Source organism: Cryptomeria japonica, chromosome 8, assembly GCF_030272615.1.
Source record: "Cryptomeria japonica chromosome 8, Sugi_1.0, whole genome shotgun sequence".
Taxonomy (NCBI): Eukaryota; Viridiplantae; Streptophyta; class Pinopsida; order Cupressales; family Cupressaceae; genus Cryptomeria; species Cryptomeria japonica.
This window is the reverse complement of record NC_081412.1, coordinates 175,471,707-175,615,885: the sequence shown is the minus strand read 5'-3', so window position 1 is coordinate 175,615,885 and position 144,179 is coordinate 175,471,707.

Sequence of the window (144,179 nt, the reverse complement as noted above, 5' to 3'; positions counted from 1 at the left end):
TTCTGGTTATTTGAACTGTTTAACAATTTGTATCAGAGCTCTGGTCCTCTCTACAGAAAGCTTAATTGCTTGAGGAAGATCCTATGATGACTAACAGTTCAAGTTCATCTAGTTCATCTAGAGCTATCTTTTAGAGAGATATTCCTAGGCTTGATGGAACAAATTACACAGTGTGAAAGATTCAGCTGGAGACTCATCTGAGATGTCTTGGTAAGGAGATTTGGGAGATCACATAGAATGGTATTACACCTCATAATCCAGCATCTAGAAATCCTCCTCCTATAAACCTGGATAAGGAGCTTGAGAATGATTGTAGAGCAAGAGAAGCCCTCTTGTGTGCACTTTTTTATCAGCAAATAATGGGATTAACCGACAAATCATCTAGAAAGGCTATATGGGATAAGTTGGAGACTCTTAATGAAGGTGACCCTACAGTAAATATATCTAAATTTGATGGTTACTGGGTGAGATATGAAAACCAGAAGATGGAAGAAGATGAAAGGATTACTGCATTCATGAAAAGGGTAAATGAGATTGTTATGGTAATTCAATGTTGTGATGGAACTCTGAGTGAAGATTAAATTGTTTCTAAAGTTCTGAGAGCCCTACCACCGACTTACAAGATGAAGGCTACTACAATTAATAAATTGAGAACAATGGCTAATACTTTTGTCAACAGAGATACCTTGGTTGGGAAATTATCTTCTTTTGAGCTTGAAGAATTCGAACCTTCTGGAGCTATGAAGTTTGAACCTGCTTTTCATGCATCTCCATCAGCAAATGGTAAGCAAGACCGGAAAGCTTTATATACAAAGGAATTGGATGATATGAAGAGAAAAGATGACGAGTTTGAGCAACTTGAAGCACTATTTTCTAGAAGAGTACCTAAAGGACCGATAGGAAGTAAGTATGAAGGAAAAGCACATTTTAAATATTTTGTATGCAATAAGATTGGTCATTTTGCATCTAGATGTCCTGAAAGGAATTCAAGATTTGAAGAAATAGTTAGAAGATCTTTTAAGCCTAACCCTAGATATCAGAACAAGTATAAGTACAGGAAAAAAAGAGACAAATCATGCTACATAGTAGATGAAGATGGTGTTATTAATTCTGATGATGAATCAACATAAGACTATACTAGTGGTTCCGACAATGGGAAGGAATGGATGTTCTTGTCTATCAAGGAAGATGTTCCGGTATTGGAAGATAATGTACCTGAAGAGAAGGCACTTTTTGCTAAAATTGAAGACAAGGATGAATGGGTAATTGACAGTGGTTGTTCACATCATATGATTGGAGATAAAGGGAAGTTTCTATCTTTGCAAGAATTTGATGTCGTCCTAGTTAGATTTGGAGATGACAAAGCATGCATGATCAAAGGAAAAGCAACTATATCACTGGATGGTAAGAACAATATTGCTAATGTTTAATCTGTTGAAGGTTTAAGGCATAATATTTTGATTGTAGGAAAATTGGTAGATAAGGGATTTCAATTGTAGTTCAAGGATGAAAAATGCAAAATCATTAATAGACCTGGTTTGGAGATTGCAACCGGTACATAGGAAAAAAGTAATATATTTCATTTCAATTCCGGTGAGAAGACATGTTTTATTGCACAAATTGATGAGAGTTGGCTATGACATAAAAGGCTATGTCATGTGAATTTTGATTGCATTGTGAAGATCAGTTCAACTAAGGTAGTTAGAGATATACCTAAGATTGTGAAGCCCTATAATCCAGTATGTAAAGAATGTGAAATGGGTAAACAAGTCAATTCCTCTTTTAGGAGTATACAAGATAAATCTAATGATGTTTTTGATCTTATTCATACTGATTTGTGTGGCCCTGCTAGAGTTAAAAGCTTTCAAGGTGATATATATTTTATGCTAATCATTGATGATTATTCTAGAATGATGTGGGCTACTTTTCTAAGGAAGAAATATGAAGCATTTGAAAAGTTTAAAATCTTTAAGGCTAAAGTAGAAAATGAGATAGGATTGAAGATTAAATTTTTGAGGTCAGATCATGGCAGAGAATTCACATCCAGTGAGTTTAATAACTTTTGTGAGAAGCATGGTATAAGGAGACAATAAACTGCTCCCCGGACACCTCAGCAAAATGGAGTTTCAGAAAGGAAGAACATAACTATCTCGGATGTTGCTAGAACAATGATGATGGAAGCTAGTTTACCTCATATCTACTGGAGAGAAGTAGTGAGCACAATAGTTTATACATTTAACAGAGTACATATCAAAGGAGAAACCAGTAAGACACCTTATGAATTATGGTTTGGCAATACACCTACAATTAAGTATTTCAGAATATTTGGTAGTAAATGTTATATCAGGAGAGATGATATCATTGGAAAATTTGATCCTAGATGTGATGAAGGCATATTTCTTGGTTATTCTAATGAAATCAAGGCATATAGATGTTATAACAAGAGATTGCAGAGAATTGTGGGGAGTGATAATGTCAAGGTGGATGAGCTGAATATAAGTCAAATCAAAGTTTATGAGAAAGAACTGCCGATGGAAATGATTGTATCTGAATTGGTAGCATCTTTACCGGAACAGAGTGTTGAACTAGTTACTCCAGAAGTGTCAAAAAATTCAATAGTAACTAAAGAAACAGGAAGAGGAATAGAGAGTTAGCAGACTCCTAGCTATCTAAGATTGAATCATTCCTAAGATCATATCATTGGGGATAAGAACAATGGAGTGATGACAAGAAGAAGAATGGCAACTAATCAAGTATATCTAATTTCTCAAGTTGAACCGGTATCAGTAATTGAAGCATGTAAAGATAAATGTTGGTTGAAAGCTCTGGAAGAAGAATTAGACCAGATTGAGAAGAATAACACATGGACTTTAGTTCCCCAACCTAAAAATAAGAATATTATTGGAACTAAATGGGTTTTTAGGAATAAATTGAATGAGGATGGTCAAGTTGTAAGGAATAAGGTTAGATTGGTTTGTAAAGGATATTCTCAGAATGAAGGAATTGATTATGGTGAGACTTTTGCACTTGTAGCTAGGATTGAAGCTATAAGATTATTTCTTGCATATGTTGACCATAAAAACTACAAGGTTTATCAGATGGATGTTAAGCGTGTATTTTTGAATGAGGATCTTGATGAGGAAGTTTATAATGATCAACCTAATGGTTTTTCACTTTCAGATGATACAAACATGGTTTGCAAGTTAAGGAAAGTTTATATGGATTGAAACAGACACCTAGAGCTTGGTATGCAAGGTTGGATAAATATCTTTTGAAGCTTGGTTTTACTAAGGGTAATATTGACAACAATTTATATTATAAGGTCATTGATGATGATATACTGATTATTGAAGTATTTTTTGATGACATCATTTTTGGAGGTGAATATAAGTTATGCATGGAATTTTCTAAGAATATGGAGAAATAATTTAAAATGTCTATGATTGGGGAAATGAAATTTTTCTTAGGTTTGCAAATTACTCAGACTGATAAAGGTATTTTCATCTATCTAACTAAGTATGCTAGGGAATTATTGAATAAATTTGGTAACGAAGATTCTAAACCGGTAAGTACTCCTATGGTTACAAGTGAGAAATTGACAAGGAAATATGTTTCTACACTAGTAAATCCTACAAGATAAAAATATATGATTGGAGGTCTGCTTTATTTGACTCAGACTAGGCCTGATATAATGAATGTTGTTTGTATTGCATCTAGATTTCAGAGTGATCCTAGAGAAAATCATGAGAGTGTGGTGAAATTTATTTTTTAGATGCTTGCAAGGTACATTTGAATATGGTTTGTGGTACCCTAAGGATGATGACTTTACTTTATGTGCATATACAAATGCTAATTGGGTCAGTGATGTTGATGACTAGAAAAGTACTTCGAGTGGAGATTTCTTTCTTGGAAAGGAGTTGATTTCATGTATCAACAAGAAACAATCACATACTTCTTTATCTACTGTTGAAGTTGAGTATGTTGTTGCTGCTACTAACCGTACACAAGTTCTATGTCTGAAGAAAATCTTGAAGGATATAAAAGTGCATTGCATTGGACCAATAGTTATTCACTGTGATAACTCTACTGCTATTGACATATCAAAGAATCTGGTATTTCACTCTAAGACAAAGCACATATATATCAAGTATAACTTTTTGAAAGAGAAGGTGGAAGAAAATGAAGTTAGACTGGTTTATGTGAACACTAAAGAGAAGATTGCCGATATTTTCACTAAACCTTTGCCTAAAGAACCATTTGAGTACCTGGGAGATAGGTTAGGGGTTTCTGCCCATCCGACAGAGAACTAATTGATGCTTTTTGGCATCAGTTTGGTATGTATTATCAGATATATTATTCATTCTGACACTAATGTGGGGATGCTACTACTCAGGGGGAGTAGTCAACTTTGTGATTCAATGGTTTATGTTTTTATTTTGATATTTATATTAGATATCTGACATTGATGTCAAAGGCAGAGAGATATTGATGTGAAAAAATTAATGAGTTATATACATTAGGGGGAGAGATATATGTGTATTTTAGAGCTTTACAAAGATATCATCTATAGGGGGAGTTTGGTATTTGTTTTAGAACTTCATTTGTATATCTGTGAGTGGGAGATTGATGGTTGTCTTCCATTGGGGGAGACTTGTTTGACATTTCTTGCTACTTAGATGTTTTTCACATCTAGTGTTGCCATCAATGCCAAAGGGGGATATTGTTGGCCATTTGGAGGAATTGATTATGTGTTGCATTGATGTTTTGTCATTGATGTCAACACTACCTGTTTTGGATGCTTTACCGACACTCTTCTGGTCCTGATAGGTTGAGTGGTTTCTGGTTGGTTTGGATCTAGCGTGATCCGGTATGCTCCGGTGTGATTTGGTTATGGAATTGTCTTATTCATGTTCATACTCAGTCAGTTGGTTTTGGTCTAGTGATCGGATGCTATCATGTTTCTTGGAAGCTTGGTTTGTGGTTCCGATAAGGGTTTCACCGACAGAGCTTTTGATGAATTGCATAAGTGGTGTTGGTGTAGCTTTTGGTATGGATTTAGGATGTTGATGGTGATCATGTTCGAGATTTGGTGGATTCAGATCATTACTTTAGCATGTGGACCTATATTGGGTCCCGGTTAATCTAGATTATGGACTAACTTAATATAATGTGTGGATTGAACCTCTTGGTGTGTTTTTGGGATGTCTTATGAGTTGGATACTATTTGTTTGATCTAAGGACAACATTTTTTGTAATTATGTAATTGGTTTATTGTTTGGTGGCCAACCTGATTGTTTATGGTTGAGGGTTTGTATATATATGATGTAAGATCTCATTGTAGATAATGGTCATGGAATGGGATATGGATATGTAATGTGCGAGTAATATAATATCATTTAGGTAGGGGATTTGGTCAATCATTGGAGATCAAATTGGGTTTATGTAAGAGGATTTAGTTCTCTAGTATTGAGCTTAACCAGAACTGTACTCAGGCATAAGAGATGCTATCTTTGCAGTTCATTCATTCTTCTGGATTGTAGTATGGATTTCTATGTAGTAAGTGAGACTCATTTTGTGATGAGCAGTGTGATCTATGTTGTTGGCCTTCCTGCAAGTGCAAGCCCCTCAATTGTAATTCACATACTTAATGCAGAAGTATTATCTGACTATGGGTAGGCTTCCCACCATAGTTTTTCCCTTTATAAGGTTTTCCACGTATAAATATTAGTGTCATGTGGATGGTATTTATTCTCTAATTATTGTTTATGCTTTATTGGTTTAACTTCTATTCTGGTATTTGGTTTAAGAATTCTGGTATTAATGTTTTGGGTTTCGGTATTAAAGTTTTAATTGCTAAATGTTCTAGTAATCTATGGCAACTGATTCACCCCCCCCCCCCTCTTAGTTGTCTTCTAGTTATTTGAATTGTCTAATAGTTATCAATTAAGTGACCAAATCTTATAAAAAGAAATGAATTTTTAATTTTAGAACATTTAAAGTGACATATAAATAAAATGCATTGTAGAGTGCAACAGGTGGTGGGAGTACACCATGTACTTTTCTGTCGACTCCACGGTCACGAGTAGTTTCGCCAATAGAGGTAAAGGTTTGTAAATTTGTTAAAAATATAATAATACATTAGTTTCAAAATATCTTTTGTTAATATATATGTATCATTACTTGGTGTTTTATAGGGCTTATCAGGGGCTAAGATATCCCAACTTGATGATATGGCCTAGATAGCTTTGCAATACCATTTAGATTTAGATATTTTTGACTTAGGTGATTGTTGTGTGTGTGAAGTAGGATACCTGCAGCTGCAAGACAAACACTCAATAGATCATTACAAGCATGGTTAGCAAATTGAAATCAAACAAAAGATAAACCATGACAAAGCGACCTATCGCCTCCTAAAAGATGCGAGTGTGGATTTTCTCTCAGGTCTAGATGAGCAATCCCAGTGACTTGACTACACCAAGACAGAGGATTGAAAATGATATGATGTGCAAGCTAAATGAATGCATGATTATGTTAGATTGATCCAATAAGCTAATTATGCTATTGATATGCATTGATTATGCTAAATGATGATGCAATTAAGCTAGAAGATGAGATGAATTATATTATATGTTTCAACAATTATGCTAGAATGTGACCAAATTAAGCTAGATCTAAGATGCAATTGCCTATACTAACAATGCTAAACTAGAATGCTAAAGATGATATGCCTATAATAACAATGCTTAAATGATATGAGATGGGTTGTGCCTATAATAACAATGCATAAGATGAAAATGAGATGGGATCCTTTATGCTAAAAAATGGGGAATATTTATAGGATTTCCAAGGCTAGGGGTGAGGTGGAAAGAATCGACGGTCAAGATTGAGTCTAAAGATATCAAGGGTCAAATTGGAGGAGGTTAGAGAATAGGTTGGAGGGAGGGACACTTGTCATCTCTATGGTGACAAGTGCCAAGGAGCCTTGCTCATAAGAGGGCAAGTGGTCAAGAGAGGAGACATGTGGCCTAAGTACCATGTATCTCAAGGAGAGGATATCAAACCCATGGGAGGTTAGGATGTGCAAGATAGGATAAGGTTAGTTAAACCTAGGATTAGGTGGAATGGGTTAGGTTAGGGGATGGTTAGCTCAGGTGGTTAGAAGTTAGGTGCCATGTGGGTAATTTGAATTTAAAAATTCAAATAATAGGAAAAGACTAATTAATTTTCAACAACTCATAAATTGATTTATTTTAATTAATTAGGGCATTAGAAGAAATGAATTAAATGGGGGGGGGATTAATTAATTCAGATTAATTAATCAAAGGGGACTATTGAAATGAGCCTATTAAATAAATTCATAAATTTATTAATAAGTAGATGAATGGGGGAATTTAATCAAATTTCTAATGAATTCAATTAAATTGGGAAGGGGGATTAATTAAATAATTTTGAGTTCTCGTTTTTATGACCCATTTTAATGACCTATTTTTAGTAGATATTTATATGGGTTATTTTATGACCCATTTTCATAACCGATTTTCATGATCTATTTTGATTATCTATTTTAACTACATATTTTAATGACTTATTTTAAAGAACCGTTTTTAGTACCCATTTTCATGACCTATTTTGAATACCCATTTTAAGACTTATTTTAACTATCCATTTTTATATGTTTTTTTAATACATATTCTTAGTATCCATTTTTTATGACCTAGTTTTACAGCCCATTTTGATGTCTCATTATGATGCCCCATTTGGATGACCTATTTTGATGACATTTTTATTACACATTTTTATTGTCCATTTTTAGTACTCATTTTGATGACCTATTTTTAATACCTATTTTTATGACCTAATTTAATTACCCCTTTTTAATACTCATTTTTAGTATCTATTTTGATGACCAATTTTCACTACCTAATTTTATTACCTATTTTTAGTATCTATTTTATAACCCATTTTGAGTACCCATTTTTTATGATTCATTTTGGGTATTAAAACTAGGGCATAAAAATGAGTTTTAAAAGAGGTCATACAAATAAATACTCAAAATGGGTTATTAAAGTGGATCTTTAAAAAGAGTCATAAAATAGGTCATCAAAATAGCTCACCAAAATAAGTAGTCAAATGAAACTCAAAATAGGTACACAAGGTGATACAAATTGGTAATCAAAATGGGTCATAAAAATTTGTACTCAAAATGAGTCATAAAAAATGGGTACTCAAAATAGGTCCTAAAAATGGGCCTTAAAAATAGATCATAAAAACAGGCCATTAAAAATGGGTCATAAAAATGGATATTCAAAGTGGGTCTTAAAAATGGGTATTAAAAATGGGTCATAAAAGTGGGTAATCAAAACCTGTCATAAAAATGGGCACCTATTTTGATAACCCATTTCTAATACCCATTTTTTATATTCATTTTTTTGACTCATTTTTATGAACTATTTATATATCCATTTTGATGACTTATTTTTATGACCCACTTTGAAGACCCATTTTTAGTACTTATTTTGATGAGCCACTTTGAGGATCCATTTTTAGTATTTATTTTGATGACCCATTTTGAGTACTCATTTTTTAACTTATTTTAAATACGCATTTTGATGACCCATTTTTAATACCCAAAATAGGTCATTAAAATGGGTTATCTAAATAGGTTGTAAAATTGGGCATTCAAAATGGGTCTTTAAAATGGGTTCTCAAAATAGGTCATAATAATGGGTTATAAAATGGGTCATCAAAATAGGTACTAAAAATGGTTTTTCAAAATGGGTCATAAAAATATGTTAAAAATGGGTACTCAAAATTAGTAATAACAATGAGTCATCAAAATAGGTACTAAAAATAAGTTAATCAAAATGAGATAAAAATGGGTCATAAAAACGGGTATTAAAAATGGGTCATAAAAATAAAAATGGATGCTCAATATGCATATTGAACATGGGTCATCAAAATATGTTATAAAATGGATTCTCAAAATGGGTCATAAACATGGGTACTCAAAATGAGTCATCAAAATAGATATTCAATGGGTCATCAAAACAGTTACTTAAAAGGAGTCATAAAAAACAAGTACTCAAAATGGGTCATCAAAATGCATCATAAAAGTGGGTCATAGAAATGGCTCACCAAAATGGGTCCTAAAAATTGGTCATAAAAAAGGTATTAAAAATGGATCCTAAAAATTGGTCATAAAAAAGATATTAAAAAATGGGCTTCAACTTGGTGCTTAAAACAAATCTAGATAAAATGGAGATGCATGATCTCACACTTCAACTTGGTGCTTAAAACAAATTTGGTTAAAATTGACATACATGATCTCACACTTAACTTTGGTGTTTAAAATAGGCATGCACATGTGTATCTCACACCTCAGTTTGGGCTTTAAAATGAATGTTAATTAGACTTATGAATATAATAAATCACACATTGCTATATCTTAAGGAAGGAATCTTGAACACTTGCTCTCTGTCTGGAGTGGTCCTACTATTAACACACACTATCCTCTCCCTTGGCTTTTGTGGACCTGGGTGCAAGAGAAAAGTGTTAACGACACCCATTTTTCTTTTCAGTAGTGAGGGGTATCTTTGACTAGGGATTTCATCACCCCACAAAAGTACTTCGAATTGGGATGCATTGGGGATATCATCTCTCCTAGCGTACTCTCGGGCGGGTTTTTTGAGCCGCTATATAAACATATTAGTGAGGCGGCTAGAGTATTGAGTGAATTTGACGTATGTGGGGGTCTTCCCTGCATCGATAAGCTTAACTAAAGCCTTAAGTGGCTTACTCTAAGAATCTGTCATTGGATTGGGACCCCTCGAAACTTACAATAAGAACCAACTTAGTATCCCAAATCCCACATTTATTGGTTTTGAGTGTGCGGATCATACCTCATAGATACCCTCCATGTACCTTGCATGATGAGATAGAAAATCCTCAGTGATAAGATCTTCGGATCTTCAAGGTAAGAGAGATTGGCATGCTCGAGAAGTGTGTGTCGTGGAGTGAAGTTGGTGCTGCTAGACTCTCTATTCGTTTGTGTTGTTTTAGTATTTTATTGTGGGGGCCCCATTAAACAGTTTCCACTTTCCAACCTAAGATTGTCTTCTATTTTTTTTATGTGTATCATTGTGCTAGACTAGTATTGAGTCAGTATTTGGGCTATTTCAGGCCCTACCTTATGATATCTGAATTCATAGAGTTTGTCAAAACATAATTCATCCAACTATATTTATCTTCAGACAGTGTTCTCAGAATTGAAAAATAGACTTGTCCTACAAATAGAATTATTTGAAATAGAGTCTTCCTTGAAAAATTTGACAATCCAACAAAGTCCAAAATTTTACATACTTGTGACCATAGGTGTTCTTAGAGTCCTTAGTCCTCATTATTGTCCTTATTATAGTTTTCATTTACGTCCTTAGAATTTGCATAAGTCCTTGCATAGTCCTCATTTACGTCCTTAGAATTTGCATAAGTCTTTGCATAGTCCTCATTATCGTCCTCATTATAGCCTCATGTACATCCCTAGGGTTTTCATAAGTCCTTGCATAGTCCTCATTATCATCCTTATTATAATTTACGTTGTTGTAATCTTTGCATAAGTCCTTATTTGTGTCCCATTAACCTCCTAGTTCATTCTAGTATTGTCATAGTCTTCATTTTAGTCCTTGTCTAGACTCCATATACATCTGTCTTAGTTCATCATCATTTACATCCTATAAAGTCATAACATGTGTCCTAATGGGCCTACCAGGTGATGGTTTTCTCCCCTTTGAGCAACCTAATCTAGTGTTGAACGACAGTCAATCAGAAATCATCGACAACTTAGATAACTTGGCTTGGCAATTAAAGACAAGTGCACCTCAATACATAGGGGTTGAGTTTGAGCTAGATAGAGAATATAAAATTGTCTGTAGAATTGATAGAGTGCGGCATAACTCTTTAGACAAGAACTTGAAAAAATTGTGTTACAAAAATCTCAAAGTACTCAACAAGTTCCGCATCTTAATCCCCAATAGAGAGTTAGGTTTAGTGTTGTATACCTCACTTTTTGGTCTAGAGTCTTACATTCATACTCAAGGTCTGTCATTGTCTTTCATTAGGTCCTAAGTGTCCTCATATAGAAGTCTTAAATGCTCGTCACAAGGTCACAAAAGGCAAAGAGTAAAATGGACTCAAACAACGACCCATCAATTAATCCTACTTGGAACATGGACATGTCAAGTAGTCAAAATTCTCAATAGTCAAATCCTTATGGGATGCCCACAATACATGAGCTACAACAAAACTTAACACGTGAGGAAATTGATTTAGCTTAATAGGACCCACATGTCCTTATGATTCTAAATGCCCTGATAAACAATAATAGAGATCGATATCTTTCTTTGTTATTACAGAATGGTGCCAATTTACCTCAAGGTTTTGATGTCACAACGATCTTACCACTAAGGATTACCTTAGGTCAAAATAGTAGTCAAGTACCAAATGTAACACAAACACAAGATATGACTTCAAGTTACTCCCAAAATGCATCAATATCGTCAACTCAAGAAATGTTGCTGTCAAACACAAGTTCTCAAGCAAGTGCATTGTTCTCAACAATGAATGTTAGTGCATAAACGTAGGCTATCATAGCTTCTCAAACTACACTAGTAATGTCAAGTAATTCAGCATTAAGTCAAACACAAGCCTCACATGTTTCTCATACAACAAGTGTGACTCAACCTCCAGTTTCCTACTGAATAGGTTCTACATACAGTCATCAAAACATAAACCTAGGTTTCGCTAATACAACGAGTGCAACCCAATCAAACATGGGTTCACAATTTGCTTATTTCATAATACCCAACGGAACCCATAACATGCAGAATTACAGTCATGGTACATTTCAACAACCTCCTATTTATACTACCACAAACCCTTCTATGGGAAATAGACACTTGCAAAATGTACCACTGACTCAAACAAAAATTCTAACCCAATAAATATAGAATCTACAACAACAAATGACAACTATGCAAACTAGTAATGATAAAAATAGCTATACGATACAAGACTTACGTCCTTATCCCTTTGATCATACAATATACATGCCTGCTTTCCATCCACATTTTGAAACACCAAAATTTGACAAATACCGAGGGAAAGGTGATCCTAGAGATCATATCAGAGAATTTTTCATTGCTTGTATAGAGGTTGCAACTAAAGACACTTATCTAATGAGATTGTTTCCAAAAAGTCTCTGAGGTTCTTCCTTGGAGTGGTTTTCACATCTCCCACCAACGATCACATCATGGGGTGAACTAGCTAAACAGTTCATTGCTAACTTCTCGCATAACATTGATACCCCAGTTACATTGATGGAACTATGTGCTGCAAAACAATATAAAAATGAAACATTCGCATCCTCCTTACAAAGATAGAGATCTCTCTATAGAAGATGCAAGACTATTATTCCCAAAACTTAGCAAGTTGACATATTTTTCAGTGAACGGAATCCCAAAGATTAAGTACCCGATACAAATGCAATGTTTGACCACATTTAAACAAATCACTAAAAAGGCCTTAAAATATGCGAAGGGACTTGTAGAACAAGGTATCATAAAATATGGAACTTTTACAAAGAACACCGACAATGATAAATTCAAGTTCTGGTCAAGAAACAAGAATGTGACCAATGATGGTGTGGTAGACGCCCGTATAGTGAACATAAATCAACTGATTGTATCTTTACAAGGATCAATTCAATCATCTAGTCAGAATAAAAGTCCACATACAAAAAATAACATAGTTTCAATAAATACAAATGTTCCACAAGCTACAAACACAAGATTCCCAAGAATGAATGCTCCAAGAAGGAACTACACACCATTGGGTGAGCCCATTGAATCAACGTTAAAGAAATTAATACAGATAAATATGATCACTTTGATAGAGGTTAGAGTGTATGAACCAGGTCCTTTCAAACCTACATGGTGGAATGATAATAATTTATGTGACTATCATCGTACAAAAGGTCATAAGACTACAAGTTGCTAAAAGTTGAAGAACTTAATTCAGGATCTGATAGATCAAGGTGACAACACAGTTGACACCAACAAAACTTCGACAAACAAAAATCACACCATCTTTAAGGACCCTTTTGTCAAACATGACAAAGGTAAGGCATCAACACCAAGAACACAAGACAACACTGCTAACTACACAAAAGTCTCATATGACTATATCATTCATGCTATTAGCTCAAGAGATGTAGTAAATATTGATTCACAAGAATTAGATAGTGATGAGCAATATCAATGGACTGATAACTATGATAACCAAGTTTGCATGATATTAGAAGCACCAAAATATGATAAAGATGAGAATATTTATCTCATGGACTAGGGGCAGGAAGACCCACTTTATTTAGGATGGTTTGAAGATAAAATTATAGCACAAATCATGGATGTTAGACTTGCACATGATGACTATAGGATGGGATATGAAATAAACCTTGATAACACAACATATGTTGAAGAAATGTCTCTCACAAGAGATAATACAATGCCTTCTATCATAATAAATCCAAGAGACAAAGACTATGCAATAGTTACCCACAGATCAAAAGTAACCTTGCAAGGAGTACCATCAAATCAATCACCAGCAGTAGGTAACTATAATATGGTTGAGCAACTAAAGAAAACCCCAGCACAGATATCCCTCTTTGAGTTGTTGTGTATATCACCAAATCATAGAGCTATCCTAGATAAAGCACTTCAAGATTCAGTAGTCAACAAAGATATAGATGAAAATGCTTTCCATTCCATGGTAGGGAATCTGGTTGATGCTACTCGTATTGCTTTCATAGAATGGGATGCTCCTAATGATATAATTTTCCATAATGATCCACTACATCTAGAGTCTTACATACATAAGAAGAAAGTCAGAAGAGTACACATAGATGGAGGAGTCGGTCTTAACATCTATACACTAAAGTTGGTCAAGGCATTGGGCTATTCTGAACTTCACATTGATCCTTCAAAGAGAATAAACATCAAAGCATATGATGATGAAGAACGCCCTTCAAAAGGTGTAGTCACACTACCAGTGCAAATAGGACCTATCACAATAGAGGTTACCTTTCAAGTCTTGGATAGAGAGCTGGGGTATAACATGCTCTTAGGCCGCCCATGGATTCATGCCATGCAGGTCATACCTTCAACATTCCACCAATGTGTTAAGTTTCCATACAATGGCATTGAAATCACCATCCATGGTGATCCAAACCAATTTCAACACTATAATCACTTAAAGGAACGTGTGGATAACCAAGTACTCATTAATCAAGAAGCACTGCTTACTACACAAATGGATTCATTTACAATTAAAAAAACACAGAAAGATACACCTACAACATCTTCTTTACATATTAAGGATGTTGGTTGTGGGGAATACTCCATTTCAAGTACCTGAATATCAGACAATTATCTCTTTCTCCTAGGTCTTGTGGGAAACCTCATAACGTTGTGATGAAACAAGATAAAGGAAAAGAGATAGTAAAGTACTCATATTCATGCTCATTCATTAGATAGGGAGACTTGTAGGAAGAATCCTTAAATGAATATGCCAATTAATGGATATATAAAGAAGAAGATGACATGACAATACCCAAGTTACCTTTAGATCAGTATGGCAATGGTTTCAAAATGTTACAAAAATATGGGTATGATGGCACCACAGGCTTGGGACTACAAAAACAAGGAATATTAGAACATGTTTTACCTCAAGAAACCCAAAGAACCAAGGGTTAGGTTATAAACATGTCCCAAAGATAACAAATTCAAGACAATGAACACTTGATATATTGAAAAAACCTAGGCTACCGTCAGAGTAGATACATTAGAATCAATTATCAACATGGGTATTTCCCCCTTCATCTCAAAGAAGTAAGAAAGAAGCAATATATCCTAGTATGAAATCATATGGTGAAGATATGAGGCATCTTCTATAAGAAACTAATGTAGAATCATCTAACAATATAGTACCTGAAATGTCTGCACAAGAAAATGTGGTAATAGAAATGGGCTTAGCACTGGAAAATGAGCCTAATCCTTGTATTGTGTCAATAATTTTGCCCAGGGAAACAACACAAGATCTACCAAATGAGTCAGATGAAGAAAGACTGCAACATCTTATACCAAGCTTGAGAAGGGTATCCACCACACAAAGGAGGTCTACAAATCAAGAACAAATACAGTTACAAGAGAAAGATAAGATAAGTGACACAGCCTCATAAAGTTGAACATACATAGAAAGTGTGATAGATTCACATGACTTTGAATTCCTTTTTAACCATGATGGCAGCCCACGAGAAATAGACATGATATATGACAACCAATCACCCATTGATGAAGATATCACCTATGAGGATACACCAAGTGATGGGGAGGACCCTAGATTGCTTGAGTCAGCTTGACTCACTCCAAGGCCTTTTACTATCCCAACTCGGGAATACTCCTCTCTATTCCCCTAATCCACTCTAGGTCCTCTCTACCGAGGGTTATTACTCTACTCTTTTTTAATTCACTTTCGTAAATCCACCAACTCACTATTCCACTATATCTAACCAGACACCTTGTAGGGTTTGCTCTACCATTTATTATGCCTACAACTTCTGCTAAGTTGCTTTCTCCTCATGTCTAGATCTTCTCTCCCTTTGATCCCATCTTCCCCTGGTCTGAAGCTAATAGCCTAGACTACGGTCTACCCTGCAAGTGATTCCTCTTGGTCACTGATACCTAGTCGAGCTATCATCAAGTTCGCCTAGGGCTAGTTTGTTGAAACGGCTGACACCATTCCCTAGTCTGCTACAAGTGGAACTCTACTATAAATGGCTGGCTCTTCTTGACAACCTCCAATGGTTGTGTGGATCCCATGATGTAGAATCAAGACAGAGTCATGTTATAACTACTTGTCACCAATAGAAAACAAGAAACATAACGACAACTTATTTATAGAGCCGAGCTTGGCACGACTTCAAAATTGGAACTCACAAAACACATAAAAGTAACATCTACTCTATCACACTGACATCTAAAGAATTAAGCCATTATTTACAGTTTACAAACACAAATTGAACTCTGAGAAAAGAAACTAGAAAATGGTTTACAAATTGCTATTCAAAAGATGTTCTTGTTCTTCGTGGAATCGAATCCATCCAACCTCCTTCTAACCCTTTCACAAAATGCCCATTGGGTCTTTTATAGCCTCCTAAACATGTCTTGAATCTTTCCAAAAGACAAGATTGAACTCGACACAATTGGTTTCTTGTTGTAATTGTCTTTTTATTTCCATCGGGTCATCGAGATAGCGTCAAAACACTCAATCTGATGACCGATGATAGTTTACAAAGTGCACACCTTCTTATCGGGTTATCAATGTAGTGCCATAACACTCCCACCAATATGCGATGGTGCGCTCCCAACATTATGTTGTTCCATCAAGTTATCGGTGTAACCCTAAACATATTAGGCCGATAGCCGATGGTGCACTCTGAACTCACTTCGCTCGCTCCAAACCATATGCTTCCCTATCGAGTTATCCCCAAACATGTTATACTAATAGCTAATGGTGCACTCCAAACCGTATGCTTTCCCATCAGGTTATCGGGTTAGAATCAAACATGTTATACCAATAGCCGATGGTGCACTCCAAACCGTATGATTTCCCATCAAGTTATCAAGTTAGCATCAAACATGTTATACCGATAGTCGATGGTGCACTCCAAACCGTATGCTTTCCCATCGGGTTATTAGTGTAACCCCTAGCATGTTATGTCGATAGCCGATTGCACTCCACTTTGACTTATGCAAACTCATCGGGGCATCAGGATAGGGTAAAACTGATTGTTCCGATGGTCGATGGTTGCACTCCATATGCTGGCAGTGTCATTGGGGTAAGTCTCACCAAAAACATGCACTCCAAAAAGAAAACAAAAATGCAGTCCAAGCTCTCTATAAACAACCTGATGGATTTGAACTAGTCCTTATGCCAAAATTGAAAAATTGAACAAGGGTCTTTTCTCACCCTTAGGTGCTCCTGCACCATACTCCCCACACAAAAAAAAATCAAGTCCCCCCTAAGGGCAGCAAGGAGATAGCTTTGCCCAATCTTTTGAAATCAAATTTTGCAACCCAAGTGGCTTCGGCTTCAGGTAAATTGTGTCACCTGATTAAGTGTTCCATATACACGCCATGCCTCATTTTTTGTCTTCAGCCTAGAATCCAAAATTTGTTCTGCTTGCGGTTTAGAAACGGGCAGTATTGGAATATCACTGAGAGTAGTCTCCCCTTCCAGATTCGGTTCATCGGTCACTACTACGGAACCTTTAAACTAAATCAAATTTTGGACATTAAACACAGAGGACAATGCCAAATCTGCGGGTAAATCTACCTTATAAGCATTGGAACCATACTTAGCCAAAATTTGCAAGGTCCTATTCTCTTCATCTAAAGCTTACTTGGGACTCCCTTCTGCAATCTTGCCTTGTTCAGATGTACCACAACCATGTCTCCCACTACAAATTGAATGTCTTTTCTCCTCTCATCTGCTTTAGCCTTAATCCTCTACGCAGTGTCGATCAAGGCTCTCTGCACTTGTTCATGCACCTCTTGCATAGACTGAGTGAAATCCTCTACATGTCCACTTATTCCTTCTAGGCTTCCCAAAGCTCAAAGTTCACAAACACCATGTGGGTGGAGTCCATAAACAATCTCAAAAGGACTCTTACCTATAGTTATGTTGACACTATCATTATATGCAAATTCTACCTGTGGTAGCACTTGATCCCACATCTATCCATACTCGTTTGTCAGACACCTCAGAAGATTACCCAGTACTCAGTTAATGACCTCAGTTTGACCATCTATCTACGGATGGTACGTGCAAACCAAAAGAAAGGTTAGTTCCTAGTCTTGTCCACAGAGTTTTCCAAAAGTGTCCCATAAACTTCACATCCCTATCTAAAACTATACTGAGAGGCAGCCCATGAATTCTTACCACCTCTTTGAAAAATAAATGTGAAATGTAACTAGCATCATGCGTAGTCTTGCATTGAACAAAATGACTTATTTTACTAAACTGGTCAACAATGACAAAAATACTATCCAGGCCAGTCTTGGTTTTTCGCAAACCTACAATAAAATCCATGTTGATGCACTCCCATAGTCTTTTGGGGATTGGTAAAGGTTGGTATAGTCCATCATTTGAACTAGTACCCTTAGCTTTCTGACACACAATACGCTACTCCACATACTTCCTAATATCTTTATGCATTTTTGGCCAATAATAAAATCTTTGCACCAATTTAAGTGTTTTATTCAAACCAAAATGTCCACTAAGACTTCCATTATGTTTTTCGTGTATGATATTTTCTCTCATAGATCCTCTTGGAACACATACCTAACATCCCTTAAACAAAAGACCGCTCTGTAATGTGTAATCTGCATACTAGCTATTGAAATGTTTATTAAACTCACTGCATACCTTGTATACCTCAGAAAAGTCTTCATCTTCTTTGTAAAACTCCTTGAAACTCTCCACACCTATACTCTGCAAAGTCACTTCTTGGACAGTGAGAAATTTTCTACTTAAGGCATCTGCTACCTTATTCAGCTGTCCCTTTTTGCGCTTGATAGTGAAAGTGTATGCCTGCAGGTATTCTATCCATTTGATGTGTCTATTGCTCAAATTTTCTTGAGAATTGATAAAACTCAAGGCTTGGTTATCTGTAAACACTAAAAATTCTTTGGGCAAGAGATAACGCCTCCACTTCCTAAGAGCTTGCACTAAGGCATAAAATTCTAAGTCATAGGATGAATATCTCCTCTTAGCTTTGAAATTCAAGAAAATGTTGTTGAGGATAAACTAGCAAATCTTGCTTCCGTGGCACTGCAATTTGAAGAAATTGTTGAAGATATTCTACAGCAGCCTGAGGAAAATATTGGAGATATGACAACTTAGATTGAGGAGTTTATTGAAGAAATCCCGTGATCTAAGGTAGTACCTATTAGACCTCCTCCATCCCTAAGTATTTTATCTATTGCTTTAACATTTTATAGACAATGGGAAATAGAGAAGGATAGGTTGCAGGGGATTATTGATAAACAACAAAAAGAGATTTAAAAGAGAGATAACAAAATTGAGGAATTAGAGGCTAAGGTAGAAATAATTTATGGTATGGTTTTTGAGTTGATGCAGTGTAGGGAACCTCCAAGAGTTTATGCAGTACATTTGAAAGAGCGGTATCTGAACTTCAAACTAAACTGCATTGTTAGGGACCTTAATCCCTCTTTAGAAACACTTGAAGAATTCTTTTATGCTTACCAAACCTCTCCACCTGCTGTGAAGAATTTGCTATGATTTACCCTCAGACAGGGAGTGGAACCCTTTATTGTATATTGGGGATATCCATATCAAAGCTTTAATGTCAAGGATCCAAAATGAGATTATCATAGCGCCACAAGCTAGGGAGTATGAAAAATTAGAGCTTGACTGTCCATTACCATTGAGAAGAGAATCACAAGCACCAAGGGTTCTTTATTATGATTGGCAGAAGTTACTAGTAAGAGATGATGTTAGGAAATTAGTGCTTCCAATGAGAGAGGAAGTCTATCAAGCATATGAGAATTTGGTTCAAACTGATAGGACAACTGCAATAGAAGGGTTAACTCATCACTGGAATAATCTACCGGAATAGTTAAAATAGGGAGAACCTTATTCATTACAAAATTTTCATGAAGCCATGCAAAGAGCCCCTAGATACATACAGTTAGGTAGGGAGAAAGCCAACAACTGGCTACCATTGATCTTTCAACCTCCAATCCTTATGTGGCCACTTTTGGCATGTCAACCTACAGAGCAGAACTATGATGCAGTCACAGAAGAAACAACTAGATGGTCCAGGCTGGAAAAAATGAAAGGAATTTATTGGAACTTGGCTTCAGGGGGGATAGGTTAGGGCACCACTGGTGATTTAAGAGTTACAACGAGAATCAAAAATTTTCCTTTTGCTGTAGGATCAAAAAACTCTTAAAGTTGGGGGGCATGATAAGTTGAGACTTTGTCATGTTTTTATCATCAAAACTCTTAGGTTTTTTACATCTTTTGGTTTGCATAGTAGTAGTGAAGTATTGTAAATTGACTATATGTAATCCATGTGTTAAACCTGAACTTATAAAATCATGTTTGAACTTTCCTGGTCGATTCCTGCAGCCATGCCATTTATTCCTGCAGCCAAGTGAATTGTTCCTATTTCTATGAGGATCATTTAGGGTAATGTCATATGTGAATTAATGAATCTTTTAATTAAGTAAAATACGTATGCATGTCCTTGTATGTTGTTTTTGTTTAAGTGCAGATAATAAATGAAGTTGCAGTGGATATTCTCCTTTCGCTCCTGAAGAAGGATGAATCACGTAAGAAATAACTGGAGATCAAAGTGAAGAGGAGCCGAGCGAGCACAAGGAATGGTATGAGTAGAGCAACTAAGCAGCACTATGGAAATTTAACTCTAGTGGGCATTGAGTTTGCAAAATATCGCTATGGCATGCAAATACTGTGGTTCGGTTTAGATCCATGTTTCCTGCAGCCAAGCTCTAGTTATCTTCTTCATTTGTCAATCATCTGCCTCTTCTTCTGGGCGTGATTTGAGTTGTCCATTGTAGTTGATCTTTGCTTTATAATAAGCTCTTCCTTTTTCTTAGAGGTTAGACAGAATATAAAGGAATAGAGCAGAGAATTTTGATAAGCATTTTGGAGTTTTTCTTTTAGAATATGTAATCATTTTCAGGAAGCAATGAATGAAAGATATGTTGTTCTAATCTGTTAAGAGTATTTTTCTGGAAGCTTGATATCACTCATCTAAGGGGGCCCACTTGGTGAGTGATCCTGTGTTTATGTTCATTGAAATTAGTTCTTCTTTAGTTATAGTAGAAGTTCGTGCCTTGACTGTTCTTGCAGCCACTGGAAATAGATCCGCTGATTGTTCCTGCAGCCAAGCCAGAATAGAGTGATTTATGTTATTTATATTAGATCATTCCATCATTATTTTTATAAGTTTTCCTGTAGCCTTCTATAATTTTCATTCTTTCCTTTCCTTTTTGCATAATGTTAGTTACTGTAGCAATGCAAAATATCCATTGAAGGAGCTTAGTGCATATATAGTGCAGACCAATTTCAAGTTTTACGTCCCTGGGTTGATAACTAAATGAATGCTAGCCATGAAAATAGTAACTTTACCAGATGAATGTCCAAACTTCAAGTTGAGATTTCAATTAGTAAAGTTACAGGAAGTTTGGACATTCATCTGGTAAAGTTACTATTTTCATGGCTAGTGTTCATTTAGTTATCAACCTAGGGACGTAAAACTTGAAATGGGTATGCACTATATATGCACTAAGCTCCTTTAATGGCTATTTTGCATTGCTACAGTAACTAAAATTATGCAAAAAGGAAATGTAAGAATGGAAATCATAGAAGGCTACAAGAAAACTTATAAAAACAATGCTGGAATGATCTAATATAAATAACAAAAATCACTCTGTTCTGGCTTTGTTGTAGGAACAGTCAGCGAATCTATTTCCAGTGGCTACAGGAAAAGTCAAGGCACAAACTTCTACTGTAACTAAAGAAGAACTAATTTCAATGAACATAAATATAGGATTACTCACCAAGTGGGCCCCCTTGGATGAGTGATATCAAGCTTCCAGAAAAATACTCTTAACAGATCAGAACAACATATCTTTCATTCATTGCTTCCTGAAAATGATTACATGTTCTGAAAGAAAAACTCCAGAATGCTTATCAAAATTCTTTGCTCTATTCCTTTCTATTTTGTCTAACCTCTAAGAAAAAGGAAGAGCTTATTATAAAGCAAAGATCAAATACAATGGACAACTCAAATCATGCCCAGAAGAAGAGGCGGATGATTGACAGATGAAGAAGATAACTAGAGCTTGGCTGCAAGAAACATGGATCTAAACTGAACCACAGTATTTGCATGTAGTAGCGATATTTTGCAAACTCAATGCCCACTAGAGTTAAACTTCTGTAGTGCTGTCTGGCTGCTCCGCTCATGCCATCCTTGCGCTCGCTTGGCTCCTCTTCACTTTGATCTCCAGTTATTTCTTACGTGATTCATCCTTCTTCAGGCGTGAAAGGAGAATATCCACTACAACATCATTTATTATCTGCACTAAAACAAAAACAACATACAAGGACATGCATACGTATTTTACTTAATTAATACATTCATTAATTCACATATGACATTACCCTAAATGATCCATATAGAAACATGAACAATTCACTTGGTTGCAGGAATCGGGAAAGTTCAAACATGATTTTATAAGTTCAAGTTTAACACATGGAATACATATAGTCAATTTACAATACTTAACTACTACCATGGAAACAAAAAGATGTCAAAAACCTAAGAGTTTTGATGATAAAAACATGACAAAGTCTCAACTTATCAAGCTTCATTCAATTTCTTACTATAGAATGCTACTGGTCTTCCCTCTTGGTTCAAAAGAACTCCTACTGCTATATGACTAGCATCACATTCTAAGGTAAACAACTTATAAAACTTGGTAAAAATAGGATGGGTTGGGTAGCTATCCTCTTTTTGAGTAACTCAAACCCTCGTTCAGCGTCTTTAGTCTACCTAAACTTATTTTTCAACCCACCCTTAATTGTATCAAGAACAGGAGCACAAATTTCACTAAAACCTCGAATGAACTTCCTATAAAATTGGGCAAGTCCATGAAAACTTCTTACCTCAATAGCAGTTTTTGGTGTAGGCCAGCTCTATATTGCTTCTACCTTACTAGGATCCATTTCCAAAGTGCCTTGTTTCATGAATTCACATTTTTCAAGATTGATTGCTAATTGTTCCTCATGCAGTTTCCTTAATACAATTTGCAAGTGTTCAAGATGCGCTTCCTCTGTTTTGCTGAATATGAGGATATCATCGAGGTATACCACTACAAATCTACCTATGTAGTCCTTCAACACCTCATTCATCAACCTCATGAAGGTTCCCGGGGTGTTAGTAAGCCCAAATGGCATAACTAACCACTCATATAATCCCTATGTAGTCTTAAAAGTTATTTTCCATTCATCCCCTTCTTTAATCCAGATCTGGTGATATCCACTCTTTAAATCCAGCTTAGTAAAATACTTTTCTTCTCCAAGACAATCCATTAAATCCTCAATTCTAGGGATAGGAAATCTATATCTTATGGTGATTTTGTTTATTGCCCAAGAATCACTACATAGTCTCTATTTACCTCCTTTCTTGGTTGCTAAGACCACTGGCACAACACATGGGCTTATAATTTTTTCTAATTAGACCTTGATCAAGTAGCTCTTGTACTTGTCTCACCACTTCTTTATTTTGTTCAGGAGTCATCTTATATGAAGCCTTATTAGGCAGTGATGCTCTAGGTATAAATTCTATCTGGTGACTTACTACTCTGGGAGGAGGTAGCATTGTGGGTGTTCCATCACTCACAATGTCCTTGAACTATTCTAACAACTGTTGAACCTCTTTAGGTAAAATTTCTTGTTCAGTCTTCTTTTCTTGACTAGGTTTCACTAAGAGAGCATAATGTTCTCCATCTCCTTTCTTGAGATCTCTCAAAAATTCTTTTCCTCTAGCCAACAACACATTAGGACCACTAGTCTTCATTCCTTCATCCTCTACCAAAGATTGAATCATGTATGTCACCCCTTCCTTTGTGAATGCATAGGAGTTCTTTTATCCATCATGGATAGCTTTTCTGTCAAATTGCCACGATCTTCCTAGCAACAAATGATAGGCATCCATGGGTAGAACATCACATAAAATTATGTCCGAATATTTCCCAATTGCAAATTCAACCCATACTTGTTCATTTACTAACACATGTTGTCCTTTATTCAACCATGTGACCTTGTAAGGATGACTATGTGGCATGCTACTCAACCCAAGTTTACTTACTGCTTCTTCAGAGATGACATTGTCAGTTGATCCCGAGTCAATGATCACCTTACAGACCTTACCAAGTATCTTGCACTTTACTCTGAAAAGAGACCTCTTCTGTTTAGGCTCTTCCTTAACCGGTTCCCTGATTAGTACCCTTCTAACTATCAAATTCTCACCATTCTCTAAATCAAGATTTACTTCAGGAGACTTCACACTACGAGAATCCTCTTGCACGTAGTTGATTCTTTTCTCTGAATGTGATGAGGTTTCCTTCTTGGGACACCTATATGCAGGATGACCAAAATTACTGCAATGGTAACACTTCATGTTTGCAAAGTATGAACCTCCGCCAGAACTTCCAGATCTACCTTTGTTGTTGTTGTTATGAACTCTTCCTCTACCATAATTTCCTCTTCCACTAGATTCATTAGACTGCTTAGTCAATTTTGACTCTTATTGTGGTCTTAAGTCACTTCCTTTGCCACTATAGCTTCCTCTATAACCTTTTGAATCTCGGCCTCTACCTCTGCCTCTACTGGTACCTTCACGTTTCTTCTTATTCTTTTCTTCTACTTTCAGGGCCAACTAATAACATTTGTGAATGATATTTGGACTCAACAAACTTAATTCCTCTTGTATGTTCCATCTCAGACCGTTAAGATACCTTACTACTCTAATGCTTTCATCCTCCATCACTTTTGACCTTAGACACAACTTTTGGAACTCTTCAGTGTAGGTACTTACATCTAACTCCTTTTTCCTTAGGTTTTGTCTTTTCCTATGCAACTGCACTTCAGAATCCTCAGGAAGATAAGTCTCTCTAATTTTTCTTACCATCCCAGTCCAAGTAGAGATGTGGATCTTACCTTCTCTTTCTCTCTCATTTTGTATAAACTTCCACCAAGTAACAACAACACCTCTCATTCTTGATTTAGCCACCTTAACCTTTTGGGCCTCAGTCACACCTTCACACTCAAAATTATTTTCCATACCCTCTATCCATTCCATTACTGACTCTGCTTCCATCTTGCCACTAAGTAGTAGTACTCCTTCCAAAGACTTTCCACTCATTACCTTCAAATCCTTCAAGAATGGTTCTTGATCAATAACAGGGTTTGGGGCAGGGACTTCATCCTCTATTGCCAACATTTTACCCTTCTCATCTATCTTTCCACTCACTTCTGCTATCTTGACTTCCACCATGCCTAGTTTCTGCTCCAATTGCTCCAACCTTTCCTTCTTCTGATACTAGATCAGTCTTGCACTCTTCACCCCAAATCTTTACCTGGCTCTGATACCAATCTAATAGGGAGGATCCTAGATTGCTTGAGTCAACTTGAATCACTCCAAGGCCTTTTACTAGCCTAACTCAGGAATACTCCTCTCTATTCCCCTATTCCACTCTAGGTCCTCTCTACCGAGGGTTATTACTCTACTCTTTGTGAATTCACTTTCGTAAATCCACCAACTCACTATTCCATTGTATCTAACTAGACACCTTGCAGGGTTTTCTCTACCATTTATTATGCCTACAATTTCTACTAAGTTTCTTTCTCCTCATGTCTGGATCTTCTCTCCCTTTGATACCATCTTCCCCTGGTCTGAAGCTAACAACCTAGACTGCGGTCTACCCTGCAAGTGATTCCTCTTGGTCACTGATACCTAGCCGGGCTATCATCAAGCTCACCGAGGGCTAGTTTGTTGAAATGACCGACCCCATTCCCTTGTCTGCTACAAGTAGAACTCTACTATACATGGTTGGCTCTTCTTGACAACCTCCAATGGTCATGTGGATCCCATGATGAAGAATAAAGATAGAGCCATGTTATAACTACTTGTCACCAACAAAAAACAAGAAACAAAACCACAACTTATTTACAGAGTCGAGCTTGACACGACTTCAAAATTGGAACTCACAAAACACAGAAAAGTAACATCTACTCTATCACACTGACATCTAAAGAATTAAGCCATTATTTACAGTTTACAAACACAAATTGAACTCTGAGAAAAGAAACCAGAAAATGGTTTATAGATTTCTATTCAAAAGATGTTCTTGTTCTTCATGGAATCGAATCCATCCAACCTGCTTCTAACCCTTTTACAAAATGCCCATTGGGTCTTTTATAGCCTCCTAAACATGTCTTGAATCTTTCCTAACAGACGAGATTGAAATCGACACAATCGGTTTCCTATTGTAACTGTCTTTTTATTTCCATCGGGTCATCGGGATAGCATCAAAACACTCACTCTGATGACCAATGATAGTTTACAAAGTGCGCACCTTCTTATCGGGTTATCGGTATAGCGTCAAAACACTCTTGGCGATATACGATGGCACACTCCCAACAGTATGTTGTTCCGTCGGGTTATCGGTGTAGCCCTAAACATGTTAAGCTGATAGCCGATGGTGCGCTCCGAACTCAATCCGCTCGCTCCAAACTGTATGCTTCCCCATCGGGTTATTGGGTTAGCCCTAAACATGTTATACCGATAGTCGATGGTGCACTCTAAACCATATGCTTTCCCATCAGGTTATCGGGTTAGCATCAAACATGTTATACCAATAGCCGATGGTGTGCTCCAAATCGTATGCTTTCCCATCAGGTTATCGGGTTAGCATCAAACATGTTATACCGATAGCTAATGGTGCGCTCCAAACCATATGCTTTCCCATCGGGTTATCAGTGTAACCCCTAGCATGTTATGTCAATAGCTAATTGCGCTCCACTTCGATTTATGCAAACTCATTAGGACATCAGGATAGGGTAAAATCGGTTGTTCCAATGGCTGATGGTTGCACTCTAAATGCACTCCAAGCTCCCTATAAACAACCCGATGGACTTGAACCAGTCCTTATGCCAAAATTGAAAAATTGAACAAGGGTCTTTTCTCACCCTTAGTTTCACCTACTCAATGCAAGCCTTTATTACTGTATATATCATCAACAAACTCAACTTTGGGATCCCTTTTGGCACAACATGATGATCAAGGAAAGGAAAGAGCAATCTACTATATAAGTAGAACCCTAATTGGATATGATATTAATTACACTCCCATAGAACGAGCATGTCTAGCAATGATCTTCACATCTTAGATGCTTAGACACTATATGCTGAGTCACAAAGTTCAACTCATAGCACAATTTGATCCACTCAAGTATCTGTTCAGTAGATCAACATTAACTGAAATATTGGCCAAGTGGGTCATGATTTTAAGTGAGTTTGATATAGAGTATGTGGACAAAAAGTCAATCAAAGGGAAGATTATAAATGATCAATTAGTAGAAGCTCCCTTGCAAGACAGTCACCCACTACTAGTGGATTTCCCTGATGAATCTGTGTTTACATTGACAACATCTACCACTTGGAAATTATACTTTGATGGATCTTACACAAATCATGGAGCAAGAGTTGGGATTCTTTTCATCACCCCTCAAGGTGATTCTATCCCGAAGTCATTTAGAATTAATTTTTCATGTACAAACAATATAGCTGAATATGAAGCTCTCCTCATAGGACTTCATACCGCTATATAGTGGAGGATAAAAGAACTACAAGTGTACGGTGACTCACAACTGATTGTCAACCAAGTCAATGATGACTATAACACAAAAGATGATAAATTGATGCCTTATAAACAAATGGTAGAAGATTGCAAAGAACACTTCAATAACATCACTTTTGAACAGATTCGTAGGGTTTCTCCTAGACATACCTAATAATGAAACTCAATTCGAGTTTATTGTAGAATAATTGATGGTACCGACATATGAGATTCCATCATCTGAATATGTATGTGTAATTGTGGGTCCTGAATCCCCATGGCATAATGTGAGATACACATACTTACATAATTAGTATATGTCTCCTGATCTGTCAAGAAATCAAAAGAAGACTCTTATTCGTCAAGCATCTAGACACACTATTATTGCTGACATAATGTACATATAGAGTCTTGATGGGACACTTCTTCAATGTCTTGATGTTGAAGAAGCACAAATTTCCTTAAAAGAGGTACATGATGGAATTTGTGGTGCACATCCAAGTGGCCACATCATCCTAGCCATTTTCACAATGGGGGTTAGATCTTGTTGGTAAAGTTAATCCTACTTCATCCAATGGGCACAAATTCATCTTAACAGCTATTGAGTATTTTACCAAATGGGTAGAGGAAATCCCTCCAACATACACCACAGATAAGTAGATAGAAAAATTCATTCTTAACTACATCATCTGTTGGTACCCGATTCCAATGTGTATAGTAACTGACAATGGACATTCGTTTAAGAATCAAGAAATGAGAGAACTATGTGAACAATTTTAGATACAATAGAGATTTTCAATGCCCTATTATCTGCAAAGAAATGGAAAAGAAGAGGCAACAAACAAGACAATATTGAATATCCTGAAGAAAGTTGTCACTGACGCAGGACGTGACTGGCATCTCCAGTTAAATCCCACTCTATGGGCTTACAAAACAGGGGTACGCACACCTACAGGAGCAACACCCTATTCATTGGTCTATGGTATAGAAGCAATATTACCTACTGAAATAGAACTACCTTCTTTAAGAGTCTCCTTAAAACACATCATATAAAAGTATACTATCGAGTTGCAATATTGCAAGACATTGAAATGCTTGATGAAAAGCGACAAAATGCTTTAAATCACTTGCAAGGCTACCAGAACAGACTAAAAAGGAGTTACAATATACAAGTACGACTAATAAATTTTGAAGTGGGAGATCTAGTTCTCAAGAAGAACCAAAGGCACCTAGTAGAGCATGAAAAGCTAGGAAAGTTTGAACCTAATTGGCTAGGTCCTTTTATCATAAAAAGGGTCATAGGAAATAGAGCATATAACCTTGCTACCATGGAGGGAGATCCACTCCCTAACCCTATGAACAACATGCACCTTAAATGATACTACATCTAAGGGCTAGGTTAGTTTAGATTTTTCTTTCTCCATTGCATATCATTTTCTTAAAAAAAGGCACTACATTGCATATAGTTTCTTTTAAAAGCACATCAAGCTTAAACATCAATATGAAGTTCACATAAACAAAAAAGACACTCAGATAAGGAAGTTGACCAATCAATTGGTACAAATGGATGAGATGGCTAATCGGTTGAGGAACTGTAGGCCTCTTGCTAGAGTGTATGCTCTATACTTATAGGAAAAATTTCTTTGTTTTCAAATTACGTAGTTGTTGAATGATCACTCTATTTCAATTCTGGACCCTCAATTATTTTTGCAAGCTTATTCTAGAGTCAACAACAATCTGCAAGATCAACTATGTGAGTTTTACTTGCATAACTTAGTTGTCCCTTATGAACCAACTTGAAACCCCTTATATTATGTGGGGGATTTACAACTAAGGGCACTCACTTCATACCCCAGAAATGAGCAAGAAAGGGGAGAATTTATTTAGTAATACAAAGAGAAAGAAAAGACATATCCCTTGAGCATAAGGACTGAGTATGAGGATCCAACTACCATTGTAGATGAATGAATTAATATAATTCAAAAGGCCTGGTGTGTATGCAAAAGTTCATGATATTAGAAGGGATAATTATTAGGGAAACCAAGTTTTCATGAGAAACACTATAAAGGAGCAGGCTTTGGAACATATGTAGCAATAGTGGAGTGAATTAACTCTAGAACTGAAGCATAGAGAGCCACATTCCATATATCACTTCATTGTGCTAGAATTAAGGGCCAGAAGATACATTAGAGTAGTAGAGTTACGTGAGATTGAATGGTTTCTTATGTAGTTTCATCCTCCATTGCTTCTACATCCAACACCCCATTGAATAGGGCAACATGTAATAAATGTGGATGAAGAAAAAGACCATTGGGAACAAACTGCTAGATACATGGGATTCTACCTACATAAGACATCAAGAGTAACTCAAACAATTGATTATATGCCGTGTCTTAGGTAATAATTCTTTGGAGTTGAGTTACTTGAGGACAAGTATATGATAAAGTCAAGAGGTGTGATGAGTTTGTCTAATGTCCTAGGTTTTATAGTTTGACGTCTCCAATTTATACCACTTTCAAACTATAGTTAAGACTTCTTTATAATTTATGCATTTAAAAGACCACAATTACTATTAATTATAATATGTATACACGTGACATAATGGTATACATATATTATGTGTTTGATGAATGCTTGACACTAAATGATTGTGAATAATGGTTTTTGTGTGTGTTATTATTGTTTGGTACTAACGTGGCATAAGAGCATGAACTCGAATGAAGTGAGAGTTCTATTTCGCCAATCATTCTTAGTCCAAGGAAAGGAATGCATATGCACGTGGGACAAATAGGAGAAAAAATGATCAAATCATAAAAAGAAGAGTCTTTATGGACTTTACCTCTATCTAAATGCATTTGTTGTTTGAATCAGTCCATCATTATGTGCCATCACTTCTAGAGTGATGGGAGTGATTCATTTATTTTTTGTTGTAATTGTTCAATGAAGGAGTTTCCTTTGTAGTGAACTCTTATAGTTATTTTTGCTCTTTCTTTTGAATAAGTCACCCGAGTCTTTAACATGAGCGACAATTAGTTAGAAGTTAATAAAGGGTAGTTATGTTTAACATCCTCCTCAATGTTTAAATAGAGATCTGCTATTCTATGTAAATAGTTAGTCAAGAAGAAAGAAAGAAGAGTTATTCTGTCAGCCTTTAGTTTATTTTGTACTAAGTTATTACCAAATTTATGAGAATGGATAAAATATATTGATCTATATTCTCTACAACTACTTTGGTGTTACTCTACATGTTATGATGAAGAATTGATGAATGTTTCATTAGTAGTATTGTTTTGGATTATGGAAAAAATAGGTTTTGAAGGGGCCCTGAAACCCTTTACAAAAAGGATTCTAAGAGATTTAGAATCAAAGCTTTTTAAAAGTATCCAAAACAAGATAGGCAGTGAAGTATAAAACATTACAAATAGCGACCAAAAAGATAGCAAAAGCCCAAATGGGCAGCAAAAAACCAACAGAGAGACTAAACCCACAAATAAATAGAATGAGCAGCCCAACTACATGAGGCTCTTGAGGGTTTCAACCACCTTTGCCTCCAAGGTACTCATCTTTTTAGCTGCAACCTTAATTTCCTTGTAGTCCACATTCTGAGTGGCAACTTTCTTCTTCATATTGCCTCGAGTCCTTTTACTGGGTCCTTCATCATCCTAAATCACATCAGTATCATCTCCGATGGTAATAGTAGTTCTTCCCTGTTGCATACTAGCAAAGTTTTTTACTATTGCATTCATGGCATCTGTAGTTTGCTTGACAATATTATGTCTGCTAGATATAATAGTCTAGAGGGTAGCCTACATTTTCTTATAGCTAGCTTCCACATTGGAAATTCTATCCTCAAACCCTTTTTTATTTGGTCAATACCTTCTCCAGCCCTTTTAATGCACCCCAACACCAATTTATTCTCCTCCTATGACCACTGCCTAGCCTCTTTCTGGCCTTGAATATTACCCACATGAATGACTTCCATCTTGCTTCCCAATTCCATCTGATTAATTCTAACCTCTGTCAACTCATGAAACAACCACTTGTACATACTGAAAGTATCAATGAAATGTTCCCTTTCCATATCGAGCACATCGTCATAGTCCTCCTTCTTATCACTGAGCTCAACACATTTAGGGTGAAGATCCTCATGAACCGTAACACCAATATTAACAGTAGTAGTGTCAGGGGATGAGAAAGGGGGATACTGAAGTTTTTGGCTACCAGACACCTTGCTATCCTCCTTCTCACCCACATAAACATCGAGGTTAGCTTTTAGGCCGCTGGAAATAGGGGTATCCTTGGCAACTGAAGTAGAAGAAGAACAAATCGCAACTTTCTTCTACCCTTTTCTGCCTTTTCCCGTAGGAGACTTGGCCATTGGGATTTTTTCAAATATAGCTTTTTTAAGAGGGGGAGGAGACTTAGAATCAAATTCTGAGTCAGAGTCCTCACCACCCAGCTCTCTAGCACTAGTACCATCCTCAGAGGAGGTCTAAATAGAAACATTTGGAACAGGAAGGGCACATAATGGGAATCTATCAGGACTAAAAGCCCTTCATGAAGGATGCGGAATTTGGTAGGGTTCTTCTTATGGTCTTTGAAATTGGCCCTTAAAATAAGACATATGATAGAATGGAAAGGAAATTTTGACCCCATAATGAAAATGGTTCATAATCACAAAATGATGTCCATAAACACTAGAGAAATGACTATCTAGGGTAAAATAATTCATAATTACCTTTAGGAATCTCACCCAAAAGCCCTTGATCACATAGATATCATAGTAGCTAGCGGTCTTCTTCACAAGTTTATCTCTCTCTTCTTCAATCTTAGAGAAGTTCTACACAACTTGCTCAGTATAAGTCCTCTCTATAAAACTTCACACCATTAGTCGATAGGCTGGTGACTTGGGAAAAAAGGCTCTCATCAACCAACACCTTCCGCCCATGGAGAGTAATAGTCTCATCTTTCCAGTGCTTGGCAAAATAGTTGGTAATATCCTTGTTTGGACTCTGCAACCTTTCAATGTAAGGGGTAAAACCCCCTTTCTCTAGGAGCCCCTAAAGATTCTACTCTTTCTTCAACTGCACACAATTTGGTGGCTCAGTTCTCTTCCTAGCGCCCTAGCATTCTCAGCTTCTCTCTATGAATAGCAATACTCACGTCTTGCAATATGAAGAACAAATCCCACAATATAATAATATACACCTAGAAAAGCATGCGAAATAACTCCACACTTATTATTATGTCATCTTTGTCCACATGCCAAATTCAAAAAGGAGCCAATCTTTATAGATTCACATCTAGTCATGATGGCATAAATTATCATTAATATCGCTACCTTGACTCCTATCATGAAGGATAAGCATGAATAGATCAGCCTCCAACTTGTCTCCATTGGTGGTCCAACTCAACTGACTCTTGCTAATAACCCCTTTATTTGCAAGGTAGTCGGTCACGACATTAGACTCCCTATAGATATGGGATATAAAACATTTATCAAAATTTTTAATAATATCCCTAGCTTTTTTAATCCAAATTTGAACATTCCAAGAGGGTTTAGAAATACCTCTTAGATAGTGTATAATATTTTTTGAATATCCCTCCAACCAAACACATTTGAAATTGTGTTGTCTAGCAAGAGTGAGGCTTTGGTAGGCTCCAATGGCTTCAACAAGATGGTTAGTCTATGTTTCAAATGGGAGCGTCATTGTTGAAAGAAAGTTGCCATTATGATCACGCAACACTCCTCCGCATCCTGTTGATCCAGGGTTACCTTTGGCTAACCCATCAAAATTAATTTTGACCCAAACCTTAGGTTGTTTTCTCCAACCAAGATTAGGTCTGAAATTAGGATTGGGCCCAACAAACTGAGATGTACCATAATCTATTTCCCAAGCATTGGCAACCCTGATCTCATAGTCTTTAAGACCGTTGTTCTGATTCTTACACTTTAAATTGATAGTAGAGAGATATCAATTATGGCTCTATTATTTTTCCTGAAAACAATCTCAAGCTGAATATAGGTCTCCTTGAAAATTTGATTATTTCACTCCTTCTATAAAGCCCACACCACCTGAGGAAACACAAAGGACCATAAAGTTTTTAATAAATCATTCCTATTAGGAACCCTCCATTGGTCAACAAACCCCTTAACCATCCCAGGAAAGATGCAACAAAGATCCCATCTCTCAAGAACTTGACTCCAAACATCCATCACATAAGAATAGTGTAGAAAAAGATGATCAATAGATTCAACTTCCTTCAAGCATAAATAACATCTATTAGGTATAAAGAATCCCCTCTTACAAAGATTATCTGTGGTAAGGATTTTATTCAAAAAGAGAAGCCAAAAAAACATGTTGATCTTAGGTATTAAATGCTTCATCCAGACTTTGGACCACCATGGAATAGGAGGATCATCACAATAGGCCGCAGAATAAATAGATAATTTACAAGTAGAGGAGAACCTCCAAATTAATTTATCTTCTGAACTATTCTCTAAACCAAAGGATTTTAGAGAAACCAGCAACTGGGCAAGAGACAGGTGGATAATAGAGAGATTCACCCATTTTCCTTCAACCCAATATTCCACCACCATCAATCCAAAAGAAGCAATACAAACATCTCTAAAAGCCCCCAATAGAGGATCAAGGGCTAATTGATTCTTACCAATCCAATAGTCATCCCAAAAATAGATACTCCTTCCATCCCCAACCTTCCAATATGCTCCACGATTAACAACATCCCTGGCCTTAATAATGTTATTCCAAAGATATGATCCAGTAGGGATTTGAGAGGAGTTCAACAAATCCTAAAAAGTATGAACATTGTAGAGACATTTCTTATGCCAAAGAGTATTCCATTCTCTCCTGCAATCATAAGTTCTCCACACTTGTTTAGCCAAGAGAGCTAAATTAAAAGACTTGATACTCCTAATCCCTAGGCCCCCATATTTTATGGGTTTACAAACATTCTCCCATGCCACTAGAGGGATTCTTTTCCTTTCCTCCACCCCCAACCAAAGAAATATTTTTTGAATTTTTTCAATAACCTCCACAAACTTTGAGGGAATCTTGAACAAGTTGGGGGCATACATAGGAAGGTTCTATAGTGTGGCCTTTAGCAATTGAAATTTCTCAGCCTGACTAAGAAGGGCACCCTTCCATCCCACTAGTTTCCTATTGAAGCGATCAATCAAGGAAAACCAAAACAAATCAGAAGGTTTAGATCCAAGAGGAAGGCCTAAATAAATTGAGGGGAGTGAACCAATCTTGTAGCCAAGGATATCAACAATCTTCTTTTGTCTAGCCTCAGGAGTATTGAAGATGAAAATGGAACTCTTCGCTCTATTAATCACCTATCCCGAAGCCTTTTCATAGAGGCTTAAGGTGGACTTTATAACTCTATCTTCCCCAACATAAGAGCTCCCCATCAAGATAGTGTCATCAATGAACTGCTGATGAGAATAAATTAAACATGCAGATGATTATTTCAATCCTTTTAAATTCCCTTCCAACACTTGTTTATGAATGAATCTACCCAAGCTTTCAGCCTCATTAGTAGTATTGTTATCTCACAAGAGGACCATATTACTCAAGCAAGCCACTTGAGGTAACGTGGAACTCTCCTTTCTATTTTCAATTGTTTTGTTCACATGTATGAGTAAATTAATTCATGTTAATCTATAGTTGTTATTACTTTAATCTTATTGATAATGAAGCTAGTGTAGTTAGTTAATCAGTTGCAACCATCTTTAGTTGCATAACTACTTAGTTATTTAGTCTTAGGAATATTTCCACACCCACAACCACTACTATGTTGCTATAGAAGCCACCCACAATCACTATTGGTTAGTTAGTTTCAATTTCTTTAATTCGGTTTTATAGATAATGTAGTTTCATTATGAAATAATAGGAGCCAAAACCCTTCACTACGTATACAATGTCAGTGCCATCTTTGCGATATGTCCCTAGTCGATAATTTAAATGAGCCTCTATTTAAGTTAGTCGGTGACCCCTTGAGCATTTCAACTGGGCTGAATACATGGTAAACTGTTCCAACTAATTGAACATAATGGAGACAAGTCAATTGGGATAGTAGGGAAACAATAATATGAGGTTATAGTTGTATTATTCAATATATCTCTATTTAGGTAGTTTATCAATTATGGATTTGTAGAAAAAATTAAAGCATGATATACATACATATGCATATTTCTGTACAAATAAATATACATATATGTATGTATATATTTATACACACACACACACACACACACACACACTGTGTGTATGTGTATATATACATATATATATATATGTATATATGTATATATACATATATATGTATATCTGTGTGTGTATGTATGTATGTGTGTGTGTATATATATGTATGTATGTATGTATACATATATATGTATATATACATACATATACATATATATATATATACATATACATGTACATGTATATATACATACATATACATGTATATGTACATATATATATATATACATATACATGTATATGTATGTATATATACATGTACATGTATATATATATATATATATGTATATGTATGTATATATACATGTATATGTATGTATGTATACATACACATCTCTCTCTCTCTATATATATATATGCATGCGTGTGTGTGTGTGTAAACGTACACACACACACACACACACACACACACACACACACACACACACACACACACACACACACACACAGATTAGTTGAAGAGTATACCCCACCATCATAAAGTATATACAATTTTATTTAAATCACCAAAAGTATCTTATTACAAGATAAATGAAAGGAGATTATTTAATTTCTTGGCACAACCAAGGTGGATATATATATTTGTAAATTTTGATTTTGAGGTTTAGAAGAGTAACATGTATTACCTTGTGTAGTTTTTTGAATTATTTTAAAAATATATATCTAGTATGTAATAAATTACACGAATAACATTGCTTGTGCAAGGATATAGAAGTTCCCATTATAGTTAATTTTATTAATGCAATACCAACTTGAGATAACAATATGACCAACTAATAAAAGTAGTAACCTTACTAATATTTAGTTAATGGATTTATTTGCACTTTATAATAGTCCAATAATTTTAAGTCATATCAACATAACCTATGAAGAGACTAGTACATGGATAAGTTGCATTTGTAGTGGCTTGGTTGACTTGTGTTATAAAGAAAAATAAAGAAGGATGGTAATTTATAGAGTAACTTGGTTAAGTACCTATCTCTTAAATATGGTTAAACCTAATCTTGTAGAGATAGCTCTAGAAGTTAGAGTATGTTAAAAAAATTGTATAACAAAAAATAAGAGCAATAACAATATAATAAGGTCAACTTATGTGCGAAATCTTAAATGGAGGAAATGATACATCTAAATATATACCCATAGTAGTGTGAAAGTTAGTGAATTTGAGTTACCACGAGTAGGTCCAACAAATGCAATATAATATTAGATGAGATAAGGTGACTCCTTACATCTTAACATATGCCAAACTTTGTCAAGTTACAAACTCAATTTTGTAGTGGGACTTACCTTAAGGGAATGCGTTGAAAACACTAAGTTGCATGTAAAACAAGATATTCAAATTTTTCTTGTTGTGAAAGGTAGGGAATTACCGTTGTCACTCAAAATTATGTTCTTATTTATTTTATCATACCCTATTTTACTCTTTTTTAAAATTATATAAATATTGTAAGATCCACAATGATTTAATTTCCTAGTGTGTTAATTCACCATGATAGAGGGATGAGGTATATTCACAACAAGGTTCCCCAGAAGCCCATCTCTTATAAACCCAAAGGCAGTACCTGTAAAGCGGAAAAATTGAACCCTAGTTGTTCTCCCCTCCCCAACTCCAAGGAGAGTGAAGGGAGGGTCACTAGGGTTGATGGTTTTCACTTAGGAGAGACTTTACATTCAAAAGAGGGGTTGAAACCCACAAGATCCAATCCCACGCAATGCAAGACTGGATTTTAAATGAGTTTCAAGGGTTAAGACATCAAGGATACCCTCTTTTGTAAAGAATGTAGATAGAATGATTGAACTAGGAATGCATGTAAAGTAGGAAAGATTCGCTTATAAACAGAGATAGGGATACAGGATGAAGCTACGGACCTGGAATTAGCAGTAAAATGTCGAGACAATGCTATTCTACAAATTTGAGCAAAAGTTGACGGGACGATGGCACCCGGAGTGCACACGGTCCTCTGAAAAATCCGTGAAACGAAGGGGGATCTGTTCGTCTCTGTACAAGGATTCTAGATCTTCAATTACAGTCGCGTACCTGTAACCTACACACAGAAAAGAGAGGACGATTGCGGTGTTAGGGATTAGGGGTTTGCCTTTAGGTCAAACCCCAGTTTTGGAATTAACCAAGAAATGAGAATGTTGTAGACGTAAATGTTTGTAATGTAAACAAGTACTGATACCTTGTTGTAAGAATGTTTGTATTCTTACATGCGAAGGTGTAATGTATGTAGTATGTTGTATGTTGTATGTGATCTCCTCTTCAATGGTTGAATCCTTGTCTTGAATGCAACACCTAGCCTTGAATGGAGACTTAGAATGCTCAATTGCTTGAAGGAATACTTGAATGCTTGAATGTTTGAATGTTTGAATATCACTTTCGCCTCTTGCTCTTGCTTATATTTTTCTCTTTTTTCTTGCCTCCTCAAATGGGAGGGGAAATGTAGTTTATATACTTGTCAATTAGGGCTGATAGACTGATTTTTCTGACCTTGGGCCGACCAGAAAACATTATTTCCCAATTTGCAAACTTAAAGACCCGATGCCCAAAAGAGACCGAGCCCAAAAATAGGGCCAGGGACCAGGGCACTGGGCACCATGGTCCTGAGGGTGCCATGGTCCTGAGGGACCAGGGCGCTGGGTGCCATGGTCTTGAGGGACCAGGGCGCTAGGCACCATGGTCCTAAAGGATTAGGGCACTGGGCGCCATGGTCCCACCTCCCGGGATAGCAGGGTGCAAGGAGGATCAAGCCAGGGTGCTAAAAAATGCAGTTTTTGGTGTCGTAAATAGGTTTCGGGGTCTCCATTCAGGTTCAACATTGCGCCGCCATCGTGAAGACCCAAATGCAGTCGAAATTGCAAGTGTCACAATTTTAGGACGCTACAGTACCCTTTGTACCCCCTTAATGTCATGGGACCATTTGGTCACCACCATGAAGTGGCGTACCTATAAGAGTACCCCATCATCGTGCCCCTCTTGTAATCCCTCATTTCCTCTACCATGGATGACTTTAATAATCATTCAAAATATATAAAGAGCTCTAGTATTATGCATCTATTTCACATATAATAATTAGACAAAAATCACATCATATCATGAAAAGAGTAATGAACAGATACAATTAATATTTATCATGCTATGTTAAGAAACCTAAACAATAATGCATCATTAATGATACTGTGTAGCTCTAGATATACAATATCCAATATGTCATACATAGAGAACTCGTACAACACTACAATATTAAATCAAACTGTTGTATATTTCAATTTATTATGTATACCAAGATCTTATATTATTCTATGTCTTTTTTGAATGCTTGGTGTTGCTATCTTATATTCCTCCATCTACAAATAGTACTTCTGCAAATAGGACATCTACAAATAGTACATCTAGGTCACTTGGACCTCCCCTCCTGCACAACTTATCCTAAAGATCAACTTTTAAGCTAAGCATTTCTTAGAGGTGGAAGATGGTATATTTTGTTGTCTTAACTATCTCCAAAGTCATTTGTCACATGGCTTGAGGTTTTCCTTTGGCCAAATAAGTGTGTGCTCACACTAGCTATGAGTCACGATAAACCATCATATTCTCACCCTAAATGGATCTTTTCTCTTTTCTACCTCCATAATATGGAGACCAAGGACAAGTTCATTTTCAAATGCCCAAGTTATCTCAGTATTACTAATTTTATAGGGACTCAAGCAACAATCTCTCTACTTTGTTTAGATATCTAGATAACAATATTTGGCCCTTTATATTTAAGAGGTCATGGCCCTTTGATCCAATTCCATACATGGGGTCTTTTAGGATTCTAGAGCCCTCGAGTTGATCACATCCTTCCAAAACATCTAGGGGCCCAACAACTCTAAATGACCTTTGGATATTGCTACTTGTCTTATAGAAATGGGTAGACCTATTAGACAACACCTCTCACAATTTTTGTGCAAGTTCAGTGTTGTAAGGTTTTTATTAATTGCAATGAGCTTAGTTTCTAGTATGGATCATCATGTCACTTTTATAAGTGATTCTCGACTTTTGGTGTGTTTTCCATACTTCTTAGAGAAGTTGTCTATTGTGAGAAGTCGTTTGGTTGACTTCGATCATGATACCAAGTCTTTAAAACCATGAGGCAATTATCAAAGTTTGATTTGAATGTCGTTTCTATGCTTTCCACAACTCAAGTAAAATAATTTAAATGCTCATTTAAGTTTGTAACGTTATATATTTAAAGTATCAATTTTAGTGTAATATTTTGTTAAAAAGGTGAAAAGTGAACTGAAAAGTGGATGCCTAGAAGAGATAAGGGAGCCTTTGCATATGAAATGTTTTTAATATTTTAAAAGGTAATTTTGAGTGATAAAAGAATTGTTATAATTTTAAATTGGATAGTTTCCTTGGAAAAAAGTTATATAAGGAGTTTGAGGGGCTCATTTGAGATGGTCTAGTGAAAATGATATTGTTATGTTGTTAGAATGAACTTTGAGTTGAGGGAAAAAAACCTCTCAAGATTACTCGTTTGAAGGATGAAATCCACCTTGGTTAGTTGGTGTGATTCTATCTAGGGATCAACATTGCTACAAATTGAAGTTTCAAGTTTGGATGGTTACAAAAATGGGGATTTTTTGTATATTTTAGTTATAGATCTGATGTTAGTTTGCATAACATCTCTGAAATTTTGAAGAGTTTATCCAAGGTGATTCTAGGGTTTTCCTTGCTAGTCGAACAGTTTTAGGTAGGTTGTACATTCTCCATACTAGGTTGTACCAGGTTTTGTAGGTATAAGGCGATTCCTAATATTATTAATCTATTATTATCCATTGATATAATAGGTTGTCTCAGCTAGCTATACACCTTGTAAGAAGTTGGAAATCATGTGAGGTGTTGGCCATATAGTTCAGGTATAGACCATACCCCTACTATTGGGCATTGGAATTGAGAAAAGTAGATTGTTGTTGTTTAGGGACATTAATCACTCCTTTGGGTGGCGCCTTGGTTCTCTCTGATGTTTCTAGGCTATTTCATGGCACACAAATGAAATGTTGATGGGATATATGCATTTTATATTTTTTGTCCTATGAGATCTAACAATAAACTCAATGATTTCATGCCTTTTAGTGATTGTTACATATACATAAAATTAAAGTTTTTTCCTTGGACAAAGTTTTTGGTTGTGTTGAGTATTTGTTGGAGAGACCTCTAGGTGTTTTCCTTGTTGATTTGTCTAGTTGTAGCCTATCAACAGAGCACTCCCAAACTTGTTGTCAGTATACCAACGAGAAATCAAGTGGTGCAGACCTCTAATTACTTATATTTTCTTTATTTGAGGTACCATTTTATTTGAACCTTCAATTCTATTGATTATCCATGTGATTTGGCTTCATTTTGGGGTGTTTGATAGTAATCAACATTTTGTAATAGCAAATATAACTCTTTTTGGCAATGATATTGTGTGATCTAACATTGGATGGTAGTACTGTTAGTGCATTGCTCTTATTAGATGGTCCACCACTAGATAATGCCCTGACTGAACCAGCACACTCGAAGCTTTGACTACTTCAGGGTTCCGAGCCCACTGAATTTACATTTTCCATCCATAGAGTTCGCGTTTACAGAATTTTAGGTTTCACCGTTTCTTTTGGTAACGTTCATTCTCTCTCATCCATCCCATTCCATAAATAGCCGTCATTAACATTTGAATTTGAAAACATCCCACACAAAAGTTTGAAAATGTTGGATGGCATTAAAAAAGTAGGCACTCCCATTGTTTCACCGCTGGCATGGAAGATTTTTGTCAGGTGCAAAGATTTCCATCCCTGCTAGCATGCTTATGCGAGTGGTTTCTATTTCATTCTTAAAAATCATTAATGCAGAAATAGGAAATAAGGATGAATCGCCAAATCCTTAACTATCAAAGCAATTTCAAACATAAACCAATAGAAATTAACACAAGATAAGAATAAACTCAAATAAATGAAACCCCCTCATCATGCATCATGGATTCCATTGTGCTTCTCTGAATTATTCTTGTAGGTGACTTTCGAGTATTGCACTGGGATTCCTGCATAGATTAGACAATTGTTTGAAGACTGTGATTTTAGGACTTTATCTGAATTTTTGACTGATTTTTTCAAGACTTTTTATGAATATTTTTGTTTAATTTTTTCAGGACTTTTTTTATGATTTTTAGAATTTTTTCAGTTATGCCCCCAAGATTGCAGACCCGTGACGATAACACAATTATGCATAATGTGGTGGAGACAATCATTTTTTTATACAAGTTACACTAATGCAGGATGCATGACAAAATGTAGTTCCTATTTGAACAAGGATGAGTGTGTGTGTTTTTCATTCTGAAATACACTAATTGGATTAAAGGTGTGAAACCTTTCAAAGATAGGAGTTCAATCCATTCTCAAAAGACTTAGACCATCCAACCTAACACACTATGTAACCAAGATTTATGAATGGAGGCGCGAAAACTTCTCCATCAATTCTTGAAACTTTGATCTTATTTTTCCCATGTGTGTGCAATTGAGTTCATTCAGACTCTTATAACCATCAAAGACCCTTGGAATCCTATGTGGCTAGCTATGTGAGTTATTCTGATTTCAAAAGAATCCTAGATAGAGCCTCGATGCCATCATTTTTTAAGGGTTATGACGAGGTTATGCACCGTAATCTCTCAAACATTGCTTCATTGCCAACAGGCGTCCATAGCCCTGATGGAGTTACTTGCATGTTCCCATAGTGAAGCTTTTTTTTGTCGCACTTGTATGCGCAATATTTTAGTAATATATCATTTTTTTTTGCCTTGAGATTGAAATAATACTTTTTTCTTTTATTTTCTTGCCTTGACTTGTAAGTAATGAAACCTACTTGGGTATGACATTTACAATAGAGCTGAAGAAGAATATTGGATTTTTCACTAGCCACATGACCAACTTGGTATCTGTAATGACTTAGAGCTTTTGATTAATGTGTGAGATATAGCAATTGATAGATTTTAGGTAACAAGACTTGATAGTGAAACTTCTACCCAACCAAGGATAAATATTAATCACAATATGACGTTGAAGATGAATGACTAAAGGCCTCCTAAAGACTTCATGAAAAAGTATCTAGGAAATGAGACAACCTTCGTTCCTTTTAGTGTAGACATGAATAACATAGACAATCATCATGTTTTATTGATGCAACTATATGAGAAAGAAATAATGATATGCAGATATATGTTATGCAATGGTGATATGAAAGAAACTATGATGCACTCTGAGATGGACATATGCAATGCAATAAAGAAATATGCAAATGTAGTACTAAAAATTGAAATGAACCCACCCTTAGATGTAATATCTTTTTAGGTGCATGTTGTTATTGACTTTGTGTAGATAATTCATTGGTATTTGTTTGAAGAGTCAGATGAATATGTATTTTTCAATAGGATATGCAACTGGGAGTCTTTCATGTATAGTTTCTACTATATCCACCTTATTTTCAAACCAATTCAGTTGTGGTAAATCTTGTTGCCCCCAGTCTTTCAAGTATGGGTGTATGAGGAAAATAGATTTTGGTTTAGAAGTTGTGATATGAGTGGGTGATATGCCTATTTTTATTGATGCACTTGAAGAGGATGATAAAGCCAACTAGGTGTTGATCGCATAGCTGGTGTTATGCTTATTCTTGAAGAAGATGATGTAGCAATATGGGTGTTGATTTCATTAGCCAGTGCCATACTTATTTGTGTCACAACATTGGCATTTGATGATGGTGCACATACCATTGTTGACAAGTTGTTGTGTGTAGTATGATCCGAATTGTTGATTTTATTGATAGGGGGTTCATGAACAACTTGTGTATTGGAATCATGAGGGAGACTAGGAGAAATAATAATGGGGTCTTGTTTAAAAGGTGGATGTTGGATGATACTTGAAAGAACATCTTTCTCTTATGAAACAAGGGTGTTATTATGAGTGGAATAGAAAATAATGAGGGGATCATCATAAGATTCTTGATAGGTGAAGTCTTCGTCAAAAATTGGGTATGATGAAAAGGTTTGTTCTTGATCTTGATTTATTTCATGACTGATTTCTTCTTATTTTGGATTGTCCTCCTTACATAGGGAAGGAGTTTGGATATTCATGGGAGATTCTTGGAAGGTTTCAACCTTTTGACTTGATGAGAAAGGATTTTGAACGAGACTCTCTGAATCATGACTTGGATTATGTTGGATTTGCGCTATGGATAGCCCTTGGGAGATTGTGCTATTGGATGAAGATAACATGGATTGGTCTTGTGTAACCTTAGGGGATGATGAAATAGTGGATAGATGTGGTTAATTTGGAATTTGGTTGAAAGGGATTTGATTTTGGTTGAAAGGAGTATGATTTTGGTTGAAAGAGTTTTGATTTTGGTTGAATGAGTTTTGACTTGGACTTTGTTTGAAGGGGATTTGATTTTGGTTGAAAGGAGTTTGAATGTTGGGTTGGTGTGATTGGTATGTTTGATATGTTTGGTTGAAAGAAGGTTGAATGTTGGGTTGACATGATTGGTATGATTGATATGTTGGGTTGAAAGAAGGTTCACATGACTCTAATGTTGGTTGAACTGAGGTAGGAATGATTTTGTTGAAGAATCAAGGTTGGCATGTTTTAATGGTCTCACAAGAAGAAGAGGGTTGACTTGATAATAATTCCATCATGGTTATCACTTCCCTCATAATATTTTCTAACTAGCCCCTATGGTTGCTAGGACTAGTCATGTCTCTCATTTGTTGTTGCAAAGTATTGATTTATTGAGCTAATGTTTCTATGGATGGTGATGGAATAGGAATGGAAGAGATGAATTATTCACCTTCCCTACGAAATGCATAATGCCAATCCATGATGTTTGCTTGATTGGTTTGAACCTAAGATCACAACATGTAAGATGTTTTCTTCATTTCTAGAATGTTGCATAAGTTTGATTTGATGTTGATGTTGACAAGCTTGTTTGCTGCAAGGTTTTGATCTTGTTGATATTGAAACTTGACTTTGTTGAGGGATTTGATCTTGTTGATATTTTTTACAAAACTTTGGTTGAGATTCCACTTTGTATTTGGTATTTTCTAAGGTGTTTGAACTTGGTGAAATGTAGCAAAGGACACAACATACACATCAAAAAGAATATAACCATGAAAAGAATACTTGTTTGAGGAACTTTTTTTTCAAATTCCCATGAATGTTGGAGTCTTTTTCAAGACCCCATTTTGTTTTTGTTGTATTTGGCTAATTTGATATCACATCAAGAAGACTCTCCTAAGGTCAAAAGGTCACAAGTATTATCACAAACCACATCTTGATACTCCATTAGCTCAAACAACCCTGTCACACCCTAAGGTGCACCCATTTTTTTGCCTTTTTTCGGAAATTAGAACAAAGAAGATTGCTCCTCAATTGGCTTGTTATCCTAGGAGATATATGGTGAGTGTCTTGGGGGAAGATTCTTCCCCACCCTTGCACTGTGATAAAATAAGTGTCTGGTTACTGACTCAGCTGGACTTCTAATTTCTATGGTGTTGTTTAGATAGGCTTTCGTTTGAGTGGTCACAATCAGCAACATTTTACACTCCATTGAGGGAGGTCTCCCAATCTATAGAGGTGACGCTCTACAGATTTCAACGTACCGTATAGGCATTGAGGGATGCATAACGTCATTGTGACAACATGTAACACTCATCGCATATGATTTTCATTACATATGCATTTATTTATAGTGGCTTGGATTACTTGGCTTTAGTCATTGCCACTTAGGTCATTCCCCTCTCACCGACCTTAATGGCGCCCTAAGGGGAACTCGGGAGGGTAGGCCTTCCAAAGGATTTAATTGCAAGAATTAAATGAAAGCATGAAAGAAGAGAGTCTGGTTTTCTGATCACCCATTTAAGGGGAGAGCATAATGCCTATCCCTTCGAAGACATGAAAATCAAAATTTATTTTTATCCTTCCATTGCAATGATTTTCTATTCTAAGTGGAGATGTTGCTCCACACAAACATGGTGTTCATTTTTAACGTTCATAGTAGTTTTTAAAAGAACATGAAATAATTTGATTTTTTTCTTTTTAAAAGCACCAAAAGAAGTTCTCTACTCTAACCCTACAGAGAAAATAATGTTAGTAGACACATGGTGGGCTATCTAGCCCAATTTCCTTCCTTTGGTTACAAAAAATTTGCTTATGTGTTTATCAATGATCTGTTATAAAACAAAACACTAAAATACTAGAATTTAAGAAAAAGGAAAGAATAGGAGGGTTTTTTTTTTGTTTTACATGAGGAACTTGCTAAAAATGGAAACTGCAAAAAATAGAAACTTTTCAGAAACAGAAACCTGCCAAAATGGAAACTTTCCAAAAATGAAAACCTGCAAAAAATAGAAACTTTCCAGAAATGGAAACCTGGCAAAAATGGAAACTTTCCAGAAATAAAAACTTGCCGAAAATGAAAACTTTCCAAAACGAAAACCTGCCAAAAATGGAAACTTTCTAGAAATGGAAACCTACCAAAAATGAAAACCTATCAAAAATATAAACTTTCCAAAAGAGGAAAACTACCAAAAATGGAAACTTTCTAGAAATGGAAACCTACCAAAAATGGAAACTTTCAAAAAAATGAAAACTTGCCAAAAATAGAAACTTTCCAAAAATAGAAACTTACAAAAAACGAAAGCTTTCAAGAAATAGAAACCTACCAAAAACAAAAACTTTCCAAAATGGAAACTAGCCAAAAATAAAAACTTTCTAGAAATAGAAACCTGCCAAAAAGGGAAACCTGCCAAAATGGAAACTTTCTAGAAATGGAAACCTGCAAGCATACACAAAATTTCAAATTGTTGTTAGTTCACATCGGGTTCACCAAATGTTTCATGCTTAAAAATCATTAATACAGAAATAGGAAATAAGGACGAATCACCAAATCCTTAACTATCAAATCAATTTCAAACATAAACCAATAGAAATTAAAACAAGATAAAAATAAATTTAAATAAATGAAACTCCCTCATCCTACATCGTGACTTCCATTGTGCTTCTCCAAATTGTGGTTGTAGGTGGCTCTTAGGTGTTCCACTGAGATTCCTACATAGATTAGACAATTGTTTGAAGACAATGATTTTTTGTGATTCTCAAAATCTAGATTGAATTGAGAAAATGATGTTGAATTTATAGATTTTCAACACAAAGGGGGTGAGAAATAGAACTCAAGTGTTGATTGACAGACAACTGATTTAGATTGATCAGTTAATAGAGTTGATTGATTTGTTAACTAAGATTGATTGGCTTGTTAACTCATTTGATTGAGTAGTCAACTAGATTGATTGGAGAGTGATCTGAATAGATGGATTAGTAAACTCATTTGATTGATTAGTGAACTGAATAGACTAGATAGATGACTGAATTGATAGATTAGTCATAAAAAGGTGATTTTGAGTTAAAAAGGATGATTGATGAGTTAACTGAATTGGTCCATCAGTTTCTGATTTAGCATGTGTTGTAGCAATTTGAAATTGAATTTGATTTTCATTTTCAATTTGAATTTGAATTTGAATTTGGTCATTCGAATGTTGAAATGCACATGACATTAACTAAAATTCAAATTTGGTGAAATGTGAAATTAGATGAAATTAATTGAAATTCAAATTTAGGAGAAAATGAAATGAAATTAGATGGAATTGTGTGAAATTAGAATTTGGGGAATTGGAGGAATAAGTTAATTAATTTAAATAATTTAAATTAAATTATTTGAACATTAGAAATGAGCTTAATTAAATAATAAAGATTATTTAACTAAGGAATAAATCATAATTAATTAAATAATTAATATTTGAAATAGGGTTAACTGATTAAAATGATTTGAGAATAGAAATAAAATAATTAGAAGTGTTGAAGGGTGATGATTAGAAGAAATAGTTAGTTTAATCGAATAATTAAAGAATTAGTTAATTAAATAGACAAATAATTAGTGTAGAATTAATGAGACATTTTTAGGTGTCTATAGTTTCCGCAACAGACATAAGACATGGGCATGATGATGATGCTATTGATAAATGGGAGTTTTGGAACAGGGTATACGCATCCATCAAAGCATACCAAAAGGGCAAATACTGTCAAATGTTACAATGTGCAATACTCTAGTAGACATGTATCCAAAATGTGGAAGCATAGATGAGGTATATGAACTGTTTGACTAGATGCCTCAAAGAAATATGGTAGCATGGAACTTGTTTGATTGTAAGATATGCACAAAATGCATCTCTTGAAAAGGATTCAACAAATCTTAACCAAATGCAATTGGTAGTTGTAAACCTAGACTCTGGAACCTTTGCCAATAGCTTCCCTAGCCATACAAAAATGGGAGCTTTACGTATGGAACATATATGATTGTAGGATACGCATGAAATACATTTCTTAAAAAGATTAAGCAAATATCGACTAAATTTGATTGGTGATTGTAAACCCAGACTCTGCTCTGACAAATTAGATTTGACTGAAATATGCCGTTTTCTATGAGTGCAGATGAGTTGACCTTATTATTAGAGATAGTCTATATTGGAATCTTACCATTTATGAGGAATGGAAGAAGCAATTCATCTTATTCAAAGCTACATGTTTCCCCATAGCATTTTCTCTTGTATTTAATTCCCAAGAAACACAAAAGTAGCTCAAAATTATGATGTATGATGTTAGAAGTTCTTTACAAATAGGTTGGAATGAAGCAACATCATTTTTCCAGCCCGTGTTTGGTTCTACAGCTAACAGAACTTGTAACTAATTTGTCAAATTGTTTCAATATTAAAAAAAGACAATTCCTCATATTTCGATAGAAAGATATTATTGTAATGATGTTTAGCAGCTTCATGTATATATTATGATATTATGAATAGAAATAAATTTATTTTTTATGCATTTGTTGTTTATTTGATTTTTCTTCATGTGTATATCTATTTGCCAGGGTTGTGTATTTGGATAATTTTTTATAGGCTTCCTATGTATTGCACCATCAAATAGTATTAGAGTTTGAGTTATTATGAGAGAAAATGGTAACCTCAAAATAGAAATATTGTGTGTTGTAATATAAATGATCCATACAAATCTCATAAAGAAATCTTATGAGCATATGACTCCATAGGTGACCAATAAGAGAGTCGACTCACAAAAAAAAAGGAGTGTGCAGATGTTTTTTAGTACTATAATGTTAGGTAGAAGATATGCATGTGTGAACATCCTCCAACAAGTGTGTTTGGTAGAGGTTGCATTAGATTGGAATAAATGCATTTGAGATAAAGGATAAAATATCCTCTAGTACCATAGTATTTGAATAGGATTGTTAACAAAGCACTAAAGGTGAAACAATAAATACTAATTGACATTAGATATAGTTTTTTTAAAAGGGAGAAGTATAAAATTGAGCACCAATCAACAAGATTTCAGAGTAACATCATTTTTTGCAAGTTTGACTTGTGAGAAAGGTGAGCAAATAGAAGCACCAAACTTGAAGCAATTTTCAAGAGCCATGTAAGTAAATTTCATGTAAAGGGTAATTTGAACTAAGAAGTAACTTGGGGCGCCTTTTTGGCAAGATGTTGACTAGAGTATTGATATGGTTATAGACAAAGTTATGGGTGTGTGCACCAAGATGTTGCCAAAAAAGTGGACACACCAAAGAAAAAGTTGAAAAAACAGATAGTGCGTATGTGGTTTTTGAATTTTGAATAACCCCGTATGCGCTTTGGTGCATTTATGTTGATGCTAAAGGGAAGGGACCGCGTACGGGATCATAGTATTTTAGGACTGTGTACATGTTGCCTGTCAATATTTTTTTTTTACGTTGATTGGGTCTCATTTTCAACCCATGGTCGAAAGCAGTTTGGAGGGGCATTTTCTTGCGAAACCGTGCACAGGCTCCCGATTTCCATTTCCCAGCGCCATGGAAAGAGGTAGGTTGTTAACTTTGCATATTTGATAAATTTTATTTACATTTTGAATTTAAAATCATTGACTTTGATTTTTTTTTTTTTTTTTCGTTACAAATATATCAAATTCTCAAAATCCTGAACCACAACAAGATGAAAACCCATAGCAAAACCCACAACAAAACCTACAAAATACACCTCCAGCTCCTCCTTTAGAGCGTACACTAGCTACACAGGAGAAATTGCTTAATCAACTAGGGAAAAACACTGCTAAAATAAGTAGGTTGATTAATAAATTGAAAACATCTAACCTTGAGCATCATTTATCCCTTGCCACTAGCCTAGAAATATTAGCTAGTGGTGCCATTGCAGTTTCCACTCAGATTACAAAATAGGGAAACTATAGGGATAGGTGTCGTGCATTTTATGAGAATGGATTATCATATGAGGGAGTGAAAAAAAAAGACATAAGTAAAGAAAAATATGTACTCTTTTTGTTGATCCTAGAACTAGTGAGTCCTTACCTCTTAATGCAAAGAGGTTTCCCATACATTGGTGTACCAATGTGCAGATGAGGAATCTATTTTGGAATAGGTGGTGGATGGTCTTTGACGAACCACCTTGTAATAATTATGAGGTTCCATTCTATTTTTTGAGGAAAGTATATTGTGAGTTTGTCCTTAATGAGAAGCCTAATTCTTTTGACATGAGAGAGTTCCATGCACTAGTACATTTGGGGCTGATTTTCGATGGCCTATCGTCGGAATTTTGACTATTTTTCGTCAAAATGTCGACAAATGAAGTCAAAAACTTGTTGTCAGACATTCCGACAGTGCCATCGAACACCAGAATTCTGATGACATCACAAACTCTTTCGACAGTGGCCATTATTGCTCATCCAACCAAAGAATGTCGTCGGATGGATGTCAGAATTCTAATGCTTACCAGGAATTTGCAGCAACAACAACTACGATGAGCATCCAACAATAAAGTGTCATCGGATGTTTCTTCAATTGGTGTCAAAATTCAGAGCCTGGTAGGAACTATGCACCAACGAGGGTGTTGTTTGTCTGACGGTTTGGTCGTCGGTGCAAAGTTGGTTTGATGTCGGAATTCCGACGGTGATTTATTTTTTAAAAAAGAATCTGCATGCCAATTACAATGGTTCTTGTTGGTTCCCTTTTAGCATGTGGGGTATGATTCAGGCCTTGACCTTGGTTTTCATACCTTGGGTATTAGAGGCTATTAAGCCTATTTGATGGGGTCTTGAACCTACCCATTCCCAAACAACTCGCATTCTGTTGTTATTGGTACAAGATGCTAAGCATTGGGTCTATCTAGCGTGTATGCATCACTAATAACCAACATGGTGTACTCTCATCTTCGAAAGGTCTATGCTGCAAATGTGAAGTGGATGTTGGTTCCTTGTGAGACCGCATACCCATAAAAGCTTTTTCTATATCTGCTGGAGTCGAACGAGCATCATCACAAACGTGCAACATGTGCCATTATATCCAATAAACCAAAAAATGAATAAATAAGTATTGTCAATAGGATGATTTATCATTCTTGAATGGGGGTTGGAAGAAAATGAAATACACATTAAACTATACAATAGATAACACAATCAAAATGTGTCAACTTACATTTCCGATAACAGAGGGAGACAATGCATCAGAAAATAAGTCATTGCCACAAGAAAGGATATCTTTCTCTTCCCTTTCTTTCTTCCTCTCATCTTTCCATCTGTGAGTCTCTACAACTTGCACTTTGTTTAGTTCATTTCTACCATAAAGGTCTTCTCTCATTTTTACATCATTGTTTTCCATGCCGAGAGAATTATCTACAACTCATGACTGTAATAAACCTATCAAGTGATTGAACTTCTCCCTGAATATTACAAAATCAAGTCCTTGTCAATAAATTTTTTTTAAAAATCCATGGAATATAACAAAAACCCTAGTTGTTAATATATGCAGTATGCCTCCTCCGATGATGAGCCAACTTTTGTTATGCTCGATAAGCCTAAAGTATTTCAAAAACCTCCCTCCTAAGGCATTAAAATAATTTTTTTTGATCAATTAGCTAAGACTAGTCCTTGGCTTGTTGGAAGAGGAGAGGAGTTCCAGGACTAAAATGGGCAAACAATCTTAAATCTCTGCAGAACTAGAAACTTAACCAATAATCTAATTGATGACTGGTTTTGATCAAAGTTCAACAAATTGTGATTGAGGATTGGAAAAACATTACTTGAGAAAGTGATCCCAAACCATTACTAATACCATGAAAGAAGGTTGAATTAAAGCTTGGAAGACGATGAAGGTGGATGTTGAAGAGACTAAGTTGATTTCATCCAAATTTTAATCAGTTTTAGTCTCACATGAGAATTGTGAAGGTATTAGCAGCAAACAAAAAGGTCGATATCCAGTCATTCAGACACCATTCGTAAGACTTGCAAAAAATACAACATTTGTAGAATGATTAGAAATTTAGAACTAATCCCATGTAGCATGAATGACAATAACTTATTATTTCTTACCTAATGATGAGTGTATTAGTGAAGCTCAAAACATTGGGAAAAAGTTATTATGCTGTTGGATCTAGAAATCCATCCTACAGTGTAATGTTACTTTCCATGGAAATGCAACACTGTGAATCACTATGAAGTTAACATAGACAAGAGAAGTGTATCATAGACAGAATGTTTATTTTTCATTTTAGATTTAAACTTATTTAGACATACAATTGACACTGAGATTGTATTAAAGTGATTCTCCTCCTTTCCATTATAACTACATTGATAAAAGTTGCAAGAAGAAAAAACAATGAGTGAAAAGAAACAATATGACAAATAAGCATGATAATGAAAGATAGAAAAGAATGAACCCTACGAAGATCTACAGGAATAAAACAAACTTAAAACAGTAAATATTGTATTCAAAATAATTGCCCACCTCGAGAGTATTTTATTTTTCAAGAGTTGCTCAAGTTTAGCAATTTCAGACTCATTTCTTTGACTTTCCACTAGGCTGACTTCTCCCTCTTTATCAATCAAATTTGTTATCACAACATTTTTTAGACATATAACAAGTAATCAAACCAATTAAGAATGAAATACAATGAAAAACAAACTCAGAAAATATAATTTCACTGCAAGCCATTCCATACTCTAGCCAGTAGTATTGTGATTGACAACTCATCTAATGCTGAAGTGTTGCAGTTGTATGGGATGTTACTCTAAAAGTTGAACATCAGAGTTGATTGGATTACAAAATTGAATAAGACCTTCCAGTTGAATAAGACATTACTTTACACAAGCTCCAATATTAGGATTTATTGCAGTACAAAGTTGAATAAGACCCTCCAGCTTCCAAAAGTGCATACAGTCAACTATACATGTTGTTGTCCAATTAAAGGATTCAATATTTTAAGTGAGTTGGGGATATATTCCAACACAATTTGCAAACCAACCTCAATAAATGAAATTTTGGCACCATGCAAATTTAGTTACATTATCAACCACTCTCCCATTCAAGTTAATCATGAAAAAATCAAGGTGACATGATACCTAGCATACCCATGCAAACTCAAATAATTGCATAGAAACATGAGTATGCATTAAGGAGGAACATACATCCATGAAGTAATCATGTTGAAAGCACAACAACATGAGTCAACCCCGTAAAGGATGAAGTATTTACATAAAGTATGAAATATACCTTTGACACACATAGTGTACAAGACACATGAATACACATAAGATATCAATCAAACGTAATTCTTGGATCATACCAATAAAGAAGTACATATAAATAAATGAATATATTTAAGGCATGATTTGAATAAGGATCATACATGTGAATATATGTATCTTATAAAGCATGGGATGTTCATTGTAACATGTAGAGTGTCCATGAATTCACTTAAGCACACATGTTGTGCATGGAGCATGAAGAATACACTCGAAACATGAGGAATACAAATGAATACACATGAGTCATAAGGAATAAAATTGAATACCTTGAAGCATGAAGCATACAAACGAATACACTTAAATTATGAAGAATACAATGAATACTTAAATCATGAAGCATACTCGTGAATATACAACGCATAAAGCAGGAAGCATACATAAAGCATGAGGCATCCAAATGAATCCATTGAAGTCATAAAGAATACACTTGAATATATGTAAAGCATGAATTCTCTTAAGTCATGAAATATACATATTGGTACAAGCAAGGCAGGAGCATGAAGCATCCATGCAAGACATGAAGTAATACCCACAAATACCCCCTAAGGTACAATGCATATATGAAAAAGTACACGTATAAATCATACAATGAAGAAATCATGTTGAAGACACAACAGACACATTAATATCCACAATTTATCATTTATATATACATAAAACATGCATTTAAGAGAAATATACATGAGGCAAATGGATGCACTTAAAGCATGAAGTATGCAAATAAAACATAAAGAATAAATATAGAGCATGCATATGAATATACTTGGGGAAAGAAGCATTCATGCAAAACATAGAGTGTACACATAAGGCACAAATACATGTAAAGTATGAAGTGTACGCATGAATTCACTTAAGGCATGCAACATAAAGTATACATAAATATCATAAGATGTGCATACACATAGCATAAAGTATACATAAATTTAGTTACATTATCAGCCACTCTCCCATTCAAGTTGATCTTGAAAAAATCAAGGTGACATGATATATACTAGCATACCCATGCAAACTCAAATAATTGCACAACTTTCTCAAACTTGAGAACTTCTATAAAAGGTTAGTCCTTGGATTTTCACATGTTCCTTGATCACTCAACAAGGTTAAATGTAGCAAGGCAAAATTTCTATGGACTCCACAAAATACATGCCTTTAATGGCCTCAAACAACACCTCTACTTTGTGCTAGCATTTACTCTAGTGAATATTGCAAAATCATTTGATATTTAGATTGATTCATTTGATTATGTACTAGGCATCATGCTAATTTAGCATGGCCAACCTATTTCCTAGCACTCAAACTCTATCAATGATATGACATTCAGGGCATTTAGTTCGAAATTCATGTTGTTTGTGATATATAATATGATCATTGGGATAAGCATCTATTGCTTGATACTCCATTCCAATATCTTTCATAATGGTAGATAATTCTCGGTATGAGTGAGGTAGAATATTTGAAGGTGGTAACAAAAACTCTTCTATCAATCTACAACAAAAAAATATAATTTGTTAATATAAAGAATATTAATGGTACATGATTCACCATTTATTAACTATAATGACATATATGACATACCTTAACATACATGAGATTGTTATGTTGGATAAATCATTCATAACCTTCAAGTTCACCAACAACAATACAATGGAGAGAAGAGTTGTTTGGGAGCCTTCGTAAAGGGCCTCAAATGCCTTCTCAAGTAGAGGGACATCATGAACAACATCAGGGTCATCTTCATCATCATGATCAGTTGCGCCAATACTAAATGTGGCATGGATCAATGTATTTGTACCATCATCTTCAATTATGTTTTGTGGCTCATGATCATCATCTTCCATGGGATCATTATCTCCAGCTTCGATATTCACACCTCCATGTTCCTCCACTTCGAAAACCATATTCTTCGGGTTGTGTTGATCCATATCACATGCTTTGGGGTGGTTGACCTATATAAAATTGATAAACATAAATAAACCATGATCATGATCTCATCATCAAGTGATTTCTTATGTATAGAAATTGTTAAAACGATATAATGAAAAACTTACCAATGGATGATAATCATGCCCCCCTTCAATGTGACCATGTAGCCTATAATGTTTCTTAGTTGTTTTGATTAGAAGTCTTCTAGTCTTTAACCCCTTACAAATTTTGCAGGGACAATAACATTTTTTGTCACCTTTTCTTTTCAAGTTAGACCACAATCTAGAAATGATCTCCTTATTTTGTTGTTCAGTGATATTGTCTGACATGGTCTTTCTTCATAGGCGAAAAAAATTGGGCTATAGAACTAGTTATATAGAAGTTGAAATGCTAGTTATGAAATCACGTTTTAGTATAATATACCAAATTAAATTACTTGAACATAGAAATTATGCAAATTGAACCAAAACCATTTAACTCTTCTTTTTCATCTCAAAACATATCTAATGGCTTTGTGGTGATTTAGAGTAGGTGATATGCTAAAGGCTTTGTGGAATGAAATCCTTGTATCATATCTTAAGTTTACTAATGTCTAATTGGGGTAATCCATGAGTGTCTAATGTGAATTCATTATCAATGTTGTGAAGTCATCGAGAGTATGGTGATAGTCATCCTTATAGGTGTTGGCAATTGAAACTCATTGGATTCATTTTGTTGTCATTGATGGCAACAAGATCTGATGGAACTCATAAATCAACACTAGGAGGCATATACCAATAGATACGGACTTTGGACCATTCAGGGCTACACCGACACCGACACCAACATCGGCACCGACACCATTACTTTATTGGAAGCCGACATCAAGGATGATTTACTTAATAAATTATTTTTTAAATATTGTCAAGGCCGACATTGAATATCTTCTGTAAATGTATTGTAAGCCGACATAAGGCATATTATTTGTAATAGGTATATAGCTCAGTCTGCTAGGTCATTTTTGAATGTATGAATAAGAATAAAAAAACATTTTAGATTATATGTGTGGATATAGCAGAACTGTATGATGTGAAATATAAGTATGGAGATCATTTTGTATGCGAAGATTATATCATGCAATGATCTGTAGATAGCTTGGAAAGCATTCTTGGAGGAGAAGTGATTCCGGTAGTAGTTCAAGGTTCATGAATCGATACAGAGAAGAACCAGAACCATAACTCTATTTGGCATAGCAGATGCATTCTTGAGTTCATTTTCAGTAATTTACTTTAGCAAAAAGCTTGTAGTCAGTGAGGCTCTTTAGTGATAAGCAGTATGCCTTCCTACAAATGTAGGCCCCTGTTATATGTAATATCTTTTCATATGGCCAGTGAACTAATATTTTGGATCACAAATCCCACCATGGTTTTTCCACATTGAGGTTTTCCACATATAAATTCTGTGTGTTATGGTGTTCATTTATGTGGATGGTTTATTTGCTTCTTGCTATATGTTTATTTATTTACTGGTTTATATATGCATTGTCTAGAAAGTTAAAAATTGTTCATTCTGACAGAACACTAATTCACCCCCCACCTCTCAGTGTTCTTGGATCCCAACAATTGTTATCAGATCCTAGTACCTCGGAAGAAGTTTAACAGCTTGAGGAAGATCCTGAAACTAGAATCTTTGAACATGGCTATGGAGAAGCAACTTGAGATGGCTCTTGAGGATTATGATGCTGAAAGGATGAAGAACTTGAAATTGCAAGAAGAATTAAATTCTGCAAATGAATTCATTCTTATCCTGCAAGAAAGGTTATCATCTACTCAAGCCAAGAGAAAAGAACTTTTGCAACAACTAGATGATGAGGAGAAGAATGCTCTTAAGGAACAATGTCAGAAACTAAGTCAAGCAAACATGCTCATGAAGAATGAAATTCAATATTTGACTATGAGGTTATCAAAAGATATTGAGGATAGAAAGAAGAAGGAAGATAATCTTGTTATATCTCTAAAGAACAAATTTGATGAATGTGGCAGATTGACTCATGAGAATAATATGTTGAGAACTGATTTGGCACACTCCCAGAATAATGAACAAGAACTTGAAAGACAAATAACTACTCTGAGAGATGATATGACTACTGCAAGTGAATATAAAGAAAAGTTTAGGATCAATGTTGCACAGTTGGATGACTTGTTGAAAAGACAAAGACAGATTGATGATTCTAGAGGACTTGGATTTATACAAGTGAAAGCTTAGGTACTACAAATGAAGATCAGACAACTGATATGCAGAACTCATCAGAATAGAGGAAATTGGTAAATCAATCTAATGCTTATAAATTCAATGGTAGATGTTTTGTTTGCAATAAATTTGGGCATATGGCTAAACAATGTAGAAATAAGGAAAATAAAAACTACAATTCAATTCTCGATCAATGCACAAACTGCAAGAAATATGGTCATAGATTAGAAGACTACAGATTGAATGTTAAATGTCATGCATGTGGAAAGTTTGGTGATTTTTCTAATCATTGTAGGTCAAGAAATGATATCGGATATGTCAAAGCAATTCAAAAGAACAATGTTACATGTTATGCATGCAACAAAATAGGTCATATTGCTAAGTATTGTAGAAGCAAGATTCAACCGGCTAATAATGATAAAGATAATGAGAAAAGAAAGAAAAAGGTAGATGAAATACAACAAGATCACACCAAGAGATGGGTTAGAAAATCTGAAGAACCAAGTGGAGATGGATCTATATTGACAAATCCACTGGTAGAATAGGGTATTCCTCCACCGGCAAGAAATTCCATTGGTAACTGAGGCATAAGACTTAGGGGTTGGCAAAGTCACTGCTAAATTGTGCATATTACCCCGAAGGAGACCTAGAAAGAGATCTGGAAAATTGTGTTCATCATCAATGAAGGTTCACCTAGCACATAACTGTGAAATCAACATCTGTAGGGTTGTTGGTGAAGCATTTATTACAAAAAATTAGGGTTCTATTCACTGATAAAAGAGGGTAAGTGAATTCATTTTCACTCACCGAGCATTCAAGTATTTAGAGCGAAGTAAAGGCGAGTTAAGAGCGAGAAAAACATTGTGAAAGCATTCCGAGTAGTTATCTGAAGCACTCAATCTTTCACCAGCATTTATCTTTGGGTATTTTTCAAAATGGCATCTGAATCTTCAACTCCTACTTTTATTGCAAATCCCACAATCGCCAAAATCAAGGATAGGTTAAGGCCAGTATTTAAGGAGGTTCCTAAAATTGCTAAAAAGGGAGACTCCGCGGGAACATTTTCTAGGGTTCCTGATGATGTAATGTATGTCGAAGATGTGAGGGCATACATTCACTGCACTCTTGATGATTTGGGCACCGAAGACATCAAAAGCATGTATCAATCAGTGATACTAGGAGACTCTGGAACCATCAAACTAGAATTCAAAGCAATTGAGGATATAGGGTTAACCGGTATTCTGTATTTACCGAAATTCAAAGATGAAGTTATTAGATACGTTCTAAGTAGGGTTCACAACGAATTCATTTGGCTAGATCAACCTTACATGATTATGAAGGAGGCTATTAAAGTTGTCGCCGACTTACCCAGGGTCAGACAAGAACTTGGCAAGAAAATTTCCAACACAGAGGTCCAGATACTCACTAGTTCTACACCTAATAACAGATCAATGAGGATAAGCACAATCACCGGCATAGATATAAAGTTTGCAAGCATGATCATAGGATACAAGGTAACTCAATCCAACCACTTGAACTCTGTTTCTAGTTCATGCATTCATGCTACATATCAAATGCTAAGGAATAATGTGAAGTATGATTTATGTGAATGGATGAGGAGTGAGTTGATACTAAACCTTAGTAAGATCAAAGGAACCAATAAAGACACTTTTAGATATGGAAACTTGATTGTTTGTTTAATGCTTTACTTCCTGAATGAGCAACCCAGTCTAGGGAAGAAGCATTAGGCTCATGACATACCGGTAAGTATGCAGATCAAGGAAGCTATCATCGGTCTTGGTACCAGTAGAGATGAGAAGCTTTGGGGATATTTTAAGATATTTCAAGAAAACATGAGGCAAAGGGAGATATTTTCAAAAAACATTGTGGAGAAGCATTCCGCTAATATCTGTTTCATGGTGAAAACAGATGAAACTCTCATGGAAGCAGTTGAACCTAGGCAAATCTGGATTACTGAGCTTGGATATGAGGTGGATGACAACATTTTTGAACTCTATGCAAAGACGTTGTTAGATGCCTGATTAGATGATAAGACAGAGCATTTTGGTACCAGGGAAAACTTTAAGAAACCCCCCCCTCGGACAAGGTGTAAAAACCTAGTGAAAGTTCTATAATTACCGAGGAAAATTTTAATTTTACTGGCAAAATTTTGCGGTTTACGGAGAAAAAATAATAATTTCCATTGGCGAATCATCCATGATCGCTCAAAGTTTGTGAAAAATCCTAGCAAATTGTAATGTTTTTAAAACCAAAAAAATATTTGCTTGGGCGAATCGTAATGTTTTTAAAACCAGAAAAATATTTGCATTGGCGATTTCAACCTATTTTCAAACCATTAAAAAAAAAAATTGGCGATTTCAAGCTATTTTAAAACCATTAAGAAAAAATATTGGCGATTTCAAGCTATTTTCAAACCATAAAAAAAATATATTGGTGATTTCAAGCTATTTTCAAACCATAAAAAAAATATATTGGCAATTTCAACCTTTTTTCAAAACGTTAAAAAAAATATTGGCACCTCAGTAGTCCCCGTCAAGTCATTAAAACACGTGGCACACAGTCATCAACCCTCTACCTGAAAGACTGGCCATTATAAAATCTCGCAACCTAGTGACAAGCCCTTACGACTCTATCTCCAGCTCACAAGCTGAAAATGCTAAGCCTTCATAACCTAGAGATCTAGCGACTGAGGGCAACTGAACCACCACTCGCCAATTCTTGACCACAAAATGTTAAGTCGTCACCGCAACGACTTGGAGATAGTGATAAATTTAACCCTTCTCACATACTCGCCAGCATAAAAAAATTTATCTCTTAACTGCTAGCACTTCACTTGCAAGCTCGTGGCTTGATCAGGTCTTTAAGCATTTAACTTTGTGAGCTGGCGATAACCATAAAACTTAACCACAAATTGTCTAGTCACTAGCTCGCGACCTACAAATTATAACATTAAACAAACATGAGAGCTAGTGACAACTATATGAAATGAGTTACTCACTAACTCTCATAGCTATAATGTATGACATCAGACCAGCTCAAGACCTCGCGACCAAAGAAATTTCATTAACAATCTCCAGCTCGCTAACATAAAACGCTGACACCCAAAAAGCTAGAGACCTCATGATGTAAACCCAAACCAACTTGTCACCAGCTTGTGGCTTGATCAAGTCTTCAGACATTTTACCTTGCGAGTTGGAAATAACCATAAAACTTAACCCCAAACTATCTGGTCGCTAGCTCATGACCTAAAAATGCTAACATTAAACAAACATGAGAGCTAGAGACAACTGTGGTGGAAAGCTAATATTTATGAGGAATTTTTAATGCTTGTATGTAGACTCATTCGTGAGGGACTAGTTTGAAGGTTTCTCCTAAGTCGAGGTTGATTAGACAAGCGAGGATGATGGTTTCAGAGGCATAAAAGGATTGGATAGCTTCTGAGTTAGAGATCAGAGATCATAGATAATCGGATTTCTCTGAGAAATCAGAGGTTGCTTGTCAGGGATTCTGAAGCAAAATTTGTACAATCAAGGAGGAATAAAATTAGAACAAAACCATTCACATAAGATGAGCCTTAGCAAGATGCACTGGATTTGATAGGCATGACTTCTAAAGTCTAGAGTCATGTTGAAAAGCACCAAAATGATGATTTTTCACGTGAATGAGCATCACCAGATGAAGTGTTAAAAAGTTATAAATACAATGGAGTGGTGACTTAATTGGTAGAAGAGAAAAGAAGCCTTTTTCATTTTTTGAGAGTGGTTTTTTCCTTAGAAAGGAAGATGATGTTTGAGCAGGATCGTGCATGGAGTTGTTGTGTGCTCTATGATACCAGATGGGTGTTTTTTTGTTTTCTCCTATGTGAGTTTGTTTATTGTCGGAGGGGTTGTGAAAGTGAGAAGGATTGCTAGAGGGGATGTGAAAGCCTTTTTCTTATCAAGAAAGGCCAAGCATGGCACATCCTCTACTTCTACTCTGCCACAGGATGGCAGTGGGTTTGAAGAAGGAGCCCGCAGAGGAATGAAAGAAGGATTTGTTTGGGTGGGGAGTGACACCCAGTCATCTTTGTGAAGACATGGAAGCTACAACCCCTCCCCAACATATTACATTTACCCTAAAGCTCATGTTTCCACTTTCCCTGATCGTGGGCATGAAGGCTCGAGCTCTTCTTTCCATTTTCTCTATTCCTGGGCATGAAGGCTTCCTCCTCTATTTTAATTTTTAGGGGTGACTTTACTAAGTTACTTCTTGCCAGGTTCTAGGTTCCCTTCCAAGAATGGAAATGATCTGTTGGATAGAACGTAACATCTCACATTCCATCCAAAATCATCAGGGTGATAATTGCAAGGCTCAAGCAATTTTACTTCTACCAATTTTCAGTTGAAAATTTTGATTCACGACCAACGCATGCATAAAGAAAATTTTTGTAACAGAATTTTGCATATGGCCTTTTAGGCCTAATTGTTCAGAGTAAATGTTCTGTTGACATGTGTCTCTTGGCCTGAAGCTTGTTGCTCCCTTTTCTTCTATAAAAATGGAAATCAAGGCCATTAGAAGGGTTCTTTTTGGGGGGGTCTCTTGAGGATTCTGAGAATCCAAAATTTTGGTGCCTTTGAGGTTCCTTTTCTGGTTCCAATAGTGATTCTAGACTCTAGGTGAAGGGAGCAAGTTGTATAGTCATTTACAGAGCAAATGAAAAGCATTTAGTGTCAGGTTTTGTGCAGGTTCTTGAAGGAGTTATATATAAATTTATTTTGTGACAGTCGACGGAAGAAGTAATTTTATTCAATAGAAATTAAATTCTGATCTATTTCTCTCCGGTGTATAATTCTATCTCTTTCAAATGATCAGAATCATGATTTTTAACTTTTTTCATTTGTTGCATTGTTATGGTGTATGTAATTTTTCATTTAATGCTTCCTATTATGCCCATGAATGCAAAATTTATGTTAGTCTGGAATCATATTAAGGATTCACCTCATTGTAATTGGTGGGCGGATTATAGGTATGAGGAAATGCCCGATTTATGGAGAGAAAACATGTACATGATAGTCATAGAACACCTCCATATATATTACATAAACATCCATAGCATATTAAATCATAAGAGTATTAAGAATGGAATTATCAAACACCACAATAGATAGGAATACAACATAATTAGTAAAACATGCATGCAACTCAATTAAAGAGAATATCTTTTGAGGATCCAATTCCATGATAGATGTTATAGACAAATCACACTTTCATAATCAAAGGAAAACAAGAAAACATATTCACCCACAATGAATCAACTACTATAATTGAAAGGTCACTTCACCAAGTCAACATCAAGACAACAGACCAGTGTCTTATCCTAGGGCATAGATTCACTTACAATTCAAAGACAACCTGATAATAAACTTCAATAAGATTCATTTGTAGATAAATAGGAATGAATATGCCATTACATACACAACCTAGATTCATACGTAAACTGAAAAACCCTTGATCGTTCAATTCACAGTGAAAACATAGATTCAACACAAAGACAATTAAGTGAAGATCTCAAACTGCATATGATATGGATATTATATTCATAATGATATCAGAAAGTAAGTTCAAAATGCGATTCAGCTTTACACTTATAAAATTCTTGAATAGTTGAACTATTATAACTATATCAGAGTTTTCAACATCAATAAGTGGCCATCCCTCTCATATTAATCTTGGAATCCTTTTATAAGATGAGGATTCAACAAGATTAGAATTAATTTGAAGAATCTTGGGTAGCAACCTGACATTTCTTCTTTTGCTTTAGCATGGCTTGCCACCTGTCCACCTCTTTGTCTATTGGCCAACTGAATGCCTTTATCTCTTCCATCTTTGCAACTGAATCTATCCATCTAGCATATGTAAATGCCCTGGCCTCAACAATAAACTTTGCATGATCAACCTCAACCTTGAACAATGAATCAAGCATACCGTTAAGGAAATCAACATCAACCTGATCATCTATATGCTTGATTATTTCTTCTTCCTCTAGAATCAAATCAAATTTGCTGGTCCAATCAGAAACTGATTTCAATTCTCCATTACTATCATAAATTGAAGGCACCAATTTACTATAACCTTCCCCAAATGTCTGCAATTTTTCATTTATAATCACATCCTTCCCTATGAAAAATGCATAAGCTGCATTCATTACCTCCACCATGTCTTTAGTGTCATTGATCTTGGGAGGGAACTCGTCACTATACATCATTGCAGTAGCTAGCTTATCAATTAATCTGCTTCTTCCTAACTAAACATTGAACAAAGGTCCAAGAAAAGCAACAGCCTCAGAGGATGTTTTACTTGCCTCTTTCTAAGAAATGTGCAAATCATGCACTACCATCAATTTTCCTTTCAATACATTGATCTTTTGTTTCAGAATTCCTAACACAACAGAGATAGCCTTGACATTTTGTTCCTTTTCAAGCTTTTTAATTTTCTTTGTGTATTCCTCCATTTTTGTTGTCACATCAACTGGTATTTCTTGTACTTGTTTTGTAATTTGTATTCGAGGGGGCTCATTTGCAATTTTTTCTTTCAACTCCACTAACTCTTCTTCCAAAGCACCCTTCTTCATCAGTGTCTCTTGATATTTTTTAGATAATGCAATCAATTGGCTATATGTTTCTATGTATCTTCTTGATAAATCCTCTGTTTTTTATGAATTCATAAAAGAAACTTGAGTAAAAAATAAGGCAATCTCTGTGCCACTTGTGTTCCACAAATTCCAGATCATTCTATCAGCTTTCTTTTCTACTTAGATATTTATAAGGTGGCTCTTTTGAGTGGAAGGGGCCAAAGACCAAGTAGCAAGTGTCTTTGACTTAGGATTAAATTTTGATCCTCTTATTACATCTCCAATTTCAAATTTAGTTTTAAACATTGGGTCCTCTTGCTTCCTAATCTGATCGATAGTAAAAATAGATTGGATATCCCAGTCAGGCATCATAATCATACCAGTACTCTTAATCAATTGTCTTTCCTATTCCACAGATATTTGCTCCTTATTAGGATCATATTCCTACAGTGCCTTGATGATCTCCTCTTTCTTTTCTACATTTCCTTCCTCTATGAGCAAACTCTGTCTTAATTGATTTTGTTTCAACCTTGTCAAAAAAAATTTAAATTCATCTGACTTAATAAAGTCATCATCTTTCATGAGCTCATTTGAGAACATCACATGCTCATCAAAGCCTTGAGCAAGGGCTCTATTTGTTTCTCCCTGTTCTTCATTCTGCCTTGCTTCTCTGAGATGTGTCCTTATTTGATGAAAGTAGTGTCCTTGTTCTGTAACAATTGCTCTAGCAGGGTATCTCCTCACAATTGCACCAACCTCTTTGGTTTTTTCTTTCTTTGCAGGTGGCACTTAGGTAGATTGAAATTCATCCCCACTCTCTACATCATCAGCTGACACACTAAGTGGCCTCTTTCCATGTGAAGATTGTCCATCTTCGGGGTCTTGTTGTTGAACAACCACTTCTAGAATTTGAGGTATTTGTTTCATCAGAGTTTCATATAAACTCAGCATTTTGTTAATCCTCTCTAGGTACGAGTTATCAGGGCAAAAACTTGAGAAACTAGGGTAAACAACCTTCAATTCTGCTTCAACTCTCATCAAATTTTTCCATTTTCTTCTCCTTTCTTGTACTTCCTCTTTTCTCAGCAAATTTCTAACCACATCTTCATCATCCAATGGTTCATGGTCCTTTATTGTGGCCTAAGGTGTCATTTTTGGCAATCCACATTTAATAAATTGTTCAGGATCACAAAATCTAGACACAACATTAACCAGCCTATATTGTTTAAAGAAATTGTTTACTTCATCAAAGGAACTCCTACCAATGGTAAAATCAGACACAACCCAAAGCCTAGGAAGAAGAGAACCCTTCTTGTGTTTCTCAAGGTATTCTTTTTCAACTAGGGTCAATTGCCAAATAAACTCCATAAAAGAAATCCTAATTGGAACAAATTTTGGTAAAATATGGGGAGGCTGAGGACACCCATAGACTCTGATCACAGTAAAGTTATCAAAAAAGAAAAAGTCCCCCCACTTATGTGAAATAGACCAGTTTGGAACATACTGGTAAGGTCTCAAAACTCTCCTAACATCAATTGACAATATTTCCCTATTTATTCCTAGCATTGCCATAATCGGCAAAACAATCCAATTTTCAAAGAAAAGGAAAGAAGAATGGGGAGAACTACTATCCCAAACCTGGGTCCATCTTAGTATTGGCATTAAGACACCCAATTCTTCTTTGAAAACCTCCAATTCTTTATCCATGAACTCAACATAATAGAACAAGATTAAATGCATCAGCAATGAATAATGCTTGAATGTAGGGTTGGGTGCGGGTTGGGTGCACCACTTTGAATTTCAACTAGAGCATTATGAATGTGTTCAACCACATAGCCCACATAATTGTAATCTTTGTTAACATCTGGGTGTTGAATGTCCATAGCCATCATCAATAATTTAGCTGACACTATTGAATCTCCATGAAAACCCAACACTCTGCATAATCCATGATTGTACAATGCATATAATGGTGGAAAGGTGTGATGTCAAATGGTGGTTTGATACTATCTAGAATTATAACTGGTTTCCTATTCACCCTAGGCATGTATCTGGGCATTGCATGCTTCTTGATAACACCTTTGTATTTGTCATAATCCTCTACAATCTGCTCCAAATCTATATATGTACATGCAACACCAGTAATCTGGAAAGATTCACCAAAGATAGCTCTGTTAATTGAAACTAGGGCAGACTGGTTCTTTCTTCTGAGTACCCTAGATACTGGTCAATAGCATTTGGCCAACTCTTTGATCAAATCCACATCAACATACACATCTAGCACAATTAACTGCCATATTTAAATCCCAAGGGTTTGACATCGGGACACCCTTAACCCTATTATTCCAGAAATAATAATATAGAGCAGTACCAGTCATATGAAGCATGGTTGGGTTTCTACATTGGCTCCATAAATCTTTCCATGCTGAATCATTTGTATTCTAAGCAACAAAATTCCCTGGCAGCAAATCTACAAATTCTTCTTTGTATTTCTTATCCTTGTTTTCCTTAGTGGCCTTGGGCTTGGAACCTCCAGTTCCACTTGTCGCCTTGCTCATTTTAGTTGCAGGAGAAAAACTTAACCAATTTTCTAAAATTTTCCCACACCCAACACTCTGAATTCTCTAATGTTTTTGCAGAGCTCAATTCACTAGATTACCTCAAAGATAGAATGCATTAATGCAATTATACAAAATCTCAACTCGATCATGCAATTTATGGTATTTGGGCGTCGTCACTTCGCTCAAGTCTCATTAATTAGCACACTTGCATGAACTAGCTACTGTGGCATTAATTCAAAGATGAAGTACTGGAGTGAAATTTGAATTCATGCCCTTCTATTTGATTGGCGATTGCCATTCAAAACTTTTATAGAACCTGACAAACAAGTTCACATGTCAATCCCCATCTTTAATCACACACTCGCAACCGGTTATAACAATTTGGAAAGTAACCAGCGAGTTCGCGACAATCGTTGATCTTCATCAAGCCCTTCAGTTGCAACCTCACAACAACATTTGTAATATTCTTTCTTTACCTGCAAGCTAGCGACCACTGCAAATCTAACAAAACAACTTATTTCATCGCAAGCTCGGAACTCAAAGCTTAACTTGACTTAAACCCTTGCGAGCCCACGACAACAAGACACTTAACCACCATCACATGCTCGCAACACTATTTGACTTAAGACTTACAAACCCGTGAGCATGCGATGACCACAAAACCAGACCAAAAATTACCTGTCGCTAGATCGCAACATAAAATGCTAAACAACTTCAAAACCCGCGAGCAAGCGATGAAACCAACTAAGCTGCGATACCAACCATGTCACATGATCATAAATTAAAATGACTTAACTGTGAACACCTCGCGACCTTGCGATAACATAAAATCACACCCAGTCGCAACCTCGCAACATAAAATGGTCAAGTGCAAAACATCTTGCGAGGTAGCGACAACTAAAATCTCCTAGTACTCGCAAGCTCGTGACTTAAATTGACTTGATGATAAAGGACCTGCAAGCTAACGATAACCATAAAATATCAAAACTGTTTATCTCTTGACTACAACAACCCAATGAGTACCAACAAAAAATGATGTTTTATGTTAATTACCTTCATAAACAGGTGTGAGCAGTGGCACACAGACCATTAGTGACTTAATCGCTAACTCTCGTGGCTATAATGCATGGCATCAAACCAATTCGAGACCTTGGGACCAAAGCAATTTCATTAACAATCTCCAGCTTGCTAACATAAAATGCTAACACCCAAAAACTAGAGACCTCGTGATTTAAACCCAAACCAACACTCGCTAACTCAATACTTAAATTGTTAAACATGAAATTTATCTGCGAGTTAGAGATGAAACATTAAACATGTCTCATTGTCTGACCAACTATTTGACCACACTTGACGTTGACATAGACAAATAAAGAGAGGACAACTCATATTTTAAATGCATGACAACTTCAATTTACTAGCCAACTAAGACAAAAAAACAAACACAAAATCCTAATCACCATGAACATCATGTTAAACATTTAATTTAGAATAGTAGAAAGGTTCTAACAATTATGCAATATGAATAATTTTTGATAACTCAATGATGAATGATAAGTACCAACCCAGTACTGAGAGGGGGGGGTGAATCAGTACAAGCACAAAAACTTTTCCCGAGCCGGTTTGACTGCAAATAGTGAACTTGACTGGCAATCACTAATACATGTCTAAACTAGATTACTATTGGTTAAACACAATGGAACTGGGAAAGACATAAACCGACAACACTTAGCTTTCCATACAACCTATTCCCTCATTTCCACTTTATCCTTAAGCATAAACAGATACTCTATCATCAGAGATACAATAATTTACTAGCATAACATGATTGACTGCTTGACAAAAAATAACAAAGCATCACATAAAAGAGGCATCACACATGACACACATATTTTTCACATGGACACCCAATTGGGAAAAACCACGGTGGGGATGAATACCCACAAGTTGTTTTGAACTCTTTATAAGTCTGCTCTATTAGGAGCCTAGTCCGGTTAAAGACTATTACAACAGGTTTTGTTAGGGATCACCCGGTTAAGGGATGCCTAGAATACGCGGTTAAGGGTTAAACCCTATTAGAGGTTACCTTATTAGAGGATTTCATGAACTCAATGGCTTTGAGTCACCCTGTTAAAGGATTTACAACAAGCTGGTTAAAGATACCCAGTTAAGGGATTTTCCAACTGTTGAAGTGGTTAAAGATCAACAGGTATTACAATGATCTGGTAATAGCACTCAATGCTAATGCAGATCCACTTTAGTTCTTTCCTTCTACACACACACTATGCAGGTATCAATCCTCTTATCTGGTCTGGCAAGAATCATGTATCTCTACACTTAGATACACACACACCATTTGCCAACAACCTCAGCATGAAACACACCTTCGACCTTATAGGAAACAGATAGGTTGGTAGCATAAGCCCTAAAACCCTAAACATTTAGGTTAAGCAATTGATCGGTTCAATCCTGACCATTGAACACTTTGCATTTGATACAACGGTCTTGAACATATCTCAAGACATTATCCAACGTTCGTTCTTCACCGCTTCATGGAGGTGATAACCCATCACGTGTTCTCCACCAAATTTACAAAAACTTCGCACATTCCCGAGGTAGATAGGATCACTCTTCTTCATGCAAGATCCTTCACACGCACAAGGCTGACATGGCAACATGATTTGGTCTTCATTACAATGCTAACTCATCACACGATGTCATCAGTTGAATCACACAGGCTTGGAACACTTCAACCGGAAACCCTAAAGCTAAGACTACCAACTGGTAGTCCTACCACATTCCATGTACCAGTTCACATGGACAAACATACTGCTTCACCTATTGCACATATATTGGTTCACAACATTATACCAGTTCACTTTTCCAGTTGCTAAACCGGTAATTGCCTAACTAGTTCACTCTTCAGCATATTGACATCAATGACAACATAATATCATCATGTCAACATACTCTGCACAAATGCCAACATATGGATCTTGTGACACAAATTGTTGCATTTCATGTTCAACATAATGTGGAACCAATTTACTAATAATTCAGAAAATAAATTCTAATTGTTTACTAATAATTCAAATTCACAATTAAAAATATGAAATAAGTATCTGTTCAGATTGACAAATTCAAGGAATACAATATCAAAAATCATCAATGACAACTATAGTATTGCAAATTGTAATATGACTCAAGAACTGTATTATAAATACCTATAAAATGACTGCTAATTCACTTTAGTGACTCAGTCTGAGGTTTCTATATCCCAAATGGACTCAAGATTCGAAAACTGACTAGTACTAACAGGTTCATCTTCATTCTGAGTCAGGTATTCAAAAATTTATTCGTCTTCATGTTGACTTTGAGTCTGTGATCCATCATTTGTCTCAGCACTAGCAGTAGCACCACCAATTTTTAAAGTGTTGCACAGCCCTTGTCTTTCACGCATGGAATTCCATATTGCCAATGCCCTATCATATGGAAAATCTCTAACATTATACTGAGTTACAAACAACCTCAAGCAAGTTTCCAAATTTTTGTCTAATTTGTTTCTGATCTTTGATTTCAAAATCCCTAATGCACTGAAAAACTCTCTCATCTTCCACCAACCCCAAAATCATTGTTTGACATAAATTAGCAAGTTTGAAATATTCTGGTATTGCAATATGCAATACTTCACTTTGATCTATCATTTTCCAAAGCCTTATGATTGATCCAGGTTCAAATGGATTCTCCAAGTCAACCAAATATTGTTTCATACACAATGCAAAGCATTTACATTGTTTTTTAAGATGATCTGAATTTAAAATTCCTTCTATTGGTTGTCCATTGCAATATGCATCTTTTGAAAATGTCAATATCAATTCCTCTAGTTTTTTATGAAACACCTTTGTGTCATTTGGATTATCTCCAATTGAATGCCAAAATTAAGGATACACACAACCCATGGCTTCAATTATTTCTTCTTGAGGGAATCTTTCACGAATCTTAGTTGAAAGTTCATATGCAATAGACTTCAAATTATCACTAACAGATTTAACAATCCTGTCAAAATCTTCCTTTTTAATTGGTAGTGCTCTGCCTCGCTTGCATGTCCTAGATTGGTGCATTGGTATCTGAAATCATTTTACAAAGAAACATAACTCATTTTTTGTATTGAAATGTAAAAAAATTTCAGCATGATTCAAATCTGTAATTATCTACCACCTAAATAAATTTGGGCTTCACCCTATTAGATCTGAATATAGACTATCCAGGCCCAAGCATGTCATTTTACTTAGAGTGTTATACTCATTGATATACATCGTTATGTCTTGGGCTTTCTTAACAAGTTTGTTCATTGAATCCAGCATGGGGAGAAGACTAGCTAAAGTTAACAGAGTCTCTATATCACTTAACTTATGTAAGAGATCAGGAACTTTGTCTACTGTGAGGTGTTGCTCATACATTAGTCCGATCAAGGATTGATATTTTGTTAGAACTCGTTCCGCTGGTCCATGCAAGGAGATCCATTTGGTCTCAACATCCCTGAGAAGCTTGTTTTGTTTTGTTACTCAACAAAAATCTGAAATTTTGCAAAACGTTTAGGACTTCGACAAAAGTATGAGTGGAGCTCGTGGACCAGATCTTCAACTTTTGACACTGTAGGGAAATTTCTTACAATTCTATATGCTAAATTCATTCGATGGTCCATGCAATGAATGCCAACCATGTATGGTACAATACTAGCTTGTAATCTTGCGCAAATACCAGTCCTTTGACCTTGCATTGTTGCAGCTCCATCAATTCCAACACACGCCAACTTCTTGGCAATTGTCAAGTCATCCACACCAGCAATTTCATTCAAATATTTCTTAACTTCCAAATATAAATTTCCTATTGTTGAATTGTGCCTCATTTTACGAACACAAAGTAGATGAGCTTGGCGGATGTTATCTTTTATAGTATACATATGCATACACACCCAAGAAGTGTTATCTACTGCAGTAACTTCATCTATGGATAATGAAATGAATTTTGACTCTCTTACACTCTCCTGTAAATTTTTCTTTTCCACCTCAGTGAGACAGTTTGTCATTTCCCATCCAGCATTTATTTACCAATGTGACATAGGATAGTGAGGAACATTCAAAAAAGATAATAAATTACTATATTCTAGGAAATCTTTCATAGGACACCCTCTCAACATAATATGAAAAATAACACTCATCTGAACAGTCTTGTCAGGTTTGCATCTTTCATTGCATGTTCAAGCCCAGCCTTGATTATATTTCCAAATCCACTATTACCAGTCAGTGTCATTTTGTGGTTATGCTCTTCATATTCCATGGCATACTTATTCTTAACATGAAGACATTCTTCCTTTGATTTCCATCTTACTACTGGTGTTTCCTTTCTATCTATGATCTTTTTTTCATAAACCTTACCAATATTTTTTTCTATGGTGTCAAGCTTTAGCTGCATCTTCTTCTCTCTTTTAGTTTTCTAGCTACAAATCTTACACCTACATTTTGTTGGTTGTTCATCATTTTTTGGGACTAGTTCAATGAATGGGTACTTTTCTACCCAATCAATCTTAAAACTCCTTGTCATCTCTCACTCCTGCCCCAGTTTTACTTTCCCTTTTCTTTTCTTCCTACCAACATCATCTTCAATACTAGAATTTGCATCCAAGTGAATTATCTCATTGTGTGTATCCATTAGAACATCTTTTTCCGTGTCGGTATTGTGATCCTCATTTGATTCATTTAACTCAATGACAATCCCACCTTGTGGTGGTGGTGAGCTACTATGAATGGCTTCTGCAACTACAAAAGTTGATGGACCGGAAACTTTGCCAATTCCAAAGTAAGACTTTATGGTAGTATCTTTAAGTTTTGGGCATTTTTATGGCCTCCCAATCCCTTCACCACCCTGAGGAGTCTCAGTCTCACCCTTGTCTGACATCTCAATCCCTTCACCACCCTGAGGAGTCTCACCCATGTCTATCTATGACATCTTGAGTCTTAACCTCTCACTACAAATTAAAAGTTAAAACTAATACTATCAAGTATGAAGAAATGATTACTCACCTTTATGCCTTCTCAATTCTCTGAATCGGGAATCAAGATTGCCTAGGCCTATGTTGCAGGATTGTAACTCTGGCCCTCCACCCTACAATGAACCTCGACGTTCCAACTCAAATTGCAGAATGCGAATCGAGAGCTCCCAAATTTGCTAATCACACACGAACAAATTGTAAGAAAGAGTGTTTCAAACTTTCAATTGTATTTATATCAATCCATGATTGCATTTTTGGTGAATTGCGCGGGCATTTCAAAATGCATCTTGATTTAAGCGGGGCGAAATGGGTCCTTGAATGCTTATAATGTTTTAATTGATATTTGCGAATTTTGCCGACGCGTGCAATGAACATTTAATTTACCATTGGCAAATTAGGTCCTGGGTACATGGTCCTTTTACTATTTTTGGTGAATAACAGTGGTGTTGTAATACCCACATCTGAGTGATTCCAGGTGAATATTACGGGCATGCACATCAAATGATGTGTGGTCAATGGTGAAGATAGAATACAGTGGACTGTTAACCCCAAAATTCTGGGTGATTTGACCACTATGTTGCCCTAGACTATTCGCCATTTCCTCAACAAAAAAAAAAAGCGGAATTCGCCAATTGGCGAAGATTCGCCACTAAAAAACTCTTTGTTTGGTATAACAAGAGAGAATGCTCTTGAAGTGAAAACCAGTTTTAAAAGGAAAAGAAGAGAGAAGAAAATAGAAAAGATGTATGCATATGTACAACATGTGATCCACAAGATAGACACTCAACTGGGCTCTAAATCTAAACAGGCAGCTAAACTGGCCAAGGTTGGTACTGCAGAAGTGAAGAAGCCTCAAGTTCACATTTCCCCTATCACTGCTGACTCTGACTCTAAGGATAATGAACATCTGGCTTTCAGAAGGGTACAAAGGAAGAATGTGGTAAAACCACCGGTAGAGCAACAGAAGGCAAAGTAAGACCACAATGACCTATGTTGAGCTTATTGATGAAATTACAAAAGATGGAATGTTGAAAAAGATATCAAAGTATTATGAGGATTTAAAAGAAAATGAGCAAAATGAATTAAAAGAGGCTATTTTGTTGTATATAGACATTTATAAGAAAGCCTTAGTTGAAAATTTGAAGGAAATACCTTTATCCTTGTATAATAAACTTGAAGCTAGAAAACTTTATGTTGTCAAGAGGGATAGGGAAATAAAGGAAGTTGCACTTTTGGAATTGTGTGGTATTGTAAATAATGAAGAAGTGAAAAGATGTATAGACACTGCAAATAGGATAGTTTTTAGTAGTAAAAACTGAGAGATAAACCTTATGATGGGGAGAGTAAATGAGGTGGTAAATGAGACAAGGGATGGACCAAATTCTTTCAGAAAAACCTAGACTTTCTCACATCTCGAGAAGAATTTGCAAGGGAAACATCTTCCACCATTCCTGACAAATCAAAAGGGAAAGGTATTTTGGGTAGTCCAACTCCAATTTTGACACAACCAATAGTAACTATAACACAACCAGCGGTTAAGGAGAGTGTACAATATATACCAACATAGACCAATTTTGAGCAAGGCAATGTATAGGATACCGAAAACACTGTGGATGATACTCCATCGACAGTAACTGACACTACACCAAGTGGTGAAGCCACCGGTGTAAAAGAGGTTGAGATGGACAAGGTAAAAGTAACTGAGTCCATACTGGTAGGTAAAAATGATTCCCCGGCAAAGGTTTTGGCAATTGACACTTCTCAGGTTGAGAAGAAATCAGTCTCTGAGTTGAGTCCAACAGAATTAATGATGATGGCTACTCAAAAATTACTGAGGGAAGGCATTGTAGATAAAGGATTCATTGATCAATCACTCTCTATATTGCACAGACTAATACCCGACTGTCAGATTGAAGATGGAGCAAGCCCTTCCGGTAAGCTCAAGACTCTAACAAAGCATATATCCAATAATTTTAAAACTCTGAGATAGATTGTAGACTGACAGGCTTTGGTTAATTTCTCAACAGCAAAAAGAGAAGCTTTAGATCAGCTTATAGAAACAGGGAAGAAGAAAATTGAGGACAAACTTATTCCTATTGAGGTTTATTTAAAACAATGTACGAATATATACAAAGTATGTTGTAACATAGGAAGCCTTACAACTAATGTAGATAGCATATTGAAGGAGTTATATGATAAAATGGCTAATATTGCTAACTCTTTTGATGGATTGACTACACTAACCACATTTGTTGATGGACAAATTATGTCCTTGTAGAACCAAATTTATTCTTTTGAGAAGGAGAAAGATAAAATCATAAGGAGAGCAAGAAATCTAAGAGGATTGGTAAGTCCTAGACTTGATTCATTGGGTGTTCACAAAAGAGAGTGCATGGATATGCTAGCAAATCCCACATCAACAGTTATCCAAGAGTAGGAAACATTTTCCCACTTACTAAGTGGACTTGCATCTATTTTCAATACTTTCAAATTAGGTTGGGATACATATCTTTAGTTATTACAAAAGGCATACCCGGAAATCCTGAAGATGTCTAAGCTCCAGTGACACTAACAATATTCTTTTATTCTTTCAATTCTTTCACTAGTCTTTGGCATTAATTTCAAAAGGGGAGTATGTACACATGTAAAAAATATCAAGGAATATGTTATCAGATGCAGTGTATTGCTCAGGGGGAGCATACTGACAGGGAATCAATTTTTCACATGAGTGTTGCCATTAATGCCAAAGGGGGAGATTGTTGGCAATCAACACTCATTGGATTCATTTTTTTGTCATGGATGGCAACAAGATCTGATGGAAGTCATAAACCCACACTAGGAGGCATATACCAGCAGATACCAACTTTGGAGCATTCAGGGCTACACCGACACCAACACCAGCATCAGCACCAGAACCATTACTTTATTGGAAGCCAACATCAAGGAGGATTTACTTAATAAATCATTTTGTAAATATTTTCAAGGCTGACATTGAATATCTTTTGTAAATGTATTGTAAGTCGACATAAGGAATATTATTTGTAATAGGTATATAGGTCAATCTGCTAGGTCATTTTTGAATGTATGAATAAGAGTAAAAAACATGTTAAATGATATGTGTGGATATAGCAGAACTATATGATGCGAAATATAAGTATGGAGATCATTTTGTATGTGAATGTTATATCATACAATGATTTGTAGATAGCTTAGAAATCATTCTTGGAGGAGAAGTGATACCAATAGGAGTTCAAGGTTCATGAACCGATACAGAGCAGAACCAGAACTGGAACTCTATTTGGCATAGCAGATGCATTCTTGAGTTCATTTTCAGTAACTTACTTTAGCAGAAAGCTTGTAGTCAATGAGGCTCTTTAGTGATGAACAGTATGCTCTAGGCAGTGTGCCTTCCTGCAAGTGCAAGCCCCTGTTATTTGTAATATCATCATATGGACAGTGAACTGATATTGTGGGTCACAAATCCCACCATGGTTTTTCCTCATTGAGGTTTTCCACATATAAATTCTACGTGTTATGGTGTTCATTTATGTGGATGGTTTATTTGCTTCTTTCTATATGTTTATTTGTTTATCGGTTTATATATGTATTGTCTAGAAAGTTTAAAACTGTTCATTCTAGCAGAACACTGATTCACCCCCCCCCCTCTCAGTGTTCTTGGATCCCAACCATAGGATCCTCTCAATACTTTCCAAATAAGTCTAAAAGGAGAGTAACTATCCATTCCCATGCTCATTCATACTTACATGACTAATGTTTCCCTTGTGTATCCTAAACATTGGAGAAACCTTATTTGACTTGCTTAATCAATGTGGTTATTGTCCTAATATGAAATACTAAGTTCTACCCTTGCCTTTGCATATAAAACCTCTCACAACTCAACAACCCTTACAAAGGCAACATGACACTCCCTTTAGCATAGTATAATCCATGAGTGTCTAATGTGAATTCATTATCAATGTTGTGAAGTCAGTGCAGGAGCACCTCATGATTAAGATAATCTAAGAAATAAAGGCTAAAGGACACACATGATAATGTGACCTTTTCAATCTATGTAATAGGCTAGTCTTGTTTGTTGATAATTGATTTGTTTGTAATAAACCCCACCTTGTTACCCAATGACATGGATTTGGAAAATTGATAAGCCACCATGGGCATATGGGCCTAGGGGTATTTGGTTGATTATTTTCTAAGTGTTTATGTCTTAGAAAGGTTTAGGACATGTTGAAGCATCTTTAGGTAGGTGGATTTAACATATGTCAAAAATTGCTCAAACTTGACAACTTTTAATGACAAATTTCAGTTGCAAATAGAAACTTCCTTCCAATGATCAGCTTGGTTCAAAATTTGGTTCATAACCATTGAGGAAGGTATAAAATGTCATCCGCAATCATCATTTAAGGGGGAGAATGACTTTGTAATCTTTTGGCATCATCAAAGTAATAAATTTCTGAGAATTTCCTGTAATTTCATTATTCTACATGGTGTATTGTACTGTACGATCATTTTGGAATTAGGAAAATAGTGGGATGTGTTAGAGGGGCCAATCACCTATTATATGCATCAAGTCTGAGGTCCTAATTCTCCAAGACAAGGAAGAAACCAACAAGTTTCTGGAAGTGTTCTAGATTTGACAGTTTTGCCTAGGGTTTTGCAAAGAAATGGCCTTATCTTGCTGACCCTTCATTGGTGGTTCATGGCTTTGGAGGGGATGAAAGTATGGTAGATTTATTTTAGGATTTTAAAGGCCTTTTGCAGGTTAGTACTAGTTGGAGGCGAGGGTTTGATGCATTAAGGTGGGCAACTCCATGTGGCCACCGTGTAAGTGTAAGCAAACAAGTCTCACATCAGGGGATAAAGGTTTGATCATGACCTAAGACTTAGAAATGGGTGTATTTTCCATGTCCTAAGAGTGTTCCTTGAGTTATTTTTGTGCTTTAAGGTCTGGGTCTTCACACTCCTTTGAAAAATAGGCTTAATTGGGCTATATCGGTCTCCTAACCAGTATAGAGTTTGAATTCTTGTGTTCCCTACTGGAAAGAACCCTTAGGATATGTTTTGTAACTTACAAAAGGGTATCCAAATATGGGATTTTTTGTTTGGTTCTTTTGGAGAAATAAGGAGTTAAGTGTGGAAAACCGGTCTGGTAGGGCTACTAGGTTTTGTAGGCCTTGTTGCTGCAATTACCCAAACCGGTAGAGGGAACTTGAATTTTATGATTGAAGGAGGTCTCCTTGACCTAGGGGACTTCAAACCAAACCTTAAATAGCCATTGTTGCATTGGGGAAGGGGCCAAACCATTGTTGACCATAAAGACCTTGTACTGGTAGTCTTTTGCTTGGAAGAAAGGGATGTGGGAATTGTCAAATTGATGTTCCTTAACCCCTAGGACTGTTGTGTGATTGCTAGGGTCCTTGGTGTGTTCTTGGATTAGGGAAACCTATCCTATACCTATACTAGGAAGAGAATCAGATTGGTATCAAAGCATAGGAGGAATCCATTTGAGAAGAAGAATAGTACATGTCAGCAGAAGAATCAGAGGTTGAGGCTAGAAGAATGCCTCCAAAGGTGACAAATGTGGAACTTGCCAAGATGGTGCAAGAGAACATAGAAGAAAATGATTGGCTTAGAAGGTTGATTGAGAACTTGGAAGGTAGGCTAGAGAGAGGACCTGATGGCTTGGAGGAAGTGGGAGAAGAAGAGGAAAACCCACAAGGGCAGGATGAAGAGGAAGTTTGTGTGGAGCATAGGTACTTTGTCAATGCCTTGAAGACTATGGAGAGGAGAAGCATGGACCAGAAATCAAACCTTCCTATTTTTAGTGGGAAGATGGATGCTGATGGAGTGATGGACTAGATAGAGTCCTTAAACAACTTCTTTGAATGTGAAGACATTGCTGACAACCAAAAGATGAAGATTGCCAAGTCTAAAATGTAGGAAGTAGTCCTGACATGGTGGAATTTTGTGCAAGGAGAAAGAGTGAAAAAGGGAAGAGGAATGATCACCTCTTGGAAGAAGATGATTACAGAGATCAAGGGAGTATATGTATCTAAGGACTATGAAGTCCAATTACACAAGAGAAGGAAGAATCTCAAGCAAAAAGAGATGGATGTGTGTGCCTATACTAAAGAATTCTAGAAATTGAATATAAAGTCTAAGAAGGTTGAAGATGAAAGTGAAAGAGTGGCAAGATATCTAAACAGTCTAAGGTGGAACATACAAGAAGAGTTGAACCTCTTGTGCTCTGACAGTGTTCATAGATTCTATCAATTAGCATTAAAGGTAGACGAGAAGCTCAAAAGAAGACAAGAGCAAAGCAGTAGAGGAAGGGGTAAGCAACCAAGAGGAAGGAGCAACTTCAGAGGAAGAGGATCAAATTTTGAGTTTCAAGGAGAGAGTAGTCAAGACTCCTCGAGGAATGACATCAACAACAAAGGAAACTTCAGAGGTAGAAGACCAAATTTTAGAGGAAGATAATTAGGAAGAGGATAAGGACCGATAAAATGTTTTAACTGCAACCAGGACAAACACATTGCCAGCAGATTCTCGAAGAAGATGGGATCTAGTTCCCAAGGGGAAAGGAGAGCTAATCTAACCCAAGAATCATATTACCAAGGCAGTAGTAAACCTGATTCACATGGCTATCCAAAGACCAGAGAGGCACTAATGTTGAGAAGAACCCTCTTGAATGTACAAACACCTATGGAGCCACCTCAGAGGAAGTCTATCTTCCGCACCACTTGTCAATCGGGAGGAAAGGTATGTAAAGTTCTGGTTGACTCGGGGTCTACTGATAATTTTATGTCAATTGAAATGGTAGAGAAGTTGAAATTGAGGAGGATACCCCATCCATACCCCTATAAGGTGTCTTGACTCACAAAAGGGCAACAAACTCTTGTAGAAGAGCAGTCATGGGTTGAATTCTAGATAGGAGCATATAAAGATAAGATTTCATTTGATGTTGTTAACATGGATGCTTGTCACCTCTTGTTTGGAAGACCATGGCAATATGACCTCAAAGCACACCATGATGGTTTTAGGAATACCTATTCCATCGCAAAGAATGGCAATATCATAGATCTATTGCCCTTGACTGAAAACAATGAAGAGTAGAAATAAATTAAGTCCAAAGTGATGATGATGGAGGGCAAACCATTCCTTAAGGAGATAAAGATGGAAAAAGGAATATTCTTTGCATTTCTTCTAATACCAACCTCAAAGGAGAAGTCGGCTGTAGATGATAGGGAAGACAGAAAGGACAAGGATCTCAGTCTGGAAGTGAAGGAGATCATTGGTAGATACCAAGGAATAGTTGCAGATGAAGTACCAAGGAGTTTGCCGCCAATGAGAGAGATCAGTCACTATATTGACTTGATCCCAAGGGCCACGTTACCTAACAAGGCTGCATACAAACTCACACCACAACAAAATGAGGAGATGATAAGGAAGATTCAAGATTTGCTAGATTCAGACCTGATTGGAAAGAACCTTAGCCCATGTGCAGTACCTGCATTTTTGGCACCCAAAAATTATAGGACATGGAGGCTTTGTACTGACTCAAGAGCTCTCAATGAGATCACCATAAGGCATAGATTTCCAATGCCTAGGATAGAGGATTTTCTTGATTGTTTGGGGGGTGCAAAATATTTTTCTAAAATTGATTTAAAGAGTGGATACCACCAAATTAGAATTAGGCCCGATGATGAGTGGAAAAAAACCTTCAAAACAAATGAAGGGTTGTATGAATGGAAGGTTATGCCATTTGGTTTGTCCAATGCCCCAAGTACATTCATGAGACTCATGAGTGAATTTTTGAAAGCATTCACATGGAAGTTTGTAATAGTGTATTTGGATGACATCTTAGTATTTAGCAAGACAAAGGAAGAGCACTTGAGACATCTAGACATGGTTTTGAAAAAGTTGAGTGAAGAAGAATTGATGATCAATATGGAGAAGTGTTTGTTCATGCAGGAAGAGCTCATCTACCTAGGATTTGTGATCTCCAAAGGTCACTTGAAGATGGATCAAGATAAGGTAAATGCAATTCTTTCTTGGCCTACTCCTAAGACTATTGGTGAAGATAGAAGTTTGCATGGATTAACGACATTTTATAGAAAGTTCATAAGAAGTTTTAGTCAAATATGTGATCCAATGTTGGAAACCATAAAAGGTGGTCAAAAGTGCAGGTTTCCTTGGACAAAGGAAGCGGATGAGGCATTTGAAACCCTCAAGAAAAAGGTAGCTCAACAACTGATACTTGCTTTACTTGATTTTAACAAAGTTTTTCAGATTGAATGTGATGCTAGTCATGTGGTCATAGGAGAAATCATAAGCCAAAAAGGTAGACCTATAGCATTATTTAGTGAAAAAATCAATGAGGCAAAGAGAAAATATTCTTCTTATGACCTAGAAATGTATGCACTAGTTCAAGCTTTGAAAAAATGGAGACACTATATGCTACCATAGGAATTTGTGGTCTATACTAACAACCAAGCCATGAGTTTCATTAATAGCCAAGAAAAGCTAAACCATAGGCATATGAAGTGGGTAGAATCCCTACAATCGTATACCTTTTCCATAAAACACAAGAAAGGAGTAGCCAACAAAGTGGCTGATGCACTGAGTAGGAGAGTGCTAAACATATCTAAAATCCAATTAGAAATCATTGGAATTGATGCAATGAAAGATATTTATGCTGCAAATGAGGACTTTAAGGAGATTTACAAGGCATGTATTGAATTTGGTGAAAGGTATCATGTGGATTTTTCTGATTTTTTGATCCAAGGTGGACTTATTTTCAAAGGTGGGTAATCGTGCATACCAAAGTGCTCAATGAGGACTAATATCATCAAGGAAAAGCATAATGGAGCTATGGCAGGTCATTTTGGTTTGGACAAGACGCTTGAATTGGTAAGAAGGCGCTACTTTTGGCCCAAATTCTAGGTTGATGTAAGAATGTCTGTAGATGCATGCACCATTTGCCAAAAGGCAAAAGGAAGAAGTACCAATGCTGGTTTCTATCAACCCTTATCTGTTCCCTCAAGACCTTGGGAAAGTGTGTCAATGACTTTGTAATGGATTTACCTAGGACCCAAAAGGGCTTTGACAGTGTATTTGTGATAGTGGATAGGTTTAGTAAAATGGAGTCCACTAGTGATGCATCTTATATAGCAGATTTGTTTTTCGGAGAAGTAGCAAGGATTCATGGACTTCCATTGAACATAGTGTCTGACAGGGATGTCAAATTTGTTGGCCATTTTTGGAGAACTCTATGGAGGAAACTAGGCACGAATCTATCCTTCTCATCAGCCTATCATTCACAAACGAGTCGGCAGATAGAAGTAGTAAACTGGTCATTAGGGAATTTGTTGAGATGTCTTACAGGGCAACATGGTGAAAAGTGGGATTCATCTTACCTCAAGCTGAGTTTTCCTATAATGACACTATAAACAGAAGCACAGGGAAGTCACCATTTTAGATTGTGTATGGGTTGCATCCAAGAAAGGTATTGGAGTTGAGAAAACTACCCCATATGGATCCCATAAGTGCAGGTGGTGAGACATTTGCTGAAGCTATAAAGGAAGTACATGGGCAGGTCAAAATACAACTTCAAAGGTCATCAGAAAAATACAAAGAACATGCAGATTAGAAGAGTAGAGATGTATAATTTTAGGCTAGAGATTTGGTTTGGGAAAATTTGAAGAAGGAAAGGTTACCCAAGGGAAAACACACTAAGCTCATGCAAAGGAAAGTAGGACCATGTCAAATCTTGAAGAAGTTTGGAACCAATGCTTATAAAATTCAATTACCATCAGACCTTGGCATATCTCCTATTTTTAATGTTTTTGATCTAACTCCTTTTAAAGGTGACTCTAATGCAGGTAACTCATAGTAGGTCCTAGAAGAAGTAGTAGATATAGATCTTCCCAAACATGAGCCACCTAAACTTGAAAAGGTGTTGAACACCAAGATTGTAAATAAGACCATAAACAATGAGTACAAGCAATATTTGGTCAAATGGAAAGGAAAACCAGACTCTGAAGCCATTTGGTTGGATGAAGATCAGATCGAGAAGCATGGCACTACATTACATGACCTCATCTCAAGTGGACTTGAGATTCATTTACCCCAGGAGTATGGTGCAGGAGCACCTTGTGACTAAGATAATCTGAGCAATAAAGGCTAAAGGACACACATGAGAATGTGAATTTTTCAATCCATGTAATAGGGTAGTCTTGTTTATTGATGTTTGATTTGTTTGTAATAAACCCCACCTTGTTACCCAATGCCATGGATTTGGCAAATTGATAAGCCACCATGGAAATATGGGCCTAGGGGTATTTGGTTGAGTATTTTATAGGTGTTTATGTCTTAGAAAGGTTTAGGACATGTTGAAACATATTTAGGTAGGTGGATTTGACATGTGTCAAAAATTGCTCAAACTTGACAACTTTGTTGACAACTTTTAATGACAACTTTCGGTTGCAAATAGCATCTTCCTTCCAACGGTCAATTTATTTTAGGATTTTAAAGGCCTTTTGCATGTTAGTACTAGTTGGAGGTGAGAGTTTGATGCATTAAGGTGGGCAACTCCATGTGGCCACCATGTAAGTGTAAGAAAATAGGTCTCACATCAGGGGTTAAAGGTCTGATCATGACCTAAGACTTAGAAATGGGTGTATTTTCCATGTCCTAAGAGTGTTCCTTAAGTTAGTTTTATGCTTTAAGGTCTGGGTCTTCACACTCCTTTGAAAAATAGGCTTAATTGGGCTATATCGGTCTCCTAACCAGTATAGAGTTTGAATTCTTGTGTTCCCTACCGGAAATAACCCTTAGGATATGTTTTGTAGCTTACAAAAGGGTATCCAGATCTGGGATTTTTTGTTTGGTTCTTTTGGATAAATAAGGAGTTAAGTGTGGAAAACCGGTTTGGCAAGGCTACTAGGTTTTGTAGGCCTTGTTGCTGCAGTTACCCAAACTGGTAGAGGGAACTTGAATTTAATGATTGAAGGAGGTCTCCGTGACCTAGGGGACTTCAAACCAAACCTTAAATAGCCATTGTTTCATTGGGGAAGGGACCAAACCATTGTTGACCATAGAGACCTTGTACCGGTCAATGAAAGAGACCTTGTACCAGTAGTCTTTTGTATGGAAGAAAGGGATGTGGGACTTGTCAAACTGATGTTCCTTAACCCCTAGGAGTGTTGTGTGATTTCTAGGGTCCTTGGTGTGTTCTTGGATTAGGGGAACCTATCCTATACCTATACCGGGAACTCTACATCAGAAGTCATCAAGAGTATGGTGATAGTCATCCTTATAGGATCCTCTCAATACTATCCAAATCAGTGACAAGTAAGACAAAATTCTCAGTCACACCTTGGGTGCAAGTGAATGATATTACATATACTTTTTGGAGGAACACCATTGAGAGTCATAGACCCAAGTTATTCTAAAAGTAAAGTAACTATCCTTTCCCATGCACCATGGATTCTTGTTAGTTTTCTTCATTCTTCTAAATAATGTAAGAAAATTCTTGTTAGGAACTATTAGAAACTTGAAAACACCATGGATTCTTTTTTTTTTTTACATTATTCTAAATAATGTAGGTGTGTATAGGATCATGACCCTTGGTATTTTTAAGATTTATATTGTTCATGGCCTTATGAGCTCCTTTCCTTGATCCCAAGAATATGATTATGATGCAAAGCATCCACACATAGCCAACTAGTGGAGATCTTTCTCCCAACTCATCTACTCAAATAGGTGATTACTCTTCGTAGAGCTACAAGAGCCTCACAAGGTTACTGGGTGCTCACATGGCTTGAACACCCCAAAAGTAGACTCAAGCTTCTCAACCCACATCCAACCAGTAGAATACATTAGTCTAGGCTTATTCAATTTTCCCAAGGCCAACTTAAGCCCTTCCAACCCCTAAATCACACCAAAACTCTCAAACCTTACTCACACAAGTCCAACTCCAATTAGGACTTCGAATGGCTCTTAGACACAACTCCCAATGCCAAATGGGTGCATACCACTCCAAGGTACTGCATAACAACTTCAAGTAAACTCTTATTCATAGCCAAACACCCTACTTTACCCTCCCAACCACCCTAAAGGTCACAAAGTATCCTACTGCTGCAACATTGTCCTATTAAGACAGTCATGTATGCTTGGGACAGTCACACTTTCAAGGGACAAATCCCCTTCCCAATACTCCAAATTCTTATCACAAAGATTGTGAACCCCTTCTAATCTCATTCCTGACACCAAACACACACAAGCCCCTTTCTTACAGCCCTTTCCACTTGGATTATTTCAACCCACTGCTGCATTGATGCAGTCTAAAGCACTATCATTAGGCTAGTCATCAGATCTTCCTTCTTTGGCTTGGGTATTTGGCATTGCCAATCCTTGAGACATATTTGTGATGTCTTCACACACCCTTCTAGACTTCCACTAACTCTTCCAAAGCCCGATTCTTGCATTCATGCCACCCAAAACTTGTCATCTCATTGTCTTATTAGACTGAGACACAAAAACTAGTCTCTCCAACACACTTTGCATGTGTAGATTGCATCATGGAACCATACAAAGCATACAATATAAAAACACATACGTACACAATATTTTCCACCCATTGGTGAGGTTATTTAAGTTGGAAATAAAACAAAAATCATTATTGTACAGACACTGGTTACCCCAATTGTAAGTTTGATAAATATTCCTCAATGGTATATTGTCTTTATACCAACACAATCCTAGGAATGCTTGGTATGCGAACAGTGGGGCCTCTAGGCATATGTCATTAACTACTATATTTACTTTACTTTTTGAAATGAAATAATTTATAAACTATCAAAAAAATAACCATAATAAATAATTTTATGTCTTTTGTATCAATAGCTTCATTAAATTTGAAATTAAGGTTTCAACTTTATTCAATAATTATATATTTCAAGTAATTCACATGTTCATTATCATGTTTAAAAAATAATAGAATAATAAATATTGTGAACTCTATGAAACTGTATACTTTTATACATATTTCAAAGGTCTTTTTATAACTACTTTGGTGCATTCCAAATGGATAGACAAACTAAAAAAAATCAAAACATTGCTACATAAGAACTTACCAATGAGTTTAGATGTCAAATATAATCAAAGACAACATTATTGAAACTCACCTTTTTAGTTCTACCAACTTATTGAAAAGAGCCCAAAATATTTACTCAAAAAAACTTTCTTCATAAGAACTTACCAATGAATTCCGGAGTATCATGTGAGACATATCTATCGTGAAGCAAACACGAGTGTGGATTTCTTGGCAAATATGGGAGTGACTCTATAATTTTATTGACAAAATGAATTTCCTCATGAGTTGTGATACTTAAGGAGCACTCAAATTTGGTAATGATATTATTATACAAGAATTTAGCAGCAGTATATGCAATATAATCTTTGGCTGGTTTATTTTCTACCAATTTGGCTAAGCAGTCAACACGGGTAATAATGTATCTTTCTTTGGATGGCTTTTTTGGATGGTCAATAGGGCCAAGGAAATCAATCACCCACTTTTCAAAAGGGATCTATTCTAGGACTTGTTGTAATGGCATTTCGCCACGGGTTGTAGAGCGTCTGGTTCTCTAACAAATATCACATTTCTTAGTAAATTTCTCACTGTATTTGTGTGTGCCAAGCCACTTGTGGTATTTTTGCAATTATGTCCTATTATTCTCTTTGAATTTTATCCATTTCATGCTCATAGATGACTATGTGAAGTACAACATCCCTTCCTTTCTTCCATAGAGCTCCTTCAACCAAAGTAAATTGTAATGGTTTTCTCCACAATAAGTGTGTCATAGAAATTCATATTTGAAGGGTACATTATGGTAGAAAGTAGCTCGGCAACATTTTGTAATTCCTCAGATATTTCTATGATCCAAAAAGATATATTCAAGGTAGGTAGCTTCTTCGAGCTCCTCCCCTAGATCAATCCTAGATTAGTAGTTTTGTCCTTGACTATTTCTCATAGGTTTGATCATACAGTAAAATTAAACTCTTGTAACAATAAGATATCTCTACATCTACATACTTGTATCACCATTTTGTTTAAGAGGAACTTCAAGTGCTCATGACCAGTGTAAAATATGAAGGGAGAGGACAAGAGGTAGTATCAAATTTTTTGTAAAGCATAGACCATAGCTAAGGCTTCCCACTTAGTAGCACGATATAGTTTTTTTTTCTTGGGATAGTTTTGTACTACTGAATGCTACAAGTGGTCCTTATTTCCTTTAGGTCGGGATAATACTTATGGCTATTTTAGATGCATATACATGAACATGAAACTGCACCGACAAATTTAGAAAGATGAGAACGGGTACTTCTGTTATTTTATACTTTAGGGTATCAAAGGAGTGCTGACATTGCTCTATCCAGTTGATGGCTTTATTAGTTTTTTGGTTTTTTTGTAACTCTTCTAGGGGTGCAACTATGGTAGCATATCCTTTCATGAATTTCTTGTGATATCAAGTGTATCCGAGAAATGCCTTTACTTTCGGAGCTGTTTTTGGAGGAGGAAAATTCATGAATAAAGAAATCTTCATTGGGTCCAACATCAAAACTTATTTGCAAATAATATGTCCTAGTAATGTGCCAAAGGGGACCACAACAATGCACTTCTGTAGGTTTAGGGAGATTTGCATACTTCTACACTTCTCCAACATTGTCTAGAGTTCCTCAATATGATTCTTAGCAAGCCCATAGATAGACCAACCATCCAAATATACCTCCAAAAATTCATGAATGAAGTCCTTACAAATGTGGACCATAATCCAGATAAAGACAACAGAGGCATTTTTAGTCCAAATGGCATTACGGTGTACATAAAAGATCCCCATTTGGTGACAAATTTAGTTTTAGGTGGGTCTTCTTCCTTAACCTTGACCTGATGATATCTAGAGAATCCATTAGTGAATGAATAAATCTCCCTTCCGACTACTGATTCCAAGATTTCTTCTATAAAAGGGCTAGGGAAGGGATCATGTATATATGCTTTGTTAAGTTCCCAAAAGTTATGTGTACCCAAATTTCTCCTATCTTTTTATTTTGTATAACCATATGAATTATCCACTCTAAATCTTCTATATGTTTCATTAGTCTAGTAGCCAACATTTGGAAGTGGCTATGTAGCCACACAAATCATAAGTTATATAAGGGGCACATATTCCGATGTGCCCTTTTCCTCTTATATAACTTAAATTTTATGTTGTTACATAGCCACTTCCCGAACAATTTGTCTAGCTCTATTTTCACCCTTTTCTTCATGTTAGGGTTTACATAGTATGGTATTTTCCTATGTGGTTTAGTGCTCTCCTTTAGTTGTATTTTCATAGTTCCTACTTCCTTAATTCCCTTCATCTCCATGAAATTTTAGGGGAATAGTTCCTCAAACTATGTCAATAATTCAATTATCGATACTACAACTAGTTCTTTCCTAATAGTCTCCTATTGTTGCCATTTTTGGGCTATCTGATATAGCTATGTTTTCTTCTCAGGGATTAAGTGGTTAATTATAATTGTGATTTTTATAATCCTTCTTTACTTGTAATTCCCATTCTCCTTTTCCTACCTTAATATCTATTTTTGGATTTGCCTCTTCTTCATCCTTGTGAACCTTGTAACATTTGTTTTCTACCAATTTGGTCTATTTATCCAACCACTTGACTAACTTACATACTCCTTAACACTGAGGTGGTAGGTTGGGTTCTGATTATTTTCAACCATTCTTCCAATTCCAGTCCTCAAAGAACTGGTTCACTTGTTTCCTCTTATTCCAGTACTTTCCCCATTGTTTTAATTTAAGCACCAAGTCCTTTTGTTTGGCAAGGGTTGCTATTTCTTAAAGCATTTTAACTTCTTCCTTAGTGATTCAACCCTCCTCTTCATGTTATTGTCGAATTATTGATTATTTAGCCTACCCTACCACTCTCTCATGTTGCTTTTTATTTGGATAAAAATATTTTGGTTCTTTTGTTAGAGTATTCAGGTCTTTACTTGATTAATTAAACAATATTTGTTTAATTATTTAAGTTCCCTTTATCTCTTTTACACTTAAGCTAACTTTAGGTGCATAATAATTAATTCTTTTATTAATTATTATGTGCAAGCCTAGGTTTTTATTTTTCAGTTTCTTGACCTATTAGAGGTTAACTATTTTCTTTTGTATTGATGGATTATCACATTACACATTTTGTGAATATTGAGCTCTCATCTTTTGAGCATATTTTCTGTGTATTTGCTTTTCTATTATTGCTTCCTTACATCTCCTTATAACAAGTTTATTTTAGCTTGCAGAGATCTTTTGGGCTCCTATGGTGTTGTATTTGTCAACTCTCACATGGTATCAGAGCTTTAGATTTGTAGTTATCTATTCTTGTTTTGAGAATTTTTGCATTGGAAGCAGATCTGGGGTTTCAGGAAGTTTTTTTATGCACCTAGGAATAGGCCTTTTTCTGAGCACTTTGGGCTTAAAAGGACCTCACCATCATGCTCAAATGGCCCAAAAACCCCCATGGTCATATAAAACTTGACCATTTTTGGCTCCTGAGCCTCTGGGGGTATTTTTCTCCAGTACCAGACCGTATGATCCTAGCACGCAGTTTGAGAAAAAAATTCAAAAAAATGCCTTTTTACGACATGCAGGCCGAATGATTTTTTGTTTGAAAAAAAATTAAAAAATTAAAAAAAATCAAAAGGCGAACATTTTTTAAGAAAAATCACAAAATCATTGTTTTTAGGGGTTTACCCCATGGTACACCAGGTACCGTGGGGTCCCCTGGCTCTATCGCTGCCGCAAGACTCTGCTATACGTGCGGGCCCCCCACTAGCTATCGGCCCCCACCGGTTCTTGCCATCCAGCCCCCACTGGCGACTGCCCTCTGGCCCCACTGGTCGCCAGAGCAGCCCCATCGACTGCCACAACAGCCCCGCCACCGCCCTCCCCGCTGTTGTCGGTGCTCTCCCCACCGACGCCCTCTTCGTCGGTTACCACCGCAGCTTCCTGACCGCCGCCCGTGCCACCAGAAACCACCACCTGGCCACTGCTGTGCCACCCGCCCACCACCACAACACTGCCTACAGGCCACCTCCACCTGCCTACCACCAAACAGCCACCCTTTTTGCCTCTTTTATGGGGGGTTGATTTTTTTTGTCATAACTTGCGAAAACAGAGTTGTTTTTTCAAAAATGAATAGGCGTCAAAAAGCTGGTTCTGAGCCGGACCTTGTGGTGTTAGAATTTTTTTCCAATTTTTCTTTTTGACTGTCCTTTTTTCTAGTCAAAGTGGGGTCTCTTTTTTGCACTTCTAGGGCCGTAGAATGAGCATCCGAACTCTGTTTTTTGAAAACTTTATATCGTTGGAAATATTGTTTTGTATACTTTCCAGCCATATGGGTTTTCTTTCCAGATTCTTCTCCATGAATATTTTATTCAGTTTTTTCTTTTCAGTGCTCTGGTAAATATCTTGGTTCTTCCAGGTCCTGGGATCTCTTCTCTAAGTAGGATGTCTTGGTTTTGGTTGTTCTTTCTATTTCTAGTCTTCTTATCATTGTAGCTTCTTTTATGCAAATGCACTGAGATAAAGTGCCATCATGCATTGTTTACTTGGGATCTTGCACATCTTGTGCCTTATTGTACATGCACTACTTATAAAGTGTCATGAGGGGGTTGATGTTTGCCTTTTGTTTGCCATCTACCTTTGTCCAGTGAGTGTCCACGACATTTGCCTCATGATGTGTGTCAAGTGAGTATTCCTTCCATGACACTATGTACTTTCTCTACACCTTCGATGTTCCTGGTTCTTCGTCGTGCAGTTCTTGTTGGTTGTTCTTTTCAATGTACCTATCCCTCTCCCTTTTCAGCATTATGGGAGGTTTGTCCTATTGGTTCTAATGCTTCTGTTGTTTAATTGATCAACTCTTCAGGATTTGGTTTCTCATGCCATCTATATCTTTGAGTTTAGTTGTTTGCCTTTGTTTGCCTTTTGATTCAAGTAGTGTCATTTGAGGGTACTCATATAGATTACAATCTTCTCTACCTGGTCATGTTCTATTTCAGTGGAGGTTCTTCAGATCAGTAGTTATTCTTCAATAGTGTTTGCAGTTTTTTCATGCTTCAGTGATTCTTCTGATCTTCTCTTTTTCCTATCTTTTTGGAACATTCTTGTTTGGAGGCTTTTTCGGTCCTTCTTCTTGCCTTTTCCATCTCTGTTTGGAGTAGAGTTTTTTTCCCATGTGGTTTTCTCTATTTCTCTGGTTCATAGAGATTTGGTTGTATTTGGGTACTTGATCAGGCCTTTTTTAGGATTCCCAAAGATACTGAGAGGGGGGGGTGAATCAGTATCTAACCGATATATCAAATTACTTGATTTAAAACATGAAAAGCATATTAAAACTGAGTACCGGTAAACCAGAAATAATGCAGTAAATAAGAAAAATAACAACAACATGAGAAGCACACCATAACACAGTATTTTAATGAGGAAACCCAGTGTGGGAAAAACCTCAGTGGGATTTGTGACCCACAATATTCGCTTACTAGCCAATAAGGGAATATTACTCTTACAATAGGGGCCTACACATGTAGGAAGGCCAAGTGCCTAGAGCTCACTGCTCAATTACAAAAGAAGTCTCACTGACTTACAAAATGGATTATACTAATCCAATGTCTTGTACTGCTTCAGATTAGCATCTGTTATGCCAAATTCAGTACTAGTTTAAGCTCTGCTACAACATAAACCCTTAACCAATAATTCACATATTAGGTCTGCTATTACTTTTCCATACTTCGCATCCTATCTCTTGTCTACAAAATGATCTACAATGATCTCATACATATATGAGTCATATTACAATCCGCCATGTCATCTTACAAAAGATTTTACAATTAATTACAAAATATATTAATACAAAATTGTTGTCAGCCAGGATGTCGGTATTCTTCCTTTTCGCTGTCGGGGTAGACTCTGTCGATGTCGGTGCCTGTTTCTTCTTGCCGGTATCACATGATTGCAAGGTTACCATCAATGACAATACCTTCAATCACCTACAATTTCTCATTGGAGTGTGCGTTTGCCAACAATCTCCCCCTTTGGCATTGATGGCAACACTCATGAGAAAATTTCAAGAATGCATCTGAAAACTGAAGTCCAAAAAAAATCTTTACCAAAAAACTGTATGTCCAAAAATGTGTGCTCCCCCCAAGTAGATAATCTCTACTTCCTTCTGACCATTTTTCTCATCACACTACTTCCCCTTTGACATCAATGACAAAGGTTGTCATTTTCTATCAGTGGAGTCCTACTTGGATTCTTGTAACTAATGGGTTACAATCTAAAAGATATCTGTCAAAATCAAATTTATACCATTACTGAATGTTTTGCTGTCTTTTATTACCTCTTGTGTTCTCTGCATTGTACTGGTGAGTATGTGCATTTTCTCTTCCGGTGTCTTTAGTTCAGGAACCAGAGCCTCAGATATTTCTTTTCTCAAAGAAATGAGGTATTCTAGTCTTGGACCAAGTCTGCATTTCAAGTCCTTTGCTTTATCCTTTATTCTATGTTTGCCATTCTCTAACTTCTTGGTTTTCTCTTCTAGCTCTGCAATCTTCTTTTCTATCTCCAAAAATGAATCTGATGATCCTATTAGATTGTCAACAATATTGTTAATATTGTCTTGTGATTTGCTGATTTCCTTGTCAAGGTCTTATGTTAAGATATTTGTCTTACAAATGTCCCTGTACAATTTCTTGAAGTCAAAAATTATTTCTCCAAGTTTCGGTAATAGGGTATCCATTTTCTCCTTGTTCTTCTTCACAGTTTCCTCAAATAGTTTCTCTTTTTCTTTAATCATTCTTTCCTTACATGAATCCTCATTTATTTGATCAACAATCAATATGTTGTCGGTGATGAACTTAGACAATGTGTCTAGTTGACCTAAAGAATCCTTATTATCAACAATGCACTTTGGTGCTATCAATTTAAGAATTGGAACTGTATCATCAATAGCCTTATAGGCTTGTACATTACATTCTGTGATCTTCTTTATTGAATCCAACAAGACCTCTGTTACATTTGTAGGTCTGAATTCAGCCATAGAAATACCAGATGCTTGTCCAACTGCCTTCACAATAGCCTTGCTACTGGTTGTGGGAATCACCTTACTTGATTCGACCTCTGGTAGGTCAGTCTGTGTTTGCATTTCTACAAACAAAGGTTTGGGTGAATTCACAAAGCTGGTTCCCACTTTTGCCAACGAAGGAATTTGGCGAAAGTGGGAACTTCAATTTTCTCGGTGTTCGAGTGAAATGGTAATATTCGCTCGAACTACCCTTGGGAGTCCGAGCGAACCCAACTGTGGGCCCGGGTTCGCTTGAACCATGGGTAAGTTTTGGGTTCAAGCAAACCCACTTAAATATTAATATTTTAACGGGTTCGAGTGAATCCCCCATTCGCTCGAACCATTTTCGGTTAGGGTTTTTTTTTAAATTTATAAATAGCGAAAATGACAGTTAAAAGGTCATTATCAAATTTGAATTTTTCTGTCTAGTGGGGGTTGGATCAAACCAGTCATCAGCATCACGTCACCAAGCTTTGTCTGCAGCAGTTAGCATATTTCCTATTTCAGTTTTCGACCAAGTGCACAAGATAACCCTTTATTTGGTTTAATAATGTCTCTTTTTATTAAATTTGTAAATAATTTGTTTTTTAATTTATTTTTTTAATTAAATAATTGTATATAGTTATTGTTTTTCAACATTTTAGAAAAATGTTTGATAATTTATTGTTTTTCATTATTTTAGAAAAATGTTTGATAATTTAATGTTTTGACTAAAATGTGTGAATTTGTTTTTAAAATTACATAATTGTATAGATGTATATCTTTTTCAACATTTTAAAAAATTGTTATGAAAAACATAGAAAACTTAGAACCTGTAGTAAATCAGAACTTAGAAAAACATTAGCAAAAAAAGAAAAACGTTAGAAAAATTAATAAATTTTAATTTAAATAAACATTCAAAAATTTAGATAACAAATTTAAACAAATTAGACAAAATAAATTTCTTCTACAATGTGACCCATTACACGCACAACATGACCCCTTAAGACCACATATGCCCTAATGACACTATACGTTCCCTTAGGAGGTCATAGAGGATCACATATAACATACTAGTGTACATGTATGACATTCCCTTTAGGATCACATCTAGTGTCCTAAGGGGTCACACATGTGTTATAACACATGCGTGACCCCTTAGAACCGCATATGACCCCTTATAAAATTGTAGTGTGAATGACATACCCCTTAGTCCATCAAATAGTGTCTTCACACATGCGTGACCCATTACAACTGCATATATGACCCTTTATAAAATCCTAGTGTGAACGACATACCCCTTAGTCCATCACATAGCATCTTGAGGGGTCGTATGTGGTCCTAAGGGGTCACGCATGCATTAACACATGCGTGACCCCTTAGTAGGTCACATAGGACCCCTAATAACATCCTACTATACATATGACATTCCCCTTAGGATCATATAGTGTCATAAGGGGTCATATGTGGTCCTGAGGGGTCATGCATGTGTTATGACATATGCATGACCCCTTAGAACTACATATGACCCCTTATAAAATCCTACTGTGAATGACATACCCCTTAGTCCATCACATATTGTCTTAAGGGGTCGTATGTTGTCCTAAGGGGTCACACATGCATTAACACATGCGTGACCCCTTAGTAGGTCACATATGACCCCTTATAACATCTTGTTGTACATATGACATTCCCCTTAGGATCATATAGTGTCCTAAGGGGTCATGTGTGGTTAGAACCACATATGACCCCTTATAAAATCCTTGTGTGAACGACATACCCCTTAGTCCATCACATAGCATCTTAAGGGGTCGTATGTGGTCCTAAGGGGTCACGCATGCATTAACACATGCGTGACCCCTTAGTAGGTCACATATGACCCCTTATAACATCCTACTATACATATGACATTCCCCTTAGGATCACAGTGTCATAAGGGGTCATATGTGGTCCTAAGAGGTCATGCATGTGTTATAACATATGCATGACCCCTTAGAACCTCATATGACCCCTTATAAAATCCTACTGTGAATGACAAACCCCTTAGTCCATCACATAGTGTTTTAAGGGGTTGTATGTTGTCCTAAGGGGTCGCATATGACCCCTTATAACATCCTACTGTACATATGGCATTCCCCTTAGGATAATATAGTGTCCTAACATATGACGTGTTAGATCTCTCTATTCTTGAATTTTTTATTTATGTCAAAGATTTAAATATGTACATGTGTTAGATCTCTCTATCTCTTTGAAATATATGTTCTCTCTCTCTCTCACTGAAATATTTAAAAATTTTACATGTATTTTTTGAAAATGAAAATGATCTCTCTCTCATGAAGATTTATATGTATATAATCTCTCTCTCTCTCTCTCTCTCTCTCTCTCATGAAAATGATCTCTCTCTCTCCACTTACGTATTTATTTTAACTTTATGACATGTACCTAGATAGATGGCATCCTAGGATATACCTTCGCAGGCTCCTGATCAGGATCCACCTTCGCAGGCTCCTGATTAGGATCCACCTGTGCAGGCTCCACATCAGGATCCACCTGCGTAGGCTCCACATCAGGAGCCACCACAACAAGATCCTCCACAGTAGGATCCCCCCTTGCCTGACATTGCTACTATTTTTCATTACAGTGATCGGGAGTTGCATAGGTTGAGAGCCATACTAGATGACCCTCGTACTAATGGCGTGTACAAGAGTACGTGCATGTCCATTTTTGACAGTTTGCAGACATTGAGGGACCGCTTAGTATCTCATACCTCATTCTCACCTGAGGTTATAGAGGATATATATAGACAGTTGAGGAGTGAGGTGAGGGGTCCTCATTCTTTTGCTGATGTGGTGGGGGTGGTCTCGAAGGAGACCATCAAGGAGAGATGCTTCCCACAATATCAGGAGAAGAGTAAGGTGAGGGGATATCAGGTTAGCAGATGTATCGACCCACAGGTTGCATCACTGATTTACCCACGATTCTTAGTAGCCCATGGTCGTTATCCTAATAATGACAAGATTCCATTATACTTTGCACAGCAGGTATTTGCTGAGATTCATTGTCAGATGAAACCAAACTACCTTGATATTCCAGGATATTATGGACAGGGGAGGGGTAGGATTGCTAATAGAGATGCATATCGTAGGCGTGATAGAGCTCCGCCTAGACACAGGGACCTTGTTGGCTAGAGGTTTCCTGCAGTAGTCCCAACCATGGCACCCATAGCGGATCATGTTGTGATTGCTTCTCAGAGAGAAGCAATTGATAGGATTGGACAAATTGCATCAGTAGCAGCCACCATATCTTCTGACAGGGTGGGCAGATATATGATGAGTCGACCACGTTCATGATCATCCATAGATCATGCATCTTCTAGTCATGAGGGGGCTTTAGATTCAGATGATCGGTATATTTCTGCTGGCATCCCCTCCCCAAATGAGGTAGCATCTATAGTCGGAGGTAGTAGACATGTACAGATGTCGCAGTATTTAGCCGAGGACCTACTACATGCTTATAGTTTTATTTCATCTCAACTTGGGATACCATTGGGTGATGTTAGAGAGGAGATTCTCAGAGATGGTCAGGCTACAGCAGCATCAATGCATACCCCGAGGCAGTCACAACATTCTCATCACTCTACGCATGCTCCAAGCACTGACCCACCTACAAATCACTCTATTGCTGCAGAGGAGGAGCTACAAGCTGATATGGGCCGGTTGGATTCATTTGAGGAGGAGATACGAGCTGATCAAGTACATATCACAGATGAGGGTTTGGACTCATTTGAGGCTCAGCTGAGAGATTTGAGCCATACTGGATTTATGGACATGCTACTACAGTCAAACACTTCATCCACGATGCCCACTCATCTAGTTAGCCCCTTGCACTCCTCAGTGATACGTACAGCTAGAGAGAGATATGCAGGCATGAGTGATGTTGTTGATATGATCATGGGACAGGATCAGACTATATAGCCTACTCTAGGTGATACACATGTATTTACATGTACATGTGCGTTTAAATTTTTAGAAGATATGTATACATGTTGCAAATTTGTACCTGATAAATCTATATATATAGATCATGTTTAATAAATAATCTAGAGTTCTAAGTTTTAATTTGTAGATAATTTAAATTGATTGTGGACTAATCCTTAAATTGATAGTTATCTCATGTCACTCCTTCCTTGAGCTCTGAGCATGTGCGTAGGAGAGATTCTTTAGATGCTGTTAGTGTACAGGTTAGTTATGGTTTTTGGTACATATATGTATGTATGTATGTATGTATGTACATGCACGTTACAATTTATATTTAAATTTTTATTTAACTCTACTTGGATTTGATGTACATGCACGTCTAAAGAGATAGATATATTATATTTAATATTTAAATAAATTCTACTTTTGCAGGACTCCCCCTTAGATGGTCGCTCAGTTCGTAGCCGACATGATCCCTATTGATTTGCTCCAGACTTTATAGCTCATTTACATTTATCTTTTTATATACTTTCATATTATATATATTCATGCATGTACATGGAGTTTAGACTCTAGATTATACTTTATACCTGGTTTGTGTTTGACTCTAGATTATACTTTATACTTTATACATGGAGTTTAGACTCTAGATTATACTTTATAAGTTTTATACATGTTTGATTATATTAGATTTATACATGTTTGATTATATTCTAGATTTATACATGATGTTTGATTAAATTAGATTTAAATACATGTTTCATTAGATTGTATATTTCATGCATGTACAATGAAGTTTAGACTCTAGATTATACTTTATACCTGGTTTGTGTTTGATCAAATTATACATGTTTGATTAGATTAGATTTAAATACATGTTTGATTTTCAAACAAAAGAGTATGTATGATTATACATGTTTCAAGATTTTCAAACAAAAGAGTATGTATGAAATGAACAAACTAAACTTAATAGGTCATGTATTGAATAGTTCACATGGTATGTATATTACATAGGTACATGTGAGCTTCTAGGTATGTATATTGTAGTTAAATAGTTCACAACATGTACATGTCCTAATTCCATATTAAATATCAATTTTACAAATGTACATGTATTACATTCTAATTTAAATATGCATTTTTTAATTAAATACTTGAATACAATTACATACAATTAAACATGCACATTTAAATACATCCTAATTTGATATAATGTATAATTAAACTTAAAAATATTTATCCTTTAGTTTCAAATGTTCAAGTTACTTGAGATCTAGAATTTATCTTGATTGTATTAGATTTAAATACATGAAATGATTTTCAAACAAAAGAGTATGTATGATTATACATGTTTCAAGATTTTCAAACAAAAGAGTATGTATGAAATGAACAAACTAAACTTAATAGGTCATGTATTGAATAGTTCACATGGTATGTATATTACATAGGTATGTATATTGTAGGTATGTGAGCTTCTAGGTATGTATATTGTAGTTAAATAGTTCACAACATGTACATGTCCTAATTCCATATTAAATATCAATTTTACAAATGTACATATTACATTCTAATTTAAATATGCATCTTTTAATTAAATACAAATACAATTACATACAATTAAACATGCACATTTAAATACATCCTAATTTGATATAATGTATAAATAAACTTAAAAAATATTTATCCTTTAGTTTCAAATGTTCAAGTTACTTGAGATCTTGAATTTATCTTGATTGTATTAGATTTATACATGTTTGATTAGATTAGATTTAAATACATGTTTGATTTTCAAACAAAAGAGTATGTATGATTATACATGTTTCAAGATTTTCAAACAAAAGAGTATGTATGAAATGAACAAACTAAACTTAATAGGTCATGTATTGAATAGTTCACATGGTATGTATATTACATAGGTATGTATATTGTAGGTACATGTGAGCTTCTAGGTATGCATATTGTAGTTAAAGAGTTCACAACATGTACATGTCCTAATTCCATATTAAATATCAATTTTACAAATGTACATATTACATTCTAATTTAAATATGCATTTTTTAATTAAATACAAATACAATTACATAAAATTAAACATGGACATTTAAATACATCCTAAATTGATATAATGTATAAATAAACTTAAAAAATATTTATCCTAAATAGTTTCAAATGTTCAAGTTACTTGACATCTAGAATTTATCTTGAACTTACATTAAAATTCAATTCATGTGGGCTGAACCACATGTGTACTTTGGATTACTAAATGTATATATAGTTCATACCACATCAAGTGGTTCACAACACTCTTCAATAACACTTAATATTTTGTCATGATCTTCACTATCTAGTCTCCACTTTTGAGACCACCCTCGACGTGGAACTGTTTGAAGAATCACGCCAATAGAAATTACCAAGTGACTATACTGATAAACCTTGTTGTCAATTTGGTATTCGGTGAAATGAATCCCATGTTGAACAATTTTAACTTGTTTGAAATATGTCCCTTGCACTACAACTGATCCTGCATGTACATGTATATAAGAAACGTGAGAAATTAAAAAATTTCACATAAGCGATTTGTACATGTACATATTCAAATCAGAACTCAAACCTATGGGAAATGACATTCCATCACTCATCTTAGATTTTGATAACTTCTTTCTCTCTTCTGTGCAACACAATAAATAATAACTAACACCTTCTATATTTCCATCTTCTGCTATGACTGCAAAAACATCTCTTGCAATTTGACACAAGTTAAATAAATTCTAAGTTATATGTCATTTTTAAGGAAATGTTTACATGTGTACATCATGTATGTACCTTTTTTAATCAATCCTGAAATATGATCGTAATCACCAGAAATCAAAGGAATGTCTTCAAAGTTTTCATCCTCATTTGAATCCTCGTATGTGTCAGAAACATCTAGTGGCACCATTTTCCATTCACTAACATATCCAAGCTCTTGGTTCTTGCAGTCAACATAGTTTTCGAAAATGCATTCAGAACAAAAACATGAATAATCCCTAGTGTATAATGTCCATGGGCGATTATCTGTACTCATGACACAATGCAAAGATCTTGTCCTCTCCACACTCTTGCATCCATGCATTGATTTTCTATCCACATCTACAAAATGTACATGTGTACAAGAATGTACATGTAGATCAAGTTGTTAAATTAAAAAAAAATTAAATAAAATACTAAAAGAGAACACGTACCGGTTATCTCCCAAAACACTCTATATGGAATGGGCCTGTATGTTCTCAATGATGATTCCCCAGGATAATTAGGTTGCTCAAAGTGTTTCTTACACCATTCAACAACATCATGTGCATTTTCTATACGTTCTCCTATGTACTTTATTTGATGCTTTCTTAGAGCACGTTTGATACAAGCTCCTGCACCATCATGTTCACCCTTTCAAATGACCACTCAAAAAAACTCCAAACATGTGGTATTTTGTCATTTTGATGATATCTACATAGTGCATAAAATGGCCTCAAATATTTGAATTGTGCCGCACATCCATCAGACCAAACAAAATGTTTAACTATTGTTATGCCTCTATCTTTCAAATATTCAAAAAACTTCTTAAAGCAATGTTGTACAAAAAGTGTGTCATGCTCCTTATCATCACTAATATAGAAGTGGTACTCTTTCTTAATGACATGATTTTCAAATGTACTATCAACACCATCCAAATTCATTTGTGCATGTCGATAACACACATGCACAAAAATAGTGATTTGCTTTGAAAAGTAATACTCTGATTGAATCTCTTTTTGATGTGCAAAAGAGTAATTCTCTGCGAAGTCAACTACAAATAGAATAGTTCCAAGTGGGAAAGTGTCTCTTAATTTTTTAAATTGTTCTGCTTGCCACTTGGCAAAAAAACCATGGCATATGTATGGTTTTATCAACTTACGAAAATTTTCCACAAATGTTCCAATAGGTATTTCCTCTTCTACATAATCTAGCCTTGTAGATTCCTTTCCAAATTTTGTTTCAAATTTTTTGTACTTGTAACTCCTGCAATTTACCATCTTCCTCATGTCAGTATCTTCATCTCTCAAAGGCAATTTAGCCAAGTCCTCGCATGTTCCACAAATTCCTCTTATGCAATTTATTTGACTGGTTGCATTATCATCTGATTTATCACATAAGATGGATGCTATGAATTGACTTGTTTGTTTAGGAGGAGCATTTTCATAACCATCAGTATCTTCTCTAATCTTTCGAAACACTTGATAGTACAAGTCAATTTTGATGTGATAATGACAACAAGAAGTTTCAAAAACTTTGTTTAACTTCACATAATATGGCCTTGACCATTCAAACATGGTTTGTCAAATCTTTATATGAGGGTTTGTTTTAGTAAACAATACATACAATTCATGTTTTGTTGTATCTATCCAATGTTTTACATGGAGATCATAACGATTAGGACCAATCCTTTGCTTGATAACATCTCTACTATTTGATGAAGGGCGAGTATTATCATTCCAAAAACTTGTCACAAAGTTCCTAACAACATCTTCAATTCTATCAGAACGAGGAGCTCTACACATAATTGCCCAATTCCCTTCTGAGGTAGTATCATCCAAAATCTTTCTCCTTTTAACATATTTAGATATTGTCCTTCTACTAAAACCAAACTCAGATGATAGTGAAGAGATTTGTCTTTTTTGAGGCAATCTTTCATTTACTAAAGATGTCAACATCACTCTTCTTGAAATGGTCTTATCTAGTTTTCGAGATTTTTTACCAATGTTCACCAAACCTTTCTTAACATTATCAACAATAGATTTTTGTAGCTGAGAAGATTTCCTCTTTTGACTTGTTGTATCTATACCCAACAATTTCATTGGATCTATTAAGTCTTTATGAATAAGTACAATTGATAACAATTGAGCTTTTTCTAGTTAGTATCAAGATTGTTGAAATGAGACATTATTTCTTTTCCACTTTTATTCATTGACCTCCTTTTAGTATGTCTAGGTTCTTCACTGAGACGTTTCAACTCATCCACATCCATTTCAAGTAAATGATCTAAATTTTTATAAGAAATATTTCTCTTCACCTGTTTAGCTAGATCCACAAAATGCTCATCCATATCAATGGTAGGAGATAAGGAGCCTAACCCCTCTCCTTCAAAGGTCTCCATTGGTTCAACTTGGACAATCTCCTCCCTATGTTCATCAACTATATTGTGTTCTTCAACAGGTTCGTTTGCCCGTTCTGCACATAATTTAAGCTCGTTTGTGTAAGGTTCTTGAATTAATCAGAGATTATTCAATTAGGATTAAGAATAGGGGTGAATTTGGCTTAAAGCTTTACATGTTAAAATTAGCTCATTCAATTTGGTTTATTAAATTTAATTACTTTCAGGACCTTATTGTTATAACTCTAATTAAATTACCTGTTTAGGTTTAAAGTTCAATTTGTTCTCAGGTTAGGATTAAAGTTCAATCTCTAATTTTGAGCACTAATTTAACACATAAAATAAAAATTTGATAAATTAGAAATTCCAATTTTGAAAATTAAAAGTACAAATATTTTGATGCATGCATACAATAACTTAGGTGACCTCATATTAAAATCAATATGACCACATTTGAAAAAACATTTCACAATTAATATACTTAACTACCCTTAAGACAGATATATTATGTGATATTAAAGGACCTATCACATGAAATTACTTGTACATGTAGATTAAATATTCAATATATATAATTTAGAACCTATAAATTATGACATAATAGGTCTTATTAATTTTATGACTTAATAGGTCTTATCTATTATAAATGAACTTAATTATATAGGAGAAAAATGCAATTACACAACAAGCAAGTTGATGGAAATTGAAATTTGCAAATACACATGTATTATCTCAAATTAATTATGCTTTCCAATTAAAACAAAATTATTTTTAATCCTATTATTTCTAATTAATTTAATTAAGATTTTTTAAATTAATTTTCATTAAAAATATTAGATAAAAAATATTGAGTTCTAATTAATTGATACGTAATACATATTAAATTAAATAGAAATAAAATTAAAAATACATACTTGCATCATGATATCTTTGTCTTCTTTGTTCTCAATATCTTTCTTCCATTTCGGGAGAATAATTCCTTGAAGTCTTATTTTGCCTTCTCTTCTTGTTCCCCATGCTTTTACAAAAAACCTTCAAATTATTGCCTTCAAAATAATTTTCAAATGTCTTCTCTCATCCAAAAATGCGAATTATTTTAATCATTTGTGTGATAAAAAATGAAAAAAATTATGGACATTTATATGACTCCACAAATGAAAAAAAAAAAAAAAATACGTCGGCCAGAGTTTGAACGAAAGCCGACAGTTAAAAATTGTTGGGTTCGCTCGAACATGGCCATTACAAAAATGTGTGTGCAAAAATCAAGTTCATTGGTTCGAGCGAATAGGGGTTCGCTCAAACCCTTTTTGGTTCGAGCGAACCCAATTCGCTCGAACTGGTGTTCATTCGAACCTTCAAATTAAAGGTTTCTCCCAAAAAAATTCAGAGTTCTAAAGAATTAATGACTTCCGAGCTCTGGTTGAAAGAACAAATGAAATAATCTTGATAACCCAAAAATATTAGATGGTATTACTTGAAGCAAGCTTTCCAACGAGTATAATTTTGTTATATTTTGAATTTATTATGTTCTTGTTTTTTTAATTTTATGGAAAATTGGTTTTTCACCGAACATGAACTTCTTTGTTCAACACATTGGGAAAAATAAGAAACTAATCCAAAAAAATTCTGAAAAATATCTATGCCCCTGGTATTGATGTCTTCTTTCTAACCAAAAAAAAAAAAAAAATTTCGATTTATATAGAACAAGTTATGTGTTCAAACGTAAACCTATGTTTGAATTATGACTAGTCGGACTTCAAAACTTTATAAAATGAAAAATATTGAACATATCACTATAAAACCAAATGCAAGCCCTAGATATTGATGTTACAAACCAAAATTCGAAAGAATTGAGTTTTTTATCATTTATAGAAAAAAATTTATGCATTTCGGGAGGCACATCACTCTTAAAAAATGTAGTTTGTTGTAAAAAACTACTTTTTGAGGGAGATGGAAATTTTTTTTAAAAATCCTTCAAAAAAATTTGAAAAAAATGTATATAGAGTCTACAAACAAAATGCTAGAAATCACTAATTTACATCATCTTCAAATTTCTAATAGTTTAAAAGTTATAGTTCTCGGAAGTTGAAGATTATTTTAAAAATGTACATCTCAGTGTCAAAAGTGGCAAAAAAGTGGGAGCCATTATTGTGAGTTCACCCATTTATGCTTTTCAGTTTGGGCCAGTGGCACTGTCTCTGTCTGAACCTGTGCTTCAACCTATACCTATTTTGGTTTCTCTATATGTATCTCAGAGGGTTTCTCTGAGCTTTCAACTGTCGATTTCTCAGATGTAGTCTCAGTTTGTACCTCTCAACTCTATTTTGTCGGTTCTTTAGATGGTTTTTCATTTGTTTCTACCGGTTTCTCAGTGGTATCCTCAGCTAGTTGTTCTGCTTGTGTAGGTTTTTCTATGCTTATATTAACCTCTGTAGCTGGTGACTCAGTAGTCACATCTTCCTCCTTATCTTCAGTGGTTTCTCGGTCAACTACAACATTTACTTCCTGGGTGTCTACATTCATAGTATACAAAATTTTAGACTCAGGATTTGTATCCTCTAGTGGAGTCTCCATACTCTTTGTGGTCGGTTGACTATCAGTAGTATCTACTGGTGGAGTATCTAAAAGAGGTGGGGGCACATTGTTAGTTGTTTTAAGCCTTGGAGGTCCACCTACCTTACCTTTCCCCTTATCTTTGTCCTTTTGATATACTTTAATAGTCTTTGGTCTGAGTAATTCTACCTATTTTTCTTTTTCCTCAAAGAATATATCCCATGCATCTAATGTTTCCTCAGAGACTTCCTTTACTCTACCTGCCATCAGTGCTACATGTCGGTGAGCATTAGAGAATATTGTCTGGTTTGCTTCACTGATTAGTTTATCTAGTTCATCAGTTGAGTTGACTGGATGTACTGCAAGTAGTTTTTCAATCTTAATTTTCTTGTCCAGCTCAACGATGGCTAACCTTCTAGCTTCAAGTCTCCTATACAAATCATTTGGAATTTCATCTTCCATCAAAAATTTCTTGTATATATCTATGTGTAAAATTACATTGTTCTCTATGCTTTCCTTATCATCAGCTGATAGTGCATTGTATATTTTGTTGATGTTCTTCAGCCTACCATCCTCTATAATTTCACTAAGAAGTTTGTCTATTGGAGCGATATCTTGTTTTACCTTCTTTTTCTTAGGATTCATTTTCTTTGTTGGGGGCCTTACTGCCTGTTGTTTTTGTTTGGTTTTTTTTGGTGTAGGAGAGGGTGCCAATGTGGGTTTTCTTTTCCTTTCTACCCTTTTAAATGTTGTCGGTATATCACTCTCAGAAGAAGTTCCAACCGATGAAAGATGAGTTTTCGGTTGAGGTGCTTCCAACTCGCTTTCAGTTATACCTATTTTTCTCAAAACATCTTCCTTGATTGCTTTAGCTTACCATGTTCCTTTCCTTACGGTTGCTTCAACTTTCTTAACCCTTTTCCTTGATTGAATTCCACTTTCTATTGTTTCAGCATTTCCAAAAACTTCCTCAGTAGGTTCCTTGGGTGCTTCAAGGAAGGCTTTTGCATAAGTTTCAATGATATTGTCATCTGTTTCATAGCCCATTTCAGTTACCCAGATAGTTCAAGGGACAACTGCCTCCATCCAGATTTCATCTTTCTTGATCACAAAACAAATTTCCTTCTGATATTTATCCACAATAGCTTGTGACAGTCTTACTCTAGTTTTCATTCGAGTCTTCAATGCTTGAAAATGTTCATTTAAGTTTTTCTCTCGGTTTTCTCCCATATTGTTCAATAGATCCAATAGTTGTTTTCCTACCGGAATATCAAAACCAAAAAATCTTGGACCAATATCGGGTACTTGTTTTGTTATGTACAACATCAGACAAACAAGCAAATTTCCAAATCTGAATGTTCTTTCTTATCTCTTTTAATCTTTCCAAGATTTTCTATCAACTCATCTTTGAGCCATTCACATACATCTATCCTTGCATTATCATTAACTATATCATAGGCACTTTTGATACATAGGCTAGAAACTGAGTTCAACCTATTTGCATGTGTAGCCTTATAACCTAAGATCATACTGATAAATCTGACATTTATGTTTTTTACATCGTTTACCCTTAAAGACCTTTTATCAAATGTTGCACCGGTTATGTTTATCACTATGTCATTTGAGACCTTCTTTGTTTTGTCAGGTCTGTTATCTGTGGAAGGTAACCCTGTTACAACTTTTACCGCTTCTTATGTGATTTTATGGATTGAATCCAACCAGAAAAGTTCACCATGTACTCTGCTTAACACAATCCTTATGATATTCTTGGGAAAATTTGGGATACTAAGGATTTCAGTAAAACCTAGGGTTTCTACTATTTTATGTTCCGGCTTGACATTTCCAAACTCATCACAAATCATAGTCTTATACATATTCTTGATCTCATCATCACCTAATTCCTCAATCTAACAATGTATATACATCCTAGGGTCTTCAGCATATACTACTCCCTTAGGAATTTGAGAAAATGCACCTATGCTATCATCTTTCTTTGCAATTTCGGGAACCAGTTGGAATACGAGTCTAGGGCACTTAACAACTTCAACAACAGTAAGGTTTGCAATAAATTCAGGAGTGGATGAAGATGCCATAGCTATAAATACCTCAATCTCCCTTAAGGATGAATGCTTTGATGGATTGCTTCACTTCTTCGCTTAGAATGCCTTCGCTCGGGAATTTTTGGGCTCTCAAAGATTTGAATGCTCGATGAATGAAAAAGGAGCCAAAACATTTTCTTTATAATATTATTTTCTCCAACTACCACATTTAATGCTCACCGGTTAAGTCACAACTTAACTCATCTGCCGATATAGAAGTAATTTCAACTTCTCACCATCAGCCGAGGGAATAATAGCATGTTTTTCATTTTGTTGCTAAACCCCCAAATGATTTTCCTTTAGTTAGATGAAGAGTCTCCTATCGGTGGAGTGATACTCTATTCTACCGATGGAGGAGTATTCCCATCAACATTCTGATCTGACTTTCTAATCCATTGTTTTGAGAATTCTTGCTTTACCTCTTCAACCTTTTCTTTACCTTTCAAACTAGGACCTTTGGTATTTTCCGGTGATGCCTTACTTCTACAAAATTTTGCAATGTGTCCAATTTTGTTACAGGCATAACAAGTCACATTGTTCTTCTGAATAGCTTTCACATATCTTATGCCGATATATGTCCTGCATTGATTAGATAAGTGTCCAAATATTCCACAAATATAACATCTTACATTCATTCTGCAATTTTCTAAATTATAACCAACTTTGTTGCATTTAGAACATTGACCGGTGGGTGTATTGGTATTCTGATGATTTCTAGATCTACACTGATTTTCTCTATGACCATACTTATTACAGTTAAAGCATTTGCCATTAAATTTGTAAGCAGTAGGTTGTCTTATCAGTTTGCTATGATCATGATTGTTTGCAGTACCGGAGCTTTGACCAACTTCAAAGCCAAGGCCATTTGTATCACCATTAGGTTTTTGATTCTTCAGCATGTCACCAAGTTCTTCTGAACTTTTCTTGAATTTCTCCTTGTGTTGATTTGCAACAGTCAGTTCATTCTCCAAGATTCCTTTCTGTCTCATGAGTTTAGTTTTGTCATTTTGTGTATGCATCAGATCTATCTTCAACATATCATTTCCATGAGTGAGTCTTGTGTTTTTATTTCCAGCATCATTTAGTCTTCTAACCAAGTCTTATTCATTCTTCTTTCTATCTTCAATTTCTTTACAAAATCTCGTAGTCATGTCCTGCATATCATTCTTCGTTGTACTAATTTCTTGTCTTAGCTTGTTTACCAAATCATTAAGAGTCTCCTTTTTATTTTCCTCATTCTGCATCTTTTCACAAAGTTCTCTCCTCTTGTTCCTTATAATAGTAAAATTCTCTTGAAGTGCTTGAATAATATCCTGAGCAACCTTCAGATCATCCTCAAGTTTGATATTCTTCACTTTTTTCTGCATCATAGTCTGTAAGAGTTGTTTCCAATTGCTTTCTCAAGTTTTCCATCTCTACCAGTGACAAGATCTTCCTCAAGCTATTAGGCTTTTGAAAATAGAGGACCAAGCTCTGATACCAATTGTTAGGATTCCCAAAGATACTGAGAGGGGGGGTGAAGCAGTATCTAACTGGTATATCAAATTACTTGATTTAAAACATGAAAAGCATATTAAAATTGAGTACCAGTAAACCAGAAATAATACAGTAAATAAGAAAAATAACAACAACATGAGAAGCACACCATAACAAAGTATTTAATGAGGAAACCCGGTGTGGGAAAAACCTCGGTGGGATTTGTGACCCACAATATTCGCTTACTAGCCAATAAGGGAATATTACTCTTACAATAAGGGCCTACACATGCAAGAAGGCCAAGTGCCTAGAGCTCACTGCTCAATTACAAAAGAAGTCTCACTGACTTACAAAATGGATTATACTAATCCAATGTCTTGTACTGCTTTAGATTAGCATCTGCTATGTCAGATTCAGTACCGGTTTAAGCTTTGCTACAACATAAACCCTTAACCAATAATTCGCATATTAGGTTTGCTATTACTTTTCCATACTTTGCATCCTATCTCTTGTCTACAAAATGATCTACAATGATCTCATACATATAAGAGTCATATTACAATCCGCCATGTCGGCTTATAAAAGATTTTACAATTAATTACAAAATATATTAATACAAAATTGTTGTCGGCTAGGATGCCAGTATTCTTCCTTTTCATTGCCGGTGTTTAGTGTGCCGGTGTAGACTCTATCAGTGTCGGTGCTTGTGTCTTCCTGCTGGCATCACATGATTGAAAGGTTTCCATCAATGACAATACCTTCAATCACCTACAATTTCTCATTGGAGTGTGCATTTTCCAACAGCCTTGCTGTCGGGACCCATCTTTCTTGCTTTCAGTAGTTGTTCTAGGTTTTAGCTTCTCCCTAAGTCTAGCTTAAGGGGGGGGTTAGATTATTCAGGTCTTTACTTGATTGATTAAACAACATTTGTTTAATTATTTAAGTTCCCTTTATCTCTTTTACACTTAAGCTAACTTTAGGTGCATAATAATTAATTCTTTTATTAATTATTATGTGCAAGCCTAGGTTTTCCTTTTTAGGGTTTCTTGACCTATTAGAGGTTAATTCTTTTCTTTTGTATTGATGGATTATCACATTACACATTTTGTGAATAGTGAGCTCTCATCTTTTGAGCATATTTTCAGTGTGTTTTCTTTTATGTTATTGCTTCCTTGCATCTCCTTTAAACAAGTTTATTTCAGCTTGCAGAGATCTTTTGGGCTCCTGTGGTGTTGTATTTCTCAACTCTCACATCTTCATCATCTTCTTCTTCTAGACTATAATCTTCTTCATAACCTTCCTCTACCATTTATTTCTTCTTATTCTTTCTAATATCAATACCTTGTCTAGTTAGAACATGTGATTTCTTCTCCCATCTAGTTTTCTTTTTCTTCTTATTCTCCATGACTGGTTTTCCTGTAGAGTACTCTTCCATAGAAATATCCAAGGACCCCATATTCATTCTATGACATCCTCTAATTCCTTGTAGCATCTTCAAATCACTCTTGCTTCTCTTTGTAACTCGTCACTTTGGGTAGGTTGACTAGCTAGTTTTTGAAAGAATATCCTTGCATTTTCATATGAAAATATATACTGAGTATCTTGCTCGCAAAAATCAAATTTCTCTTGCTTCTCTGCCCAACATATAAATGCATGATGTCCCACTTTTCCACAGTGAAAACAATTTGCATCATTTATTCTTCTATTGCTTCAATCTCTTCATGTACCTCCTCTATAATTAGATTGTCTATTGTCATCGTGATAACTTTATTGTTAATTATTCAACATGCAGTAGGAATTTTGGTTATCTTGCCAGTGTGGGATTTAGTATCCAACATTGCTTTTCTTATCCACATCATAGTTGTGATTATGACAATATTGATTTTCTCCATTTTAGATTGGAGGTTTTTCTTTAGACAATCTTCTGTTAGATGTATATTTCATTCTTGATAAATAACATAGCACGTGGAATTGGGTCGTGTTGATTTCATTGTAGCTAGTGTCTTCTTTGATCTATCCTTGGGGCATTCATTTTGGATACGCCCTTACCTATTACGGTATGTATACCAAATTTTCTTAGGCTTTTTAGGTTCACCAACCTTGTTTACTTGTTGTATTACTAATTTATGTACTTTTCATTGTAAATCTTCAAGGATTTTAGCATTCCTATCTTTCTTCAGTCTTCTCCATGTTTGAACTTCAATCTGGTATGCCATGGCAATCGAATAAACATATTTGTCAGGTACTTCCATCCAATCTTGCTCAAATATATCTATGTAATACATGTATGAACTATTCTATTTTCTATTTTTCACTTAAAGGTTCCTCCAGTTTTCTATATACTTCCTTAAATTTCTTGTTATAGATTTTAACTGATTAATTGTCTCCTTGTGTTAAGTTTTGCATCCTACTAACACTTTCAGTTGGAATTTCTAGGGTGCCAAAGTTTGCTAAAATTTTTGGTTTTTTACTACATCCCAAGTGACTGAGTGTTGAGCATAGTTCTTCATGTACCACTCCAATTTTTCTTTTCTCAATTACCCAATGAAGTCCAATGGTCTATCGTTATTTGCATATTTGCCCAATCTCTCTCATATAGACTCCAAAAGAAATACATGCTCTAAAGTTTTAGTAGTATCGAGGTAGGATATGAAAAAGAAGAAATCATTCACGAGGTACAGAGTGCAAAGCTCTTAAGGATAGTAAGAAGCGATAAGGATCATGCAAATCAGAACATCAGAGCAGGAATAGGTTAAAAAATGTGAAATTTTGCCTCGGCTTGAACTAAGGATCTCAGTAAACCAATCTCGATAAGAGAGAAGGATGAGTATGAGAAATATAACAAACGGAGGTACATAGTTGACACTACAAAAAGATTATGCGCATATTGCAAGATGATATCGAGGACAATCTTCAATCGAGAGGAATCAAATTGGTCTAATTAGTTCCAGAATTGTGGCCCAGTAGTTTCATGATTGATCATTATAAAAAGGCCATTGTGTTTGTAGAGAGGAGGCATGTGATATTCAACTAAGTGTCACAGAAATGGTTCATCAATTCGGTCTGAGTTACATGTGTAGAGAGGAAAGTTTTCAAATGCAGTGCATGAGTTTTTTTTATATCGATGATAGGGCAGGAGATGCGGTATGGAGACTGGTGACCTCCATCTTGGGCGGTGGTACACATTGGTGTGATGGTTTCATCTACGAAGTCATGCTTTACCCAATGGTCGATGTTCTAGATTCAAAGGAGGCATGTATCCAAAAGATAGTTGCTCTGTGGATGGGCAGGTTGTTGCTAACAAAATCTTGAACCTGGATTTAGGTAGTTGGGTAAGCCTGTTGGGTTTGTATTTCAACTCAAGCAATTATGTCTCATCAGATTCAGAAGAGGACCCGGATGATGAGGAAGAGGAGCACGTCCAAGAAAAGGCGGAGAAGGAAAGAAAGAAAACCCTAATAGAAGATGCATGGGAGGTGTACCGAATTGGGGTCATCAACATAAATTTATCCCTCTTCTAAAGGATGTTGGATGCGGAAGACGGTTGGCTCTCAGCGGCTTCTATGGTGAAAGTAGTAGAAATTGGCAATTATTTGGCTATCATTCTTCAAGCCCTTGCGAATTAATGCCATGTTTCAGAGGAATTATGCTAGTATGTCTATTAGGTCTAGTATACTGATGATGGAAATGTAAGGAAAGAGGTCCTTTTTAGGATTATTCCTGATATGATGTATGGGAGCTTCAACAAGACTTAAGGGTTTTCTTCAACATTTTATTGTTAAGGTTCAACTTCTATATTTTGTTAGCATGATCAAGGTTAATCTAGCTATCGATAATCATGATCTTCATAGATAATCTAGTTGTCAATAGCATGGCATAAAGTTCCCTTGCAGTAGGTCCAAAATTCATATGCAAAATAAAATCGATAATGTGCAACCCCAAAATGAAAATTCATATGAAGTAGCACACCCTAACCTTTTAGTTGTTAAATTGTACGGAATGTTGTCAAAGTTGGAATGTGTCACCATAGTGAAGCTCAAATGCTGGGTTGGGTGGGAGTGATAGAGCTTTGATTTTTATAGGCAGGTAGTTTGATTTAGGATTGGGTGGAGGAGATCACATGCAGGGAGTGATAGAGCTCCTCTTGTGTGGGATTGCAGCTTTGGGTTGAAATGAATAGCAATTTTTTTTTTTTAAGTAATGCCTGTGTTCATTGGAATTTCAATGAACGCGGGCACTTTTTTTCAAAAAAAATCAAATTTCATTAGTAATGCCTTCTTCGTCGGAATTATCGTAGGAATTCTGATGAATTCGAGAAATTTTTCAAAAAAAAATCAAATTTGGTCACAATATACCTTCTCCATCGAAATTTTAGACCAAATGTATTAGTGATGGTAGAGGTGGCAACTCTTCTCAAGATAGACTTGGAGCTCATAGGGTATTAGACCCACAGAGTCATCGCCCCCTAGCACCCAAACCCAAGGTGCATGTGACTGTCCCAGTAGCCCTGAAAGAGTCGATGGAGCTATAGACTCTTTAGGTAACCACAACATTGCTTGATGTGATCATCCAACATGGGACATCGTTAGCACACCCTCTTGTACTAGATGGTGATCCATTAGCAGGGGCAGCTAGTGCTGGTTAGCCCATTCAACATGTTTGTCCCACTTGCTCAGGCATATGCACATGTATGGATGACAAGGCAACTTCAGATGGCTCCACAACCCATTCGTACATGATTTGGAGGAGTAGATGTCACACCAACATGACTGGGGATGTGGAGCTGATAGATGAATTGATGGAAATGTTGTTTGATAGTCAACCACAGACATAGGTGTGTTGAATTGAATTCATAACATTTTATTTATCAATCACTTAAAATTTATAATTTTAAATAAATTTTCATTTATAGATCAATTTAAATTGATACAAACAATATGAATTTCTGGATGCAGCAGCGACATCTGATATTCCTCTCGCAGTTATTGTAGTTGCAACTTCGACGCCTGAGGTATAAATTTTGTAACATGTTAAAATAGGATAGTACACTTTGAATTCAAAAAAATTACACGATATACTAACTCTCTTTAATACTTGACATTTGTTTGTTTTGTAGGCATTGTCAAGGGACCAAATGTCCTAGATTGACAATGTCACACTCTCAGTGATTGATTTTGGCCTACAAAGCTATGCGGTATCATATTTTTTACACCTTATTTTATGTATTCTTTTGATGGAATTTATGCAAATCATTTAATTTTAGATTTGTTAAATTATGTTTAATATTATCTGTACTAATATCTCTTGTGTTAATTTTTTTTTTAGGGTACCCCCTCTGTGTCTAGGCCTAGTCCTCAATGAAAGAAATCCTTGAGGACGCCTAAACGTGGGAAGAAGGTAATTGAACACATTTTTTATTGTAAAATTGTTTGAAAAGGTTGAAATTGTCTTAGTTAGAATTTGTAGATTTATTAGTGTTTTTTTGTCTATTTTATATAACGGCCATTGAGCTTTGTAGATATGTTGAATGCACCTGATACGCTCGAGGATCGAGAGAGGGCAGAGGTATGTACCTCTACTTTATTTTCTTGATTTGATGATTGTATGCACGTGTACATGTGAACTTGTGATGGATTATAATCTTATCAATTTTCATATAGGAAAATATCCATAACTGCTTCATCAATGGTGAGCCCTCCTCCATGTATTGGAGAAGCATCTCAGGCTCTGATACAGTTTTGTTCTCTATATCATAGATTTTGTTTTTTTGATGTATATATGTTAGTACATTGTATTAGTTGTATTTAATCGACAATATCCCCCTTCGTATTTCAGCCATAACTTGGAGCCTTTGAAGAAGGTATTCAAGAGAACTCCTAAGGTTGACAAGGAGAAGACAGAGAAGATAGTAGATCCTAGATTAGTAGATGAGGTAGTCTACATTTTTATTGCAAAGCAATTATAGTTAAACGCATAGTTATGTTGATAATTGTGAACTATTTTCTACAAAAGGATTCTAACTTAGCTTTTGAATTGTGGTTTTGTAGCCATCTATGGAGCCGCATACTGCATCGATCAGGCTCAATTTTGATGATCCACCACAAATTGTATAGGATCATATAGTGTTAGATGTGGTCATTGAATGACCAATACATGTAGATATATTCTACATTTTTATTATATATCGATTTGGACATGGCATATGCCACATTTTTGTTAAACTTATATTGACTTGGCATACATGCCTTTTTTGATATATATAAATGTTGATTTTCAATCCAATAAATGTGTAGTGTTCATTATTGTGCATTTCGTTGATATTGATAGGCATTTTTGATACATACAAAATTTGTTCACTGTGTTGATTATTGTGAAATTTGACATATATATATATAAATGATTAAATGATTATTGATACTGTTAAATGATTAGTGTTGATCATTGTATTTCGTGGCTGCCCTTTTATAAAGTTAAATGAATATTTGCCTATGTAATCAACAATATGAATATAAACAACAAAAATCTATGATATAAAGCATTGCAATCATGGAATATGATTTGATAAACTTTCTAAAATATTGAATTAACCCTACAAAACTCCTTGTCTCAATGAAAATGAAATTCAATGGTAATAGTCAGATTTGATCCATGGTAATGATCACTTGATGCTTTTGATTCCTTTCGTTTATATTTGTCAATGTGAGTGGTGTGATAGCACCCTCATGCTCGCAATGGTCAAATTTTGGTTTTCGTATTGTTTACCATTGTTTTATCTAAATAAGGTGATTTGGGACCATTAATGGTCATTTGTGAAAGTTTGGGGCCATTTGGATAAAAGATGTAAAAGTTGCTCAGTTGTTGTCAAACTTGTCAAACTTGTCAAAGTTGCAAGGTAGGATAGAATTGATTATGTTCATTATGGGAACAAACCAACATCATGAGTGCATCCAAGTGGGCAGGATGGTTCTACTATCTACCAAACATTTACTTAAATGTTTGATGCAATAGCATCTTAGAATCATTACAACCTTACATTGTAGTACCCCTTCTCGACCGGACTTATTAGACTGATATTTTGTTGCAGTTTACTTTTTAGTTGATGAATTTCTGCTAAATATTATTCAGACGTATTTGATATTATTTCATGTTTATCTGGATATGAGATGCATGATTTGTTTACAGTATTTCAGTACTTGTGATTGTAGCATTTATGGATTATTGCATTGTACTGACACTTTACTTTATCTATGCGATGTTTCATATATATGTTGCGTGTTTGCAAATGTATTGGATGCAAGGGGACAATTTTCCTTCACTCACTTCAGTGAGACAGGGAACATCATGATTCTCCTTCATCGGTGTGTGTGTCGTGTATTCTATATTTATATACATGCATGTGTGATTCGATGATGCAGGATATTGCAGGTACAAGTACCAGGTAGGTACGGGGTATTGTCTCCACCTGGCTTCACAAGTCTGAGCGAGCCTTATATGTCCGATGGGAGTGGAGGAGATAGTTGTTGACCCTAATTCTTACCCTCAGTCTACTCTTGTGAGTGTTGTCAGTCGGTCGTCCATTCCTTTTGTTTGGCCTTCGAGTCTTGTTGTGTGACTTTTTCAGAGTCTTCTTGTATTTTCTTCGATTTGCGTGCCATAGTGGGTTCAATTATTTATTTAAGTTTAAGTCGTCATTTCATAGTTGGTATAAGCAAGTTATGCATTATTATGCCTTTGTGTTATGAACTTAGCTTATTGAGTGAAGTTATTAGATTTAAATCCATAATTACTTTATTTTGGAAAAGTGACTATATTTAAATCATGTAGAAAAATAAAATATATAAAGTTAATTCTATTGCTTTTAGATTTAAAGAAAAATAAAAAATAGTGTTAAATTGTTGATTTTTACTTTTGTTGAAAAGTTAATTAAATTTCATTATGAAAGAAATGTATTTTTCAAAAAAAAAAAAAAAGAGAAATTCCCATTTACTTTTGGAGGAAAATTGAAAAAGGCAATTTCATTATTTAAATGTTTTTGGGTGAGAAAAATATTTCAACCTAAAAGTTTAGGTTAAAATATTTTTCCTATTTATCCCTGTAAATATTTTTGGAAGAAGATGCTTGTTTTTGGAGGAGGAAAATTGTGGAAAATTGTTTGGAAGGAAGATTTTGATTTTAGTCTGGAATTCTGTTGAATGATAGAAGCTCACAAATTTCTTCTTGGAAGCTCCATAGGTTGGTTGAGCTCTACTTGTTTATTTTTAAAAAAAATCCATGCTTCTTTCCCAATTTCTGGTTGTTGTAAAAAGATTAATTAAAATGATTGTTGAGTTATGGGTTTAGTTGCTATGAGGTTTATTGAAAAATCTCAGTCCATTTTGTTATTAAAATGCAACTTCAAGCTCTTCCTAATTTACTCCATGAAAAATGTGGTTTAAATTTAATTCATTCTTTTGTTTATGCAAGAAATCGGGTTCTTGGTGTTTATAGCTTTTTAAATTTAGTGAAATTGGTAGAATCATGCTGGCAAAATTTTGCCAAGAAATTCCCCTTGTGCCTTCAATTGTTTAAAAAAAAATCTTCCTAGTAGTTTCCAAAAATTGGGGAAAATTCTGAGTGTAAATTCTTCTTTTCCCATTCTTGTTTTGGCAAAAAAATTCAATTGGGGAATGGCAATCAAGTTAGTTCCCAGTCAATTTGATTTTCTGGCAAAATTCATTTACCAGTGATTAAATTTGGATGTGTGAATTTTGTTCTATTTCTAAAAAAAAAATGAAATTGATGTTGTTTAATTATACTCTGTTGTCTCAGAGTGTGTTTTAACAGAGAATTTATCTCTGTCAATTCATGTTTCCATGAATTGATTTTTTTTTTTTTTTTTTTAAAGATGTTGGAGGGGGAGGTTGAGCGTGCTACCCCACGGTAGCAGTGCTACCCTACGGTAGCACCTGCTACCGTTTGGTAGCAATGCTACCATAAGGTAGCAAGTGCTACCTTGTGGTAGCAGCAGGGGCTTCGTCCCTTCAAACATAAAGGAAACCGCGCCCCCATTTTAGATTCATTTTTTTTTTAATTATTTTTTTAAAAAAGTTTAAAAAAATAATAATGTATAATTAATAATAATTAATTATATATATATATATATATATATTATTTTGGTTATTTGTTTTATTTTTGTTTTTTGGAAAATAAAAAGATTAATCATGATTATTGGAAATAAATGTGTTTTTTTTTAAATTAGAGATTATATCTTTATATATGTTAATATAATAATCATATAATATTATATTCGATAAATATATATTTATATTGAAATTATATTATATTATTATATATACTTGTTTAATTTGGAATTAAATTTAGATTGTGGTTAGAGTCAATTTGGGTAAATTATAATTTAATCATAATCAAATGATTGGGGGATTTAATTTTAAATGTGGGTTTAATTAACCTTATTAGACATGTGACTTCATTCTTTTCCTTATATTAATATAGACGTAATTTCTTTATTTCTGGAAAATCTTTATTGCAAGTATTTTATGCTTTTTGACTGCTTAAGAAAAGATTGCCTATTTAGGATCTTGTGTTATAGTAATTGTAGTCAAGTTTAAGATTCATTGCAATTCTGGTGAGTTGTCATTATGTCGTATGATGTATACCCCCTTAGTCAGGCGTTGTTGTTAAAACCATGTGGATGTGAGCCATTGTGTGTTATGTTTCCATATGGTCAATCCTAGGTTAATGATTGTGAATCCTTCACCTGTGTTATGTCAGGATTAGTTATGGCTATCAGTTTCACCATAGAGTTCTCATAGAGAGACCTTTCCTATTAGTGTCTTAGGAGAGAGAGTGGCTTTCGAGCGGGGGCCACACCCGAAGTGGTTGGTAGGATAACCCCTCAAAAGTCAGTTAACAAGTGATAACCTAAAAATTGATTAGGGGGTGGGTATTTATTAAATTAATTAAGATATTGTAACCCGCACACGGTTGAGTGCTTGTATAGGCTCAAGGTGTGTGGGAAGGCCTAGAATGGCAAACCTACCCCCTTGTCTTCACGAAAGGTAGGTAGGGTCCGCATGATGCTTAGATGGAGTCGAGGGTTCAGGAAAGGTTACCAGGATAACCCAGGATGGGGGTTGGGACCTATGGAGACCTACCTAGGGTAACCATCTTAAGCCATGTGATGACACTCTCTCTTTAGGGTCGCTAGTATTTTGTAAGTTGATTCACTTGAGTTCTGTGGAGTCATGTGTATTGTCGTACTTGTCTTATTGCTTGCTTGAGGGTTTCTGCTATCTCCTAGCACGATGGGGTGGTTCCATTATGGGATCACATGGTCGGGTGGTAGTGCCACTTTCCATCGGATATCTTTGTTCTTACCTTCATGCGAGGATTGGCTTCATCGGTGTACCTTGGTTTGTGCTTCATGTATTAGCTCATGTTCTTGATTTTGTACCTTTGAGACCCGTGTAGTCATTGTATCAGCAACTTTGTAACCTATGTACTTAAATTTTTCTTTTGAAGCCATGTAATTTATGGAATGTTGTAATTTAAAGTTCAATGGAATGTATGTTATTTCAGTTAGCCTTCATCTTTTGTGTAAATGAATCATTAGAAGTAAATATATTGTAACTCTTTAAACCTATCTTAATGTAGATCAGTTTATGAGTTTTGAGTTGATTAATCGTAATTGCTTTTCCCTAGTTTAGATGGATAATTGGATTAACATTGTGATGTAGTTTAAATTCGAAGTAATCTTCGTTGGTAACCCTTTAGGATGTCATTGTTAGACTTCCGCTTGTGTTATTATATGTGCAATGTTATAATGAATGCACTTAATCTTTAAAAAAAAATTATTTCACCCTTTAGCTGCCTTGTAGAGTGGTTTTCCTTTAGGGTTTCTGACAGGGCATTACATACATCACCAAAAACATTTTAATAATTGAGTTGTTAAATTTCTTATATTTAATATATTAAATCTTATTTTTATATAAATTAACTTTGAACCAAGAGGCTCAAATTTTGAATGAAGGGGAGAATTATGTAAATAATGCTTTTTAAAAGAAAACTACCCTGCATATGATAAATAAATACTCAAGAAACATTTATTAATAGTCTTAATAGAACCCTAGTAACCTGACAAACATAAACCATCTATTTCTAGTTATCCACAATAGTTATATCCTAGGTGCTTTTGTTCTCAATAGAAATTATACCATGCGACCTTTCCATGCTTGAGGAACACTCTTTCATCTATATTTTGTTGAAGGTTACTTTAATGTAGGAGATGAATTTAATGGGAGTTCTTGAGTTAGTTATTTTAGCTACTAAAACTTTTGCCACTTGGTGATAGTCACCCATTAATTATATCATTAATTACCTAAATTATATGGGATATTTAATTTTTTATATAAAACAATTCTCTCCACTCATGATTTATAAGTGTTGACAACATCTTATAGTGATAGTTTTTCAAAGGAGGGACATTTAGTGTGCATTGACTATAACCTATCATAAATTGGCTATGAAATAACTTTATCAATGTTTGTTTCTTAGATGTAGATTTTGTATATACATATTGTGTTGTATGTATATTATGTAATTACATTTTTTAATGAATAATTATTATCAATTATATATTCTTTTTATGTTATTATCTTTAGTCTACAATATTTTTTGAATAATTTTTTAATCAAGTTGTAGATCTAAGACAAAGAAGTGATTGCATCAAGGGAAAAATTATTGTGCCCTACACAACACGATCCATTTTTCTCAAGGAAAAATAAGGACCCTCTTTTTGGCTTGAGTTATAGCTTGTCTCATAGTGTTCAATAGTCTCACCAAGTGGAAGTGCATTAGAAAATAAGTATATATGTTCCTCTAGGAACATTATCAAATAAGTTCATGTTCCTCAATGATCAATAAATGAAACATTAGCAAATAAGTATGTGTTCCTCAATGGTCAATAAATGTCATCATAAGCGGGAGTGCATTAACAAATAAATCAATATTCCTTTAGGAACATTTAAAAAAATTTAATCTTAGTTCATTTTTCCCAAGAATCTAGTAGCAACCCTACTACCCACTAAAGTGTAACATTTTGACCTTATGGTATAATACTAGAAATTTTCCATTCAAAGTACATACATCCACTAACAATGATTTGGATCAATAAATCTAGTAGCAACAGTTTTTTTATAAAAATCAATTTTGTTGGATGACCAAAATTTTAGTATGAATGGAAAGAGCTCTAAAAATAGCCCACGTTGTCTTTTAAAGTTTTCCAAAATTCCTTAAAATGTGCGGGTTATAGCCAATGAAAGATTCAAGTATCATTGGACTCCGATTATGTCGAAACTCCCTTTGTTTGAAGATTTAGGTGTTATTGGATTGGCTTTTTTAAATCAATGTACTATAATCCAAAACTCCCTCCATTAGAAGCTTTAGGTGCAACTAGACTGGTATTTTTAAATTCATGCAATATAGTCCAAAACTCCCTTGGGGAAAAGATTTAGCTGTAACTAGACTCGAGAAGGACCAAAAAGTTCCTCAAATGGACAATAACACCCAAAAGGTCCTCAAATGTGCAATAACACCCAAAAGTTCCTCAAATATGTAGTAGCACACCAAATCTCCTCAAAACAAGTGCAACTACAAATAACTCTATTGCACTAGATAAATTAGCAATGACCATAAAAATGTTTAGTCTAGTAGTGGACATTTCACCCACTAATGGAATTTAGTAGCATCTAGACTCCAGTGGCAACTAGCAACTAGAATTACCACAATTTTCTTTATAAAGATGTATTTTTAATAGAATCATTAAGACAATGACATCTTTCTCATTTCTTAACAAAATTTAAAAATTCAAAAAGATTTGAAAAGCTAGTGATGAGAGGAACCAGACCTAGAAATCATTTGAGAAAATTCGTTAAAACAAAAATGTTGTTCATGAATGTTTAAAACATGAATAAGCATCATTTTTAGAAGAAATTTAATTTTGAACTAAACATTTTTACTATTTGGAATTCATGTACATAAGAAAGAAAATTTATATCATTGAAAGGGTTAATGTCTTTGTAATCTAAGGGTATGTGCACAAAGATGGTGGTCAGAAAAGTGGACACCACCCAAAAAAACATGGAAAAACAAGCAGCGCATATGTGGTTATAAAAATTGAAATCGTCGGGTACGCGCTCAGGTTCATTGTTCCCGAGCCTATAAAAGGTAGCATGTACGCACTACTTTTAGGAAAAGTAGTGCGTATGCGCTACCTTTAGGAAAATGAGCGCGTACGTGCTACTTATAGTAAAATGAGCACGTACGTGCTAATAATCCCTAAAGGACCGTGTACATGGTACCTATCAAAAAAAGTTTTTTAAAAAAAACTGGGTCTTATTTTCTCGTGACAGCCATGTTTTTACTTCCTTTTTTCTTCATTTTCTTTGCTAAACCATGAACGGGGTGCTATATTTCTCCTCCAAACCATGAATAGGGTGCCACATTTCTCCTTCAGACACTATGGATTAAGGTTAGTTTTTGTTAATTTTTGTCTTTCTTTCTCGTTTGTTCAATTTATTTTATGTTTTGAATTTAATTTCATTAATTTTGATTAGTTTTTTTCATATTTTGTTTCAAAAACCATATTCTTCTAATCCACAACAAGAACAAAAAAATGCACCTCCTGAAAACCCACAAGATACACCCCCAATTCCTCCTTTTGACCACACACCTGAAACACATGAGCAATTAATTAATCAGTTAGGGCAAAATACGTCTAAAATCAATAGATCGATTGATAAATTGAAAACATCCAAACTTGAGCATCATAAATCCCTCGCCACTAGCCTAGAAACATTAGCTAGTGGTGCCATAGTTATTTCCACACAAATTACCAAATGGGGAAACTTTAGGGATAGGTGTCGTCAATTCTATGCTAATGGGTTATCATACGAGGGAGTCAAAAATAAAAATATTAGTAAACAAGAAATATGTGCCCTTTTTGTTGATCCTAAAACTAGTCAATCGTTACCTCTTAATGCAAAGAGGTTTCCCATACATTGGTGTACTAATGTGTAGATGAAGAATCTTTTTTAGCAGAGGTGGTGGATGGTCTTTGATGGTCCACCTTGTAATAATTATGAGGTGCCATTGTATTTTTTAGAAAAGTATACTGTGAGTTTGTGCTCAATGTGTGGCCAAACTATTTTGACATGAGAGAGTTCCATGGTAGAGGTGGCGGCTCTACCCAAGATAGACCTGGAGCCCATGGGCGATTACTCGCGGAGAGTCACTGCCCCCTAGCATCCAAACCCAAGGTGCATCAGGTTGTCTCAGTAGAGCTGAAAGAGTCGATGGAGTTACAGACTCTTCAGGCGGCCACAACATTGACCGGTGCCATCATCCAACATGGGACGTCGTTAGCACACCCTATTGTACTAGATGATGAGCTATTAGTTGCTCCAGGTGGCGACAGAGAGCTCATTCAGCATATGTGTATCTGTTGTTCGGGGATAGATGATGTGGCAAGTGCAGATGGATCCACATATCATCTGTGCATGATTTGTGGGAGTAGATGTCAGGCCCGCATGGTTGAGGATTTCATGCTAACAGATGAGTTGATGGACATGGTGTTTGCCCATCAGTGACAGACACAGGTGTGTTGATTTGAATTCATAGCATTTTATTTATCAGTCACTTTAAATTTGTAATTACATAAATGAATTTTCATGTATACATCAATTTAAATTGAGACAAATAATATGCATTTCAGGATGAAGCAACAGTATCCCATACTCCTCCCCCAGTTACTACAGCTGCAACTTCGATCCTGAGGTATAAATTTTGTAACATGTTAAAATAGAATAGTACACTTTGAATTCAAAAAAATTACAAGATATACTAAATAACTTTAATGCTTGGTCCAATTTTTGGTTTGTAGGTGTTGACATGGGACCAAATGTCCCAGATTGATGACATCACGCTCTCAGCAATTGATTTTGGCCTACAAGGCTATACGGTATCATATTTTGTACAACCCTTTTTATGTATTGTTTTGATGGAATATGCAAGTCATTTCATTTAAGATTTTTAAAATTATGTTTAATATATTATCATTAACTAATATCTCATGTTCATTTTGTTTTTTTAGGGTACCCCCTCTACGTCTAGGCCTCGTCCTAAGAAAATGAATTCCTCGAAGATGCCAAAATGTGGGAAGAAGGTAATTGAACACATTTTTAGTTGTACAATTGTTTGAAAATGTTGAAATCAAGTATTAGTTGGGATTTATAGATTGATTAGTGTTTTTTGTCTATTTTACATGTACAACGGTCATTGAGCTATGTGGATTTGATGAATGCACCTGATTCGCCCATGGATCAAGAGAAGGCAGAGGTATGTATCTCTACTTTATTTTCTTTATTTCATGATTTTATGATTATATGCACACGTACATGTGAACTTGTGATATATTATAATCTTATAATTTTTCATACAGGAAATATCCATAGTTGTTTCATCAATGGTGAGCCCTCCTTCGTGCACTAGAGAAGCATCTCAGGATCCGGTACACTTTTGTTTGATATATTACATTAATTGTTTTTAGCCTACAATAATTATCATTATATTAATTGTATTTAATATTTAATCAGTTTTTGTATAGGTAATAGCGACAATTTCTCCATCGATGGTGAGCCATCCTCATTCCATTGGAGAAGCATCTCAGGCACGAGTACGCCATTGTTCTTTATATTATAGCTTTTAAGTGTTTTTGATATATTTAAGTTAGTACATTGTATTAATTGTACATTTAATCTATAATAGACCCCTTCGTGGTACGGCCATAATGTGGATCCTTTTAAATATGTCTTCAAGAAAAATCCTAAGAGTGACAAAGAGAGGAGAGCGAAGACATTAGCTCCTAGATCAGTCGATGAGGTAATCTACATTTCAATTGCAAAGGAATTATAGTTAAATGCATAGTTATGTTGTTAATTGTGAACTATTTTCTACAAAAGAATTCTAACTTGGCTTTTGAATTGTGGTTTTGCAACCATCTACAGAGCCATGTACTACATCGAAGAGGCTTGATTTTGATTATCCACCACAATTTTATGATCATATAGTGATAGTTTTGGTCATAGAATGACCAATACATGTAGATATATTCTACATTTTTATTGTATATCGATTCTGACATGGCATATGCCACATTTTTGTAATACTTGTATTGACTTGGCAGACATGCCTTTTTTTGATATATATAAATGTTGATATTTGATCCAATAAATGTGTACTGAGTTCATTATTTTGTATTCATTGTATTTTGTGGTTGTCCTTTTATAAATTTAATTGATCATTTGTATATGTAATCAACAATATGAATATAAACAACAAAAATATATGATATAAAACATTGCAATCATGGAATATGATTTGATAAAATTTCTAAAATGTTGAATTAACCCTACAAAACTCCTTGTATTCAATTCATTATTGTGTATTCATTGTATTTGGTGGCTTCCCTTTCATAAATTTAAATGAATATTTGCATATGTAATCAACAGTATGAATATAAACAACAAAAATCGACAATATGAATATAAACAACAATATGTGTTTGGTGTGAGAGCACCCTCACGCTCGCAATGGTCAAATTTTGGTTGTCATGTGCACAAATCGACGTCACGAGTGCATCTAGGTGGGCATTTTTACACTAGGAATGCTCCTATTGTGCATCCCAAAGCGTCAAAACATCGAGAGTCATACCCTACCGGCGTGATCTCTCAAGTGCCCTGAGTCGAAAAAATTGTCAAACTCTGATGAATTGTTTCTTCCAATCCAGGACACATATGATCAATTTGTTTGAACCTATGGGGTCGTGTGAGGCTTCTCTACAATGGCCTATCTCGGTTTTTTACGAATCAGAGCCATTTTCAATTGGTAGCATTTTTCGCCTGCTGCAAAAAAACGCTAGTTGCATGCAACACAAAGTTGTAGGATTGGCTAGAATTGATTTGGTTTGTCGTGTGCACAAACCAACATCACGAGCACATCTAGGTGGGTGGGTCTAAGCTAGAAATGCCCTTTTCATGCATCCCCAAGCGCTGGAACGTCGAGAGTCATACCCTACCGATGCAATCTCTCAAGTGCCTTGAGTCCAAAAAAATGTCAAAATTTGATGGACTATTTCTTCCAATCCAAGACACATATGATCGATCTATTTAAACCTCTGGGGCCACGTGAGGCTCCTCTATAATGGTCTATTTCATTTTTTGACGACTCGGAGCCAATTTCAATTGGTAGCATTTTTCGCCTACTGCAAAAACCATTAGTTGCATGCAATGCAAAGTTGCAGGATTGGCTAGAATTGATTTGGTTTGTCATGTGAACAAACCGACATCATGAGTGCATCCAGGTGGGTAGGTTTATGCTAGGCATGCCCCTTTCATGCATCCCAATCCGCTGAAACGTCGAGAGTCATACCCTACCAGCACGATCTCTCAAGTGCCCTGAGTCCAAAAAATTGTCAAAATTTGATGAACTGTTTCTTTCAGTCCAGGACACATATGATTGATTTGTTTGAACCTGTGGAGTCATGTTAGGCTCCTCTACAATGGCCTATCTCAGTTTTTGACGACTCGGAGCTATTTTTAATTGGTAGCATTTTTTTGCCTGTTGCAAAAATTGTCAGTTGCATGCAATGCAAAGTTGCAGGATTGGCTAGAATTGATTTGGTTCATCATGTGCATAAATCGACATTATGAGCACATTCAAATGGGTAGGTTTACACTAGGCATGCCCCTTTCATGCATCTCAAAGCACTGGAACATCGAGAGTCATACCCTATCGGTGCGATCTCTCAAGTGCCTTAAGTCTAAAAAATTGTCAAAATTTGATGGATTGTTTCTTCCAATCCAAGACACATATGATCAATCTGTTTGAACCTATGGGGTCGCGTGAGTCTCCTCTACAATGGCCTATCTCAGTTTTTGACAACTCGGAACTATTTTCAATTGGTAGCATTTTTTTGCCTCCTGCAAAAATCGTTAGTTGCATGCAATGCAAAGTTGCAGGATTGGCTAGAATTGATTCGGTTCGTCATGTGCACAAACCGACATCACAAGCACATTTGGGTGGGCAATTTTATGCTAGGCATACCCCTATCATGCATCCCAAAGCACTGAAACATCGAGTCATACCCTACCGGTGCGATCTCTCAAGTGCTCGAGTCAAAATTTGATGGATTGTTTCTTCCAATCCAGGACACATATGATCGATCTATTTGAACCTGTGGGGTCGCATGAGTCTCCTCTACAATGGCCTATCTCATTTTTTGACGACAAAGAGCCATTTTCAATTGGTAGCATTTTTTCGCCTATTGCAAAAATCACTAGTTGCATGCAATGCAAAGTTGCAGGATTGGCTAGAATTGATTTGGTTCGTCTTGTGCACAAATTGATGTCACGAGTGCGTCCGGGTGGGAAGGTTTATACTAGGTACACCCCTTTTGTGCATCCCAATCTGCCAGAACGTCGAGAGTCATACCCTACCGATGCGATCTCTCAAGTGCCCTGAGTCCAAAAAACTGTCAAAATTTGACGGATCGTTTCTTCCAATCTAGGACACATGATCGATCTATTTGAACATATGGGGTCGCGTGAGGCTCCTCTATAATGGCCTATCTTGGTTTTTGATGACTCAAAGCCATTTTCAATTGGTAGCATTTTTTCTCTTGCTACATAAACCATCAGTTGCATGCAGTGCAAAGTTGCAAGATTGGCTAGAATTGATTTGGTTTGTTGTGTGCACAAACTGACGTCACAAGCACATCCAGGTGGGCAAGTTTATGCTATGCATTCCCCTCTCGTGCATCCCAAAGCATCGGAACGTCAAGAGTCATACCCTACCGACGCAATGTACAAGTTGCTTGACAACTATTTTGACAATTTTTTTGACAATAATGATATTTTTTGCTCAAATTGTATCTTGTCTCAATCTATGACCCCTATGACCTGATAATGAGTCAAACAATTCTCCATGATTATACAAGAATCAAGAATGCTCATGATTGACCTTATCACATCACATAGTCACAAAACATTGACACAAAAAATAGTCACAAAACGTTGTAACATATTATTCAAAAATTTGCCTCTAAATATGGTCAAATCAACTCTTGGCTATTTGATTATACAAAAAAATGTCTTACAAATCATCTCATGGGCTTTTATACAAAATTTGGCATTACAATATGTGCAATTCAGCTCATCACCATTTTAATATACAAAAAATGACATGTGCATATGTACAAATCAACTCATTGTCATTTAAATATACAAAATTATGCCCCTAAACATGTAAAAATCAGCTCATGGGCATTTATATATACAAAAAACAAATATAGAACAATTCATCGATGATTTATACAAAATTATCAAAATCATTCTACTCTGAACCATAGAATCAATCAAGTGAGCCTTCAAGATCGGCTCTAACCCGTATTGTGTCAAGTATTGCCTTGTGGTCAGATTCATGAACTTTCCATAAAATCTTGTTATGAGGTCTACCACGATACTTCATCAAATGAATATTTGTTGCAACAACAAGGTTAGAGAAATGAAGAATATGTCTATGTGTTTCAAAGTCCTCGAACAACCAAACATCAGAATTCTTGATAGGGTATCTCCTAAGCCATGTTCCTGTCATGACAACAAACCCTATTGGGTACTCAATACCCTCTCCGTCAATGATTGTGGTTGTCAATTTTCTTTTTGGCTCAACACAACGACAAAAATAGTAATATGTTCCTTTTTCATTGTTCTCTTCTACAACAACTGCATACACATGACCAAGATTTTATAAAGTGTTAATTAATACCAAAAATAAAGTATGATGTACAACAAAATGAACCAAAAAAAATACTTGCAAAAAAATTAACTCAAAAAATCACCTGAATCCACTAGGTCGGATACATGGTCAAAAACCATTGATGTCTCCATCTGGCTCAATTGTAGTGCTTTGGGAATTTGATATGTATCAATGGGAACCAACGGTCTACAAGACCATTTGTCAACCCACTCTTGTGATTCACATTCTTCCCACAAACAATACATGCATGAAGAGTAAAAACATACCATCTATCTCGTATAAATTACTAGTGAACTTGAATTTGAACTCATAAATGAGTGCATGTCACTCGATCCTACAATTGTACAACAATCTAGATATTTTTTAATGTTAGATTCAATGATCAACCAAAAATATCTATGAACTGTTGACGTACTTGGATTACTTGGACCCATCGCACAATTGTTTCTGCATCTATCAACTCAACACCACCTTTGTACTTCAATTCTTCTCTAGCTAGGGCTCTTTTTACACATGCTCCTACACCATCATGCTCTCCTTTACCATGTCCAACCTCAATAAAATTCCAAAAATGTTGTACACCGCTTGTCATATGCATCCTTGTCAACCAATAAAGCATCCTTGCGTTCTTGAATTGTGCAATGCAATTATCTGACCATATTAAGTGTCGGTTGTATTGTATGTTCTTTTTCCTTAAACTATCATAGAAAACTTTAAAGAATCCTTGTACAAACTCCAATGAATGAGTGTGATCATCACTTATGTAGAAGTGATACTCCCTTACAACCTTTCTATCCTCCTCTGTGCTATCATTTGCATGCATGAATGCTATGTGTACAAAAATAGAAACTTGTGTAGAATGATAATACATAGATTGCAAACACTTACTTCTATGTATAAAATAGTGATAGAAGTGCAGACACAGTTGCAGTGGGCCTTCAACAACCTCAAAAACTTCTTTTGAGGCCATTAAGGCTCTTGGGCAACTAAAACTATGTCTAAGTACCCCGTATGTGCTATATTAATAACCGCATGCACGTTGTTAGTCCATAAAATGTTGGCAAGCCCAACGGTATTTTTTTTTCCATTTTGTACTAATAAGTAGCGCGTACGTGCTCCTAAGCCTAAAAAATGTTATGGCGGGGGTAGCGAACTAATGGGCTCAATACCCCGTACGCGCTTACATGTAATAAGTATCGTGTACGCACTCCTATGCCTTAAAAATGTTATGGCGAGGCAGTGAACTAATAGGTTCAGTACCCCATACGTGCTATTTATAGTAGAAAAATATGAAGGAAAAGGGAAGGAGAGAGGAGGGGGGCAGAAGGGAGGGAGGGAGGGAGGGAGTGAAGAAGGAGGGGGGAGGGAGAGGAAGAGAGAGAGAGAGAGAGGGAAGGAGGGAGAGAGGGGGAGGAGGGGGGAGGGAGAGGATGAGAGAGAGAGAGAGAGAGAGAGAGAGAGAGAGAGAGAGAGAGAGAGAGAGAGGGAGAGGGGGAGGGATGGAAGGAGGGAGAGGAAGAGAGGGAGAGAAGGAGGGGGGAGAGAGAGAGAGAGGGAGAGAAGAATGAGGGGGCAGGGAGGGAGAGAGAGAGAGAGAGAGAGAGAGAGAGAGAGAGAGAGAGAGAGAGAGAGAGAGAGAGAGACGAGGGAGGGAGAGAGAAGGAGGGGGGAGGGAGAGAGGAGGGGGCAGAGAGAGAGAGAGAGAGAGAGAGAGAGAGAGAGAGAGAGAGAGAGAGAGAGAGAGAGAGAGGGGGGAGGGAGAGAGGGGGAGAGAGGGGGAGAGAGAGAGAGAGGGGAGGGAGGGAGAGAAGAAGGGGTATGGAGGAAGGGAGGGAGGGGGAGGGAGAGAGAGAGAGAGAGAGAGAGAGAGAGAGAGAGAGAGAGAGAGAGAAGGGGAGAGAGGGAGAAAGAGGTAGAGAGAGAGAGGAGGGAGAGAAGAGATAGAGAGAGAGACCATAACGACACCATATGGAGTCCTAAGGGGTCAAATGGTGACCTAAGGGGTCGTTGGAGACCATATGACCCCTTAGGACACCATATGACCCCTAACAACACCATATGGTGTCTTAAGGGGTCATAAGGTGTCCTAAGGGTCATAGGACACCATAAGATAATGACACCATACGGTTTCGTAAGGGGTCATAGGACACTATATGACCCTTAGAACACAATATGACCCCTAACAACATCTTAGGGTCATAGGGTGTCCTAAGGGGTCATATGACACTATATGATCCCTTAGCACACCATAGGACCTATAACAACACCAAATAGTGTCCTAAGGGGTCATAGAACACCATATGGTGTTGTTATGGGTCATATGGTGCCTGAGGGGTCATATGGCATCCTATGACCCCTTAGGACACCATATGGTGCTGTTATGGGTTGTATGGTGTCTTAAGGGGTCATATGGTGTCCTAAGGGGTCACAGGACACCATATGACCTCGTAGGAAACAATATGACCTCTAATGACTCCTAAGGGGTCATACGGTGGGCTAATCAATCATATTATTTAAAGTTATGAATAGAACATCATACAATAGAACATCAATAGTTTATTTTTGATATAGCTAAGTTACACCATTGTCAGCATAAGAGAGACTCCAAGCGAACAAACAATGAGGCTTCGCTAAAAATCAAGTGTAAGATCTTGACCTAACCCTAAGAGTACTACCTTTCTAAAACATGTGATGCTATTAAATTTGCAAGGTTATAGGACTAATCTCAATTGTGACTATAGGAATTACACACTTGATTTCTTTCATGGGTATGTACCCTTCCAAGCCTTTTGACAAGTGACGATCATCATAGACTACCACTTCCATGCTTACAACAAACTTTAATTTCTTTAGGTGACAGGCGTTGTGTAACAACATGGGAACTCTCGCATACCCACCACTATCATTCTCCAGGACATCATCTGTGTTACTCTCCTTCTTTCTCTTCCTATCGGTTGTTTCCTTCTGAAAAACATATTGCAGGTACTCTGGCTCATCATTTTGCTTTGTTGACACTATTTTCCATATCTACTCTGCTCATTAAAAACAAATTTGAGAAGAATATTGGTGTAGGTTTCCTTGTTTGTCACGGTAATGCACCCATGGTTCAATTTTAAACCCTTCTTCCTCCTATTCAATATACACACACAAATCCATCAATCAATTTTCTCGGGAGAGCTTACATGGTAAAAATCAAAGAGGAAGTTGCAGACAAGAAATAAATTCACTTACTTCTATAGAAGTGCAGACATAGTTGTAGTGGGGTATGGAGGGAGGGAGGGAGGGAGGGAGAGAAGAAGAGAGAGAGGGATGGGGTATGGAGGAAGGGAGAAGGGGAGAGAGGGAGAGAGAGGTATGGGGTATGGAGGAAGGGAGAAGGGGAGAGAGGGAGAGAGAGAGGGATGGGGTATGGAGGAAGGGAGAAGGGGAGAAAGAGAGGGATGGGGTATGGAGGAAGGGAGAAGGGAAGAGAGAGAGAGAGAGAGGGAGAGAGAGGCACCTTGTATGCGCTTGAGAGGGAGAGACAATACCCTTATATGTGTGTGTATATATATACTTAATATATTATATATTATTATATATTAAAATTATATATTATATGTATATACACATATTATATATACAATATCATATTATACATACACCCAAAAATTAAACAAACTTAGCGCGTACGCGCTTCTTACACCATAAGTACCCCATACGCATTTTTTATACCATAAGTACCTCGTACGCGCTTTTGACTAGTTAGGCTTGGAAATAGGCTTGGATGACAAAGCTACGGTTTGGAAGTTTGATTTCCCTCGATATTCCTCATTTTTTACGTGTTGTATTTTATCAACTTGGTTTATTGACTTTGTCATCATCAGGTTTATACTTCATCAAGTGGGTATTTCTAAAATTGCCACCATATTTCACCCATCTTCTGAGCTTTCTAATTTTTTTAAAATTTGAACAATAATAACATATTATTATTGAATTTCTTTTACCAGTGTCTCCATAGTTCTCATAGACATAGGTGCACCATTTTTTTAATAACTTCTGATATACTTATCCAAATTTTAAAAACTTTATATATTATTGTAGTGCACTTGATTCTTTACAATTAAAAAATAAATTGTATTTTCAATTTGTTTAGTGCAACTTATGCTTCGTGCATGAACAGGTACCTAATTTTTAGGATGTGCTCAATTGGAAAAATTATAAAAAATAAAATACTCCACAAAAAATTACAAAAAAATACACATCTTCTAGTGCTCACTCTTAACTATCTTTCTGCCAAAGGATTTGTCAAAATACTAAATCTAACTATGACTTTTTTGATGCGCATGTCAAACACTATGTTATATTTTTTTTTTTAAATTAGGGTCTGTTTTTCGTGCGCAAAGGATTTGACCCCCTTAATCTTATCCAATTTTGAAAATTTTTAGTAGTTTGGAAACTAGATTCAGAGTAATACAATATTTGTTCTTTGATTAACTTCATATCTTGAGTGGATGACTTTCAAATTTTGCCTCAAGTTCAAGTTCATCTGATTTCAGAAAAAAAGTGTCCACTTATACCCCCCTTTTTACCACCATCTTTGTGCACTTACCCGTAAATATGAAGTTACAAATTATATACTTTTTGCTTTATTTTGTAGAGGCTAAGTGATTTAATAAATTTCACATTATTTCTTTTACATGGAATTAAAGAATTGCAACCAACTTAATTTGTAATTGTTGGTCTATTTTTACACAGCTTGTTGCAAAAGGAATATATTGGAATACCCTATTTTCCAGCTATCAAAGATGATGATGTCAACCATGTGCCAACTTTAAATTGCCACCATTGATTTTTATTGATTGAATTTGAACCTTTGATCATATTTTGTAGTAGATTTTTTGAAAAAATAAGGAAGATAGAAATAGAAATTTAGCCTCCAAGAGACCTAACTATTAGAATTTTATAGAAAACATCTAAGTGAGCTAAAATCCTTAGGGAGATTAAACAAAGTTTGAAAATTGTTGATCATTGTGGAGCATGTAATCGGAGAATTGAAAATCCTTGTTCAAATCATGGTTTCTTGTTGCTTAGATAGCGAGTTGTTAGAACATGCTAGTGAAGATTTTAATTTTGATATAGAGAAGGTCATTATGATAATAAATCTACTTGTACAGTTTGTCGTATTTCTTAAAATCTTAGGCTGTTATGCTGGAATTTGGGTGCATTTGAAAGACTTCTGAGTGTGACAACGTCCCTTGGAAGATTGCACCATCTGTGTGTAATTGTGATAGGGTCTAGTGAAACATAGATTGGTAAAATAATATCATTTCTTACAATTTTTTAGGTATATTTATGCATGATCATTGTAAACCTCTATCTTATCCAAATTGAACATACTTTATATGGATTTACATGTTTTGACACCTTCTAGATCCTACCATGGGTTGTGATGTATGCCAAATTTCCTTGAAGTGCAAGTAACTAACACAATTTTGACATAATCCTCTATGCAAAGGCAACCAAAATAAGCTATGAATAATATACAAAAATAAAACTAGAGATCTAACAAGGTCATGCTAGAATTTGTATCTTAGATTTGGGATGAATAGTTGGAAACTAATGAAAATATAAGATCCCATTTCTAAACCTTAGGATACTTCAACTAGAGCAACAAGCAATGCAAACATAAAATAAAAAATAAATAAATAAATAAAAGCTATTACTAAATGAAAACCTTAGATGGATTAGATATGCTCTTGAATGTTTAATATAAAGATGTAGGCTTCTCCTCAAATCAAAGCATTTGTACTTGCACAATGATGATTCATGCATAATTTGATGAAGGACGAGGGTTGATTATATATATATATATATATATATATTTGTGTATGAGGATGTGAATGATGGGTATTTAACCTTCAATAGTATAGTCGAGATTGATTAAGATGAGTGGAGAATCTTCACTAATAAAAAATCATCAAGAATTATTATGGTGGATATTTAGTGATCTCTAAAATCGGTGAGGTAATTAGTCTCTATTATTTATTATTTAATGATAAATTGATAAGTATTAAGTTATTTAACTAAACAATATAAATTATTTAATTAATTATTAGTGTTAAATGAATGGGGATAGTGATATTACAATGGGATTGGGAAATAGAAATAGGATACTACATGGTATTATGATATAATATATATTGTCACATTATGATGTGGTGAGATATAAGTGTCTACTCTAAGATAGATAAGTGAGATAAGGAGAGAAGTATTGTGAATATGTGGGAGAGTATTAAGGAATTTATATAATATGACTAGGTAAGGGTTAGGTGTAAGAAAAGGAAAAAGTAATGAAGTGGTGAGGTATAGAAAGATCTATTAGGATTGTTTAATGAAGTGGAGGGGTGTTGTAAGATCTTTATATGGTAAGGAAGGTAAGGATACATGTAAACTAAAGTTAGGTAGGATGGAAAGGGGTATTGGGAAAGAGTGGCATAGAGCATCTCTAATCAAGAGAAAACCACTCTACAATCATATGGTAAGTACATAGTTAGCAACTTTTGCTAATAATGTCAATAGAAAAATGATGGTTACAAGAAACATCAATTTCTAATTTTGTCGACAACAACTATATTCTAGTTTTATAAGTTCTTAATGGAAATGATACTAGTTGCCCTTTCAATGCTTGAGTTGAACTCAAATTCCATTTCTAGTTCGTTGGTAATAACTTTAATGCAAGGGTAAAATCATGAGACAAGGATGTAAGTAGTTGGAGAAACATCATAAGGTGATGTTGTTCATGTTATATTTAGTATAGATGTTTTGAAAGGGTGTTAGAATTGTTCAAGCAATTTATGTTGTTGTCTAGAAAGCCACATTTCCAAGCCTCTATTGGCATTCTCTCATGAGCTATCCCAAATTGACAAGGGTTATGAAGGTGACAAAACAAAAAAAGTGGGTACAAGGAAAAGACAAATGGAGACAAAACAGAAACTAGAGGGAATTCCAAAGCTAGGGCAAGGTGTATACAGACATGGTAGGAAAACAAATTGTCTATAAAACTATAATGGAAGAGGGAAGAGAGGACAATAAGGGTGCATGAGAAAGGCTAGAAAGCTCTAAGACGCCCTATGCTTGAGAGGAAACTAAAGAATCTATATCTCCAATTTTACAAACTTAAGCTCCTATATTATACTCCTTATTATTTATGTACGAATAATGTAAACAATGATTTTCATATGTTGCAAGCCACATTATGTAGACGAATAAATTTAAATGTAGCAATGTTTCTTCTCATAATAAGATTGACTTAGTTTAACATTTTTCGTTCTTCATATTTCAAAATAGATTAGACTCGTATTTTATAGTTAGAAAAATTACAACAAAATGATTTTATTAAAAATTAACTAGGTAGTAACTCTTACCAATAATCAAAGGAAAAAAAAGATGATTAGAACTGATTTCTCTTTTTAAAACTATGACACCTGAAATTCAATTAATGTGTACGTAAATATTTCATTAGAAATATTCAACCATTCGATATTAAACGCATGATTGGAGACGCTCCTTAAAAGCATGTGATATTCGTCTCCTAAATATTCATTTTAAACGTTGGCTTAAAATTCTCCCAGTTCAAATTTAAAATCACAAACGGCTATATTCGTCTCGTAATTTGAAATAATTTTAATTTAGGAATGCAGTACAGTTCATCTTCCATTAGTATGACTTTTGCTTGCTACTGCTATGGATTTTGTTGGTTTAAATTTGGAATGGATATTACATTCTTTATGATTTGCTGATTTCTTGTGATTGTTGTGTTGTGATAGGCATATGCTCTGAAAGATGGATAAATATTAATGATTTTAAAGAGAATGGGAGGCGAATTAGAAATCTGAAAGGTATTTCGATTTATTTTGCCATTTCAACCAATTCTGTTGTAATTGTCAGCAATATTCTTTTGCTTTTAAAAAAATACCCAGATTCTGTTGTAATTGTCAGCAATATTCCATTGCGTGTTGTTTTCCACTGCAAGATTTATATTCTCAACCATAGATATACAAAACATGTAGATTACTTATGATTGACTTACATAAAATTCATTGTGATTGATTCAGGAAATTTGTAGATGGATTTGATTACTTATGATTGACTTACATAAAATTTTCAATCATATTTTAATTAAATTGCAATCATAGATTAAAACATAGTTTAAATTGGGCACCTGAGCTTGTGTTCAATGCCCTTAGGGGATTGAGATTTCCAAGATTGGGTACCTGAGCTTGCTTTCCAAGATTGGGTACCTGAGCTTGCTTTCAATGTCCACACAGGACCGGGTTTTCCAAATTTGGGCAACTGAGGTTGTGTTCAATGCCCTTACGGGACTACGATTATGTTCAATTCCCTCACCCAAACTTATATTTGCAGCTCAACAAGTCTTCATGTCAACAGGGGATTTGGATGAAACCTAGTTCCCTTCAAAAGGATTAAATAAGAATTCATTAAGATCAATTCAAGATACCTGAATTTATTTTAAAACTAAGATTAACAGAATATAATTACTTCCTTCCCTGGGTTCTCCTCCTCCAAAAGAGAACGCAATTCACCTATCAACACATAAGGATTTCCAAAATCAACACATTTGTTATGGCACCTGTTTCCAATTTAGGGAACTCACATATCCATCTGATGAATGAATTAGCTCATAAAAGACAGGTGGGTGGCCCTCATGTTTTAGGATCTGTTAAACCCATGGGCATTGTGTGAATGTATATCACATTAGTTCACACCGTTCATGCATTCTCAATCTTCACTTCATACAATCAGAAGTGCTGCAGATAATTCTAATCAGTATTTCCAGGTTTTTGTATCTTTTTCTGGTCTATTTTGTTTCGATTAACTTGTGCAGATACTCTCCTTGTTTTTATATTAGAGGCGTCATAATATGTTAGATGAATTTTTGAGATTGTGTTGTTTTGTGTCAATTTATATAAATTCATGAAATATGAGTATTGGTTTGTAAAAACCCATCTTGCCTGAACATCAATTGTCTGGTTGTTTTTTACCCACAAGCTAAATCCATGACTGAGATGTTAAAAGAATAGGCTATTATCAGGTGTCAAACCTTAAATGCAGAGTACTTTTATAAGTCTTCCGAAATTGAAGTAAAATGCCTAGCTCTAATACCATAGTTTAGTAATGCTTACAAGCAGGGCTGCAACATAATCTGAAAATTATACTTACTTCCCTGAGTAACTCCTCCAGCTGTACTTCTCCTCCTTCTGTCATGAACCTGCCTCCAGTCAACTCACTTTCGATCTAATCTCATAGAAATCCACAACTACTCTGCCTTCAGAGAAGCGGCCTATTGGGCTGTCAAAGAAATGTAACAGTAGAAATGTAATTATTGTTACCTGGATCAACTGTAGTGTCTCCAAATAACAGGGCCACTCCATCTTTCTCAACACCTGCTGAAAATGTTTTAGACTATAGTACAAAGAGTACAGTAAAGCAAAGGATTGCAGTAAACTTAGTATCCATCCTAAATTATATCTAGAAGATGGCTAACATGCTGGGTTGTATAGATCTTACACAGTAAAGGCTTTCTCAGGGTAGTCAAAGAGATACAAATGAAGTAGACAAAGACATTTTCATGTGCAAATGAAGCTCTAAGGATGTTGAATAAGTGAAACAATAACTGGAGGGGAGTCGAGCTGTATATGTAGAATGAGTATAGTATCGATCACTATTGATGCATAAACAGAGACATCTTTTAAAAATACAATTTGTCGGTCTTTCCTCTAAAACAAGCAGTGCAATGTCCCCTTTTTGTATTATCCTGTAATTAGCCCTAATTTGACAAAATCCACATAAAGAGAACACAATGTAGTTAGAAATGTAATCCTTACCCCAAAACTAGGATGAGATAAACCTATCTTGGAAACCTATAATCAGATTAGATGATAATAAAGACATTATACATATAATATATCATTTTTAGGGTTAAGAAAGAAATACACTTATACACATGAATCTAATTGATCTTAAGGGCTCAATCATAATGAGGGTTGAGATAGGGGATGATGTGGTGCCCTAGTTATCCCCGGCCCTAGGCCCAAGGGCAAAATTCTATCCCCCTTGGCCTCATGTGGGTTTGCCCATGCTCATGAGGTGGTGTACCTAGCGGACCCTATATTTTGTTCTCCTCCATCATACAATCTCTCTCCTCTTATGTTTGAGTGCCCTTACCTAGTTTCCCCCCAATAACCAGCCCATATGGGGCACATAGGGAAGATTTGCAATAGGGTGCCCTAACTCAACCCTAGGCCCAAGAGTGGAACCTTTGTCCCTCTTGGCCTCATGTGGCCTCTACCATCCATGGGGTGGCGTACCTAGTGAACCCTCACCATACCCCCTTATTGCTCTTCCTCTCTATCTTCAAAAGGAAGTATTACAGTCCAGCCTGCCCAATAAATCACAAACTAGGATGCTTTAGAGATACTAGGATCCCAAATCAGTCTTAGAAATGTTATGTATCTATCTAATGATGCAATGTAATTGGTAAAGTGTTGTGATCCTTGGAGCAGTGGTGCCTAGGTTAACTGTTTAGATATTAATTTTATGAGCATTAGCCATAAAATGGTTTAGAATTGATTGTAATCACTACATGCTTTCTTGCATTTGCTTTGACCAGTTACACTACTTAGCATATGTTCATGTCATCCAGGTGCTCAAATGTTTCATGATTGATTCCCTTATTATAAGTTGTTTGCTTGTTACAAACATAGTGATTATAATCTTGGAACACTTGTAGCTATAAATCAAAATAATTATCTCAATGGTTGTGTCTTATCGTTTACAACAATTGATGTTTGTCTTTAAATTGTCTACATAGAATGAAAATTCTCCCTGAACAAAAATCATACATAGAATGGAAATTCTCCCTGAACAAAATTTTACGATTTTTGTTGAAATGTGAAGATATTTGGGGCAAGTGATGCACTAGGAACAACCCAAATTGTCCTAAAATGGTACAATGATACAATATTGAGGATATGTATTAATACTTTCAATACTTTGATTCAAATTAACATTCTTAGGTTATTATATTTTCCTGATACAATTTAGTTGCCCTTGATCTTATTATACTTTGTCTTTGTCAGGTCAAAAACTTATATGGTGAAGTCTTAGAGCCTCTGTATCACATCCCTTTGTCTTACTGAAACTTATTCTTTTAAAAGACTACCATCAAACATTCCACGTGTCTAGTTAATCAATACATCTTTTTATTATGTGATGCTGTTATTTACAGTTCCCCCATTAATGGTTTTGTAACTTATAAACATCACATATCAGTTCCTAGAGAGATGGTTCTATATGCAAGCCATATTTTGTTCCAGACCATGCAGGTTTAAAAGTTTGAATAATTGCTAATTACTACAAAATCTGCTAGATGGACTCTAAAGGGTAGAGATTAATATTACTTATTCCGTTAGTGTTTCTTCTTGGGTGCTAACTTGTTATATGCAGCCTTGATAGAGAGGCCATATCAGTCCTAATAGTGTTGTGCAGATTTCAAATCCTTTGCAGAAATTATAAGGGTGTCATTCACTCATATTATGTCCTCCATTGTTTGTCACAGAGCCTTGTTCATGGAGCAGGGTTGTTTTCTTTTACCAGCCATGTCGTGTCATATGAGAAGGAAGGCTTGGGTGGCTAGACTGCTGTAGTCTTATTAACCGGTTCACAGTCATATTTCTCTCATATAGCATTCTTTGTATCAGTTACCAAGTAATCTCCTTAGACTAGGCCATATCCTTTAATTTTAGGCCTGCAGTACACTTCATCTCCATTACTATGAATTTTGCTACTACTCCATCTGCTGGTATGGATTTTGTTGGTTTAAATTTTGGAATAGATTTATGAATTTTGTTGTATTGGTTTAGATATTAGATTGTTTATGATTTACTGATTTCTTGTGAAAATTGTGTTGTTTGTAGATTCAGCTAGGTTATTCTCTTCCTACTCCCTCTTTTCTCTTGCTGGAATTGATGAAAAATATATGGACAACAATAAATAGTTGTAAAGAGGATGGGAGGCGAATTCGACATCTGAAAGGTCAGTTCTCATCTTCTTCCTTTGGTCTGAAAAGTGGGACATTTAAATATTTTATTGTGGTGAACGTTGGTGAGATAATGTCAGAATAGGAATACTTAAAAAAAAATCAAAATTAAATCCACCCATTTACTCCAGTGAGCCTTGAAGAACTAAATTAGAATATAGACCTAGATGCACACCATTCTAGTGGGCCTAAATGAAAAAGCATCTTACGTTGATTGACTTCATTGCCAAGAATCTCTCTTGTCCTTGGAGCCATATATCTCACATCACTTCCAATCAGCAATGGTGCCTACAATCACGATTAAGAGGAAATGGAATTTCAAATTGTTTATCATCATCATTCAACATATAGTTAATAACGCTTGTTTCAGTCATAATAGTGTTCCCATCGATAATGAAATAGAACATATTTTGGGCGAGGGTTTAATTCTTCAGTGTGGATAACATTGTTTACCGATTTTTCTTCAGTTATACCACAACAAATTCCATGTTTCCCGGTCCAGATCTGATATGTTATTTTCTAGTAATGGCTCTTAAATAAATTTAAATATGAGAATGGTATTCTCTGCTCACATTACCATTTCCTACCTCCAACATGTCAGGATCTGATCCAAAAATACATAATTAGTACGATTGCTTAGATGGAATAAGGTCAGGATAATGTAGCAGAGCATAAAGGCTAAAAAATGGGTGATTGGTTCTTTGTTTAAATCGCTTATCTAAACTATAGACATTTTCAAACCCAACTAGCGACTATCTATAATTGAGCCTTTGAGTAGGCTGAGATGTATGATTACAGAAATTAGATCTGGACTTGCTAGTGGTGATTTTAGTTTTAGGAAAGTACAAATAAACAATTTTGTTCCCAGTAATGATTTCAGTAAAATTCAATTAATGTGAAGTATCAATTTCATTGCTCTTTAATTGGGAAAGTCCTCACTATTCCATCCGCCTGGTCTTGCATAGTCTGCCCATCTGGTGTTCAAATCTGCTCGAGAAGATATGCTGAACCATCTAAGCATCCATGCTCAGAACAATTAGTCTACCATTAGGGTGATTGTAAAACAATACATGAATTTGGGATTGAGTTGTTAATGTTTTGTGCTGTCTTCCAGCTATTTCCAACTTTCCCTGCAAGAACATAATGTCAATTAGCAGCATACCAGGCTTTTATGCTATAGTTTTTGAACAATTTTGTTATATTTGTAAGCAATATGCCAACCTTTTATGCTATAGTTTTCCAAGTTACATTGTTAAAAATACCCAGATATATTTTTACTTCATTGCATGTTGTATTCCATTGCAAAACGTGCCAGCCCCCTCATAATTCATTGTGTTTGGTTTAGGAAATTTATTGATGCACTTTTGATTGACTTAGTCTTGTAGTGCATTATCTTCCATAAAATTCAATCAAGCTGCAATCATAGACTGTCTCTATCTTGATTAAAAATTTCAGTGGTGAATGCTGGCCCCTGTCTTGCTTAGCTTACAACATAGTTTTAATTGGGCACCTGAGTTTGAGTTCAATGCCCTCGGTACATATGTATTATTCAAAGTTGTATAAATTGGGATTAAGTGGAAGGATTTTAGTTTGATGATATTATTTATTCGAGTAGATATGTATTACTCAAATTTTGTGGGTGCACAGACTTATAATTGATTCTACCAAATCTTAGGTACTAGCTAAAAACTATTATGGTTCATTGGTTCATGTGCATATTGTAGGAACATTACATATTTTAAGACTGGGTATCATTGACTATAAAAAAAGGGGATTTACAGTATCAAGGTTTTAATTTATTTGAAGACTCTAAACTTCTAGTTTGTTTGCTTGTCTTCTTTTAGATTATCGAGATGGATCTTCACATGTCAGTTTTGACTCTGTTATTAATCCCTCTGAGTTGTCGCAAATTAAAATTTTGCTTCCCAATCAATAGTTACAGTAATAAAAAAAGCCAGAGTAATCAGAAAAGCTTGAAAATATCAGTTTGAAATCCTACTCACTAATCATAATGGCTAGAAAATATCAGTTTCGGGGCAATTTTACAATATTCATTTATAAGGAAAAATGAAAGAACTAAATCTTCCTTATCTGCTGTAGCTGACCGGTCTCCTTTTTCAGACTTTAGATAGAAATAGCTATACTTTCCTCAGGAATACAGTCTCACCTATTTCAATGGTAAGAAATACTTTCTAAACCATAGTAATCACTTCTTCTATATACCTGCACAAAATTTCAAATGCCAAGTCTTTTCCATCTTACTAATGTCTGTCTTTTTCCTCTTGCTTCTATTCCCATGCACCCTCTCTGTTTTCATTACCCCAATTGTTGATGCTATTTTTCTTGACTTGAAATGTAGCCTCTTTTCAAAATACAAGGAACTGTGTTGCTGTTACCAATGCACTATCTTTGCTTCTCTCTCTATATATGTATCACTATCTTTGCTTCTCTCTCTATACATATGTTATGCAAGCCAACTGCATGTAGGAACTGAAAGGCACTCCTCAAATATGGGTATGAGAAATAAGCACAGGAGCCTGGAGAATGTTAAAAAAGAACAATGTCTTGAGCAGTTCCGTTATTGATTATTTTTAAAAATTTTCTCATGATGAGGATTACAACCTACCAAGAGATGAAAGCTTTTGTTTCAAAGTTTATAAGATTGTCATGGCACTGGCACCGCTCATGATATTCAAATTTGCAAGTACTAAGGTCATATTAGACCACATCTTGGTGAGGCATTTTGTCATATAGTCTGCTACTTAAATTAACTGTCAGTATTCCAAGATAGTTGAAATTGTAAATCACTTAAAATTGATACATTTTGCATACATGTCTATTATAATGTACACAAATACAACTGACAGAAAAATTCACTTTTAATTATTTTTAATGCATCTTTAACCTGTATCAAAGCTCCCATTGTGGCACAAGCTTGGAGGATGGCGTCAATGGCTGCGCAGCAGCAGAGAAGAAACGACAGGAAATTTCACTAGGGAAAATTCCATCAGAAATTTCACTAGGGAAAGAAGTTTGCTTTACTCTTGCATCACATTTGCTAAAAGAAGTTTTCAGCAGCAGTTTTCAGGAGCAGAGAAGAAACGACAGGAAATTTCACTAGGGAAAATTCCATCAGAATATGCGAAGAGAAAGAAGATCACGAAGTCTGTTTAGAGATGAAGATCTCACCTATGAAAGGGCTCTTGAAAATTAGGAACCCCAAAAGCCAAATAATCCAAGGTGAAGGTAAAACTTCAGAATTACTATTTTCTAAGTATTTAGTATTAATTTATTTTAGTAAATAGTATTAGTTAAATTTATATTTTAAGGAAATTTTATTTATTATAGGATTAATTATTAATTGGTATTAATTTATTTTGAAAGACAATTAATATTAGTTAAATTTATATTGCAAGGTAATTTTAAAAAGTTAATATAGTTTAATTTTTTAGTTTTTAAAAGTTAATGAAGATTAGTTGTATTTATATTGTAAGAATAAATTGCAAAAGAAATAGTATTTATAAGTAATTTATGTAATGTTTATGTACTTCAAATTGAAATTTTGTGAAAATTATTTTTATTGATGTTTATTTTCTAACTCTTCTTCAATAAGAATTTTATTCAATAAGAAAAATTAATCACTTAGTGCACATTAAGTGTCTTTTAGATCTCAATACTTTTTTGATTTAATCTTTGATATGTAGTTTGAATATCTATGAAAATTTTCTTTCAACTTTTTTTTTCTTCTTCTTCTTTTCTTTAGTAGTTTAGACATCAATTTTTTTTTTCAATATTTTAGCTATCAATATTTAATAATA